Source organism: Cornus florida, unplaced genomic scaffold (assembly GCF_030987335.1).
Source record: "Cornus florida cultivar Cherokee Brave unplaced genomic scaffold, ASM3098733v1 CherokeeBrave_3.0.0_Hap2_Chr08, whole genome shotgun sequence".
In the NCBI taxonomy this organism is placed as follows: domain Eukaryota; kingdom Viridiplantae; phylum Streptophyta; class Magnoliopsida; order Cornales; family Cornaceae; genus Cornus; species Cornus florida.
In genome coordinates, this window is record NW_026775578.1 from 31,479,991 (window position 1) to 31,624,169 (window position 144,179).

General features: G+C 34.4%; 8 protein-coding genes, 1 long non-coding RNA gene and 1 pseudogene across 16 annotated transcripts; 6 read left to right on the forward strand and 4 right to left on the reverse strand.

The window, feature by feature from the left end:
• The first annotated feature begins 2,617 nt into the window (after positions 1 to 2,617).
• On the forward strand, positions 2,618 to 10,022 carry LOC132271124 (uncharacterized). 4 transcript variants are annotated; one of them, XM_059772405.1, is made up of 8 exons: positions 2,618 to 4,525; positions 5,751 to 5,869; positions 7,207 to 7,249; positions 7,331 to 7,833; positions 7,937 to 8,243; positions 8,971 to 9,136; positions 9,227 to 9,326; positions 9,634 to 10,022. In XM_059772405.1, the coding sequence occupies exons 1-8, from the start codon at positions 3,362 to 3,364 to the stop codon at positions 9,749 to 9,751; spliced, it is 2,520 nt and encodes an 839-aa protein (XP_059628388.1). In that variant the 5' UTR covers positions 2,618 to 3,361; the 3' UTR covers positions 9,752 to 10,022. The 4 variants fall into 4 exon arrangements, with proteins under 4 accessions (XP_059628388.1, XP_059628386.1, XP_059628387.1 ...); XM_059772403.1 differs by having other exon boundaries at positions 2,618 to 2,906; positions 3,122 to 4,525; positions 7,207 to 7,833; XM_059772404.1 differs by having other exon boundaries at positions 2,618 to 2,906; positions 3,240 to 4,525; positions 7,207 to 7,833.
• A 6,176-nt stretch (positions 10,023 to 16,198) lies between these two features.
• LOC132268568 (probable 2-oxoglutarate-dependent dioxygenase SLC1) lies at positions 16,199 to 18,627 on the reverse strand. Its single transcript, XM_059769398.1, has 4 exons — positions 18,286 to 18,627; positions 17,810 to 18,057; positions 17,282 to 17,615; positions 16,199 to 17,097 (listed from the first exon to the last, which is right to left on the reverse strand). Exons 1-4 carry the CDS (start codon positions 18,565 to 18,567, stop codon positions 16,849 to 16,851), a joined length of 1,113 nt encoding a protein of 370 aa, XP_059625381.1. The 5' UTR covers positions 18,568 to 18,627; the 3' UTR covers positions 16,199 to 16,848.
• Positions 18,628 to 33,736: 15,109 nt separating this feature from the next.
• LOC132271125 (cyclin-dependent protein kinase inhibitor SMR1) lies at positions 33,737 to 34,446 on the reverse strand. The gene has a single exon (XM_059772407.1). The coding sequence runs from the start codon at positions 34,329 to 34,331 to the stop codon at positions 33,948 to 33,950; it is 384 nt and encodes a 127-aa protein (XP_059628390.1). The 5' UTR covers positions 34,332 to 34,446; the 3' UTR covers positions 33,737 to 33,947.
• A 5,407-nt stretch (positions 34,447 to 39,853) lies between these two features.
• Positions 39,854 to 46,143, reverse strand: LOC132271127 (uncharacterized). Its single transcript, XM_059772408.1, has 5 exons — positions 45,650 to 46,143; positions 44,525 to 44,695; positions 42,506 to 43,397; positions 40,311 to 40,483; positions 39,854 to 40,183 (listed from the first exon to the last, which is right to left on the reverse strand). Exons 2-5 carry the CDS (start codon positions 44,656 to 44,658, stop codon positions 40,075 to 40,077), a joined length of 1,308 nt encoding a protein of 435 aa, XP_059628391.1. The 5' UTR covers positions 44,659 to 44,695; positions 45,650 to 46,143; the 3' UTR covers positions 39,854 to 40,074.
• Positions 46,144 to 46,278: 135 nt separating this feature from the next.
• On the reverse strand, positions 46,279 to 58,082 carry LOC132271128 (phosphoglucan phosphatase DSP4, amyloplastic). 4 transcript variants are annotated; one of them, XM_059772413.1, is made up of 14 exons: positions 57,844 to 58,082; positions 57,682 to 57,751; positions 57,457 to 57,501; positions 56,069 to 56,171; positions 55,579 to 55,655; positions 55,416 to 55,492; positions 55,016 to 55,096; positions 54,386 to 54,518; positions 53,296 to 53,355; positions 52,526 to 52,582; positions 50,182 to 50,277; positions 48,881 to 48,940; positions 47,100 to 47,207; positions 46,279 to 46,540 (listed from the first exon to the last, which is right to left on the reverse strand). In XM_059772413.1, the coding sequence occupies exons 1-14, from the start codon at positions 57,867 to 57,869 to the stop codon at positions 46,409 to 46,411; spliced, it is 1,125 nt and encodes a 374-aa protein (XP_059628396.1). In that variant the 5' UTR covers positions 57,870 to 58,082; the 3' UTR covers positions 46,279 to 46,408. The 4 variants fall into 4 exon arrangements, with proteins under 4 accessions (XP_059628396.1, XP_059628392.1, XP_059628395.1 ...); XM_059772409.1 differs by lacking the exon at positions 50,182 to 50,277 and having other exon boundaries at positions 57,844 to 58,003; XM_059772412.1 differs by lacking the exons at positions 56,069 to 56,171; positions 57,844 to 58,082 and having other exon boundaries at positions 57,682 to 57,732.
• A 12,959-nt stretch (positions 58,083 to 71,041) lies between these two features.
• On the forward strand, positions 71,042 to 79,786 carry LOC132271129 (glucosamine inositolphosphorylceramide transferase 1). Its single transcript, XM_059772414.1, has 4 exons — positions 71,042 to 71,658; positions 71,835 to 71,957; positions 77,115 to 77,282; positions 77,797 to 79,786. The coding sequence occupies exons 1-4, from the start codon at positions 71,362 to 71,364 to the stop codon at positions 79,474 to 79,476; spliced, it is 2,268 nt and encodes a 755-aa protein (XP_059628397.1). The 5' UTR covers positions 71,042 to 71,361; the 3' UTR covers positions 79,477 to 79,786.
• A 5,863-nt stretch (positions 79,787 to 85,649) lies between these two features.
• Positions 85,650 to 96,734, forward strand: LOC132271130 (3-phosphoinositide-dependent protein kinase 2-like). Of its 2 annotated transcripts, XM_059772415.1 has the most exons (11): positions 85,651 to 86,445; positions 88,391 to 88,571; positions 88,699 to 88,751; positions 89,171 to 89,272; positions 89,340 to 89,448; positions 89,541 to 89,619; positions 89,813 to 89,978; positions 91,478 to 91,612; positions 91,732 to 91,895; positions 95,650 to 95,872; positions 96,205 to 96,632. In XM_059772415.1, exons 1-11 carry the CDS (start codon positions 86,242 to 86,244, stop codon positions 96,286 to 96,288), a joined length of 1,500 nt encoding a protein of 499 aa, XP_059628398.1. In that variant the 5' UTR covers positions 85,651 to 86,241; the 3' UTR covers positions 96,289 to 96,632. The 2 variants fall into 2 exon arrangements, with proteins under 2 accessions (XP_059628399.1, XP_059628398.1); XM_059772416.1 differs by lacking the exon at positions 95,650 to 95,872 and having other exon boundaries at positions 85,650 to 86,445; positions 96,205 to 96,734.
• Positions 96,735 to 98,355: 1,621 nt separating this feature from the next.
• Positions 98,356 to 101,577, forward strand: LOC132271131 (uncharacterized). The gene is made up of 3 exons (XR_009469655.1): positions 98,356 to 98,828; positions 99,039 to 100,114; positions 100,333 to 101,577. It is a non-coding gene; the product is annotated as an uncharacterized LOC132271131 (long non-coding RNA).
• Positions 101,578 to 104,840: 3,263 nt separating this feature from the next.
• Positions 104,841 to 108,412, forward strand: LOC132269991 (3-phosphoinositide-dependent protein kinase 2-like; annotated as a pseudogene).
• Positions 108,413 to 112,218: 3,806 nt separating this feature from the next.
• LOC132269992 (bark storage protein A-like) lies at positions 112,219 to 115,347 on the forward strand. The gene is made up of 7 exons (XM_059771218.1): positions 112,219 to 112,345; positions 113,454 to 113,687; positions 113,804 to 113,871; positions 113,997 to 114,152; positions 114,249 to 114,458; positions 114,621 to 114,800; positions 115,174 to 115,347. Exons 1-7 carry the CDS (start codon positions 112,219 to 112,221, stop codon positions 115,345 to 115,347), a joined length of 1,149 nt encoding a protein of 382 aa, XP_059627201.1.
• The last annotated feature ends 28,832 nt before the right edge of the window (positions 115,348 to 144,179 follow it).

Here is a 144,179-nt window from a genome sequence, read left to right on the forward strand (position 1 = left end):
ATCTATATGGTCCTTCCACCCTATAATAAAGTGTCCCCAAATGTCTTAATTCGGTGCTTCTCTCGTCTATATCCCTCTTTTATACCATAATTACTCCCACCTTAATCTTCTACTTTTGTCTCCAAATTTTGTGTTTTTTTTTTTTCTCCCACAATATACAATTTTTTTTTTTTAATTTTTAAAATACCATAATTACCCCACCTTAATCTTCTACTTTGTCTCCAAATTTACAATTTTTATTTTATTTTTTTAAAAAAAAGAAGAAGAAAAAGGAAAAAGTTGGCAAATTTTTTGGTTGTGGTCAATGAAATTTGGCCTAAAAATAAACTTCGAATCATGGTTGGGATGTTTATAATTCGTGAAAATATTTAGATTCTCTTCAATAAGTTTGAAGTTTGAACTGAACTAGTTTGAAGTATAAGTTTGAGAATGAGAACAAAAAATATTGATACAAAGTAATGTCCAAAAATTAAGCTTAGGTTCAGTGTTTCAATCTCGAATAAATGGGAAATATGTGACTGTGAACTAAAATCTTTTTGGTACTGTTTTCATTTTATTTCTCATTTTTTGAAATTGTAGAAATAAAAAATGATGGGAAGTTCAAAAATAATAATTTTGGAGCTACTTTTTTCTCAAGTAAGAACAACCATCCTCTGTTGTTCCAACAATCCTGCAAGGAGAAATTTTTTACACGGTCTTGGTCAATTACAACTTGACCACATTTTTTCCTAATGCCAACAACCCGATTGGTTAAAAGAGTTCTAATGCACATTGAAAACTCGAATACTCAAACTCCCCTTGTGAGATGAGGGAGAAATAATATTAGGTTAAAGCCATGGTCATTGTGGATTTTTTAACTCACAATTGACTTGAAATTTTTTTTTTTTTTTACAGTGAATAAAATCATTTTAGATAATTTATTGAAGCGAAAATAACAAATTATTATTATTATTATATCGTGATAATGGTTAGTAGGAAGGAGGAGAAAAATCGAACTCTAAACACATATGGTGGGGGGCCACTAAAGACATAACCCTTTTACCACTTGGGCAACACAGCCACACCTTAAAATAACAAATTATTTATAGGTAAGGCAACCTAATAATCCAAGGATCTACATATTAAAAAGGAAGCTTCCTTTTTCACTTTTGCTAAGAGGAAGCTTCCCCTATCCACAGTTCCACAATAGTTCCCATTTCTTGTCTATAGCAAGAATGTCTCAACAAAGAATAAATAAATAAAAAAGAAATAGCACTAACTTTATTTTTAATTTTTATTTTCTTTCTGAGATAACAATATAACTCTAAATTTGAGGATTACCCAGAAGAATTTTTTATTTTTATTTTTATTTATTTATTTATTTCATTTAATTTTAATTTTTTTCACAATAAACTCACAAACTCATTTGTCTCTATGGAGACTTGAATTCTCATGCCTCAATTTGAGAGTTTAAGAATGTGCTATTGAGTTATAATCTTTGATTTGTTTTTAAAAAAGATAATTAATATGAATACAACAGAGTTATATAAATCTGTATCATGCAAATGGAAACATTATCCATTTTTTCAGGTATTTAACAAAATTCTTTTGATTAAAACATTTTTTCTATTCGAGTGAAAAATAAGAGTGACATTTTTGTATTTTTATAATATCACTATAAGAAGAATTGTTTGCGATAGCCAAATGCAAAATCATCATCATGAATATCTAAATTTAATATTTTCTGTAAAATTTTTAGAAAGAAATGCACATTCTCGTAAAAAATATTACAATGTCTATGATAGGATCAAAATAAATATATTAAGATAGGATCAAAATAAATCTATATTTCTAATTTATAGAGAAGCATTACTCATTTAGATAAATAAAAAAACAATTATAATTTTTAGCTTTATCGAACAACACCTAAATTTAAAGAAAATGTTAAAATATTCTTTTTTTTTTTTCTTTTTTTTTTTTTAATAAGAAAATGTTAATATGTTGCCACTTACAACCTCAATAAATACCATAAATTAGAAAGTAAAACTTAAACATGAACTTGTAGTTTACATATAAATCCAAACTACATTTTTAAAACATGGAGCAAAATATAGATTTGACCAAAAGTCCAAAGGAACCTAGCTGATAAAGGTTTCTTTCCTTTCTTAATTCTATTTATTTCTTTCTTCGATTTAACATTTTTATTTTTTCATCTTATTGGTGTATGTGTATATATATATATTTCTACCCTTATAAATAATTTTTATGTGCCATCACCCAATAACCTAATTGATAAAGTATGGAGTTCCGTTAAGAGGGTGATTGTATTTGAACCCCCCTCTCCAATAATTAGATTTAATTTTGTGAAAATCATTTTATAAAACTAAATTAAAAAGTCTGTTTTTATTGAAAACTGATTTTTGAGTCTCTAATTTTCATTCACGAAACAAGTCTTGATTTGAATAAAATATGAGTAACAAAATTCGAATCAAAAGTAAAAAAATAAAAAAATAAAAAAATTTCAAAGAAAAGGAAAAAGAAAAAGACAAAAGAAAATGACAAATAGTAAAGGGAAAGATGATGACGTGTCAACACATAAAGCAGATGGATCGGCATTTCTCTCCTTCATTCTGTCTCTCTTTTTTCTGCCCAAAAAATCCGCGGTCTCACTCTTTCGTTTCTTAAAACATCAAAACAAAAATTAATTTATATATATATGTATATATATATATCTGGATATATATAATTTATATAACTTTCTCTCTCTGTTAATTATAAATTCACACCATCCTCTCCCTCTCTCCCTCTCTCTCCTCTTTGAAGAAATTTCTTCTATCTGTTTATTGTCTCTCTTACTCTGTGTATTTATCTGCGAAACTTAGGGTTTTGTTTCTCACACTACCAACAAACAACACACAGCTTCAGAGGTACGTTTTGGTTCAACAATTTCTTCCATATTGTTTTGTCTCAACGATCTTACTTCACTCCCCTACAATTTCTTTTTTTCATTTTTGGTTTTGATCCCGATTTGGTTCAATTTCATTCTTCCTTCTTAATTATTATTATTATTATTTTTAATTATTTACGTCGCTTTTGGATTGAACAATTTGATTTTGACCTGCAATACCTGTAATTTCGTCAGGGGATGTGTATCGAACGATCATCAATCTCAAAAATTTTAGGTCAGTTTTTATGCGTGTGTTTTCTTGTGTTTCGATCTCAAATTAGGGTTTGCTTTTGTTTTTCTATTTGTTGAATAGGTTATTAGTTAGGAAGATCTTTGTTTTAGGTCTAGAAATGGCGGTTTCTGTGGATTGAAAAAGGTCATTTCTGGGTAACTGAGTGTGGTGCTGGGTGGGTACCGGGTAGGAGGTGGGTTAGGATGACAGATATTCAGCAACAATTACAGCAGAAGCCTGAGAGCACTGCGGATGCCCGGTCTGAATTTGAGCGGGGGTTGGAGGAATTAATGCGTGGGCATTTGGATGATTGTATGTCGTATGCATCCTGTAGCTCCTCGCGTAATACCGAGGATGAGGATGATGAGGGTGATCAGCTTGTGAGGAGGAGGAGGAGGTCGGATCTTGATGGTGATGACCTGGCTGAATCTTCTGCCGCCCGGAGGCGTCACTCTCGCATTTTGAGTAGGTGGGCTGCCCGGCAGGCCCAGGAAATGATTACAACTATTGAGAGGAGGAATCGTGAGACTGAGTTGATGGCACTTGCAGGTTTGCATACCGTTTCCATGCTTGATTCGTCCTTTTTGAGGGAGTCGCAGTCTCCAACTTCAAGGCGGCAGGGTAATGTTGAAAGACCGAGTACCCGAGCATCGTCTATTCTGCAAATGTGGCGAGAGTTGGAGGATGAGCAATTGTTGAGTCGAGCCCGTGAAAGGGTAAGGGAAAGATTGAGGCAGCAGAGGAGTGTTGAGTCTAATACAAATCTGTCGAGCACAAACATGTCTGAAAGCCGGGGGAGTGAGAATCAGGTTAGTTTGGAGGATGCAAGTGAGAGTGAGAATGACTTTGGAGCATGGTCCCATGATCAGACGGGCCAGCAGAATGAACATGGAGACCGTGACAGTTCTAGCCGTGAACAGTCTCCTGATCTTGGTGAAGTTGAGAGAGAGAGGGTTAGGCAAATTGTTCGGGGATGGATGGAGACTGGCATTAGTGATCATTCATCTAACATTGCTCAGAGGAGCAATAGTCCAAGAGCAGAATGGCTGGGCGAAAATGAGCGTGAGAGGGTTAGGATTGTGAGGGAGTGGATGCAAATGACAAGTCAACAAAGAGGTGCCCGTGCTGGGCGGAGGGAAGAACAAGTTGCTGGAGCTGGTATTCAAGTTGACCAAGTTCGTGTAGGGTCGGTTGCTGACCATGATGAAGGCCAGCCAGAGCATATTCGCAGGGACATGCTGAGGTTGCGGGGAAGACAAGCTCTACTGGACTTGCTCGTGAGGGTCGAGAGAGAAAGACAGAGGGAACTTCAGGGTTTGTTGGAGCATCGGGCTGTTTCTGATTTTGCTCATCGCAACCGCATTCAGGTCAGTTGTTTGTCATTGATGTTGTTTAGTGATCTGAAATGTTGTTTGTACTTTTTAACTTGTTCAACCATGCTTAAATACTTGATGCATGCTTAATGATTCCAGCTGCATGGAATGATATGGATGTTAGTTTTAGAACTTGAACAGATTGCTGTGAAATGGGAGTGGAATAACAAAAATGCATTGGATGCGCTTGACAGAATCTAAAGACATAATGTAGAATGTTATGTGTAAATTGAACATTCTTTCCTCTGTTTTATCTCCATTTTTTGGAACACGCAAGATATGGTTTCTGATAAGTTAATATTGAGATCCAATTTTGGTTATGCAACTTCAGTATAAAGTTCAAGGTTACAAGATGGGCCTGATCCAGTAGTTCTGGAACAAATAAGCACGTATGTACCATGTATGATAGAGAAGAATTATGTCTTTCTATACTGCCACTGCTAGAAAATCCTCACAGGATATTATTTATTTCATTTTAATGGGAAAAAGAGTATTGAGTTTTTTATTTTTTATTATTATTATTTTTTTGGGTCTTATAAAATTTGTACGGTGCTTAAATGGTGAAAAAAGGACTTTTGTAGTCCATCTCGAGTAGTTGGGTATTAAATATCTGCTGGGATAAGTTCGATTTAGTAGCTTGCGCCCCCCCCCCCTCCCCCCCTAAAACAAATGATGGAAAAAAGAAAAGAAAAGAGAAAGAAAAACATGTAAAAGGTGAACCCATTGAATCTTGTCGCCATGCATTTATGCATTTTAGATTACACCTGCTTAAGTGTTACCCAAAGAGGTAGGTTATTGCCTACTAAACCTTTATACTGCCTAAGAAATTGCTTTAATATGATGTAGTTAGTCATTATATGTGCAAGGTCTTATAGATCCTTAGTTTATTGAAAGAAAAGATTATAGTAGTACGTTTGATGATGATTAGGACTCTTATTACATGTCATATTTATATCTTCAGTCCTTTATACAAGTAAAATTTCTCTGGAATAAGCTATCTGTTTATTGTAGCTCACAGTCTATTTTCATGTGTGATTATTTATAGCATATAAAGACTGAAATAACCTACATCTCAGGGTTCAAATTTATTCTGGAATGTGGAACTGAATTATTTATTTATTTAGTTTTGAGTCCCCTCGACGAGTTTCCCTCTGAATATGTATGATATTTAGCTTGCAGATGTAACAATGTCTTGAAAATTAATACGTATTTTTTCCAGTCATTACTCAGAGGCAGATTTCTGCGAAATGAAAGACCTGTTGAGGAGGAGAGACCACCTTCAATGGCTGCAGGTGAATTGGTTCAGTTAAGGCAAAGACACACTGTTTCTGGATTAAGGTAAGTATCTATATCAGGAATTTTTTCTTAATTTTTGTTCTCATTAGTGGATAATTTGGTCTTAGGGAGTAAAATATGATGGTGAGATCTTTTGTGCTTTTAGTATGATATGGGGATAATTATTCAAATCTCTTTTGTCTTAATACAACAGTGATAAATTCGTTATTAGTTTCTCTGTGTTTCTGGTCTACGATACCGCACTGAATTTTTTAAAAGGGTCAAGAAACTACAGATGGTTAATTTCAAATTAGATATGAATAGGAAGGATTTTTGACACTAGTATTTATTACAGTAATATTTGGTAATCTGATATTTTTCCTGATTTTAAGACATTAAATCTATGGCTGAACAAGACTGGGAAAGGTAAATAGGAGATTGTGACATCAGATTGTCTTTTATGGGAGTCCAGTGGGGATCTTATATCTTTCCATATATCTGCTAGTCTATTTTGGGATATCAGTAGGGTCTAATATCCTCCTACATATCTGATTGTCTGTTTTGTGAAGACCAATGAGATCTTATCCTTATTCTATGAAGAATTTTCAGCTAAGGTATTTTGGGGTCATCTGATAATGTTTTTATGCTCTCAATATTGCTAGACTATGGTAGGAATAAATATTAGTGAGAATAGTAAAATAAACAATTTATTACACATACCCTGAATTTATGATCCAACACTGTACTACTATTCTAGTTTATCACATTCACATTGCTAAATAAGATATCATATCACACACACACACACACACACACACACACATATATATATATATGTCTAATAGTTTTATAAGTGGCCAGAACATATATGAGAAAGTAAAGAACAAAACAACTTCCCGACTTTCCATTAAAGGTTTCTCCCTTGCATAATTACTTACTTTAGTGGACTCTTGTTATATTGTGGGATGAGCGCCGATTTAAATTCTGTAGACATCCCCTTCTTAAGGAAGGAAAAGAAAAAGAAAACAGAAAAATAGAGAACAAATTTTATTGTTTGAAATGTTTAGTTTTCCATATCGACAAAAAACAAATGTCACCTCCAATGAAAACTCTCATGTAACGTTATAATCAGCAGTTTTCTCTTTCAATTCCATGGACCAGATAAATGGTTTTAGCATTTAATGAGCAGCAGTTTTTTGAGTATCTCTGTTTATTTTGCGTCACCTCTGTGGTTTATTAAATTTGTAGTACTTTCCTTCTAAGCAAGTATATATTTAATCTAAGCTCTTTTAATAATGTATCTTTGTAATTGTTTATCAGTATATGTGCATTTTTAGGTTATGCATGTATGAGTTCGTTAGTGCGTGTTAAATGACACCATTACCCCTTATTTTTGTCAGGGAAGGGTTCCGCTCGAGGTTAGAAAATATTGTTCGCGGTCAAGTAAGCAACCATTCTGATACCCCATCTAACAATAATACCACTGGTTCTAGAAATGATCAGACTCATACAAATGCTACACAGGAGGTCCAACATGAAAATCATGAGCAGTCACAATCTAGGAGTCAGGAAATTGAGATCCATCACTTGTCGGATCATACTGGAAATTTGGAAAGCAATACAGCTGTTGAAAGCATTAATCGGCAAGAAACTTCTAATCAGGGAGAGGATTGGCAGGAACTAGTTACTGAAGATGTGAGAGGAAACTGGCAGCAGTCAACCTACGACGAGTTTAATGAATGGACAGCTGGCTCTGCAGAAGATATGGATGGAAATTGGCAGGAAAATCCAGTTAATGATTGGCCCCAGGAAGCGCCAGGAAATGAAGGTGGAGAAGAAGGTCATCCTCAAGAAACCCATGAGGTTTGGCATGAGGATGGCTCTCGGGAAGCCGTGGAGAATTGGTCAGAAGCACCTTCTGACTCCCGTAGGTCCCGGCGTTTCATTCCAGTTAGAAGAGTCAATAGATTTCACCCACCTGATGATGATAATGTGTACAGTATGGAGCTCAGGGAACTTTTAAGCCGGTATTAGATTTAGATTGTTTTTGAAGGCCTTCAGTTCTATGTTTGAGAAATTTAGGATTTTTGTTTACATACTTTCTTTAATGTGGTCTTTTGTCTGCTGTAGGAGAAGTGTTTCCAACCTTCTTCGTAGTGGTTTCCGTGAGAGTCTGGACCAATTAATTCAGTCATATGTGGAAAGGCAAGGCCGTTCTCCCATTGACTGGGACCTGCATAGAAACTTGCCCACTCCTGCTTCACCAGAGCAGGATCCGGAGCAACAGAGGGACGAGCAGAACGAGGATCAGCATGATGCTATTGGCAGACCTTCACTGGTGCTTCCATCTCCCCCAGTGCCCCCGCCACAGCCACTTTGGCACCAGGATTTGCATCATTCTAGTTGGCCTCGTCACAGCATGCATCGTTCAGAAATTGTGAGCCATCTTTTATTTACAATACTAGGCACTTTCAAATTGTAAATTGAAATTTGGTTGCTCTCGCCAGGTGTTCTTTCACAATTTTAGGCTAAGTACGATGTTACCTTTTATGATAATTTGAAGGAAGAAGGATTAACTGGAGTCCTATGCAAAAATGATTACGTCCATTGTTTTATATATATCATTTATAGGCACAATTCATCTTGCATATGGTACAGGATTAGTTTCAAGCTAGTTCTAGGTCATCAATCAATTGAGGTCATTCACATTGATAGAATTGGAATGGAAAATGACATTTTTAGTTACATTGGAGCAATTCTACTTTAATGGGTTGCCTCATCTGACGAAAATTCAAGATGTGCAAATCTGTTGCTTTGAGAAGTGGGATCTAGAAAATATGAAACATGCAACTGATAGAGGTGTTTGAGGCATTTAACTACTGATTTTATATTATTATCACCTTTGTTCTTTCATTCTGGACTAATCTATAATGCCAGTCCCGCTTTTATTTTGTAAGAATCTTGCTTTAGATTCTTCCTTCTTATTTAGTGCTGGGTTTAACGGCACTTGGACTGACATTTCTAGATTTTAGGAGATCAAAATCATCTTATTCTTGGGTGTTTTTTTTTGAAAATTCTTACCTTAAAAATTTTCTGACTATGTTGATGCCTCTACCTATTTCTATTTCCATTTTTAACTGAATTTGGTAGCTGATTTGGAGCAGGAATGGGAGATGATCAATGATCTCAGAGCAGACATGGCAAGGCTTCAGCAAGGTATGAGTCACATGCAGAGGATGTTGGAGGCATGCATGGACATGCAACTGGAGTTGCAACGCTCAGTCAGACAGGAGGTCTCTGCGGCTCTGAATCGGTCATCTGGTGGAGAAGGTTTCTGTACATTTTCAATAGAATAATCATTTTTGTTTTCTCACTACTTTTAAAAATTGTCTTAAGGAAATGTGAACATTATTATTTCAGGGGTGGCAGAGACATCAGAGGATGGATCTAAATGGGGTCATGTAAGGAAGGGAACTTGTTGCGTTTGTTGTGACAGTCAAATTGATTCTCTTTTGTATAGGTACGCCTGCTTTTACTAATTTTCACACACACACACACACACACACACACACACGTATATTTGTTTATTTTTGCGCGTGTTAATGCAAAAAGAAATTTACACACTGAGAGAAAGAAATGGTTATCACCTTTCCTTCCTTTTCTCTTCTAAATTTTTTTAAACAAGGGTGAAAAAGTGATCATCTTCTCAAGGATAACTACTATTTTTTTTTTTTTCCTTCCCATTTTTTCTCCGTGACTCCCGCCTCGATTGTTTTATGTATATATTTTTGTGTTGATTCCTTTCTTTTTCTGAAAAACTTGTGCAGATGCGGGCATATGTGCACTTGTTCAAAATGTGCAAATGAGTTGGTTCGTGGCGGAGGAAAGTGTCCGTTGTGCCGGGCACCGATCGTTGAGGTTATCCGAGCATACTCCATACTGTAAAAAGAAAAGCTCAAAGAAAGAAGTATAAATAACGGAAAAGAATGGGCGATGAGATCCACGGCGAGCCATTTTCAGTCTCAAATCTCTCTGAAGCTCCTCAGGCTCTCCTATGTAGAGTGTTTAGTTCCCCTTTTCTTTTTTTATTTACTTTTTTTTTCTTCGATTATATGTGGAATGCTTGTATAATTGGAATAACAAAATGCCACTTTTTTATTCTTCATTCTTGCGTAAATAAAATGTCCCCTGAAAATTCTTTTGTTTTTTCTGCTCAGTCCTTGCTCATGATAACTCCTCAACTTATTCTAAAGTTGGTACTTAAATTCTGTATTAAAGTAACAAAGTTGATATTGTCTTGGATACTTTTCCATGTGAGTTATTGATCAAAATATTCCAATTGGATTTTAAAGAGAAAAAAAAAAAATAAAAAAAAAAAAGATTGTTTTTTCGGTAATTAAATCTTGAAGGTTAACCGGTGTTGTCGATATGCAAGGTTTTAATTTGACTTGCAATAATTAATTTATGACCTAATACATGACTTTTGACAAGTGTAACTGATGTCAAATCATTTTTTGTTTTGTTTTGTTTTGCACTCATCTTAGTTATCTATGGATTAGGAATCAGAAATGTAGCGTTACGCAACATAAGACTACGTACATCACTTATAAATCAACAATGTAATATTATGCAATGAAGGATTGCTTAAGCGATATAAAATTATTGTATTTGCTGCACATGACATAATCCTATGGCACAAGAGAGGATTCGGGTTCACACTAGAAACTTGGTTATTTTTCTCCCTTCTCCAACTCAATCTATCTCTCGGTAATAGTTCAGGAAATGGGAGAGTCCTCGAGTAGATGCTGGTTACCAATTAATATGAGTTTCAATCCCCTCTGCAAGAGGGGATTCTATGCACCTGTCTTGTATTGCTAGTGCAACCGTTACATTTAAAAATTTAATATATGAAATAACAATGTAACGTAATTATTGTATAAGAAATGTATGAGCATAAGACAAACATAGAAGATCTGGTTCCAACTAATATAAACGTGTTTAGTAAGACATTCCAACTACTAATTGATGTTGATCTTATACACCCACCTACAAGTCTTTCAACATTTAAGCTTATACACCTACTAGTCTTTCAAACATTTAAGGTTTTGTACCCCTACAACCATATGAATGATATTATTTATTGTATTGTATTTCAGCACCACACGCATGTTAGGAATTATGTTTCAAATTTTCATTATTATTATTACTTTCTATTTTAGAGTGTATTTTTTATGGTAATTTCTTATAAAGACATGAATTGGGTTCTAAGAAATTATAATACTTGTCTACAAAGGAATTGGGTATGTGATTCTATAAATAGACACTTAGGCTATTGTCGAGAGTTATGAGTTGAGAGAGATGTAGTCTCATGAGGGAGTACGTTGATAGTAGGAGTGAGTTACGGGTTTGGTAGAGTGAACACTGATGGCGAGAGGGAGTCTTGTGGAGTACACGGAGAATTCGGTCAAAAATTTGTGTGCATGGTCCGGTGTTGAAATTCTCTACTATTGTAATATCTCTACATATATAGTGATTCTCTTCTCATTCGTGGATGTAACCCTGATTTTGGGTGAATCACGTATATATCTTGTGTTATGGTTTGAATTGTTGTTTTATTTCTTTCTTTTGCTTCCGTTGTTCCCCAACAACATAAACACAAACACACACACACACACATATTATTGAGTTTAAGATGTGTTGGATCACCTAAGAAAGAGGCTTATTTGAAAAGAAAAGAGAACTTAAAAGTTTTTATGAAAAAAAATGACATATTATTGAGTTTAAGATGCGCTAGATCACCTAAGAAAGAGGCTTATTTGAAAAGAAAAGAGAACTTAAAAGTTTTTCTGAAAAAAAAATGATTCTGTTTTGAGAAACATTTTGGCTACATTTTTTTTTTTTAAATTATTATTATTATTATTATTTATCACCTTGGATTCTCATGTTCCATATTATATATATAGAAATGTTCACTTGCTCCTTAGAAATGTGCACACCTCTTAAAATATATACATGCGCGCGCACACATACAGAGGAATGGATTTTGGCAGACTGGGTTGATATATATATATATATATATATATATATATATATATATATATATTTTATCCTTGCAAATTAGGGGGATAAAAACTTAAACATAGATATACCTGCTCGAAAAATTGAACAATCTATCGACTAGGCCACTAAGAGGCTGAACTTGAAACCATAGCTCTCGAGCTAAAACGATGGGTAGGGTTGTCTTGTCTGACTAAACCAGTCACAACCTCATTTGGGCTTCTTCTTAGCCTGGACCTTCCAAAGCCCAAGAAAATGAAATGTGATCAATTGCCAAGTGAGAAGGGCTTTTTTTCATTTTTTATGGTTCCATAAGCTTTGAACAATAAAATATACTACTGTTATATATAGATGATGATAGTCAATAAAGTCTTTAGGTGGTCAATAGCAATTAACATATGATATCAAATATAATAATATAACGTAATTTTTACTTAGGATTTTTCTTACATACTATATCAATCACTATCAATTATAAAAGTTTAAGACGCTAGAAAGGGTGTAAGAAAATTTCATAAATTTACCTAGTGATAATTAAAGTCTTCTTAATAATTCTCATATAGAGCATAAAAATTCCAAATTATTTCAATAATAGAGAAATAGAAAAGCAAGAGCACCTAAAAATTTTGACTTCTATCATAATTAAGTAATCTCTCATATATTATATTCCTTCCACACAACTCATTTTCGTTTCAATTGATTTTTTTTTTTCAATGCATGCATTATATGCATATTTGCATTGCCTTCAATGCCTTTGAATGAGTGCAATTTGTTCATAGAATGACATTTTCAGATCTAGAGAAGACCTTGTGGTCAAATATAGGACCACAAAAGTTGTAAGCAAGACCAGCCAGTTTGATAACAACAAAAAAAGGGTCAGATTTGGTGCTTCAAGATTTCAAAGTCTGATATGTTCATTTCACATGAATAATTCCTTCATAATTTAACATTGAATAAGGTTTTGAACTAAACATTGTATGAAATGAAGTTAAGGTTAGCATCAATCAATCACTACGATTCTTCAATGCATTTGACTAATTCTGAATCTTGTTTAATCAAAGTTTTTCCATCTGTTGACAGAACTTCTCTCACAAAACTTTTAGTGTTTCTACATGTGTGTGTGTGTATATATATATATATATTTTAAACCTGATTAGTCAACTATTAAAATCTTCATATTCTTTAAGAGGAGGTGAGGAGATCGGGTCCGGTCGAAAAGCGTGTGCGACCGGGTATGTGAGGAAACTGATAATTTTGACGTCACATTTATACATGTTCAACTAGTTCATGTATGACCAAAGATCATGTAACGTATTAGTACTTTAGCCTTCCAAAATAGAAGGTCTTGGGTATGGGTGGCCACGGATCGGATCAGATATCAATCTTAATCCGATCGGCTCCCAATGGATTGAAAAAAAATTAATCCGCCATCGATCTGTGAAACAATGGATCGAATCAGTAGAACGATGGATCGGATCTGTGGATTAGGATTTTTTTCTAAATTGTCAAATTTATTTATTTATTAACCATTGCCCAATTGATAAAATTTCAATTTATCAACATTAGTTCATATATTTAAATAATCATGAACTAATACATTCTTTGAGTTCATTAAATGGTGATTAACTAATTAAATTAATTAATACATTCTTTGAATATATATATATATATATATATATATATATATATATATATATATTTCGCGGATCAGATTGGATCCCAATTCATGAATTATGAATTCAATTATTTTGAATTCGCCACCGATTCGTGAGTGTAGCAATTTGATCCAATCCGATCGGATTCATAAATTATTTGCCCACCCCTAATCGCGAGTGTATTATTATTTTTTTTCAATAACAAAAAAATAATAAAAAAATAAAAAATAAATAAAAAATAGTTGATGTATGAGTTCAACTAGTTTTTACGAGCTCTATTTTAAGTTTGGACAATTTATTAGATCCTTATTTTTAGGATAAATTACTCTCAAGCCCTTTTAACTTTTCACATTCAGATTAAAATTTGGTGTAAACTAGGGTCAGTCTCCCCTGAAGCTTGGAGAAGTTACAAGTTACAACTGGTTTGTTCATTAGTATGTTTTTAGTTACATCTGAACAAATAATTTATGCAATGCTAAAATTATCCTTCAATGAATCATTGATGTTATATGTTTACCCTCAACATTTAATTTATAAGAACTTAAATTATATTTATAACACACATTTTTTAGTTTATAAGAATTTAAATTACATTTATAAGACACATTATTTACATTGATAAGGGTATCAGAAAATTTCAACCGAATCCATTTCAAAATAAAAAATTATAACTCAACCTAGAAAATAGAGGAAGGAAATCACCCATTTAGAATTGCAGAATATAATAATCTCACTGATTTTGTAAAGCATTTTCACTAATTTATCTTATTTTTAATGACATCATACTAAATTATAAGTTTGTAACATCTTTTTTCTATAAAATTACCACTCACACCTCTCTTCTAGGCTCCACACTTTGTGATTGTTGATTAAAAATGAAACTTTTATAAACATGCTAAATGTGAATGGTTAAGATACATTACCATTAAAAATATCTAGGTGCAACTTTAAATACATTCTTTGTGACGTGAATGGAAACTCGAATTAGTTTAACTCAAAACTATTTTTTTTTTTTTTTTTTTTTTTTTAAGATTTAATTTTTATACATTAAAATGGTTTAGTGACATAATAGGTACTGTGATTGAGGTATTTTTATTCAAAGATTCAATCTTTACTCATTAAAATACTCTTTGGGACGTCGAAAGGAATTCGAATTAACTCAAAACTCTCATTTTCTTTAAAAAATTCAACCTTTATACATTAAAAAGGTCTAGTGACATAATAAGTACCTTCATTGAGATAATTTCATTCAAAGATTCAATCTTTACTCGTTAAAACATTCTTCGTAACGTCAAAAGGAACTCGAATAAGTTTAACTCAAAACTCTCATTTTCTTTTAAGGATTTAATTTTTATACATTAAAATGGTCTAGTGACATAATAGGTACCTTGATTGAGGTATTTTCATTCAAAGATTCAATCTTTACTCATTAAAACACCATTCGAGAAGTTAAAGAAAACTCGAATAATTTTAACTGAAAACTCTCATTTTCTTTCAAAAATTCAATCTTCATACATTAAAAAGGTCTAGTGTTTTTTTATTTTATTTTAGAAAACACTAGTATTCTAAATATTACTATTAAACTTTTTAAAATCCTCTAATACTTCACAACCACCAATGAATGCTCTATAATCCACTCTTCGCATGTGCCAAGCAGAGTTTTCCTCGTCGTTTGTTAACAAAGGCATAGCATGATAAATGAAATGGATCTCTGGTCAGCCTTGCCAAACATAAGCAAGTCATCTGCCATAAATGTACCAATTTCACCTTTTTCATACCTCCATGACAATTTCACTTTGGTAAAGGAAATCAAATTTTTAGTGGAATAGATGCAACACGTTATGTCGTTGAAAGGCGAAAAAGTAAGTACCACTAAACTGTAATCCTTTGGTCAACATGTTTTTTTTTTTTTTTTTTTTTGTTATTTTGATTGTGATTTTGAAAGCCTTTCTAATCTCCATTAATGATTGTTGGTTTTAGAAATTATGATCATGACTTTAGCATTATATGCATATAATTTTTATTATTCTTATTTTTTTGTTTTTCCACAGGATAGGTTTTGCTTTTTGTCGTCGTCATCGTCGAATGAACTTGTTTTCCCCGCCCCTTGTAATTTTGTAAATTCTTTTTGTTTTCTTATGCATGCACATGAATTACACACAAATAGTAATATGCATAAACTAAACATTTTTTACTGCAAAAAAAATAAAAAAATAAAAAATAATAAAATAATAAAATATAGCCAAATCATGCATGGAAAAAATACATGGCCAATTTTAATTTTTTATTTTTTTTAAAAAATGAAATTGCTTGGTGATTCAATATTCAGATCTTGTGGGGACACAAATAGCTGACTTTGGGGTCGAAATGAGCAGAATTATTGGACCAATTAGCCATGATATTTCTCTGAATACTATTCAGAATTGATTTATTCAGGTCAAGTCTTCTAAGCATATATGAGAGTTTTCTAGAGAAGTCCACCATGTTGGCAATTCAAGCTACTCATCTGCGAATGATAATTATTTTACTAATTTCACTTTTTCACTTTTCCACTTTTCCACTGATAATATTAACTTTGACAAAGCAAAACCAATTCTTTATATAGTGGAGTTACAACACGTTTTTAGTTAGTTTGATTAAAATATGCATATAATAACCTTTTTTGACTGCAAAAGAAAAAAGAAAAATCTAAATCATGCATGGAAAAAATTAATATATGACCATTTTTTTTTTATTACTCCGTATGAAATTGCTTGGTCATTCACTCGAATCTTGTAGGGACACAAATAGCTGACTTTCGTGTGAATAATTATAAGACAGATATATTCCAATTAGAGATTTTTTTTTTTTTTTTTTTCACATTATAGGACATATACTAGCTGCGTTTTCTCTGAAAGTGACTCAAGGGTAAATGCACCACATTGGTCCATATGCTCACTTTTGTCTAGGGTTGTTTTGTTTTTGTTTTTGTTTTTGTTTTTTTTTTTTTTTTTGTATAGTTTTACCCTTATGAGAATGCCTTATACATTGAGAATCAAGAGATTTAGCATTCACTACCCTTCACAAAGAAAAACAAAGTAACAAGAATGTAGCTTGAAAAGCAAAAAAAAAAGATGCTCTTATTATATACTATTCTTCTCAAAGTATAAGTTCAGTTTTAAGAAATACATGACCTCCCATTTGATCATTTTTATTTTATAAGCTGCTAATATAGGTTAAATTTGAAGAAAAATATGACCTCCCATTTGATCATATTTACTTCTATAAGCTTCTACAATAGTCAAAACAAATAGATTTTTACATGATTCTAATATAATCTATGTTTCTCCTTCAAGTGATCAATTTCCTAGACTCCAAGAAATTCTTGCTCTTGGGTTCACAAGATGAAACATATTCAAGAAAAGTGGCGAAGTCTGTGTCCATGTAACGCCTCGGATTGTCTTCGTTAATGAGCTTTGGCGATGGACGAATCATGCTGTCAAAGGGCAGACTGTGCAATGAAGCAACTGAGATTCGCGACTTTGAAGAATTCACTAGAACCCTATGTAGCACACTCTTGTATCTGCCATTGCTAAATATCTGTCAAATTAACAAGCAACCCCAAAGATTAATTAAACACATTGAACCATATCTGTCATAATTAATAAATATTGTATGAAATGAAGTGTTCTTGTATTTATGGTAGTTAGGTTTTGTGTGTGGGTGTGTCATTTGAAGAGAAATTTCATAAATTAGTTGCAATTGATAAATTTAATTAACTAACCTCAAGATGGTCACCAACATTGACAACAAATGAGTTTGGAATCGGCTCGACTGTTACCCATCTCCCTTGATGCTGTATCTGAAGGCCCTTGACTTCATCTTGAAGAAGAAGTGTGAGCAAGCCATAGTCTGAGTGAGGTGGCATGCCAAGTGTTAGGTCTGGTTCTGGACATGAAGGGTAGCAATTCACCACCATGAGTTGGCTACCATCTTCAAATTCTCTCAAATTCTCGCTCTCTCCAATGGTCTCCACCAATCCCAGGCTCTCCAGGATCGCCTCCATTAGCATTAGGTACAAGAATTTAGTTTGCTTCGAGTAGTTTGTCGCGGCCTCCCTGTTAATATCAATCAAAGTAAGAAAAATTAGGATCGAACTCGAATACTCCCAATGGAGGAGGGAGCGAGAGAGTCTCGTGTACTGGACTAATATTTTTACTTACACTAATTTATATTGATATATATATAATATATATCCATATGCATGCATGTGGTCAACTATTTATTTATTTATTTATTTTTAATAGTTCACCTTAAGTCCACAGGAGAAGAAGGCCAATAGGGAAGAACATCTGATAAGGGCTGGCAGCTGAGCTTCAAGAAGTCTCTCCAACAAAACACACCATCTTTGTTTTGATTGAAGCTTGTTCCATACCGGACCGGTGACCGCATATCCGATGACATGTACTTTTCTCTCTCATCAAAGGGGAGCTCAAAAAATTTCTTACCTACATCTATCATGCTGCTTATAACATCTGTTGCCATGCCATGGTTTATCAACTGCACATATCAATCCAACAAAAAAAGGTTAATTAAATATTCATTTAGCTAGGTTTTGACATTTTCATTCATTACATTAATTATACATAAAAATATACATATATACGCTTATATAATAAAATAACAGGAAGTAGCCCTCAAAACTAGTTCAAGTATGCATAATATTGCATGCCTATATTAATATAATGCTCTTAAATTAAGAAGCATAAAATTAAGGTCAACCCCCACCTGAAAAAAACCATAGTCTTGGCAAGCTTTTGCAATGGAGTCAAGAACTTGGGACCTGTTGGAACCTTGCAACTGAGCGAAATCGATGACAGGTAGCTTGAGATTAGGGTTTGCAGCATTGTGATCATCCTTTCTTGAATAGGGTTGTTCCGAAACCGGCAATATGTATTTTGTTGGAACTTTTTTAATCCCCCTCTCACATAGATGTTTCACTCCTTTCTGGTATAGTTGCTCATCTTCTTTGGTGTTTTCATTCACTGCCAAACTCATTGAAGGAGACATGGATACAAACTAGTAGTATTACTATATATATATATGTATATTGAGATATATATATATATATATATAGAGAGAGAGAGAGAGAGAGAGAGAGAGATTAGAGAGAGAATAGGGGTGATGAAACATATGAGAGGAGGTGGTGTATATATAGGAGAAAAACAATGGGAGTAGCAGTGACAAGTTTTTGTAAAACAGGGGTAGATTCATAATGGACTGCTTCCACCAATTCATTCCTACAGCATTCAAAACCATTGACTTGGTATAGTCTCAGTCAGACAATTACAAAGCGCTGCTGTGAAGAAGATTGTACCTATGGCCCCATTTTTCTAGACTTTTTCAAATGTTATGGACCTTCAATTCTCTCTCTCTCTCTCTCTCACTCATGTAATTATAATTTTACTAAGACTTGTACCCTTCTAGGAGATGGCAAAATTTAACAAAACTAGGGAGTGTCCATTGACTAGGTTTAAAAGGACAGATTTTATGGATGACTTGTAAGACTAGGTTAGGGTTACTATGGCTTCCTTATAATAAAATTTGAAAAATGATAAAGAGTCCAGACTGTGGTAATAACGTCGTTCTTCACTCACATAAATTTAGTTGGATTAATTTGAGAATTGAACTTCTATCACAACTCCCATATTTTACTCATGAATTTTTAATCGTGGCATAAGCATGATTACTTAATTATCATAGTACCCCTGTCTGATGCCTCATAATTTTGGAACATGGGTTGATCAAGTTCGCGCATAAAATCAAAAAAATATCAAAACAATTAAAATATTTAACAAGCACATATTATAAAATGAAATAAAAAATAAAATAATAGCTGTAGCAAATTAATAAATAACGAACTTATAAGGGTGATGCATGAATATGGTGTAGATGACTGTGTATAGGGCCATCTATATATAGTTGACCTTTAATTGTAGGCGTCACTTGGCTCCTGTGCTGATGATGCTAGTGATTTGAGCCAATTACTTGCACGTTGTTGAACTGTTTTATATAAACAAAACCTCAAAGCCCCAAATTGATATATTTTTATATATTTTATCATATTACTGGCCTCAACATATATATATATATATATATATATATATATATTATATTATATTATATAGACTTATGTATATGTTATATTATATTATATAGACTTATGTATATGTGGATAAGTTTTACTTGTAGATATAAACTTTTTAAAACACTGGAAGACATTGCTTCCAGTGACCTAGGTTATTGAGGGAGATATCCTTAGATTTTGTACTATGAACTTGTAAGGGTTTGCCATTAAGTCACTCAACAAAATAAGAATTTGTTTTTTCCACACAAGTATAGGAGCAGAGCCACAAGTATACTATGTAATTAAAGTTAGGAAATTTTATACATTAATTATAAAAATTCTTAAATTTGAGCTTTTAAAAATATAGTTAAAAAGAGTAGAAGTTGAAAAATTACTAAGTTTCAAAGAGATTTATTTTCAACTTATTTTGAGAAAATGAGGGGCCAATTAAATTTTTTAATGAATTTTAGGGGAAAAACAAACAAAGTAATTAATATTTAGGGATATAAATAAAAATTTTAAGAAAATTTGGGGGGCCATGGCCATTGCTGTCCCACCCCTAGCTCCACACCCGCACAAATACCATGTCTTAATTGTCATCAACAATTATATTTTGTTACATAATTAAAATTGTATCCTATTAGTTAATGTGATTATTTATTTAGCCGGTGATCATGTTATCAATATTGGGCAGATATTATATATATATATATATATATATATATATATTTTTTTTGAACGTTTTGGAAACGTTGAATTGTGGAAGTCTCTCAATCTAACGACTATGAAGAGTTACTTTTTTTTTATTTACCGAAAAAAAAAAAAAAGAGTTACTTTTCAACCAAAATGTGGGTAAACGGTATTGAATCGTTGTGCCCGTTAAGCACGGGCTCGCCACCTGTGGCCCGCCTTTTCTCTCTCCTCTTTTAAGTCGAAGTCCCCCCAGAAACTGATTGTTACAGTTTTATATATATATATATATGTGGATAAAGTGCACTAAACCACGCTTAAACTTTCTTCTCATTCTTAATAAACTATGAAAAAGACACTTAGTTCCTTAAACTATCTAAATTGTTATAAATGTTAAGTTACGATTAGAAATTTAATAGAATATCTGGCACGTGAATGGCAAAATTTTTTAAAAGACAGAATTAGCCTTATGGCATTCAATAGATAAAATATGATATATATATATATATATATACACACACACACACATTTGTGTGTATGTACACGCCATTTTCTCACTGGTCATCTTCTTTCCCTCAACCCAGCCCTCCATCTTCAAACCCTCTTCCAGTTGCTGGGACACATTCACAAAGAACTATTTTATCTGTTATAGTCATGAACGAAATAAAAAAAATAGATGAAAATCTCAATTTTGTTCGACACATTATTCACGGTGGGTTAAAAAAAATTTCCACTTCCAATTTTGTCAATTGGGTGATACATGAAACATGTACTTCAATTTGGAAACTACCTTTTTCTTACTGGAACTTTTTCTTTCACAAACACGACGACACTCGTAGCTCTCTCTCTACATAAAACATATATATATATACACACAATGTGAGGACGAAGAGTAAAGCACGATGAGAGAAAAAAATGAACAGAAATCCCACAAACCCAGATCTTTAAAGATTCAATTTCATCGTAATTTGAACAAATTCAGCAAATCGGATGGTCAAATTACAATGGGTTCTTCGCAGTAAATTGTCCCGATTGTAACGGAGGATTCGTTCGAATCTTTACTGCTAGAGCGCGCCGGCGATGGATATTCACGGTCTCCGCCGGCGTCCCCGATGATGATTGCTTTGGCAATGGACGTGGTTGTGCAAATATCACGGGGCTACCATGTTTCTCACGAGCGTGGATGTCGTCGTCAGATTGTAGGTAATAGTTTAGGATTTCGATGACCGGAAATGAACTGTCTTTCCTCATGTCACCGGAGATGGTGGTTTTGTCCACTGTTTATGGTGTCCACCGTCGGATAACTTAAAAAAAAAAACAGAGGGGAGAGAGAGAGAGAGAGGAGAGAGAAGAGATGACCTAAAAAAAGAAAAAAAAAAAATCAAATAGTTAAACAATATTGATAACATTGATGTGCTGTCACTTTTTTATTGGACAATGAAATTGTTTTGTCACGTGGCAACTGAAGTTAGCTGAACTAATATGAGGGTGAAAAAGTAATTTACTTTTTCTGTTAACGGCTTATTAACGTTTTATACTCTGGTGCAACAAAATAATAGTTAAGGGGGTTTTACTTATTTCAGGAGTTTTTTTTGCAATCCCGTCATTAGTTTAGGAGGTTTAGTGCACTTTACCACATATATATAATAATAGTTAAACTAATATGAGGGTGAAAAAGTAATATATTTTTTCTGTTAACGGCTTATTGACGTTTTATACTCTGGTGCAACAAAATAATAGTTAAGGGGGGTTTTACTTATTTCAGGAGTTTTTTTTTGCAATCCCGTCATTAGTTTAGGAGGTTTAGAGCACTTTACCATATATATATATATATATATATATATATATATATATCTCTGGTTGAAAATATAAATATAGCGAGGAACCAAGCTAGGGTTTTTTAGTTAGGAATTTAGGATTGGAGAGTGGTGGGGGATGCCAAGCTGTTCCACAGTGTCTGGCTTGTGAGAACCATTTGTCCTTTCTTCTTCATTCATTGCATGGTCTCTGAATCCACAAAATCAGCTACCACAGAACATTGTATTGGATATTTTTTAAGTCACCTCTCACTTGTCATCTCTGTCTTGTCCGTGATTCGTTGTGTTTATACGTGAATTCAATCTCTATTATGCATTATACAAACAATGTGGGGGCACATATCTCTCACACACATGTGTGTGCATATATACATATATAATGCGTTTAATTGTAACAAGTCATGAAGAATTTGGTAAGCAAAATGGTGGGTGGTAGTTGTAATATATAGCATTGGCTTGGTGATAGTATTTAAAATATAGTACCTATCATACGAAATTAGTTTGGAGGTCTTTGACATTTTTATGGTTTTGAAATTTTATGGTTTTGACATTTTTTTTTGTTTTTTGGACGTTTAATTAGTTTGGCACAACTTTATTGAATATTCGTAAACATGTACAAAAATTGTTGACCGAGAAGTTGGAATTGTTCCCTTGGTCAATTTGTGAATTTTTTTCATTTCTTCAACAATTCGAAACATTTTTAGTACAACAAACGTTTTTTTGCACGATCATTCTCATATATAATCACATCATAAGTGTGAGTACAAGATCTGTCTCATACCATACAACACAGTGCTGTTACAACATTGGATCCGGCCTTCTCTTTGAGTTGAAAGCGATACTACCAAGGTCAAAGTCTGATGGCCGGTCAATAGCGTTCACTTTATTTTGGGCACTGTATGCTGAAACTTCATCTTAATTTCCAGTTCATGCAAAATAGTTGCATGGTTCATGATTGGACTGTTACCTACTACATAATTAGCGTAATGCTGTGCAAAAGACTTTCATTTTTATAATTTGGTAGTTATCTCGTTGACAGAATTTTAATAATGCTATATAATATATGTATTTATATTACTAGTAATATAGTATCTCCGTCCCATAATAATTGTCAATTTGAAAAACTTTGACTCACTACTATCTTTTATTTTTGAATCATTTGATGTTATTTTTAGTCATATTCCTTTAATATACTTATATACTACATATATCCCATACTAAAGGTTTTTTCGATAATTTTGATTTATAAAAATTGTGAGGCAAAATTTTTGGAGTTGACAATTAATATGGGACGGAAGAAATATGTATATATATATATATATGCAACAGAACACATGACAAAATGCAGAGTCAATGGTTTCTAGTCCTGTGGCTGGGGTTGGAGCTGCCGAAGCAATATGGCATTCTTTGATTTGTAATTGAGGTGACACTGGTTGATCCCCACCAAGGTCTAAGGCAGCTATAAATGTCATAAATATACTTACATGTATGTATAGACATACACACAAAACAGAGAGTTTAATAATCTTTTCATTGTTCATTACAATAAAAACAACCAGGTATCGACCAAATGTTATAATAATTGATTTAGTTGATAGATGACAGGTGAAGTTCAATTAATTGTTGCCTCTTCATTTATTTACAATGAAGTCCCACGTAGGAGCAGCTGCAGCGGGTCCTTCAAAGCCTATTTTTCGCCAGCTGAAGGATTTTTGGACGTGCATCGATATAGTCAAAATTGGTAGGACCTAATTTTACTTGTGAGCCGGCTTGCAATCGCTGAAATATTATTTTTTTGCGTCAAAACGGTGCCGTTTTCGCTGCACCTGTTTTGTCTTATTCCATTGCCCCTAGAAAAAACTTTAAAATAGGTTATTTTGAGCTTTTTTTTTTTTAAAATTAAAAAAATAAAATTCTTTAAATAAAAAATATAGTGTTTAGGCACCGTTTGTCAAAAATAAATTTTGTTTGGGCCAAAAATAAATTAAAAAACTTTTTTTTTTTTTTTGTTATTTCCCCTTAATTTTAATTTTAATTTTTTTTAAAATTTTAAATGTGTACCACAAATAATGCATTTGGCCATTAAGACACTGTTTGGTTGACACAAATAGTGCCTTAACGGCTATAATTTTTTTAAAAATATATATAATTTTTTTTTTTTTAACTTTTTGTAAAAAAAATAGTTAAAATTACAAATTCATCTACTTATTCTCATAGGATTTTGTAATACTTATTTTCTTATTCCAATTCATTATTTTTAATCTTAAAAACCATTACATTTAAATCGTTAAAAATATAACCATTTAGGAAAAGTTAAAATATATATATATATATATATATATATATATATATATCAATTTTAATTTATTATTATTATTATTATTTTTTTAGAGTAAAAATTCAGAGAGTCTGATGAAGTGCATGTTTCTGGAGAGCGAAGACGGCTGACGTAATTCTTGAAATTACTGACGTGGCTCTCAGACTAGTTGATGTGGCATTTTTAGAGACCAAAATTTGGAGAGGTTGATGCAGATAGCCTAACATGAGTTGAGAAACTCAGACAACTCAATAATATATCCACCCAACCTCCATAAATATATATATATATATATTTCCTTTGTTTTGTTTCATTTGCCTGTTTGTGACATCATTAGTACAGTGCTTGTACGGTTTTTGATCAATATATAAACAGGGAGGTGATATTGGCCTTTCACAAACTTTACTTTCTCTAGAATTTCAACGCCTTAATTTAGTAAACAATATGACTAACCAGTGGCATAGTCAAAAATTTTCTTCAGTGGAGCAATATTTAATAGCAATTATATATATATATATATATATATATATATATAACAATCATATTCAATGAATCAAGAATAAGATATGAAAAAGAAAAGAATAGAGTTACCTAATTGTCCTAATATATCACATATGTAAAAAAAATAAAAAATAAAAACCATGATAACCAAATCTAACCTTATAAGTTATAACTAGATAATTCAATCCATCAAAAAAATTGATAGAGTTGAATCTGTGATTTCATTAATTTGGGCTGCAAATAAAAAAAAAAAAAATTTTAAGTTTTATTTGTGGAATAATAATTAATAACACAATTACATAAACTAAAATTTGAAAGAACAACAAGTCCTAAAATAATTTTGATAGTAATAACTAATAATTTTTCTAACTAAAATTATAATATCAAATAATAATTGTAAAATTTAGATTATAAAAAAAATATATCAGATTACTTGTCTGCCGCTGCATTGAGTCTTTGTTTGGTAACTCCGCTTGGATTGTGGAAAATGTTTGTAAACTGATGATGTAATAGAAACAATTTATTTCTTTGTGATAAAGTCCAAAGTATAATAGAATATCTTGATGATTTTTTTTTTTTTTTTTTAAAAGTGAAAAAGAATATAATATTTTGGGAAAGTGAAAAAAATATCATATTTTCTGAAAAAGTAATAATTGATAGATATCCGTGAATTAGTTGTTGGTTATATATATATATATATATAGTATATATACAATTTTTAGAGGCTTTTGGTTATATATATATATATATGGTATATATACCTCTATTGTCAAATTTTAGAGGGGACAATTATACTAATATAAAAATCTTTCTATATAAAATTTTAAAAAATTAAAAATTCAGTAGTGGCAATTGTCCCCACTTGTCCTTATGTGGCTACGCCACTGTGACTAACCTTTCCTATTTTGTGCTCCAATCTTTCATTTTATCTTACAACTCTATTTGAAGAATTCAGTGAACTCTTCAATATGAAGATACACACGCGCACGCGCGTATATAAAAATATAAAAGTCAAAACAAATAATGAAACTCTTTCTTTCAATTTGAAAACCATGACCTTGCAAATCTATAAACCCACAAATTATATGAACTGAATGGTTGATTATCATCGCCATCAGAGTAGTAAATTTTAAGGACGGTAATTTATGCACTGTTATTATTATTATTATTATTTTTATTTATGTTATTGTTGGGTGTGAATTTCAAATCTTGATTCAACCCCGAGTTATTAATTAATTATTATTATTATTATTATTTAGTTAAAAGATAAGCTTTTAATTAAAATTTTCCAACCGCTTGTAATGGGTCTTTTTATGTTTTTATGTATTTATATATGTACATATATGTATATTTTTATAAAAAAGAGTTATAAGTTTTAGTTCAATTACTCAATTCAGTACTTAATTCTAAATGTATTCAATACTTAATTAATTAAATGCGTTTGACAACGCACTTTGAATCACTTAAAATGGGATAAAATTTTAAGTATATCACTAAATGTTGAACGCCTAAAAATTAAAATATATTTCCAAAATATATATTTTTAATTACTACTTAAAAATTTCAATACATAAAATTCAGCTCTTAAAATTTTTACTATTTTATTTTTAATTTTATTAAACAACAGATAAAGGAAGGACCGATAACTAAGTCATTTCGTTTATTAAAATAATGAGTTGGATTACTACAGAAAGTCTATTTAGAGCCAATATTAAAATATATGTTACAACGAGGATGCCCTTACAGTGAATTTGCATTCTCATTTATTAAATTCATTGAACCGCGATATCTCAACTTTTCAAGGTTATTTGCTATCATAAAAAATAAATAAAGAAGAGAAGCATAATGATGATATGTTGGGACTTGGAGCTCTTTAACAATAATAATAATTATAATAATAGTAATAATAATAATTTGGGTTAGATGCTCGGACATCTGTTTAGGTTTATTTTTATTATTCATAAGTGAAAAAAAAATGTTTAAACTTTCCCTCAAATTTGATTAACTTTGTCTTGATATTCCCTTCCATTAGTTGATACTTAAAAAAGTCAAAAGTCAAAAGTCAACTAAATCGAAAATTCGAAAAACAACGACTACTATTTCCAATCTAGTTTGGTTCCTGATTTCTTCTTTAAGTCAATCCAATAAAATTATTATGAAATTAATTAATATTATGAATATATATATTTTTAAATCAATCAAATGAAATTGATTTTGAGTCATGATACACAATTTAGTTGATTAAACCAACAATATAAATCGACTATAATATGATTACTTGATATATTTTATATAATGCTTATAATATGATGTCAAAATTTTTCCTTATTTATTTCTTCTTTTTTCATTTTCTTCTGTTTTCCTTTATTTTATGAATTGAATTGATTGAAAACACTAAAACATTAGTCAGCATATAATTAGCTTTACCAATCATATGCCTCAATTAAACATCCAACAATATGTTAGTATAATTTCATAATATATTTAATATATGCCTCAATTAAACATAAAAGTCAATAAAAAATGAAATAAAAAAAGTTTAGGTCGATGTCATTTATGGCCTAGTTAGTCTCAAACTGATTTATGCCTCGTACATCTCATCTTCACTAGTCAATGGTAGTTTTGATATTATATTTTTTTAATTAATTGACTTTTGACTTTTTAAATGATCAATTAACAAAAAGGGGTATCAGGACAAAGTTAACCAAACATAGGAGAGGTGGAGGTGTCAGAGCATTTAACCCTTTTTTTTTTTTTTTTTTTTTTTTTTTTTTTTTTTCAAAAAAAAAATGTGTGGATGTGTTATTTGACAAAAAAAAAAAAGAAGAAAAACACACACACATGTATATATATATATATATATATATATATATATATATATAACCAAAAATATACGCACAATTCGTAATGAAAACTCTTGCACGGAGGAAAAAAAAAAAAATCAAAGGAAAAGAAAGAAAGAAATTAAATTTTACTTTTATAAAATGGTTTACTTTTTAATAAACCATTGCTTACATCACTATTACTAAAAAATTATCATGTGCAAGAATTGTATTGTATATATATATATTTTTCCTTTAAAAAAAACATGTCATGCAATATAAAGAGTGCAAACATTTAAGTAATAATTATCCTTAAGTCCAATAAAAAAATATTGCTTATAAGTCACCTTATTTACCCAGAATTTCAATGTTAATCAAGGTTTTTCTTTATATTTCATTCAATATGTAACCAACCAATTACATATAAATGCCTACACACTAACAACATTTAGTAATATTTAACATAAATAAAAACTCCCACTAACACACAATTAACACACCGTATTAAAGGAATTATAACCTTCAAAGAAACAACATCACATTTAATTAATGTGAAATTTTAATCAAAAGGGAAAACTCTCTTTTTGTATTTTACAACCAAAAAAAAAAAAAAAAAAAAAAAATAGTGTTTAGACTTTTATAATAGTATATAGATAGATATAGATAAAATTGCAATAGGTGGAATTATTCATAGAATTGTTCAAATTCAGACCTGGTCTAAGACTCTAAGGAACCCAGTCCTTAGTATTGTGTAACATCCATAATCAGGTAATTGAGCCTGGATAAGCCCAGTCCATAGACCTTCCTATTATTTTTGGGTCTAGCCCAAAGACATAAGCCCAAATCCAACTGGTGTATTGGGTTAAAGTTTTCATCAAACTAGCCCAAATGGGTTCTTTAAAGTGGCCCATCCATAATTTTAACTCCAGAACTTAGTATGCATACAAACTAATTAGTACTCCTATTTACTACATTCACATATATATATATATATATATATATATATATATATATATTTTCAAAAATAATTTGGTGACTGCATTGCCCACTTCATATTCTAATTTTTTTTTTTTTAATTTATTTGGTTTGATTTGATTTTGATAAATGATCAATTTTTTTATTTTATTTTATTTATTTCTAAATGACATTTGGTTTTAAAATTTCCTCGAGGCCACCCCGGAAATTTTTTCAATAATTACCGGATACAAATGGAACGGGAGATTACATATGCCCGTGATGAATTATCGGGCAAAGGACCGACACCACTATGGTCGCAAAAAAGGAAAAAAAAAAAGGTACATACTCTGATACTAAAAACTGAGAAATTATTAGATGGTTTTGGTCTATTTGACAATTGATGGACTAATTCAATGAAAACCCTCCGATCATAAAACTTTGGAATTTATTAATACACTTTTATGGGGCTATTTTCTCAATCCGAGAGTCTGTATTTAATTAGTCCACAAAGTGTTAATGGACTAGGGCCATCTAATAATTTATCCTAAAAACTCTTAACCAGTTGGCAATTGCAAATCCCAGAAAAATTCTTTCTGGGAAAAGAAAAGAAAAGATTTACGTGTGGAATTGGAAATCCCAGAGAATTAAATTCAGTTTCTTAGACTTGAATCCAAGCATCACAACAATTTAAGTAGAAAGTCCACTCCTCGAATTTTGAGAATTGGGGTTCCCACTTGTAACATTCTACAATCTGTTTCAAGTACCAAAAATTGTTTGGTTTTGGGTGAGTGAGACCTTCCCTTCCCTTTCCTTTCACTTTTCTCTGATTTTCTCTTTTCCTTCCAAATTTTCTTTCCCCCAGTTTTATGTCTGTATTCTTCATTTCTTCCCTTTCCTTTCGGCAATAAAGAGAAAACAAACAATACCGTAAGATTGAAGTTGGAACTGAATGTTAAAATAGCAAACTCTGTCAGGGGATTGTAAAATTAAAGCAACTTTTGGACTGTAGACCCAATTTTTGAGGTCAGATCTTAATCTCACTTATATATATATATATATAATTGGCAATATTTTTCTTGGAGTTGAATTATTATTTGGTCAATATTTGCCTACTCACCGGTGAATAAGAAACTTATACTCATCACGTACGTGGCGCAATGCTAAACTGACAAGTGCCCTTACATTTAAAATAATAAAAAATAAATAATTTGATAACTATTCTAGGTAAACCCAAATGAATCCGAATCAAATTATAATTCTCTCTCCTCTCATATAGACTATTTTAGATGTACAAAACTAAATAAAAAGTAAACTTTTGATGGTTATATATAATCTATTTTAGATGTACAAAACTAAATAAAAAGTAATTCTACAATATAAGGACACTTGTCAATTTAGCATTGTGTCACATACATAGTGAGTATAAGTTTCTTACTCACCGGTGAGTAGGTAAGTATTGTCCTTATTATTTTATGTATGTATATGTGTATATAAAATTAAACTAGATATATGAATGTTATGAAACAAATTAATCATGTCTAACTTGAATCCAATCTAAATAATGTTTTATTGGAAAGTCAAGCCATCATTTTTACCAAACAAATCTAATGTATGATTTTATTTTTTTGGATAAATATCTAATGTAGAAAAAAAAAAGAAGGTAAATGATACAGATTCCCTAAGGTTTGGGCAAATTACATATGAATAAATTGTTCAGCATTTATTATTTTAACTTCTCTTTAAACTGTTCCTAATGACATGAAAGTAATTGAGTGTGAAAAGTTAGTAATATTCTTATTTATTATACTGATATATATCAGAGAAGGGTTAAATTGTTATTTTATAAAATTTGAAAATTTGGTCTAACAGGTTTAACAGAAAGAATATCTGTAAAAGTAATAACCGTTGAACTTTGTCCAAATATCAAAGAAAGTCTGTGCAATTTATCCATATATATATATATATATATATGATATATAGTTCCTTATCAGGTCTATATATATAATATATGGGTGTATATATTATACTCTAGTACATAAAAAATATGATCTTTATTCCGTCAAGCTTAAGATACCAAGCGTAGCTTGTGGTTAAAGCCTGTTAAAAAAGGGTTATTCTCTAGTGATTACCTTGGTAATGTGAAACTCAAGGTACTGAAACTTATATATTCTCTTGGTAATCAACCTTATTTAATTATAGCTTTCCTTTATAATTATAATGATGGCACGTAAGAGTGAAGCTTACTCCATAAACTAGCAGCATCACCATCATTTGGTTGATCCAAAAAGCTTGTTCATCACATGGACCAAATATTTTCTATATAAACTTTAGTACTCATTACTTCTCTAACCATTATTTCCCAACCTTGTCATCTATTAGGCCCACTAAATTATTCATCTATAATCTCTCTATATGATAAATAAATAAATAAATATATATATATATACCTATTACATTTCTCAAAAATGGTAAGTACTAATAGAAAGAAAAGGGAATTGACATGTAATTTTCTTTTTCTTTTTTTAATAAAAAAAATTCTCCCCTAATTTGCCTATAGTATCCATGATAGCAGATATAAAAATATTACACATGAAAGGGGAGGGAATTCTCACATTGGCTCCATCTAACATACTTTGTTGCTCATCTTCCCTAACGACGGGATGACTCAGAAACAATCAAGACCCGAATTGCACTGGCCACAGACCCCACCCCCCTTTAATGGTGGAAAATTCAATAACGGTCGGGATTCGAATTGCACCCGCCTAGATGGACACTTGACATGACACCAGTTTAAGAATATAGTCCGACTCTGATAACATTATAAGGTGTCAATCGCTTGCCTTTTAACCTAAAAATTTAAGATGTTGGATAGCATGTATATATTCTTATCCTTATATGTCCAAATCTTTTTTCATTTGGATTTGATGTAGAATAAGCCTTCAGTTGAAACATGTATGCAATAGTGAATTGTGGAGTTCTCTAAGAGATGTAACACCGCCATAACTTTAAAAAAAATCTAATTGGATTTATTTTTGGGATAACTTAATATATGACAAGTTTTCTAGTTTATATTACAAATATTACATAATACCAAAATGTATTGGGTGAAATAACCACTAAATAAAAGTAGTTACCAATACGGCAAATCAACGATTTGGGTCTAAAATGCCCTCAACACTCTTTTCTTCTTCTTCCCTCTACTTTCTCTTCCTCTGCCACTCCAACCACCCACCACCATCACCACCACCCATTACCCACGGCCACCACCATCACCGTCGCCACTGATGACGATATCCACCCACCCCTTTCCAACAAGAAATTCCAACGAACCACCATTCCAACAGTGATGAGACGTCTCTCAAAACTGAATCTTCTTTTCAAAACTCACTAATTATATCACTATTTTCCTATTCGACATATATAGACATTTCGGTGTAGCAATGGTTGTTCGTTGAAATGTCTCACCGCCTGGTGGGTGGGTGGGTAATGGTGGTTCATGATTTTTGAAAAATAATAATAATAATAATAATTATATGTGAGGAGTAATTTGGATCCAAATGCACAAATGTTTGTCAAATACAAAATTATTAATATATAAATTATCGTATTTGTAATTATATTGAATTAAATTATTTTGTACATTCATTATTTTAGAATAAGAATGACTTTTTTAATATAGGCTAAAAAAGTGATCATATATTAAATTATCCCTTAATTTTTCCAACCGTCTTAACAAGATGTTGGTTGATCACCTTTCCCACTTTTTCTTCTCCGGCAATTGTATAAAAATATTATTAGCTCTAACAATTAATAAAGATGTGCATATAAACTTATGCTTCAAAAATTAGTTGTAGCAGCTAGTAATTGGCTTATGTGGTGTTTTTCTTGCCACATGGCCATGATTTAGTGCAAAGCTATTATATATATATATATATATATATATATATATATATATTATAAATACAGTTTTTTCGATCCTTTCAACGCCATTGATCGGAGAAAAAATGGTTTTAACAATATTAATTAATTAATTAATTATTATTTGACACAGCACATTGCCTAGCTGATCATCTTGTTCATATTAATGAGTTACATGACAGAGCACATTGCTTCTCTCTCTCTCTCTCACTGTCACATGCTCACAGCTAAAAAATAATTAAATATATGAAAATATAGTTTATCAATCCCAAAGCCGTGTGAATTACTCCAACATTATGTCAAACAAAGTACAGATCAACCATCCTACCAACAAGACAAAAGAAAATTAATATAACTACTTATACATAATAATCAACCCCATAAAAAAAAAACAAAAAAAGTCATAATTAACCTCCTTCCTTCATACAAAAGACGACACCAACTATCTCTATCATCTCTCTCTCTCTCTCTCTCTCTCACACACACACACACACACACACACACTAGATTCATACCCATTTAATTCATCCTCATCATGTTATTCCTCTAATTTCTTTTTCTCAATCAAACCATAAAACCTATACCTACTCACTAATATATATATATATATATATATAACCATAAAACCTACCGGAGAAAATTAAATCACTTATAAACTGTAAACAACATACGAAACCGCCAAAATGGTTTTTAATCAAATAAATAAGGAGCACTTATTACATGAAGAATTCATATATGGAACAATTAATATTGCCTCATTTTATTAATTTAATTTTAATTAGTGCGGTTCTCTCTCTCTACCAAAATCTAATGGAACTTAAAAGAAAATTAATCATGCATATCAATCCCAAAGCTGTGTCCAAAACTCAACAAAAAATTCTTTATATATAGAGAGAGAGATATATAATTTTTCTCAACAAAAAACTCATAATTAACCTCTTTCCTTCATCAGGAAGCAAGCACCAACCATGTCTATCATTATTTCTCTCTCTCTCTAAAACCCATCACAGACAAGGAGGACAAGATTGCATATAATTTATAAAGCTGAAAAACAATATGAATTGTGATTCAACTAACAAAACAATATGAATTGTGCCAAAAAGCCTTTTAATCAAGTAAAAATAAATTGGACAATTGATACCAATAAACTATAATTCAGATCCAAGTTAAGCATCTGAAATTTCAACACCCATAAAATTCATAATCACCTGAGACTGAGACTAATGCCACATATACACGTGTAATTCATATATATAGATATAGATATAGATATAGATATAATCTTTGAATTCCCATCTTCATCATGTACACGGACACCTTCTCTTCACGACAGCACTAGAACTGACCTCAACCACCCCAAAACTGGACCTGAAAAAAGACTCAATTTCTTCTCGTCCCACGATCTCGAAAAACTCCAACTCACACAATTTTCTCTTGCACGAGGTCACGGTCTTGGGCTTCCTGGGTGCCGGTGGGCAACTCAGGATGGCCGGAATCTTGTGCTCCGGCGACGTGGGCGTTAGGCACTCCTCTTCCGCGTCGCTCTCTGTGTTTGATTGTGTTTGAATAATGATGCAGCTGCTGCTGCTGTGGTTGGTGTCATCGGAGGACTGTGAATTGTCAACTTTGATGGCCGGTAAATATATTTCCGGCAAGCCTTGTCGGAACTCTAGATCGGTGGACATGGGTATTGAGTTGTTGAAGAAAGAAAGGGTGTGGACAAGAAATGAAGGAGAGAGACGTGTTTGTGGCTACGTGTCTATGACTCTATATGCTTATCTCTCTCGATCTCGCTCACTCTATATATATATATATATATATATGTATGTAAATGCATGAAATGTAGGTATGAAGAAAAAAGAGCTGGAAGAGGCGTGCGATGGAAGGTAATTGAGTGAGAAAGGTCATTGCTGTCCTTTTATTCCTTGAGTAATCCTATCATGAGGTGGACCTCATCATAGTTGTCATACACTCATTTCTATATATATATATCTTCATAAATTATAATTATTAACAAGTATTGAAGTTCACATCTAACCATCTTTGAAAAAGAATTCTACCAGAATTATATAGTTAAAATTTTGTATCAAAATTCATTTAATTATTATATAAATGACATAAATAAATTAAACTTTCTTATTTAATTTGGACAAATTAAATTATCATTTTTGATCGTCTTGTATAATTTTATTTATGATAATTTGAGGTGATTTTCTATTTTATTTTATATCAATTAAAAAAAAATGGTTAACCAGCTGAAATGATATGTTATAAATCATTTGATAATTTGTAAGAGTAAAAGAAAGAAAAATAATTAATGGAGATATTCTAATTCATTTATTTGTATATATTGTTTTCCTTGTATGGTCCAAATGTCTAGTTTTGCACTTATAAATATATGAAGGAAAAAATAGATTATAATGGTGCATTTAGCAGATCTTTACCTTTTGCTGACTCCAATTAGATTAAATTTAAAAATTTAAATTCATATTAGGCTTTTAAGTCACCTATTAGAGAATTTGGTAAGTACTTCAATTTTTTAAGCAACTTACTTTGGATATGTTGGAGTTATTCAACTTTTACTATAACTTCAATATTTGCATTTTTTGTTGTTGTTGTTTCTTTAATGGTCATAAATACAAGTTTATATATATATATATATATATATATATATATATATATATATATATATATAATTTGCCATAAAATATCTGGGATACCCCCAATGCCATGTTATGAATTAATTTATCTAATACTCCGTATAATTTTTGAGAGTAATATTTGTTTTTTTTTTTTTCCTTGTTTTTCACAAGAGTAATATTTGTTGAATGTTGATTGAATTTGTAGGGTTGTTGGGTTCAAGACAATGATTATCAAACACGTGTAAGATTGCTGGATATGATTACAAAAATACCCCTGAGAGTTCTATGAATTGAGTTGTTGGTGCTGAATTGCTGACAATCTTTAGGGAAACGACTACAGAGGATAATAACTCTAACCTTTATATCTGTTATTTTGACCTTTACTTTCTTCTATTGACAAATGGAACATATATCTTAGCTAGTATTCATGTAGAGTGGTCACGACATAAGCCTACGCGCCATCAATGCGCGTGTTGTCACGATGGGGACGTATTTTACATTTCAGGAGATAATTTTCTCTTTGTTTTTTTTTTTTTTCATTTTCTTTTCCGAAAGGGTTGTTTGGGTAGACCGAAATTAATATTAAAATATAAAAGTGAAAGAAAGTGAACTGAATAAAAGGAAAATGTATTTATTTAACATTAATTATTTTTAAGAAAATTATATAAAATTATCATTTTATAGTTTGAATATAAAAAAGGGTATTATTGTAAGTTAATGAAATCAAAATTTTCTTGTATTTTTTGTAGGAAAATTTTATTGAGAAAGTTGGGTGGTTGTGAAAAATAATTTTCTCCCAAAATTTTCTTTTTCCTGCTCACCAAACTTCTAAGTGTTCAAAAAAATTTCATTTTCACAAAATTTACTAATACCTGCTGTTCTTTAGTCTAAAAGTAATGATCGAGTAGTGCTCGATTGTGTATTTATGTGAGGCCCAAATGAGTTTCACTTAAACGCATGGAGAGAGACTCGATTGTTGTCATAGAATATTCTACAAATAAACCCTATTTTTCTTGACTAAAATCTGGCACTTAATCTCATAATTAAATTCACTTTTGACATTTTTCTTGCAATGGACAATATTTTGTAGATAAATAGAAAAAATAGGTTTTATATGGGGACACTTTAGAGGTTTTATTTTCCCATGTTGGAGGAGGGAGTGTGTTTCATTTTTCTTCAAACGCGCGTAGGATGGCAAGATGAATAAAAACAACGTATGAATACGTATCATATCTCCTCTCTCTATAATATATATATATATATAACGTGCATAGGATACCAAGATGGAGCCTTGACGACGCCTATCTATCTAACAGTAACAGATGAGATCTTTTTGATCACATGAGGACTATAAAAATGGAAGTGTTGGGTTTGTTTTACCAAATACCTACCATTTCATTGTCAATAATGAATCTTTGCACGTGAATTGTCTCCTATCCATTTGCATCGTTTTCCACCGTCAAATCCTTGGTGTTTAATTATCAACCCTCACACACACACACACACACACACACACACACACACACACAAACTCCTCCTAATCACTTTATGTGCAACAAGTGATACCTTAACCTTTATGGCATAAAATCCCATATGCAAGTAACCAAATTACTTACATTCTTATTTTAATAAAACTTATACATATTGGTTTTTCGTCAATCTAAATATATACTATAACATACGCCAGTATTTTAATCTTCTCTAAATTCGTTTGTCGATTGATGGAAGATGATATCGAGTACGAAAAATTAATAATATTGTCCTGATTTTCATGCAAGGGAAGGAGAAATTTTTTTTCTTTTTCAATATTTGATCAACAAATCGGTCAAAAAAAAAAAAAAGGATAAAGGTATTATTGAGTATATTTGCTAAATCTTAGGATACTAATAAATCTTAGGATACTAATAAAATCAGATATACATAATACATTAATAATATGTAATATGTATTTAGTGGCGTGTAATAATTTGACAATGATTGCACGGGAATTCTAAGAAGTCTTTGGTAAATGAATGGATGATTAAACATGGAAAAAGGTTAGTGGGCTTAGCAGACAAGAAGGTTCTAAGTTTTATATGGTTAACCAACACTTTATTCCTCATGTCTTGGCTGCTTAAGAACCTCCTCCTTTTTTCTTCCTGTCATTTTATTATTCTCTCTCTTTTTCTTGCCAGCCAAACAATAATAATCAATCCCAAAGGAAGATATGAAGAGTTCCTAACAAGCCTTCCATGCATATATTATATATGGTTATATATTCACACACGATGTGTGTGTCTATGTAGATTCTACCCTTTACAAGAACATCATCTCAGTAAAGAGAGAAGCAAAAGAGAGAGATATGTTCTTGGTCTTTGACTGGTTTAGCTTGGCTACTCTCTGTCTCCAATATATTAATGTTCTTTCGAGTAATTAACAAGGCAGAGTCTAGCCATATGCAACAAAATTGAAGGACAAAATTGCCCTAATACTTGATTTTCTTTATTTATTAATGAGTTAGGGATTTTAATGTCATTTCATTTTAAGAACTACCCGTTATGTTTGATTATCTTATTGATGAGCTACGGATGTGTTTGTCAATAACAAGAGTATGAATATCATCTCCCTTTTTATTATTCTTAATTTCATAGGTAGTTCTCGAGCAGTATTTTGCTGCAATTTTTTAAGTTTCCATTCGGGTTATATATATATATATATATATATTTTACTTTTTAACCCCTTGTTGCTATTAGTTGAGCTCTTCTTTCACATTAAATAGGGTTGTTGAGTACTTGTGCAAATTAAGAGAAGGTTTTGAATATGCATGTTGTATTTCATATAGCATTTGAGCATATGTTGTATTATGAGGTTGTTGATTGGAATTCTCTAAATACCCTTTTTTTCTTAATAAGAATTTTAGACTCGTGTGAGGATATTATTAAGCTCAAATGGATGAAAAGTAAACCCTTATTCTATATAATATTTGGGATGAGTTTTTTTTTTTTTTCCTCTCTCTCTCTCTACCAGTTCTTTGGACTTGTAGCTACCAGGTAAACTCTCGGCTACTCACCTTGACTCTACAGTGCAAGCAGCATTTTAAGTCAAGGGTAATAAGGGAGGTGAATGGGGTCGAACTTGGGACATTATCCCCTGGGGCTTGGAAAGTCAAGGGTAATAGTTTTTTAATTCTGAGACCTAACCCTATTGAAAGTTGTTTGAAAAGATGCAAACATTTATTCAATATTAATAGAAGAATCACCTAAAATTGATAAATTAAAGTCCTTGCATTATGTATCTAAGAGCGACCAATACACCTACAAACAAATTAATACCATTTATTGAATCACAGCCATTATAACACATCCCATGTGAAATTTAAATTTTGATGGATCTTTGATCTACCCTCTTAAAAATACCATAATGCTGAATTGATTTTATTTTATTTAATTTTTCACCTTCCTCTTAACTGTTACTATCTCTGTTGTAAGTCACAATTTTTCAAAAAAAAAAAATTCTTTTGAGACAGAGGAAGTATAAAGGGTGAGATTAGAATTATAAAAGTATAAAAAGAAAGAGAGGATGTACAAGATGAAGGGTTTCTTGTACAGGGAACAATCAGAGATAACTGGGGTGAGATGAGGTGGGAGAAGATATTGCGTGAGCCGTGAATATCTTAGGATGTTCACCTGATTAAAATATAAAAAATTATTATATGGTCCGAGTAAATCACTATTTGACACCTGAGCAAATGTTTTAAAAATATGTAACACATTTTTAACACATTTGCTTAGGTGTCAAATGGTGGTTGGCTAAGAGCCATGTAATAATTTCTCTCAACATACACCAATATAGTTAATTGAGATAAGTTCTCATATTTGAGTGAGATGAATTTTATTGAAGAGTGTATTTTGATTGGACGGGCATACACTTGGTATGTTAATGTTGACACATGAAAGCTAATGTTGAGATTTTATGGGGTCATTTTTTAATTTGAAAGTCTGAATTTAACTGGTTCACCAAGTATTAGTGATCCAGGACCATCTAATAATTTCTCATTGTGTGTGTGCATACGAGAGAGAGAGAGAGAGAGAGAGAGAGAGAGAGAGAGAGAGAGAGAGAGAGATTAAAGATATGAGGGTTATTGTCCACTGAAAAAGCATATAAGCCAACAAGATATACAAAAAACCATATTGTAAGATTATCCAGATGAAGTTATACCTAAATCAAGAAACCTGTATGCAGATGTTTCTTGGTTCAAATCTAAGTCACATAAAACAGGAGCGCGAAAACGGCAAAATTAAGTCACAAGCAAAGCGTGCGCATATCATGAGAGCGACACCTGTTGAGAAAGACCGTGTGACTTAAGTTCAAACTGTTCATGCTTCTAATCCCTAAGACCTGCCCATCAGATGTGCAAGAGAACAAGCTGAGTCCTCACTAACCCCATTCAGATCAAATGGAGATGATCCATGGACTTAACCATTAAAAAGCCCAGAGTTATGGGCCGAAGATCAGTCTGACCAAATTATATGCCCCAAAAGATTCAATTATTGAGCTATTGGACAGAGGTTGTGATGAGACACCTATTAAACAAAGTCCATCCCACAAGTGTGACATAAATTCCACACACAAATATTTTTCTCTATAAAGAATGAGTACATAGCTCGAAGAAGAACATGGGAGGAGATATTAAGAATCAAATTGATGCAACCACATTTTCTGATATGACAAAAAACACTACTTCAACAGGTTCAGCTCTCATCTTCACTATCAAAAACATAAATTTAAGGAAATATAACAATAGACTTTATTCGGACCAAAACTTCACAAATGCAGCAACAAACGACTTAAAAAATGCCAAAAGAGGATTTGTTTCTGGCCTGGCAGATTTCTCGGATGTCCCTTCCCATGATTCACTGCTCAAAGGTGCAAAAGCTTAATTATTGATTGCTAAAAAAACTGTATAAAGGATGAATTGAGTGAATTATTGAAATCAACCTGTGTGGCAAGTCTCTAGGTTCATATGTTCATAGAGATACTTACAGATTAATTCTGTCTAAAGTTGGGTTGCTTCCTTCCTTGGAGCTCTCACTATGTTGAATATCAGGGTTGTTTTTAATCACAATTGATTCTTTGGAAATTGACTGCCCACAAGAACTGCTGGTACCGGTGCTATTGAGATCCTTGGCATGGCTGACGATTGGAGCATTCATAGACTGCAAAAAACAGTAGCAATACAAAATTAAACCCCATATATGAAAAAGCAACAACAAAACAGGACCATCGTGTATCGCCTTCGTTACAGTTCATTGTCTGATTAACTAGATCCATTCAAAACAAAGGTGTCAAATAATGCGCAAGAATAAACTAGTGGATTTTGACCAGCCAACGAAGATGGGAAAATATATATATATTTGATGCAAAAGGAAAGTCATTGAGATCACCCAGGTAAAGGAGGGTTGCAAGATTATATAATTTGAACTGGCTAACCACATTATGACCTATGTGCTAAGCACATTCAAAACTTGAATACCTTATATAAGCATATGCAACAAATGTTTTAAATGATAAAAATGCCAGTCAAGAGTGTTAGGTTCTACTTGTGCATGAGACGCCAACACTTCAACTAAAGATTCCAAAAATAGAAAAAGGAACAATTAGATGTGGAATCCAAATGATACATTTAAAGATTTAGGCTAGAAAACAATAAGAGATTCTCTGATGTGTACAGTAGTCCGTTTGGGCTATTAAAAAAAAATGGTTATTGAGATTTTTGCATAACTGGTCGTAAAAGAAGAGAGTAAATACATATTTGTATAAATGACTGTTGTGTACTTTGTTTTTCTGTTCAAACTTTTCTTTTTCCACTCTCCAATTCGGCTTGGTTGTTTAATTTCATAGTCTGGCTTATCCTTTTAAATTTCTTCTTTATGTGTATGCATCACATGTATATTGTGCCCCCTAGGTTCTTCTTCATTTTTTTTTTTTTTTTTGGATTCTTTATGTACAAAAACAATGGAAATAAGATACCAATTTAATATGTAAATGGAGTGGAAAAATCAGAAATTTCATTTAGGAAGATGCCCTATTTTGGTTAGGGCATTACAACATTTACATGCATATAGCACAAGCCAACCTTCCAGGCAAAAGAAATGTGCAACAAAGAAGCATCAAACTAAGGCACCTAATAGAATTTTAGCCTCAAAACTAGATTAATGCCTGAAGCATGGTTTCAGGTATTGACCAAGGCTCATAAACTGATGGGCAATTTGAAAATAAAGTCCACCACTGGATCTCCCAAACTCTGACAGTTTCTCAGAAAAGTAGAGCTTCATTCATTTAAACTGAATTTTATCACACACTGTTGATACAATGTCAATGTCTAAAACTAACACTATTTTTTTTCATTGGCAAGAAACGCACTCACATGGTCACACCACTCACACACCCACTTTGGCCTTTGGGGACTCAAACCCTCACCGTCCATTGGATGGCAGAGGAGATACCACTAGGCCACAAGGCCCTTGGTCACCAACACTATTTCAATTCACCATTTCTTGTAATTTATGTATTTCATAAAATCAAATAAAAATAAATAAATTTCTGAAGAGCCTAAATTTCTTAAGCAAAACAATTCATTTTAATCATAATTTTTTATGGCAATTATATCATGGTTGTTCAATGGTGACCTTTGAAAAATATTGTGTCGAATTGTTTGCCATACAAATCAAATCATCATTTATCTTAATCATTTTTCATGAAAATTATTGACATATATTATGCTAGCACGGGTGTTCAAAGGTGATCTTTTGAATCTTATTACGGTTGTCAAATTGTTTGGCATACTGTATTGCTTAAATGCTACCACTACCTTATTATTAGTTAATTTCTTTAAATAATTTTTTGAATCTTTCGTATATAAATTTGTTAAGCATATATCAAGTCTATCTCTGATACCTAGTCAAGCTAGAGATTACAAATACCAAGACCAGTCTTAAAGTCATGATCCACAGTGCACATCGAGTGAGATTTTGTGTTGCATGCAGCTAAAATAACAAACACCCCCCCCCCCCCCCCCCCCCCCCCCCCCCCCCCCACATGGCTAAAAAAAAAAAAAACCGAAACAAAAAGAAGAAAAGAACCCATTTTTCCCAACCAAAAATAAATAAAATAACTAAATAAGAGCAGCACAACCTTGGATACATATGCACATAAGCACCAAGTAAACAAAATCTCACCTTACTTCCAGCAGCCGAGGCACCATCATTTTCGTCAAGCACAATAATTTCTTCAATTAAAGAGCCATTTGAACTTTCCAGTGACAGGCCCCCAAGTTCTTCAACTGCTTTCTCATCCGCTAAACCAGAAACTTCTTCCACTGCTTTCTCATCCACTAAACCAGAATTGCTTCCCAATAATGGACCTGCAGGATTCACCTCAGCTTTCTCATCCACCAAAACAGAAGAGTCTGCCAGGAAGTTCATTCTTTCCAGTTCATCGTTCTCTGCTTCTAGTTTCACCTTTTCAGTTTCCTTTTCTTCCAAAGTTTCATTTAACTCCTTCAATTCACTTGATTGTCCATACAAGTCACAAGTTATCTTAGAAACAGGCTCTAATGGAAATGTCTCTACTACTACATCTGTCGCTATACGCGTTATTTTAGCTTTAGAAGCTTCTAGTTCTTCTACTACATTTCCCTCTATGTCCAAGCTTTTTCTATCTTGCGACTCTATGAATACTGTTTCATCATTGTTTTCGTCTTTTTCAATTGCCTGACTGCTCCCATTAATAACTTTTCCATCATCAAATCTCTGATGTCCAGGTCCACGTGACTGCGCACTAGAATTTACAACCAAATTTTCACTTGCACTCTGATGATGAAATGGTAGAATATGCATTTCATTTGACGATGACAACCGAGCTTGAAATTCAGTGGAAATTGTTCCCAATGGATATTGTTCCAAGAAATTATCAGTGTTCTGCTCTTCTGGAATTAACTTGGCAGGACCCAACACTCTGTTTTCTTGGATTACATCTCTGACAATTTCCCTCACTGTGTAGAACGACCCACCAACTTCCTTATGAGTGAGATTAAGTGATGGGAAATTCCCATTGTTTGATTCCTGATATCTGCAAGCAGTTTGATTAAGTGGTAAATCAAAGCTGGGTATAGTTGCTTCAATTAATACTGGTCAAATAAAATAAAAACTTGAAAGTTTAACAACCTTTACAAAAATCAGGAGATTAAAATGGGAAAAAAAGATTTCACCCATCGATTTTGAGATAAGTTTGAATATGACATAACAAAGAAGATTCTGAGCATAGATATTGCAATTTCAATTAACTACTACTAAAACCATTACCTAGTGTTGGTCGAGATTACTGAGAGGGTGGACTACATACAAATCTAACCTCTGGCATCATTTCCACAAAGTGACTGCCCTTATGCCATAAATAGCACTCTAAAGATTGCAGACCGAGCTTTTACCAACACACAAAACAATGGCCCAAAATTTAATATGCCAATGTCTCCACACTAAATCCTCCCATAATCATACAAATCATTACATAACAAATTCAATATGATACCAGTTGAATTAAAGGATCAATCCCAACGATGTATATATGTTATCACAGTACTTCCCTCTGACAGAAAATAGGTCATTTATGCAAAAAGATCATGAAAAACCAAGGGGAAGGAGAAAAAAATAATATAATCCTAATCACAGACGGACACTATTGAGAATGCTAAATCAAAAACAAAAACCATCAACGAAATTTATGAAAGAACCAACACTGAATAAATAATTTCACTTATGTTTGGTTTTCAATTTAAAACGAAAGAGATGGCTAAAGCTTATATTTACATATTCATCAGAAATTCAGCATATATATGTAGTACACAAAGTATATGAATCTAAATTTCCAATAAGAACCTGCTTTACTTTTTAAAAAGCTCATCCAGCAGATTGTAATAATTGTTCTAGAAGCTGATTTTGTAGATTGAGGCATCCGGAAAGAGTTCAAAAGGACAAATTACCTTGTCAGATTCTGCTCAACTACATTACCAGATAACACATAAGATAGATAAAAATAAATAAATAGAATGATTGCACACACAAACTGAGGACAAAATAATGAAAAGAGAATCGGGTAGGATGTTAGTAATGCCACTAATCTTCATTGTTTGTCTTCAAACATCAAGCCTAGGTGTGAACTTAACAAGTTAAAAGACAAGAGGAACTTTATGCACTTACTTCTTTATAAAAGACTCGACCATTGCTTTCCTCTCCTCTTTCGAACGCCGAATCCTTGACTTCCTTCCTCCAGAATCATTAGGCTTAGCTAGGGCAAACGTTTGCCCAACCCAACCGCCCTTAATCGCATGCATGGTGTGACCAAAGTTTACCAGCCCATAGAATACAAACCTTCATGTAACACAGTAACAAATTAGAGGCTTCCACATGGATTCTCATTAATAATAATTAAAAAAATATATTTTTCCACAGCTAAGACGGTCCCGTCTAAAGAGAGAGATAAAGCAAGATTTTTTTCTCATTTCAGATAATCTAAGGCCCGTAGAAATTGAGAAATCTACAGTTTCCCCATTGACCACACAGGTGGTGAGATACAAAACTAAGGACTCAAGCTCATACGAGTCTACTACCAGCTGGGTTCCAACATTGAAAAAATAATATTTTGGTTATTGCAATCATAATTTATTGATATCCTTTACTTTTAGATAAAGTCTGCATCATGTTCAAAATTTATTCAATAATATGTGCAATAAATTTGTACCAGTAACTCAGTACGACGGGTTGCCATTATATGTTCAACCAATCTGCCACTGGTACGACAACTAAGGATCGATAGTTGATAAAATTCAAGGTATGAACTTGCATTTAGCAAATTGCCCCAAATGAATTAAGGCACTTCTTCCAGCCCAATAAACCCTCACTCAGTAAAAACGAAAATAACAAGCATTTTTTTTGTGCTTCCCACCTACTCTGGTGGCAACAACTTCCCCACGAAGAAATCAGAATAGCCCAAAACACCTTTAGTTGCCAAGAGGACATAGGAAGGAAAATGAAGTTAGAATTTTGGCTTCTACACTCTACAGTATCTAAAGCCCTCAATTTTTGTGTGCGTGTTTTAGTCCACATTTTCTCGGCAAACAAACAGAGCAAATTCAGAATAACGTAATTTAGATATGGAAGTACTCAACCAAAACTATTCGAAAAAACTGCAAGAAAAGACTATGGCAAAGGCTAGTAAAATGAAGAGTACATTGAACTGAAAAATTTTACGAAATGGTTAGCAAACATGAAAAATAAAATTTAGCAAGTAGGTCATAGCGTTGAAAGCGAGACGGAGATTGTTACCTGGATTCTAGAGAGAGACAGACGGAGTAGAGAGAGAAAGTAGAGTTTCGAGAGCGGAAACCCTACACACAGAGTGACAGTCGCCGCGAGCTGAGGTGTGTTCCAATCCACCAATGGGGTTCTAATAAGGCGGGAGGTGAAAATAGTAATTATATCAAAAACTAGTGGTAAAAGACAAAGGCATTAGTTTATCATGGGTACTCATGGACTGGGCCAGCCTAGAGAACGTACCCATTTTGTGGCCCAACTAAGCCCATTTAAGTAGGACCTAATTAAACCATTCTTCCACTGCCAAGATTTTAGCTAACGTCAAGTTAAATTTTATTTTATTTTTCTTTTGGAAACTGAAGGGAAATTTTATTGTTGGAGCGATTTGATTCCATGAGATTGCTCATAAATGTCATATTCAACTGTGAGCAAGAGATTTGGTCTTTATTCCAAATTCACCACAAAAAATAAAAAATAAAAAACAAGAGAAAATTTTCAAACATCTCTGACTGAACCATTTGCAAGGTATATTATATGTATTTTATTGAATTGATTTATATGTATGCATGAAATCTTAAGAGATTAATAAATTTACGTGAGTAAATATAGCTATGAGTACAACATATATAATCTAACAAATATATATAAAGCTTGTATACCCGTGCTTTTATTATTTATTAAAACTATAAAATTCATTTGAAGGATACAAGTGGGTACTGGGTATCATTACACCGTTAGTAATTTTACATACAACGTAGTATCACTTGTAATTCATTCATCATCCGAACAACCTTCGAGGAACTGTCTTATTTTGAGCCGTTCGTCCTTTGTCAGAGCAGGATCATCACCCGTCAACCTCTCCCGCAGAACTGCATTAATGCTATTTGGATCATCCTCCAAAACCTGTGCATGTAATAGAGTGAACAAGAGAAGTAACAGAGAGACATCACCGGCAACAATTTGATGAACATAAGAAAAAGCACATTATTTTGGTTAAAAATGGTTGATACAACATAGTGCTAATAAAACTCTCGGGCTTCAAAACCCTTTCTTCGTGGGGAAAAACCAAGGGTTGCAGACCAGTGGTATCTCCCGGTCGAGGATTCAAGTCCCCATAAGAGTAAAGTGAGGTGATAGAAAGAGCTTGAAGGTTTTGGGAGTTGCCTTCAATCAACTGACGAAATCTCATTGTACACTCAGATGAGAAGTTCAAAATATCAATTCTCTCTTGCTAGATTGATTATCAAAATAGTCCTTTATATTTATGTCAAAAAGAATTTTCTTCTCTAGGGAATAACTGAATTCCCATTTTCTCATTCGGGCTACACTTCAAGAAAGCCCTTCAATGAAAGAGCAAAGCAGTGAGCAATTTTGTAAGACGGAATACTGAAGAAGACAATGACTAAAAGTTTGACTTGTTAGCTGGCAGTAATAGCTCTTATATGAGATAATTGAAACTTACTGCAACATAGTTGTTGACATGGCCATCTTTATTGGGAGAAGTTACAAGTTCATGTCTATTGCACATCCATTCACCATTCACGATGTACTTGTACTCGTAGTGTCCTACCTGTTAGAAACAAGAGCAACTAATTTAATCTCTTTTTTTGCGTTGATATACTTGTCAGTAATTTTTTACTGTTAGCAACCGGACTATGAAGTGCAGCATTCTGCAATATCTTTTTGTGGGATGAACAAGATTGCACCATCTCCAAAATATAAATTCAATATGTTATGGTCATAGCTGTCAAAGTTGTATAATTAACGATGTGAATTGTATGATTTGATACGATTTACATAAGATTTGATACGATTTACATAGTAAGTGATTCAGATAGTATCAACAATAGGCATAATAGAAGCAAATAAAATGACAACACCAAATAGCATCAAAATCTCAATTCAAATGCAATTTAATTGATTTATTTAGCCACCAGATCGATAAGAAACAGAGCCCTTTTTTCGTATTTCTTTGTGGTATCAGAGATTTCTAGAACTCATTCTCAAAAGATATCTACCAGTAAGGCTTCAAAAGATCCATTTTTTCCTATGCAGTCCTACACCCCATTGTTTTCCCCCTAAAGAATTGTTGATGAGAGAGAGAGTGAATGATCCCACTAGTAAGTATTTTGTGACATTGATGAGGATGATAGTGGTGATATTAGAATCCAGTTAAATTGTATTTATACTGAATTCTGATTATGGTGGTGGCACAATGATGTTCCCGAGTGCTCAGAATATATTCTTATATATTACCATCTCCTTCATTTTCACTGGCTATATCCATCACTTTTACAGCATAATTTTTGTTCCTACATGCATACATGTTATTTCCTATACATTTTTCCAAACTGTCAACATACCTTATGACTGATGATTTTATATGAATCCTGATTTGACACGTATGTAGTTATCAATTGATGATACGAATCCTGAATTGACAACTATGGCTCCAGTTACCACCCTTATCTTTGGGAAAAAAAGATTCTCCCTTTATTAGCAAATAATTCTGTTTGTGACAATAATTTATACAGCAAAACTCATACAGCACCAAGGTTCCACTACTTCAAAAAACAAAGCAGGTGATATGTATTTCTGCCCGAGGTTGAAAAAGCCACACACCATAGCAGTCTATCCAGTAGAAAGTACATATTATGCCAGGTTATTTAAAAAAAAAAAAACACTAAGATTGTGAAAAATATAGATCTCTGCCAAGCATCCTACAAAATATAGGTCTAGATGCTTTACCCAGCTTAACTTTCACTCATTTGACCATTTCCAATTTTCCATATAACTTAAGATGAAAAATGAAGATTATTGCATATGAAAGTTGTGCCCTAGTTTTTACCCAAAAAAAAAAAAAAACTATGCCCAAGTTTTTTTTTTTTGTTAACAAATAATTAACCCACCCGCTAGCCACTTTGGACTCTAGAATGGTTTGCAAACTCCGAATGCAAGCAATCGCCGGCAAACCATGTGCATCATTTTTAAGTCCAGGCCTCACCTTTGGAGAGTCCCGAACCGGAGACCTAAGGGGGAGTACCCCCCAAAGGCCCTGCCAGTTGAGCTAAAGTTGTGCACTAGTTTCAAAAAATGGAGAGCAATGAAATAGTTAAGAGTAGGAAGTTCAAAGAAAAAAGAAAATTCATAGATGCAAAAAGAGAGGACTTGACTATTTCTGCCTTCTTAGGACCAAAAATGAAAGCAGTCACAGGTAATTTTAGAGAAATGAATTACACTTACAGGCAATTCCCTCTTAAGAATCCACAAACCTTGTTCCTTATCAAACTGTAAAGGCATTCTCTGAGAAATGTCACAAAAAGGAAAGAAAAAGAATTATACATCTGTCAGAAAATAAGCACTATATAATATACCAATTGTTGGCAATGTGAGAACAGAAAATTTTAATGAGTATAGGGAACCCTTCACATTTGATTTCATTTTAATTCCAGTGAACATGTATAAGTCCAGGTCAAACTAAAAAATTCAATCGTTGACATTGTCAGGAGAGTAAGGAGTCAAAATGCCAAGAAAAAAAAAATGTCAATAAGTCAATTAAAGATTCAATACAGCTGATGAAAGAGAAATACACTGCTCTTACATTAACTGAACAAATTAATATCATGCCGATATCAGCAGTTCAACTCTAACAGAGTGTCGATTAGATGGTTTTACCGCATTTAGATTCAACATTTCAGTTATAGTCTTATTTTATTTTTCCTTTTCATTTGTAGGGTCCAATGCTTTAGGGTGGAGCCAAATATGAATTGCCAATGCTAATAGCGGGTAGACTTGGCTGTCATTAAGACCAAGTGTTACTTACCCTATTCCACCGCAGATGCAGCAACTACGTAATTATCAGCCATGCCATTGGAATCTTCATGAAAGTAAGATATACCGATGAGATATCTTTTGATTGCTAGCATGGTAGAAATTCTCTTAGAATTATATTATTCATAGGAGAAAAGATGTGCATGGAAATATTGGATATCAAGAACAAACGTTGAAAGTGGATGAATCCAGACCTGCAGAGCCTTGTGACTAAAGCAAGATATTGACAGGCACTTGCACCTAGAGAATTCTAATCATAGTTATGCCTAGTCATTGAAACAACTTAAGGAGTCATAGATGGTTATCATGCTAGTGCACCTTAGGAAGTCATTTGAAACACAAGTTGAATACATATGTGCAGCTAGTTTCTAAAAAAATATAAAAAATAAGAATAAAAAAACTATTTTGAATCTTGAGCACATTTACCAGTTGCAAGGCATCAGCCTGATTAAACTGAATGTGTGTTGGAGTAGCATTTACAAATCACTTCAGTTGATTACATTTCTTGATCATTGGAAGATTATTTCTAAATCTCTCAGTTACAAATTAGTTTAAATGCATTATCATGTATGAATCAACCAAAACTGCATTGTGTTCAATAAACAGTTAACAAGAGTCATAACAGAATCCATCTTCAAGTAATATAAGCAACAGAGAACAGCTATTGTGTGCTAAACTAAAGCATGAAAATTATTTTTAAATTCAATCATTACCGGACCCCATCCAATATCAAGGCCAGAGATTTCCACTGTTGAACAATTGCCATCTTTCCATGTGAAAGTGACAAGCTTCTTTTTCAGGCCTGTAAGCTTTATATAAGAAAAGATTTAGTTCAAGTGTGATGATTCAGCTCTAAGTCTCTTCTTGAATTTTCAATTTAAAAAAATAAACGTAAAAAGAAAAGTATCTTTACATCATAAATATTGTCTTAAGAAATAGTACTACAAACTACATCATGAAGGATAACCACACAGGTATGAAGTATCTAAACATAGCATGAAAGAAGAAAACTGGAAAGCAACAAAAAATGGGCAAGCAGCTCATACATAGTTTAAAATATACACCATACCAGGGCAGACAACATATAGGGCTGATACCAATGGGCACTAGCCCAGACGGTATAAGCTCTCCTCCCCAAGTGGAGACATAATATATAATGGGTGTGTGTGTTTGCTTGAACTTTCGGGAAAAAAACATATAGGGTGATCCTAAATGCAAAAACCTTTATCCCAAGCCTGAACACAGCGTCCCACTGTTCTGTAGCTCATCTTGTTTCCTCATAATAATAACAGGCCAAATTCGGGCAGGTTGAATAAAGAAGATGCTAGAACTAATAAATCAAAATGAAGAGAGAGAGAGATAACCCACAAGGCCACGATCAATAACCATAAGGAACACCTGAATATAATCTTTGAATCAAAATTAATAATACAAATCTAAAATTGTCTATTAATTGAAAAAATAAATAAAAAAAATAAACAAAGTCACTTAAAATGTTGTCTGTGGTATATAACCTTTGTGGCCCTCTTGGGGAAAATAGAATGAACTTGGCAAGGGCTAAATAGAGGAGGAAAGGAAGAGATTTAACCCCCCATCTATAAATAAGTAAATCATCTATTAGTTTGTGGCATATGAATTGAGAGAGGGAGAGCAAAAGTAATCATTTTTCTTGTACAAGAAAGAAAATAAGTAAATTCCATAAGAATGAGAACGGAGAACTTAGGGACCAAAACCTCGTTCATTTTTTACTGAGGGTATCACATTATTGACTGTCAGACTACGGGCAAATGAGAAGAACTGAAAGAGCCAAATTTGAGTCAAGTATTGATGACTTTACCTACTTAACCTTTTTGCCATAAGGTAAATTATCAAGTTTTCCCTAGAAAGATGGATCAGCCTTCATAAAAGCTGAACAAGCATTGCCCAAACTCAGGCCGAAATCAACTTTGGGCCAAAAGACAGGTCCGAGCTCAACCAAACCTGACCTTGTTCAAAGCACAGCTTGAAATTCACATGCCAAGCAGGTGGGCTTCAGGCTGGCTCAACCCAATTAATAGCCCTAAAAACATATATCTATTAAGACACCGTGCCATCTATTCAAGAGAAGTAGTCAATTTAGGTTACTATATAAAAACCCGAACCTTTGAATCTCTACCATTCTCTTTTACTTAATTCTTCTTCTTTTTTTTCTTTTTTTTCTTTTTTATCCAAGTTGAACAATCTATAAAATTCCTACAAATGTTACCATAACAAATATCATGGTGGACGAAATAGAACCAAATTTATGTAGAATTTTAAAATGGTGAACAAGGCACCACCAAAAAATCAAATAAAATTTGTGGCCACTTAAAAAGCTACTTCATATTTGCCGGTTAACACTACATCCTTAATCCATACGAAATGTGGCCACTTGAACACCGCAAAAGGTAGTCATTGCCTAAGAAACACAGAAAAAAATAAGAATTATAAAATGGATTAGCTTGGGATACTTCAAGTAAAATCAGTTCCTAATCAAAGAAGTCACAACCAACTCCAGCGTAGACAGTTAAAATAAATTCTTTTCTTGCATGAGATGCTCACTTTTGAAAGAGTTATCCCTTCTTCAAGAAACACAGATTAAATATCTGCTATATAGGTTGTCTTATGAATCTGAAATAACACTCTTAGGGGACAAATGCCAGATTTTTTATGCATCATTCTTGTAAAAATATGTAAAAATATTTCAACAATGAAACTTGTAATCTCCGATTTTATACATAGTGAAGACATTCGCTGGATCTCCACCATGGATGTAGGCGTTGCTGAACCACGTATAAATCTTTGTGTTCATTGTGTGGTATGTTTACTTTTTTGTCGTGTTTCGTGATTGTTGGGTTCGCTGCGTTTGTCGTAACACATCATAAGGGAGCAATATAAAACACTCATCTTGAAAAGACTCAAAATCCATTTATGTGAGCCGCTCAACCGGAAAATTGAATAAATCAATGCAGAACACAAAATTCTGAGGCTTCTCAAGTAAGTAATATTACTAACATGATAAGGAAAAAAATGACTCACAATATCAGCAGTTGCACTTTTTATAGCATCCAGTTTTGGGAAGCATGAGCGCTTACTCTGCAGAGAAAAGAAAAGGCATGTAGTGACTTCAAAGATTTAAAGACTTAGCTCCTCTCTCATAATTTCCAGTAGAAATGGACTTCTTCAGAAACGATAACTCTTAATAATGACATCAAATTTCTAGCACATATATGATATATAACCAAAAAAAATCCTAAACAAAAAGTAATCATAATTCTTACGCTCAATCAAAGAAGAAAGAAATCATTGGCCACTCCAAAAATATTGGAAGATTAAACTCCTCTTTCTCATAATTTCCAGTAAAAAGGGACTTGTTTAGGACGGCCTCAAAAGATTGACCACAAATCTAAATAGATAAATTGAGAAGAATGTTTTGCAAAAGTAATTATAATGCCAGCACTTCATCAAAAAAATTAACTGATTTGTCTCCCATGGGATCCCAATTACCATATTAAAGATTTTGTCTCATCATTACAAGATATGTCAACTATCCAGGCAACAAAAAATTATTAATTTACTAGGAACTTTTATCAATTTACACCAATATCGTCACAGAATCACCAATAACAGAGTTTTTGCCACCGTTTCAGATATTATATTTAAAAATTTATCTACATATATATTTACGAATTTATCTACAAACAACCAATTTATCATATATATTTACGAATCAGTATTGTTCAAAAAGAATAAGAAATACTTTTATGTGTTATATTATGCTGTAATAAATAAACGAGATATAGAATTACCAGTAGCAAATCACAGGCTTCGTTGAGTTTATAGCCTTGAACCCAGAACATGTATGTAAGCTGGAATTCAAACAAATCCTCAGAACTGTACTGATAAGAGGTTTATCAAGCAAACAATAAATATATACTTGCAAGGCAAGTTGTGCAATACCATATTTCAAGATTTCAGTAACAAGATATAATAATTATTTGTTAAAATCAAAACAATTTAGAATTTTCATCAATTGGCAAAGACATTTTATTGTTCTACTATGCACTTGCATATTCATTCTATTTGTCTAATGGATTTGCAAGGACGATTTCTCCTCCACTGTGGAAAAACTTCCTTCTTGTGCATAAGCATGAGAAATTCTACAGAATGTTCTTAAAATAAATCTAATATTGTCATTTCATTAGAGGCTGACCTATTTTCTTTTCCTGTCTGTCACTAAAAACTTAAGGTTGGAGAACTAGTACATAACTGAATAATTGATTCTGCCAGAGTTAAACTTTCTTCTGTTAGTTTGCCAGTTTATTATATAACTTGAGAGGCCAAACTACTTCCTTTGCTGTTCATCCCCAATGTGTAGAACTGGAAACTTCAATGTAACTGATAAAAATGGACTTGAACAAATTCTTCTGCCATCACAGCAGTCTCTGTTTTCCCCTTTCTATTCTCTCTTTATTTTTTACTTCTTACTTAATTCAAGAATCACAATTTTCTCATGTAATAAAATCTCATAAAATAAACTAGCTTGCATTTGGATTGAGGTTGTAGCTATAAGAATATTTCATGTGCCTATGTTTTATCAAATCCAATCATTTGAATAAAATTTCCTGCAATGACCTTGAGTTGAATCGCTGAAGTTTGAAATCACTTGAAAACCAGGAAAAGTCACACAACTAGAGAGTACAAGGGAGAAAATAAACCATGTAATAATGACTAAATAATCACAGATACTAGAAAAATAAATTAGCATGTAAAACCAGAATAAAAGGCAAAAAGTGGAAAGGATCCCCGAGATACCACTAAAGTATGTTATAGCTGAAAAACAACATTTATATTTGTTATAGGTTTTGAGCCAGAATACAGAGACAGAAAGATGCATACTGCAGCTGCAGGAGCTCTTCCCATTCCAGCCGTACAATGCACATAAGTTATTCCCCCATTTCGATTAACAGCCTTGTGCAGTTTGCTCACCACAGCTGGAAGCCGCATCCGCAAATCGAATGAGTCAAAGTCTCTGCAACAGTTAAAATTAGTTTTCTGTATAAAGTGACATAATCACACTATGGGTGCATGAATATGAATGTATGCAGGCATAAAGCAGGCATATCATAATTTAGCGAATTGATGTTTGTGCCATCTTTAGAATACAATAGTTCAAATGAACTGGATAGATAACATTCAACTGAAACTGTTTGACTACTTAACATAAACATAGCCTCGTATTTTGATAAAGCAACTCTACATAAGAAAGCTTAAAAATCCCTCACCTATCGCTCTATTATAGAGCCAAACACAGGTAAAATGTTAAATTCTGTAATTCTCATATTGACATAAATGTCTAATAATGTCTCTCATGCCAACCGGGTTCAGGAGGAAATAAATTCAGGTGTAGAAAGCAATCAAATTAAACAACCACACTACCATAAGATTACCAAAGTAAATATACTTCCACCAACAACTCAAAAATGAAAGTTGGTCATCTTTAACAATCACTATTTTGTCATCATTAACCTTATTTCAGCACGCAAGTGTTGAATGTCATCATATATGGTGGCATATTTGCGTATGGCAGTGATGTCAACCCCAAAATATCTGAATATAGTTAAGGACTTAAAAATAACATCTCTCAATGCTGAAACAATTTTGTTAGATGCTGCATCTTACACTCAAAAAGTTTCATCATCGTCATCATCCTTGCCTTCGTTGGGGTCAGCGACATAAATTTTTTTTTTTTTTTCAATCTATGTCTCCATTTATATTTAATTTTTAATTGTAAGCCCGACCCTACACTCTATACATATATAATATAACAAATCTTCTCTCCTTTGATCAGAAGTAAGAAAAGAACAATCAAGTATTTATGAATCATGAAATACAGTGAAGAAGAATATAGATAAATTGTCTAGGATACTCAAGATCTGGGTCTTGTTGCAAGCAAAAAATAGTTTTCACTCCAATACCACGAAGTTTGTCAACGTCATCCGGGGTCTGCCATTTGGAGTAAAAGCAGAAATTAGAAAATCATTCTGGAAGGAAAGACAATGTTCATAAATTTAAAAGTAAAATATGAGTACCTGTAGACACGAACCTACAATCAAGTCTGGACGAATGAAGTTGAAGTTCATTCCTAGTTCATGCCTATAGGTCAAGACTGTATCAAAATATATTTACAAATAAAAGGTTAGATCAATTACAGAAACCAAGCAAAGCAATATATTTGAGGATGTTGGAAAGTATACTAAATCAAACAATCGCAATTTCGTGACAGCTTATAGGCCTGCTATAAAGTTGTTTACAGACCGCAATCAGAAAACACCATCCTATAAAAAGAGAATGTCCTCACAACCAAAAAGAATAAAAAGAGCTGGGTAGAATCCAATTTATTATAAGGTTGGGTTTGTGTGCTAGGCATAAATTTTTAGTAATGTTCCCATATCATTTAGCAAAAGTTTTGATTACCCAGACTAATATCTTTTCCTCCAATAGGTAGAGGACATCTCTTTTCCTCCCAAATGCCTCCTAAGATTCCTCACATGCTTAAACTTTCATTACGAATGAACTTACCAGCGCCCATAGCTTCAGTCATGTTAGTACTATATGTCTCGGATTTTTCCTCCTTAATTTCAGCATCATTCATTTCTGTACTGGATGTAGAACCAGAAATGGCCTAACGGAAAAGGTTAAAATGATCAAATAAATAAAAAAATTCAAATCAATAATTATCAGCATAATCACTAACAGGTTACACTAACTGTTTAAATATCAGATGATTACCAAATCAATTACCATATTTGGCCTAGTCATAAGTCATAATTACCAATATATGTATCTACAACATTAGATTTGTCTACATGTAGGATAAAATGTGCCCCTCATGAAAGCTTACTTTCTGCTTAGTTTAACCACAACTGAAATGTGCTCAAAGATGGCATTAATTGATATGAGACCTCCCTCAAATGGATGGATTTGGGATTGATTATGGAACCAAGCAAATAGAACCTGGGGCACAACAAAAAGTATTCAAAAAAGGCGCCAGAGGCCTCAAACTCATCCGGAATTTGACGGGGGAAAAAAAGTTCTATTACACGGTCCCACTGGGAAGGGGTAGGTTCTGGGGTGAGGCAGTAAAATTAGGGCGCAACAGCCTGGAAACTCCACTAGTGACGCTTAGAAGGTCTAGGCCAATCAAACATTTTATGTGGTTCCCTGCTGCATTACTCGTTCATAAGTTAACATGTTAGTGCATTATATGAAGTTGTAATAATAACAAAATAAATGGTTCTTGAATAGATCAGAACAGTGGAAACCGCTCATCAGTTGGAGCAGATGAAGCATCAAGACAAAAAGCTAACATCTTCATTTCAACCTGGCTGAAATGGACATCAAGGTGAATAAACTCAATATCTGGTACAGCCAGTAGTACTACTTCGCTGTTGTGATTTCAGCATCTGTACAGCCCACAACAATTCTAAAAGAACCATGCTATATAGGCAGAAATAACAACCCAAACTTGCTAGACCATCCATTTGTGGTCATATGATGCATTCAAGGGATCCACACGGGTCCCACATGAATGCATCAAATGGGCAGAAATGGCTCGGTGAGCCCACCTCCACTAATTATTTCTGCCTATCAATCATTTTCCTAAAGCATATAATAATTAAATGGGCATATCAAAAGTGGAGCCACAAAATAAATGATGGTAAAGGAACCGGGCATGTCATGGGAAAAGGAAATAAACAGAACAAGACAAAAAAGAAAAAACGAAATATCCCAAAGTCACCGAAGATATTTATAGAACACATCTATTGGAAAATAAAAAATAAAAAAAGACTTTTTGAATGTAATTATTGAATTACAATTTACATAATAGAACATGTATGGTAAATCCAAACTAATAATTAACAAAAACCACACAGAAAGATTTCTCAATTGGAAGAATCATAAGTTACCTTCAACACAAAACTTCTACGCTGATCAGTGGTATTCATCATACCCTGCGTTAAATCAAGGCATTTGCGTTTAACTGTTTACACAAACAATATATGTGCGTGTGTGTCTGTGTATGTATATGTGTGTGTATATAGATATATATATAATTATATATCAACGTTTACAAAAGAATGATTTTGAAATTTCAGAAACTCATTTTTGTTAAGAGTAAGAGTGAGAGTTACCACTATATGAACATGACACGAAGGCCTCGAAGCGTAGCTTTTGAAGCTCTGAACAGGCAAAACAGAGGATCTGAAACCAGAAACCAAAACATTTACATATATATATACACCCAAACACACAACATTTTTGAGAAATCAATAAAACAAAAGAATCAAACAGACCTGGGAAGATATTGAAGGCAATTCATCTGAAGTGACTGGGAAGAACAGGGAAGAACGAATCTGGAGTCTCTGGTAGAGACAGAAAGTGTAGAGAGAGAGAGAATGCCGAGCTTTGAGGAGCAGTATGGACCTTCGAATTGAATTGATTTTTCTGGCCTTATATATTCACACGATGGTGATACTATATAAAGGGGATCGCCTTTTGGGATATTCTCTGAAGTGCCATCCACCCTTTCCCCTAGTATTAAAGCACGTGATTTGCACGTGATCGTGATTCAATCTTCACCAATATTTTCTTGAATCCTCGTGTGGATGTACCATCTTTTATGTAAACAATAGATTCATCTTTTGAAAATAATTTACAGCTTTTTTACTTTAAAAAAAAAATGGATGTTTGATAATTTAAAATTTTTACTACAAATTTAAGAAAAATATTGATTCTATTCGATCCCAACTTTACTTCATTATAAGACAGAATGAGTCGGATTTGATAAATTGATTGGACTAATTCTGGAATGACGATGACTTGCCTGATAACATCTAAGTTCAAAACTAAATGCTCGATAAATCAGAGAGATTTTAACCCTTGAAAAAATTGTAAGTACTTGTAGGGTTTTGGATGAAGGTATTTTGATTTGTTGATATTTAAGTACTTTGAAAACAAGGGTAAAATTAGGAGAGGAACTAGCCAGTTTTAGTTTGGCGGGCCTAAAGTAGGCCCTAAACTAAACCATCCAAATTGGGCTACTATTGAACCTAGCTTGTTGGTCTTTCAATTCTGTTTTAGGGGCCAGGCCAGGTTGTAAATCCTAGGACCTTGGGCTCAGACATAGCCCATCACTATAGTGGATTGGTTTGACCCAGCCCATAGACAGGCGTACGCCAGACTAGGCCTGTTTTCAGGCCTCGGGCTTGTTTTGATTACGGGTCACAAGTATAACACAATATGGGTGATACAGCAAATGCTAAAAAAAAAATAGGACACAAATATGACATAAATAAGTCAAAAAATAGTAAGATGATATATTATTATATATATAAAATAATAATTGTTACTTATTTTATTTATGCAAATCGTGAATGAAATCATTAATTTAGAATTTATAGCTACATGTTCGCTAATTTTGTTTTTTTTTATTTTTTTTTTATTTTATATTATTTTTATAATTAACCCATAATATATCTTAAATTACATTGAATTCTATTATTTAAAAATAAATAATTACAAAACTACCCTACCATGTCCTAAAATTATCCTAAACTTGGTGTTACTGTATTCATATCGTGTCCTAGCCGTTTCTAAAAAAGAAAAAATATATATTTAAATTTTAGTACATTTAACCGTATCCAACATTTATAATAACTAAGATCGCTACGACACTCCCAAGTAAAGACTATTCATACAACCCCACCTATACTTGAATAATTTTCATTTGGATCAGAGATACAGTTGGCATTCCAAATCCCTGAAATATAACTTTTATATATTTTAATACTCTATTATTATAAGTGATGATGATCCAATCTTTTTGTTATCACAATTACACGTATATATCTACTTAACCTACCAACTACGTATGACACATCAAGAAGATCCAATTATATGGGGGTATAGTTGAGGATAACATTGCATCATGGAAGCTTATCCACATTGCTTTTTAAAATCAAATTGTGTGTATGTGTGTGTTTTTAAGCATACAATGCATGTTAAATTACCACGATTTTAGCACTCAGGCTGAACGAAAATTTTCTTTTTGGCTGGCAATGTTTAAGCATGGATTTTATTTTTGGCTTTATGACCTACAATAAGTTACCAAATTTTTACCCTAAACCACTAATACTTGCTAGTTTTGCTTGTGAAATCATTCATTCATTATTATTATTTTTACTACTAAATTTGATTCGTTTTATAAGAAAACTATCCAATCTTTCAGAGTTTTTGTTGGAGTCTAAACAGATTCGAAAAGATCTAAAATTCGGAGTTCTGTTTTGTTTTTTAAATTTAAAAAGTAACGTGGAATTGGACTAGTTTTAAATTCTTTTTACTAGTTATGGGACATTTATAATTTCAATATATATTAATAACAACATAACAAAAAAACTCGATTCTCTAAATATTATGGATTCAAAACTTTTCTATTCCATCATTTAAACTTTGCCTCAACTCGTTTTGTCTCTCTCTCTATCTCCGTGTTTTTTTCCTCCCCCTTACAACCAAGGAAAAAACACACACACACACAAACCTTCCAGAACGTTGCAAACTCAAGTCAAAAATCTTAGGTTTATTTCAAGAAAAATTTATATTTGGCGGCCAAAGCAAACTCAAATTTGGGAAATTGTATTCAAAGTCGGGTCAAAATTATTAGGTTTATCTCAAGAAACTTCAAGAAGAGCTGAATATTTATATTTTATCTGTTTTGAACCAGCATGAATCAAGTCAAAAAAATTGACATTTTTATATTTGGTGGCCAAAGCAAACTCAAATTTGGCATTTGGGACTGGTAAAAAAGAGGAGACTGTCTGAGAATTTTCGGATTGGATCCAAATCCAATGCACACTTCTTAAATAAGCCTCATTTCAGTTCCAAATTGCAAAAATGTTCCAACAATTCAACCTGATTAATATATATATATATATATATATATATATATATATAAGGAGGGGGCGTAGGTTAAATCGGACTTCCAAAAATAATGAAAAACAACCTACAACTTAGATTGTTGAAAAATATTTCTTCTTTGTGAAGGTTTGAAGCCAGATTTCTAAAAATAACAATGAATAACCTACAACTTAAACTACTGAATAATATTCTTTATTTGCATGTGAAGGCTCGTAGCAGAACCTCTAAAACTAACCAAAAAAAAGAAAAAAAGAAAAACAACTTACAACTTAGACTGTTAGGCAATATATATATATTTTCAAAGATTTTTATCGTGAATAAATAACATTATCCTAAATTTCATTGTGTGTCAAGGCAGCCCCGTACCTCACCAACAGTCAGAGAGTTGATTTTGTCAGCAATTATTATGGATTAGTTCCCTATTTGAATAAAAGTCTGACCCAAACAATTACGTCAGCTTTGTCTATGGGATTTGGGATTCGGACGTTTAATTATAGTTGATATATATAATTCTCATCATGGGAACAAAATTGAAATGTTTTCATTTCGGTCTGGGATAAAGAGTTTTGAATGTTGGAAAGAACATTTTTAAACATTAATGTTCATATATTTTTCGTATTCTATGAAAGTGAGTCTTGATGTAATGATAAGATTATTCTATTGTAATTTAGAGGTCACGGAATTAAAATAAGAAAATAATCTATTCGCAACCGAAAATGTGCACATCTAATCTTCCTTAGACCCTACAATAATAAAAGGCTCGTGCGTTGAATTTGCCTCTTTGCCTTGTACTTTGTATTTTATTGGGAATGTTACTTGTTTCAAATGTCTGTGTATTGTATTGTGAATTTAAATTGAACAAAACCATCTAGTACACTATCTTGAAAAGCTCCAATATACTCATTGAATTTTTCATGGATTAAATTGAATGTGGCATTTGAAATTATCACACATTAGAGAGAATTTTTTTTTTTTTTTTTGGCAAATGAGGGGAGAAGGGATTCCAACACAAAGTAAAGAGTCGGACATTCTACCAACTAAGATACCGGATAATAATTTGAAGAGATATTCACACCCAAAGAATTGGACCTTAGTCACCCAAAAGAAAAAGAAAATAAAGATTGCTAAACTTTATACTCGGTACATATTAAAGGCATAGTTCGCAGTTACAGTATCACTTGCAGTTGCGGTGTAAAGAATTTGAACAAATATCGGTATAAATCGACCCAACCGACTGATTCATGAAATTATATAATAATATCAGATTTTCGAAAAAGAATTACGAATCGAATAATATGACGAACTATGATTAAAAATCTTGAATTATTCTTCACGCACGTGTGTCCCTTACAAGTTCCTTTCAACATCTTGGTCCCACATGCATATGCTTGTAGAATGTTGAATTTCCATCCTACGATACAATTGCATTCCCATTAATTTGATGCACTTTACTCCTATGGTATCAGGTGGTCCCGAACAACAATTTCAACCATCTTTCAAGGGGTACATTTCCCTTCCAAGATTGAAGCTCTCAGCTCAAGAAAACCTTTTTCTTTGTCTTAACAAATAAGATTTATGAATCATGCTTTTACATGTACTTCCTACATGTTGTTTTCAATATCATGGTCCCACATGCAAATTTGTAATAGCATGTTTGAAAACTACATTCCGAATACATTAATCTTTTAATACATTCAACACACTAAATTCGGCCGAAATAAGTAAATTTGATTATGTTAAAAAAATTTACAGCACCGTGTTATACACAGTTAAGGGTTCGGGCTTTGTTGACCTCACGATTACTGAAATAAATAGATTTAATTATGTTGAAAAATCTTACACCACCATATTATATACAACAGAAAATTCATGTTTCATTGATTAAAACCATATATACGAATCCTTGTACAAAGAAAATAAAAATTTTCATTCCGAGAAGGTCAAACTCTTTAATTGCACATTTTACAAAATGATGACGACGAGGGTGATCATAACAAAATTAAAATGTGAAAAAGGGAAGAGAGTCAAACTCTTTGATGTACTTTTTTCACCTCTGATTTTATTTGTTGAAGGCATTTTGAAACTTAAGTCAATAGAAGAGAAAGGAAGAGCCGTACTCCAAACCCCTAGTTGGAATTGCATACCTTTGTGCTTGTGGTTACCCTTGGTTATACATAGACTCATCTATACAATATATAATAAGTCTTTAAAATCATAGGAGAGTGGAGTGGTTTACACTTAATTTACTTAGTTGCCTTATATTGTCTAACTTTACGAACTAGTGTTTGTGTAGGGTCTCTCTTTTCTTAATTTGCCCTTAAAAAAAAAATAATAATAAAAAAAAAAAAAAAAAAAAAAACTTATCTTAAACTAAACAAATGGTTGTCACAAGTACTAAGTCCATAGTGAGCATTAATTATTCAGAGACTAAACATGTTAAAATGGACCAAAGTCCAATTAATATCATTTAGTCAGAGAAAACTCAAATTCATGCCACCTTGTCTTATTAGGCCAAGGACATCATCAATATTATCTTTGAACACATGAGAATGTGCCTTGACCACAGAGCTAGCTAGTGCATGATTCGAGAAAGGTGCAGAGAGTCATCAGGTGCACACCTTGAAAACAAATTTTGGAATAGAGTGATGATAACTTGGTCCACCACTCTTAGCCAACTAATAACCCTAGCTCAATCTCAATGAAACAACTTTATTGGGAACAATAATCATCTACTACCACCCAATGTCCGCACTTCTTAGAGATGTCTTAGAGATGAGTGATTGGAGTGTCTAACAAAAATTATTAATTAGTCATTGGTGCACAAAAATAAATATGCCTTTTTAAAATGTTTAAATCAATAATAAACACATCCGATACTGATTCGAAACTTTTACTTTTATTTTTTTGTTCTAAGAATTGGATATCACTATCCAAATCCTCATTGATGTTTCATTTTTTGGTTGCTTTCACACCATTTTAATCATTGTGGAATGACATAACCAGAACAAAAAAGTAATCCACCACATAAAGTTTCAAAGTTCCCATAATAATAATAATAATAATAATGGTTTGTGCTTTCATTTCATGGGCTTCATAGTGATCATCTTTAATCAAATAGTACACAACTTCTATATAGCTGTAATAAATAAATATATATATATATATAATCGATCAACATATACAATGTATAATATTCTAGAAAAAAGAAGGAATTCATGAATATTCTAAGAATAGGACAGTGAAGTTCTTTGAACAATCAACTCAGATTACTGGTGCTTTTTAATTTTCATCCCAGAGATTAAAAGAAAGTCTTGAACGTAGTAGCTAATGTAAACAAATGACCCTTTGAATTAAAAATTGGATAACCACAAATGACAATGAAAAAAATCTTGAGTTGATCTTGACTTTATTAATATTTTAGAAATTGATGGGTATTAAATTTAATATATTTTATTTGTCCAAACCTATAATTCGTTGTTGTGGGGGACCTTAAGTCTATTAGGGCCTTTCATTGAAAAAAGGTGAGGGAAATGGAATGATCCAGATTTATTGCAACTTTTCAAAAATTTCAATGTCTAAATCTAAGGTTCATATTGTAAGACTTACCTGATCTTATCAATTATTAGAATTTTTTTCTTCAATCGTATTAATGTCACTATGTTGGATGTTGGTGTGAACACAAATAAGCCTAAACACTTCTTATTGGAACCCAAGTTTCTCTTGAAATTTCAACACAAATGACAATGAAAAAACACTTGAGTTGATCTTGACTTTATTAATATTTTAGAAATTGATGGGTATTAAATTTAATATATTTTATTTGTCCAAACCTACAATTCGATGTTGTGGAGGACCTTAAGTCTATTAGGGCTTTTCATTGAAAAAAGGTGAGGGAAATGGAATGATCCAGATTTATTGCAACTTTTCAAAAATTCTAATGTCTGAATCTAAGGTTCATATTGTAAGACTTATCTGATCTTATCAATTGTTATAATTTTTTTCTTCAATCGTATTAATGTCACTATGTTGGATGTTGGTGTGAACACAAATAAACCTAAACACTTCTTATTTCTAACTTGGAATCCAAGTTTCTCTTGAAATTTCAACACAAATGACAATGAAAAAACACTTGAGTTGATCTTGACTTTATTAATATTTTAGAAATTGATGGGTATTAAATTTAATATATTTTATTTGTCCAAACCTACAATTCGATGTTGTGGAGGACCTTAAGTCTATTAGGGCTTTTCATTGAAAAAAGGTGAGGGAAATGGAATGATCCAGATTTATTGCAACTTTTCAAAAATTTTAATGTCTGAATCTAGGGTTCATATTGTAAGACTTATCTGATCTTATCAATTGTTATAATTTTTTTCTTCAATCGTATTAATGTCACTATGTTGGATGTTGGTGTGAACACAAATAAACCTAAACACTTCTTATTTCTAACTTGGAATCCAAGTTTCTCTTGAAATTTCAACACAAATGACAATGAAAAAACACTTGAGTTGATCTTGACTTTATTAATATTTTAGAAATTGATGGGTATTAAATTTAATATATTTTATTTGTCCAAACCTACAATTCGATGTTGTGGAGGACCTTAAGTCTATTAGGGCTTTTCATTGAAAAAAGGTGAGGGAAATGGAATGATCCAGATTTATTGCAACTTTTCAAAAATTTTAATGTCTGAATCTAGGGTTCATATTGTAAGACTTATCTGATCTTATCAATTGTTATAATTTTTTTCTTCAATCGTATTAATGTCACTATGTTGGATGTTGGTGTGAACACAAATAAACCTAAACACTTCTTATTTCTAACTTGGAATCCAAGTTTCTCTTGAAATTTCAACATGGTACATGAACAACAACTCAGGAAGTATTCAAAATTTCAAAGCCTATGTAAAGTTGGAATTCGCTACCTAATGTCCAGTGAACCCATTAATTTTCAACCTACCAGTTTCAGCAAAATCTTGTGCCACAATAATAAAGAAATTATAGAAACCTTTTTATTTCATTTTTGAATGATTTTGTGAATTGTCAACAAAGACCTTGTCATACATATGTGTGTGTGTTTTTTTTTTTTTTTTTTTTTTTTTTTTTTTTTTTTTTTTTGTGTGAATTGTCAACTATAAGAACTTGTCATACATATGTTTTTTTTAAATATATTTATATTTGCACAAATGAACATTACATGTTTGCTATTTTAAAAAAAAAAGAGAAAATAATAACTAACTATAGACTGAGAATATTACATTCTCCATACTTCAAAATACCGAACCATTGATAGAGAATACTACATTCTCATATTACAGGATACCGAATACGTTCTTGTTCGGATTATTTTTACATGCACCTTCCTAGAAGGATCAACATGTTGTCCTCACAGTATCCTCACATGCAATGTTTGCTAGTGAAATGTTGAAGTTCAGGGTACTAAATATTTTCTCTTGTATTTTTCAGTAATAACGTTTTGGGGCTTTATTGAAAAATAATTTACAGCTTTTTGTTTGTCACACACCCATTAGAAGTTAAAATTACCTTTACAATGCAACTTCCTAGAAGAAACTCCTGTCAACATCTTGTCCTCACATGCAATGCTAGCTAGTGAAATTTTGGAAGTTTCATACTTTTGATGTCCTCAAGTTCCCAATGAACTGTAAATTACTCCTACAAATTTAGCCTGTCCAAAGCATCTTCCTAGTTTGGTACAATAATTTCACTTTCATCTGTCATGGCCCTAATACCAATTTTATGAGGTTGGGCACAGGCGCAAAACTCTTAAAAATACCAAATGAATAAGATGCTCTTTCTCAAAAGGAAAATTGAGTGTTGAGTCTCGGTGGAGGGATGGAGCGTGCATTTTCATGACCCTAGTACCAATTTTATGAGGTTGGGTACAAGAGCAAAGCTTAATACCAAATATATTACAAGCCCTCTTTCTCAAAAGAAATGTTTGGGTGTTCAAATCTCTTTGAAAGTATAGAGTATGTGTTTGCTTGACCTTTCAACGTTATATATATTTATGGATCTTTAAAAATATATAGAAATATAATTGTGACTCTTTAATACGTAAAAATTGCCTTAATTTTGGTCCAACTATGCATTAAATGCATACCCTATTTATATTAAAAAAATAAATAAATAAATAAATTGAGTGTGTAGAAGAGAAGTACTAAAAGGGACAAGCATTCGTAGCAATTTTCCAACTTTGATTTAATTTGTTTGTCATTAAAACAAAGTACCAACTAATTACATGGTAGTTTGTTTTCTAATTTTATAAAGAAAAATACTTTGCCTATTAAGCCTAGGTTATTGATACATGATATTCTGTAGGTATAGTAGGTACTTTTCCAAGTTACTCCTTTTGAAATGAAAGATAAATGAGTAGCTGTAGTTTAGCTGCTTTAAATGGTAAGATTAAATATTAATTGGCACATGATATGCTTTATTCTTATTAATTGCTTGCAACAAACCATGTTAAAAGTCAAATGTGTGTTTGTAAACAACCAGCCCATATGGGAATGAGGAGAAATGAAAGGATAATTTGTATTAGAGAAGTGATGTTTGGTTCAAAAGCAGAACAAGAATATTTTTCTTAATCTTAACATCCTTTGTTTAGTTAATAAAAGAATATTTATTTATATATTTATTATTATAAATTGGCATTGGTTCGATACTTAAAGAATTTTAAATTTGTTGTCAAATTCGTTCTTAGAAGGATGATTCTAAATCTGTCAGAATAAGGGACAGGGAACGAGACGAGACGAGACATAATGGATGGGTGAAATTAATATCTCTAATTCGACACATGTTAAAAAATGACATTGGAATTAAGAGAAAAGAAGTGACTGCATAAGCAATTTTTATTATCTAAATAAAAATGACAAACTCAATAAGGAGGGTTATAATTATCAATCCTAAGCCACCACATAAAGAGGTAACAAGATAGAAACAGAAGTGAGAGGAGTAAAAAGGCGCCCAAATCGATAAGGGCAAAAGATTCCACTTAACTAGGTGCTGCATGGGTTACATGTAAACGGTAAACACACAATTGAAATTGGAGATGAGTAGGTCCCACCATTTGTTGATATTGTTCCAGTTGCCACCGCCATCGGATGATCATTGCCTAAATCCAATAAAAATTTAATGTTGTCCTGCTTGGCTGCCCCCAAATCCTTGTGCCCATAAAGAAAACAAGAAGAGACTACTACTACTATAGGTTTAGAAGTTTCCATAAAAAGTTGTACTTTCAAATTTTCATTGCTTAGCTCATAGTCATAGTTCTCACCTTATCATCATCTTCTTCCAATTGCTCAAGGTTCTAGAAAAAAAAAGTCATAAGGATTTACTTGGAATTTTCAAAACATGACATCAATAAAATATGTGATTTTTTTCTTAATCTTTATTATGAATTTGAAACAAATTTCAATTCCTTGCTAATGTAAACAAATGCATCATTATATTCAAAGTTGATATATACCTCAATGATACAACTAAGCATTGCTATAAATGTTGAAGAAGAAAGCCACACCTATACATACATACATACATACATACATACATATATATGTATGTATGTATGTATGTATGTATGTATATTAAATATTTGATTATCTCACAACCTCACAAATACTTAATGTAGTGGATTAGGTGGAGGAAATGGTCTTTTTTCTTGCTTGGAACCTAAGTAAACCTATTATATATTTATGTCCAAACCAAAAAAACAACAATAAAAAAAGGGAGATTCAATGTTCATGCCCAAACACTCCAAATTTTAATTGGACTAGCTTTAGAAAAAGAAAAAAGAAAAATCAACATGTTCATTCACTAGCTAGCTAGGCACAAACTATTTAAAAAAGAAAAAAAAAAAAAAGGAAAGAAAGTCAAAGTTCAGAACAAGTTGGATTTGTCTAGTTAAAACCTCATTCAAACTATAATGCCATCCTCAAACAAGTTCTCCCCCTCCCCCATAATATTCAATTAGGACTATTATTAATTTTCAAACCTGAACTAGTTACTACCTATTCCCAACAAAATCATGTTCAATAACAATAAAAAAAATATGCCGCTACCATTTAATTTTGTGATTAGGAATGTCTCGATAGTGTAGATCAGTGTTGACGAAATTTTACATTAATGTTATTTTTGGGAATACTGAATCAGTGTTTCGGATTTTAAATTAGAATAAAATTAGTTCAAAATATATACTAAATTATCTTCAATCTCAAATCTAATGCGCTATTCAGTGTTAAAACATATCGTTAGATTTATTTATTATTTATTTATTTTCCATTTTTGACAAAGAATTTTCACAACGTTGTTGAAAAACCTAAAACCCTTCGATTTTTGTTTTGCAAAAAAAAAAAAAAAAAAAAAAACAATTGGATGTTTGGGTTGTTCGATCAAGTAAGGGAAAGTATTTTTTTTATTTTATTGTCTGAATATTCAAGATCTAAGAGTATTCCAATGCCCCCTTTCGCATGCATAAATTGAACCAACAATTAAGATAAGCACGAAAATTAAAGCTTCTATAAATACGAATACATCTAATACATCGAAATTTGTTGCCCATGGATAAAGAAAAACCATTTCAACATCATAAACAACAAAAACTAATACAAACATATAATAACATATTATAAATTGTAACTAAGCATCGCCCATTGGTTCTATACTCTATTCATAACTAGAAAAAAAAAAAACCACCTAAATCATAGACTTTAATATAAGATCGATTTTATTCCCCCAATAAAATTTGTGTATTTCGAGATACAACTTTGTGAGTGAATTGTCAATCTCAACTCAACAAATGCACTTAACCAATACTAGAAGATTAGGATCACATCACCATCCATATTAATCAATAGCCCTCATTTATTGTCTGCATTACTCATACCCAATCAAGCCCTCATTTTACTCTCTTTTTTTATAAAAATGTAACACTACTCTGCAATTGTGTGAGCTGGAAACCTTGCAAATCTTAATGTTTTTATGTCCTGATTTTAAGACAATAATAAATGTTTGTTGACAAATATCTATTTAATTTAAAATAAATGATAAATATCAAGAGGTTTGCTGAGATTAATTTTAAAATGAATAGAAAACAAAACGTAATTTAAAAAATAATATGATTTGACAGTTTTTTAAAATTATTTTCAAAATGATGAGTTCAAACCTTGTATAATTTCATGTCTTGTCGGAGTTTCACCTCTCAACTTTTCTTTTCATACTATTGAGAATTAGTGATATTTTTAAAATTTTAAAATTATTAAAAAATATTTTTAAAAAATTAAACTAAATACATATTAGATCATGAATATTTTTTAGGTTTACATTCTTCGGTTATTCACATAAAGAAAATAATTTTCAAAGTGAGTAATTCCAATAGTCTGGACCATTTAGCCCTTCGGTTAGCGGTTAGAAGCGGCTTTATCGGAAATACACTAGCATCATGTGGGGTCCCCTGCCTATAGGCTGGAACCGATTTCGGTGTATTTAGAGTTTCCGTTACGGTCAATGAACTTCTTATTTTTGAATCTGCAACCTAGATTGAAGTAATTGTCGTTTGTACACGCTGTCCATGTATGTGTGAAATACAACAGCCAACTGTCAATGTCATGTTTATTTATTTGTGACAGTTGTTCAATATATGAAGCGAGTGTAATTCACTCACTACCTCTGCAAGTGAGCTGAACCCAAAACAGTTTTTTGGAATTTTAATGTTATTAACTGATAAAAAAAAAAAAGAAAAAAGAAAAAAAGTAAGTAATCAATAAAAACATTCGTATCATAACTGTCCATTGATCATATTTCCCATCATGGTTTTTTTTATTTTATTTTATTTTATTTATATATTTTTTATTTTAAACCATTTTTCTATTTCTATTTACAGTTGAAATACAGTAACATTAAAACTCCAAAAAGTATACTGGTCTAAGCTTTTTTCAATTCAAAATGTATAAGATAAATGGCAGAGTTAGGTTGAATCATCCTAATAACAAAAATATTTTTTGGAGTTTTTAGTATAATCATATTTAATCATCGTAATAACATAAATATTATTATAATTTAAATTATAATAAGAAATAAAAAAGAAAAAAAAATTGTAACTAATAAAAGAATATTTATTTATATATTAATTATTATTCAGTGCGAATTCATAACTTTGCCTCATTAAACCTTCTTCTCAAACTCAACTATGATAAAGTCTGTTTGAAATTGTTGTTGGAATAAAAAAAGCGTTTTTACCACTAGAGTCGTTAAAAAAGTGCGTATTATTAATTTTACAATAATATTTTTTAATAAAATATTACCATATTCGATAATAACAACTTAAAAAAAAATACATAGAACATTAAACTTCTACTAGAAACGTAAATTTTCAAAATAAAAATACTTATAAAATATAGAAGCAATCCAAAACGGATTAGAACAGTGGGACAGAACGAGCTTAAATTGAGTCAATTGGACATCCTTAATTAAAAGTTGAATAGGTTACTAAAGCCTCATGTTTGGCCCTCCGAATATGACCTCCCTGTTTATTATATATTCCCGAATTTATTTACACAACATTCCGATGCAATATATATATATATATACACAAACACAAAAACAAAACACATACGAGGTTACGTTCTCCCTGAGTCACGACCTGTGTCACCTTTTGAGTTCCAGTATAGAGAGAGAAGCTAGAGAGAGAGAAACCGAAACACAGAACAAACGCGGTCTCACACCTCCCTCATTTCAAATATCAAATTCTACACACACATATACATATATATATCTCTGTATAGAATGCTGGGTTCAGTTCAACTTTCTCTCCCCTTGCATGCAAATCCACGGTGAGATCTCACCGGCGGCGACTCCCCTACCCTCCGGCGACCGTTTTACGAAATGGGTTCAGGCCCAATTTTGCCGAGCACAAGCGGCGGCGGCTGCGGCGGGTGGCACACGAGCCTCAAGTGCTGGTGGCGATACGACCATTATTGCGTCCTCTCTTCGACCTTGGCCTTCTTTCTCACGTCGTTAGTGTTGTTGGGTTCGATTGGGACCCTCTATGCTTGGCTAATGTTCACCCCAGATGTCCACAATACTCTCTCTTCGTTCGGCTGTCAACCGGACAATGAGGGTTCATGGTCGATCGGTGTTTTCTACGGTGACTCGCCCTTTTCCCTCAAACCCATTGAAAAAGTAAGGCTTTTGAACATGTGTACACATATCAATTTTTGTGTGTGTGTTTTTTTTTTTTTTCTTTTCTTTTCTTATTTTCTTGAATTTTTATTTTTTTTGTTTCTGGTTTTGGGATTTTGGGTATTTTTGTGTATATTTGTTGGTTCTGTTTTTTGATTTTTGGTGGTTTTTGACAGGTGAATATATGGAGAGATAAGAGTTCTGCTTGGCCTGTGGCCAACCCTGTTTTCACATGTGAGTCAGTCTCTGATGCTGGTTTCCCTAGTAATTTTGTTGCTGACCCTTTTCTTTATGTTCAGGTAACCACCATAGCACTGGAATTTTTCGAAATTTCTCTGTTTTTCTTTCTCAATTTATCTGTTTATTTGTTCAATCATATATTCATATATGTATTTTCAACTCTATAAAAGAAAAATTCCATTGAAATTATACACACACTTATCCGTGTTTACACGGGGACATGTGCATTGACCGAGTCTATTGTCTTTAGTAGAGCGAAAAGTTAACATATAATTCATGTAGCCGATCCCTGTAGTTGAAATTGTCGCTGTCAGTATTAAAACTTTTGTTTTGGAACTGATTGATTTGGAATATTGTTGGTCGCTAAAGCAATTGACCCTTTTCAGCTTCTTAGAAATGGTCTATGTTGCTTTTTTAACTTAGTTAATAGGATTGGGAAAATTAATAATTATAAACCTTGTTGTATAGAAGTAAAGCATAGAGGGGGAGAAAGACAATCCATAGATTTAGAGCGCGTGGTTTTAGGCAAGGAGGAGGTCACTCTCTGTCGAATGTTTTAGTGATTTGTAGGCTCCACTATTTAACACTTGTTTAGGTTGTCTTGCTCATTCTAATTGAATTATTGGCTTGACTATTCATAGCCTTGCTTTTCCTTTGTGACATTTTACACCCTTGTGCAATTAAAAATCCAATCTTTCAAATGTTGTGTACAATTCCTCTAAAGTACTCTAAAGAGCACTTAAAAGAGAGTGGTAGTAATATAATGTGAAATTCGGCTGGTCTTCTAAATAATAATCATTAGATGGGAGAAAAGTTGCTGGTTTTTTATGAGGTAGATGCAACCTTATTGTGTGAAACCTCTGAATGCTTATGATGGAATGACGATAATGCTACGAAATATCTTCCTCCATAACCAAAATGAACCGAGTGTAAGTCAAGTTTGGTAAAACATTCAATTGGGGTACTCCAACATCCACACATGCTAGTCCTTCCTACACAGTTTAGTTCTTGTACAGTGGTGGAGCTGGAACGTAGTTCAGATGGGGCATCCATTAACAACAATAATATGATAGGAAATTTTGAACCAAAATAATAAATAGCAAAGGTGGGTCTTTTCTGAATTTTGATTCTTAAAAATTTTGCGGAACCTCTTTGGAGGAGAAAAGACATCGGTCTTTTCTGAATTTTGAAAATCTTGTTGGGCAATTGAGTTAGAAAATGAAGGGTCCTTTTGAATTTCGGAATTTTTTTCTTAAGGTCTTTTGTGTATATTTTAGGAGTTCAATGGGGGCTCTTTTATAATTGTAGAAATTTGTGCGTAAAAAGTACAAATAAAGGAAAATTCGTGTTCCGTGGCTTCACCACTGTTCTTGGACATTTGCAGGTAATTGAAACTGCTGGACCCAACAGTCCAACAGTGAATAGGTTCTGTCATATTTTGTTTTTGAGTATTGAGAGTTCAATGTATCGGGAAGTAATTTTTCCTCTATACAAACAAGCAATAGATGAAGTATAATCCAATTCGAAAACGCAAGGAAACAATTACTAACAAGTAACAACGAACTTAAACACTCAAGATACCAAGTTTAACAATGACAACTTTTCCAAAGATAGGAAAAACCATCAGGCACAACAGATAAGAGTATGAGAGGTCTTTCAAGTTATAACTTGATGTTACACAACAAGGGAAATGAACAAAATACAAGTGTTACATCACAATGGAGAAAAACCCACTCTTACAACCCACCAAAATTTGTAAAAACTTTCAAAACTAAATTTGAGGACATCCTTTGAAACCTCAACCCAAAAAATATAAGACCCCGTTTGGAGAGCAGTACAAAAGGAGAGGTAGCCACTTGTGTCCTTTCTTCAATCCAAGAACCCTTTATAAGAACTACACTCTTCTTGTAGGCAAACTCTTGTTCCAAACACATCTCTTGGTTTTTTACTCAACCTTAAGAGACTGAGTTTTACTATATATTTTGCCTTAAAGGCCCAAGCCCAAGTGGACTTTCTTCTGATGGATCTGCATTTTTACATGGAAAATCAAGTCATATGATGCAACATAATGGTGGGGACCCTTTTTGCACTAACATATATTTATATGCAAGCCATAAATATCAGTTTGACTTTCTTTTATTCTTTTGTCTTTGTAGTTGGGTACAATATGTTTCCTTGATAGGAAAAGAGTTTTGCATAAGGTCGTTTATCGTATAAATTGTGCCTTCTAATATTGAATCGCTTTAGTTTTTCAGGTGTTATTCTTGTGTTTGTGCTGTTTTCCACTTCTAATTTCATGGGGTTAGATATATTTTATTTGGATGTGATCTTGGAGATCGAAAGGTGGTTAACTAGAATTAGCTTGCTAATTGCTATTTATCTAGAGTGTGAGTTGGGATTTCGTCTTGGGTTGTTCTAGAATGCTTGGTGATTTGTCCTTAAAAGTCACTTGAACTTTGGCATTGCATGGTAGAAGGTCATAAAATAACATTTCCTTCTTGGAAGGAGGGGCATTATAAGTTGTCAGACTTCTTATTGGCGGTATGCTGCAACATCAACTTTTACAGACTAAAGTTGCTTAAAATTAAACGACAAAAGCATTGGAGAAAAGGGTTTATGTTCAATGATTGGGAGGGATGTTAATTGGTAAGCAACAGGGCTGCCAGATGCCTTGCATTTTCTTTCTAAATTATTTTAGGGACTTTTGGACCATCATTTATTTTTAAAAAATTAAAGAAATAATTGAATAATAATCAGCTAAGAGGGGACAGTCAAAATGAGTTGCACTATTAGATGTTTTTGTCATACCAAGTAAACATATGCTTTGAATGAGGTCTGTATTTTTATTAATAATTTTGTTTTATAAAATGGACACACACACACACACACACATCTGAAATTGTGGTGATAGTGTGGATGAAGACTTCTCATCCAGACAATACCTTGACCCTTTAAACACCACTATTGTTTCTTTGCTTCTCCAATATATAAGATTTAAAGAAACCCATGTATTTAAGTTAAATTTTACTTAGACAAGTTAGGAACTCATGATTTCTTTGCTTCGCCCAAAACAAAACAAAATTCTGTTTCTCCTCCAAAGAATGATAATAAGCAAGCTAGGATTCCTCAAAACCTTCATAAGAACAACAAGAATAAGGTTGTTCATACTCAAAGAAACTTTCAGCCTCCTACTTTACACTGTTATTGTGATAAAACTTCACATTCTAGGTTCTATTGCTGTCAACGTATGAGGACGCTGAAAATAGATACTACTGGAGCAACATCAAATTTCATGACACTCGAACCAATAGTAATCAAAGCAGGGTGAACAACAACAACAACAACAACAACAACAACAACAGCAATCAAAACAATCAGTCTCCTCCTCGTCACGTGGATATTGCTTCCCTACAAGCAACCTAACACATATAGGGTTAAATCATCAAGTCATCACCTCATCTCCAATTTTATTGCATTTGAAGCACTTATCTTCTTTACCCATAAGTCATATACCTCTCTTATGGATGTTCTTACCTCGGATACTTGGATATTTGCAAGCATATCAACCCAGCGGTTTAAAAGTAGCTCGAGCATGACTATGTTTCGAACTTGTTTCTGGTGGGGGCCGTAAGGAGCCAAACTAAAAATGCCATAATTGTAGCCCATGTGCTCCACTCCTAGAGACTTTGGACTGTTGGTAAAAGCCTTGTCATTGGTGGTAATTCTTTGGCTACCTCCCAATCACTCATCATCAAAGCTTGATGTACCCCAAGCTTTATGTGAAGATTGGACCATACTTGTCTGCCATAGAACCCAAGGTTATATGATATGACTGAGAGCCTCTTAAGATGTGGAGGTGACTGATAGTAGTCCACACATTTGGCAGCTTCCGGAGGAGCTCTGTTCTGTCCAGTGCTTCTCTTAGTAAAATTATTGATATGGATAACAATGGTAGTTGCTGTGAGTGAGAGAAGGAGCTCCATGGATTCTAGTTTTGAGTGTTAATTAGGTGGGTATGGGATTGGGGCAATCAATGAATATTGAGTTCATAGGAGTGATAAGTTGCACACTAATACATTTATCTCCAGTTTCGTATAAGACAGCTAGCCTAACAGTTGTGCAGTAGATTTTTCCTTTCATATAGAAACCACTAGTTTGCCTTCATTTTTTCCAAATTGTTACACTCAAAAATTACAACATCATCTATAAAACAGATTCTTATGAACTCTAACAAAGGTCCATGTATCTTTCCAAAAGCAAATGGTGTGATTTCCCAATATAAAAAACATGGAGATGGAGAAAAATGTCAAATATTCCTAACTTGGAACTCAGTGTGGAAAAATTTATTTCATTTACAAGTGATAGTAACAATAAGAAAACATATGGAAAATTAAAGCACTACACCTATTAGAAAAATCATTTTCTTACCTTTATTTTTTTAAAACAAGGGTTCTAAGCCTAATGAGAGTAAAGTAATCGTTTTTCTTTGGCGGTTGTTTTCTTCTGCTTTGATTACATTTGGATTTGGAGAGGGAGATTGCGCACACTTATAAGGGCTTAAATGAAAAAAGTGTGCGTGTGTGTGTGTGTGTGAGAGAGAGAGAGAGAGGGGTATAAAATTGCTTGAAATGTAAATTAGGCTAGGGAGATGACTTATCTTAAAATTTGTGAACAAAGTAGGTCTTTAATTTTATTTTTTCTTCTTTCATTTCTCTTCTTTTATTGGCTGGCTTTGGAGGCTTAGAACTGCAGAGAGTATAGGTAGATAATAGTTGAGCTTTTAGAGATAGAGTGAAGGTAATTTATGAGAGATGATTGATGGAGGCATAGAGAGGGAGTATATCTAACTGTAAGGGAAAAATTTTGGGGGTAGATTGGTCATTTGAGGGGCATAGTAGGCAAATTGGAGGTTATTTTAGGTTTTGAGGATGATATTGTCTTTTCATATACTTACATTTATAGCCTCCAAAAATGAGACAGATGCTTGTTGTTACCAAGTTTTCAACATTTAATTAGGTGTTGCCAGTTGGTTTTTAATTTATCCTGCCTATGCTATACTCAATTTCGAATAATATTTATTGAATATTCTGCCGAGTAGAGGTTCTTAAATTACTCTGTTACTCTTTTTGACTTGGTATTATAAATTAAACCGCTTGTATGTGTTCTTTTGTAAACAATGATATGCATTACTCAATAATACTAGCTTTACAATACAGGGTGATGTCCTTTACCTATTTTACGAAACAAAGAATTCCATCACCATGCAAGGAGATATTGGAGTTGCAAGAAGTACTGATAAGGGAGCAACATGGCAACAGTTGGGTATTGCATTGGATGAAGACTGGCATCTCTCTTACCCATATGTCTTCGACTACAATGGCCAAGTAAGATCATAATTTGCTAAAGAAGAATGCATGTATTTGTATGCGTGTGTGTGTGTGTGTGTGTGTGTAAAACAGGAAGTCTTGTAGTCCATGACCTCTCTATGCACCTTGGTGATTTTATTATCTACACATGGTATGCAAGCTGATCTCTGGATTGCCCGGAGAGTGGGTCCTATCGATAACAAATGACAGACTTAAAAAATCACTGTGATTAGATGGCTATGAGCACTGATTACACCCCCAAATTAAAATGTTGGAAGTACTTAGAAGCTCTTGAAGTAATTTAAAAGTCAGTTGTCCCTGGATCATTCATTTTTATTGATCATTGTGCCATAAAATCTTCCTGTTTGGGTCAATTCCATGTTGGACCCTGTAATGCAATCCATTTGACACTCACCAAGTTTAGTGCTTAGTGACTACACTGAATGAAGCCCAGACACTAGAGATTTCGTTAATTTCATTTCTTGTTTATATAACTCACATTTTTTCCCTTTAATTTATTGATGTCCTACAGATATACATGATGCCCGAGGGCAGTGCAAAGGGGGATCTACGTCTTTATCGTGCAGAAAAATTTCCTTTGCAATGGAAACTGGACAAGATCATCATGAAAAAGCCCCTTGTTGATTCGTTCATTGTTAATCATGATGGAAGATACTGGCTGTTTGGTTCGGATCATAGTGGTATTGGCACAAAAAAGAATGGACAGCTTGAGATATGGTACAGTAACTCACCACTTGGTCCGTGGAAATCACATAAGAAGAATCCAATCTATAACACAGACAAGAGCATGGGGGCTCGGAATGGAGGCAGACCATTTAAACACAATGGAAACTTATACCGCACGGGTCAAGACTCTGGCGAGACATATGGGCGGCGAGTACGTGTCTTCAAAGTGGAGGTTCTTACCACTAATGAATTCAAAGAAGTTGAAGTTCCCTTGGGATTAGAAGAGCCTAACAAGGGTCCGAATGCTTGGAATGGCGCCCGCTACCATCACCTTGATGTGCAACAGCTAAGCTCTGGAGAATGGATTGCAGTTATGGACGGAGACAGGGTTCCGTCTGGAGACATAGTTCGCCGGTTTATTCTTGGCTGTGCTTCAATTTTAGCTGTTGCTGCACTTGTCACACTAGTAGGAATGCTTCTTGGACCTGTGAGGTGCATCGTACCCCTGAGCTGGTGCCCTCACAACATGGGAAAGAGAAGTGATGCTTTCTTGGCTTGGGAGAGGTCAAACTCATCTTCCAGAGTCAGACAGTTCTGCAGTCGCTTGAACAGAGTGAGTTTGCTTCTCCGTGGCAGGATAAAACCAAACACCTGTGCCGGGAAGTCGGCTCTCACACTCATATTTATTGTTGGGGTGGCACTGATGTGCACTGGGGTTAGATATATTTTTGGAGGCAACGGTGGACAAGAACCTTACCGATTGAATGGTCACTACTCCCAGTTCACAATGTTAACAATGACCTATGATGCTCGGCTGTGGAATTTGAAAATGTATGTGAAGCATTACTCGAGGTGTTCTTCAGTGCGTGAGATTGTTGTGGTATGGAACAAAGGAGAACCTCCTAAATTAAGTGACTTGGACTCCACAGTGCCAATAAGGATCAGAGTAGAGGAAAAGAACTCCCTTAACAATCGCTTCAAGATGGATGATTTGATAGAGACCCGAGCTGTTCTTGAGCTGGATGATGATATTATGATGACTTGTGATGATATTGAACGAGGATTTAGGGTCTGGAGGGAGCACCCTGATCGTATTGTGGGATTCTACCCCCGACTCATTGATGGTAGCCCGTTGAAATATAGAGGGGAGAAACATGCCCGCTGCCATAAAGGGTATAATATGATTCTCACCGGAGCAGCTTTTATCGACAGCAAGATGGCATTCGAGAGGTATTGGAGTGAAAAGGCTAAGGTGGGGAGGGAAGTGGTGGACAGGGACTTTAACTGTGAGGATGTGCTGTTGAACTATTTGTATGCAAATGCAAGCTCTTCTGAGACAGTTGAATATGTGAAACCAGCATGGGCAATCGACACATCAAAGTTTTCTGGTGTAGCGATTAGTCGGAACACAGATGTACATTACCAGATCAGAAGTAATTGCCTCATGAAATTTTCTGAGATATATGGAAGTTTGGCAGACCGGAAATCAGAATTCAACGGTCGGAGAGATGGTTGGGATGTATAGTGGAAAGCAAAGAAGTCTTAGAGCGGGTCACTCTTAAATGTTCTTGATTCTCTTCTCTTAGTAAAATTTTTTGGCAATACTCTGTAAATTTTTACTTTTCTTTTCTCCTGCTGCCAAATTTGCTTTGGGGGACTTTTTGGTGTCAATAGCTTTGGTCAGTGAACTGTGTATTGGTTTGGCTGAAATTGAAAATTGTGCTTTTCACCCTTTGTAGTTTGAAATATTGGAACAGAAACAAGATTAGAGAAACCACATTATGGAGGGATTTTTTTTTTTTTTTTTTCGAATAAAATGCATCCACTTGTTAGTCAGTTAATAATACTTAAGTGCCCTCATGGAATGAAAAATAAAATAAAAAATTCCCATCAAAATGCAACAAACTTCCCTGAAACTATGAGGGTTTTGCAAAAAGCTCTGAACTATCAGGATCATGAAAACACAATTCTTGAATTTGATGCCTTATTAATCTACTTCCAGGTGGGATAAGAATATCTAACATTTTCTTCATCCGATCTTACAAATGTGATCGGACCACCTAATTTATTCGGAACTAGACAACTATCGGGCAAAATCTTTCCCAGACTCACTTAAAATTCGATGAAAGACAAGAACCTCAAACACTAACACCATACAACTGTGTCAATCAGTTGAGATCTAGAGCAAGTTGAAGTAGAAGCCTCGGTGAGAATGGAACTTAGAAATATATATATATATATATATATATATATATAGTCAAAGGGCATCTATGGAATAGTATATATATATATATATCATGTGCAGGTCTTGTGGGAAGGTATCTATATTTTTTACATTCAGGACTTGGTTGTCAAAACACGAGAAAGAATGAGACTTTTATTGCGAAAATTATAGTTCAAGGGAAATTAGTACTTTTCATGGTATAGTTGATACTCAATTGCAAAGAAAGCTAAGCAAAATTACTTGATTTAATTACTGAATAAATCAATCATTTAACATCACATGTAATGACAATAGACCAATTTGTAATTGTTTTATAGTTTAGAGGTTTTGTTTGCATTGTTAATTTGTTAGGGGGAATTTGCAAAACTTTAATAGTTCATTTATTTATTGGTAAATATACATGCCTTTTCTATGATTTGCCATAATTACAGTAACTTTCTTTAAAACTTTACAAATTACACAAATCTCTCTTAAAAATAAAACTAATTTACACAAACCTCCTTTCCATAACATCAACGCGAGTCAATGACGAATTTTGGTGATGTCAAGAAATAAATAAATTAAATTTTTCATATTACCCTTAGGTGCAGTGCAATATATTTTAAATCTTAAAAAAAAAAAGAAAAAATTACCTAAATACCCTCATCCCTTAAAAAAGCAACATTCTGGATTCAACATTCTAAGGGGAGGTCTGTGGGTTAGTTTCATTTTGTAATGTAATTTTTTATATAAATATAAATATATATATATATATATATATATATATATATTAAAAATATATAATCCAAAAGAAAAGTGCAACCTAAAAAATTAATATGGAAAACTAATATAAGAAAGAAAATCAAATTTTCTTTAGTAATTGTTTCAAATTTTCAAAAATTTAATTTTTGATTTTTTTTTTTTTTTAATACGTTGATTCTAATTTCACAAATATATATATAATTATTAGCTTGATGAAAGATTTAAAAATTTTAACAAATAATTCTAACTAAACAAATCTCACAAGTTTTAATAAAACACAATTACTATGACTAAAATAGAAAAGTATTTTAATAATTTATATAATGAGTAGTTATAGATTTTTTTATTTTAGGCATTATTTGCACTACACTATTCTACACTTACACTACATTTTTCTTTAAAGTAAATGACAAAAAAAACTCCTAAACTAATTAATGCATCATCTCTTATTTCGTTATACCCTAACTAACATTTGCTTTATAAACTTTCCTTTTTTACCTTCCTTACTTACATTTTTTTTTTTTTTTTTTCTTTTTTCTCTCTCTTAAGGAGACTAAAACCAATAGTAATCCATTATAAGCCTTTCTCTCGCCACTCTCTACCCAATTTGCAGACAACATAAGCTCTCTTTTCCTTCCTTATTATTTTTAATTAAATTTTTGAAAGAGATTATATAATTTCCTTAGATATCGTGTAAAGCAAAATTTTCTTTTTTCTCTCAAATACACATCCACATTACGATTAGGGTTTTGTTTTTAAATATTTCCTCACTAGAATCCCAAGAAAAAGTGTGCAAGGTGAAATCCAAGAACAAGGTGTCACACTCATTAGTGTTAAGTTCAATCCAAGCCTATAGTCCCTTGTGTTCAATCCCTACTTCAATTGTAGTTGTGTATCCATTTTTTTTTTTTAAAAAAAATTTCCACAACATATTACTTATGCTTTAAATAAGGTGGACTATGTGGAAAGAAGAGAATATGAAGTAGAAATTGAAAAAAAAAAAATATGTATCTCCGTTGTGCGTGTGTGGAAGACACTAATAAGAGAGAAAAATGAAAAAAGAAGAGATGTTGACACACCACTCCAATTCAATGACAATGAGTGTAATATCTGTCTTTTTTCACATAACATATGCATTTTATTAACTGCAACTTATTTTTTCTCTGTCATTTAGGTTGCTATTACAAGTCTTCTTTTTCTTTCTCTTTTTTTCCTTTCTGAAATTGATACTACATAATTTTACAATGCCTAAATTGAATGAAGAAGATATAAATGTTAATGGGCAGAGAGGGGGGAAAATATCTTTCTATAACTAAAAGGGTAATTATGGTATTCTACAAAAAAAATATTTATTTATAAAACTAGGGATAGAAGTGTCTTTTCCTTTACTAATGTAGTGTAAGTGTAGAGAAGTGGAGTGCGAATATCCCCTAGATAGAAGTGTCTTTTCCTTTACTAATGTAGTGTAAGTGTAGAGAAGTGGAGTGCGAATATCCCCTAGATAGAAGTGTCTTTTCCTTTACTAATGTAGTGTAAGTGTAGAGAAGTGGAGTGCGAATATCCCCTACCTTTATTAGCATATATAATATTATTATTGTTATTGACATCATTGTCATACTCTCACAATACTTTAGTTTTTATTTCTTCCCATGCTCCCAAGACTTATTGATAGAGATTTATATATAATTTTAAATAATTTTCTTGTAAACACCATCTTTATGCTTCTTTATTTGGTTAGACGGAAATAGTAAGAAAAGAAAGAAATTAATTTTTTTTTTTTTTATGGAAATACTAAATAGTAAGAAACGAAAGGAAATATAAAAAATTTAAATATTTTAGGAGTTTGGTTAGGTAAAGGAAAATTTCGAGAAAAATCACTTTCCATAACCACCTAATTTTCTTATAATTTTTTCTTGAAAATTTTGATTTATTGAGAATTTTTTGTGAACTTACAATATTGCCCTTTCTTTTATGGTAAATTACATACTATTTAACCATAAAATAATAATTTTACATAATTTTCTTGAAAATTTTTCAAGTGCTAACCAAATTGACTTGGATACTTAATTTTTCTTCACTTCACTTTCTTTCCGGGAGGAAAATTTTATTTATTTTATTAGACATGAGCGATATTGGTATAATTTTCATCTTTTTCTCTCCTAAATTCATTTAATGAATATTATTCATGTCTATATGCAAATGAAGTAACATATTTATTTATTTATTTTGGTATAGGGATTGCAATAATAATGAACTTAAATTTTTATTTCACAAGATTTAAGTTTTCAAAAGTATGGCAAAAAGATTCCAAGTTGATATTGTATGAGTTAAAAGGGGTAATAAGTTAAATTTATTTTTATTCTCTATTTTTGGGCCAATAAATAAATGTTTTGAAAATATTTTGGGAGGCCAAATTAGAATTTATTATGAATTGTGGAATTATAAATTAAGTTTATTTACAATATAAATATTTTAAGGGACTACTAATTTTTTTTTTTTTTTAAAATTTGGGGGGATGGCCACCCGTGGCCCCTACCAGCTCCACCCTGTCTACGTGACAAAACATTTTAAAATTCTCTACTTTTGTGTAGACTGTTACATAATATTCTAAATTTTTCTAGTATTATATTTTATTATTTTTTAAACATTCTAAAACTCAACTTTGAAGATATTTGACCGTTGAGTTGAGTTGGTGTTAATGTCTTTTGGCCTATAAATTGTTAGAAGTTTGATTTGTTCCATACCAGTCAACAAGTTTACTAATTTTTACTACCATGTTTACTAATTTTTCTTTCAAACTTAAATCTTTAATAAACTAGTTACATAATCCATATTTTGGTTAACGTTTTTTTGGAATAATGTTGGTGGTCAATCCAAAAATGATGCATATAGATTTGTGTGCTTATTTCCCCTTCTCTAATTTGTATGCTTATTTTCCATATTCTAGTTTATAGGCTATAGGAGTCTACATAAATAAATAGAAGAAACTTTTTTTTCTTTAATATTTTGTGTTAATCAATTCATCAAATTTAACTAAGTTTTTATCTTGTAACATAGTTTTTTCTAAATCACGTAAAAAAATATGCAATCACATAAATGCATAAAAACTATAATAGTTTATTTAATTGGTCCTCACGGTCATCAAATCAATTATACAGAACTCTTTCACTTTCATCATTATACAGAACTCTTTCACTTTCATCAATTAATTACTCATATATGCATTTTATCCTTCTCAATCTAAGATTTTGGCAGTGATCTGCTTATACAACAATCATAGGTGGAAGGCTTGGAGAATGAGAGATTTATATACATATATATATTTTACGAACAAACAAATCAAATCAAGTTATTCAGATGGAGAAATAATACATTTAGGGAGAAGAGCATCTAACAATCACGAGGCCAAATGCTCTACTCAAAATTACTACATTTGGCTACGAGAGCTTTTTTACTCAACAAGTGGGCAGCGACATTTCCTTAACGAGGAACCCACGCAAGAGATGATCCCAAACAAACCTTGAAAAGAGACATTATATCATTAAAAACAACCGTTAAAGATCCAATAAATACCTTCATATTCATAACAGATTGACAGTCCCCCTCAACAACAACAACATCTTGATAGCCCCCGCTATTGATAAGCAACAGTAGCTCACGAAAAATCAGACCTTCAGCAAGCGATGGAACGCTGACATTTTCAAGAAAAATTGAAGCAATTTTGATGGGATGACCAAGATGGTTTCTAAGAATCAAACCACCTCCACAAAACTTTTTGAGAGGATTAAATGCAGCATCAAAGTTAAGCTTGAGAAATCCCAGACTATTTCTTTGACAAAGGAAAAGGAGGATGACAGGAGGAAGAAAGCAAAACCGGTCTGTTGTTTAGAAATTTCAGGAAACTCCTGAAAATCAATAAAGGCTTTTTTGGCAGCTACTATGTTGTACCTTATAACATGTTTTTGGTGTTTTGAATGAATTTTTGAAAAATAAAGAAGTGTAAAATTTTCATGATTTACTCTTATCTTATAGAGTTATAGCTGGTGTCTTATGGGACGCAAAATTTAACCCCCACTTTTAAAAGCATTTCTCAATGTATAGAATGTGGGTGAGGATGACTACTTATTTTAGAGAATTTTTTTTTTTAATTTTTTTTTTATACATATTTATTAAATAATAATGCTACTCAAACCATTATAAACAAATATTGAAACTATCTCATGAAATTTTAATTGGGTGTTTGTGAGAATTTTTTTTTTTTTTTTTTTTTTTTTTTTTTCAATTACCTGTCTAAAATCTTAAGTCGGTACTTTTATTATTTTTTATTCTATCTATCTACTTGAATTTTTTTATTTTTTTTAAATTATAATTCTACGTTATTCCCAATACCTTTTTTTAGGTTGTGAGATACGTTTTGCTTTGATAATTTCGGTAAAATCGCCACCTTTGTAATATCCAATTTTATTATAATAATAAAACAAATGAAGAACAATAACATTCACTTCCACCCTCCGGAGTACTAAAATCTATAGTCACTCGCTTCATAAACTAAACACTTGTCCATTCTTTTTTTCCGGGTCTCATAGTAGGAAACCAGAGAAGCAGGGCAAAACAAACACGTGTCCACCCTATAAAGCGAAATTGTATCTTTTACATACTCTCGCGATTATTATATGAAAAGCCCAAAAAAAAAAACCTCTCCATCTACCTTCTCTCTCTACATTTTTTTTTTTTTTTTTTTTTTTACAGTCAGAGATGCAACGGCAGAGCATTGAGGCCATTTCTGAAGGAAAATTTGAAATTCTTCCAATCATAGGCAGAATCAGTATCAGCACCATCAGCCCTAACACCGTTCTCTTCCCCTCCTTTTTAGAGAGAGAGATTTTTTTTAGAGAGAGAGAATGATCTTCATCATTGAATTCCATGTGCTTCCTTCTCTTCAATGATCACACCTCCATTGGTTTCTAGGGTTTTGAAATAAAGCTGATAAGTTTGCAGAGGGTATATATATAGAGAGAGAGAGGAATGTAATATATGTGAAAGGAATCATTTGCTTTACTGTTTCTTTCAAATGATGTTTGGTCTAAAGTGAGAATATATAAAGAGAATCTGATATGATGTTTGATGGGTTTCTTCTTCTTCTGTTCAACGGTCTTCCTTCCTCTTCATTGGAGGCCGTGATAACTCAACTCTTCTCCCAATATTTTTAGAGTGAGAAGGTGCTATTTTTAAGATAGATAGAGAGTGATATATATATATATATATATATATATATAAACCTATATATATACATTTATAAAATTTTAGGGAATTCTAGAGGGAGAAATGTTGGCAGTGGTTGGGGGTGAAGGAGGAGGAGCAGTTAACATGGAGAAGGATTTTGATTCAAAGCTTAGGATTCAGAATGATTCATCCAATCTTGGGAAAGTACAGAGATCTAGGAGCTTTGCATTCAGGGCACCACAGGAGAATTTTACCATCCATGACTTTGAATTGGGCAAAGTATATGGGGTTGGTTCTTATTCCAAGGTTAGGTTTCTCTCTCTCTCTCTCTCTCTCTGGTCTTCTTATTATTTATATTCTGTATATAGTGATTCTCTTTTGATTTTGATTTTATTAATCTTATTTTTGCTCATTATAGATTAATGGTTTGTTCTGGTTTGATGATTTATTAAGATTGGATGTGATGATGTTCTATTCTATTTGTGTCTTCCAATTTGGTTATTTGGTAATTTTGGGAGCTATTAATTAGTGGTGTGTGTCATTTTAATGATTATTAACAATTTAACATCATATGTTGAAGCTAGTTTTGAATTTTTCTGTTTCATACTAATTATTTTTGGGCATAGATTTATATTAGGGCAGCTTAGAATGTTATTATATAGCTGATTTGTGTAATGCTGGACCTCGGACCTCTAAAAGTAACAAATCTTAGTATCTATTAGGGAAAAAGACAAAAAGAAAAAAATGGTGACAAACCTAAATGGGTATTAAGTCCAAGACTCTTCTGTTCTGTTTAGAGTTCTGTTCTGTTTATTGGTGCCATATGTTTTTGGTTAATTTGGAACTAGATTAGCATGTGAAGTAATTTGGGATTCTGCAAAAGCAATTATATTGCTTCCACATAGTGTATCACAAAAAAGGCACTGAAATAAAGATACAAATTTATGATCTTAACCACTAGACTATTTGAGAAGAATTTGTGGAGGTTCTTGAGGAGGTGTAACCTTCTGAAATTCAGGGAACACTATGAACTTTAATTGACCACTAGACAATTTGAGGCGAACAGATGGAGGTTCTTGAGAAGATTTACCTTTTAGTTTTTGGGAAGCTTTGAATCTGTGCAGTGGAGGTTTGAGGTTAAATTATAATAAATGATAAGCGACTTGGAACCATGTCAGGAAGAATACTGTTGTTTGCTAGATTTTTCCCACTCTTAGATGGAGAATACATAAATTATTCTGGTGCAAGTGCAACACTGCTTCAATGTCAGACAAGTGATTTTTGAGAAAAAACATTTCACGTTTAAATGTTTCATGAATTACTTAGCTAGTATGCACCAAAGCTTGGTACACTGAAGTTCTAAAACCTAAGCGATTCATGAAGCATTTTTCTGTTTCTTGTATTCATTTCATAATATGGTGTCCTTTTGGGAAAACTATTGAGTAAAATCCATATCACATCAATAGTTTAGCTTGTAAGGATATTATAAGTTCCTTGTATGCATAAGTAATTGAAAGGAAACAAAAAAAAAAAAAAATTGGAAGTAAAAATAAATCTTGTGCATATAACTGTATTATGTATCACTAATCATAACTCCTAAAAATAAAATGTTCTGGTATTTAGAAATGCTTTAACCTTTTTCAACATTATAATCTTTACAATCCCTATGCTACCGTACCATATTTTCATATCTCAAGATGATGCATGTTCCAGGTAACATTGGTTTGGAATTTTATGGGAAACTATGTTATCTGCCGTCACTGGGTTTGCTTGATTAATATGATCTGTCGCAGCAAATGTGCTTGTTCAAATTGACTCGGTTTCACTGAGAACACATTTGATTCAGCAACTTACATATTCTGGCATTCTTCCCTTTTTGTATGAAAAGCTCACACGTATACACAATCTTTCTACGATGTGAAGGAGAAAGTTGTTATTTCACTGTCATCTATGTCTCTTGAACCAAAAGTTTCCTAATGCATGTTATGTATTCTTTGACTCCTTTCTACTTTTTTCTCTGGTGGAGGGCGAGTTGGTGTGGGTGGTTCGTGATTGCTACTACATTTTGAATGGCCTTGTCATAATGTTCTTGTTTGAACTCCTTCTCTAGATTGTTGTTAGGTTTCTGAACTAATTGCATTTTTTATATATATAGAGCTCATTATTTGCTTCTTCAGGTCTGTATTTGCAGATGCATCTGTTACCTCTTTTTAGTAACATTCAAGTAATATCCACTCAATTATGTTACCAGGTTGTGAGAGCAAAGAAGATAGACACAGGAATTGTATATGCCTTGAAGGTTATGGACAAAAAGTTCATCACCAAAGAAAATAAAACTGCTTACGTGAAGTTGGAGCGCATTGTACTTGATCAGTTGGATCATCCTGGCATTGTGCGGCTATTTTTTACATTTCAAGATAATTTTTCCCTGTGTAGGTATTTTTGGTCAATTGTCCATATTCACATAAGACCCTGTGCTCTTTTCCTTTGTTATGTATGACTATTTTTTCCCAATTGTGTACATCATTTGACATTGTTCCCTTTGATTTTATTGTGAAGACATGGCACTTGAGTCCTGTGATGGTGGAGAACTTTTTGATCAAATAAACAGGGTAAGTAAATTTCTCCTGTATCCATGTAAAACATTCAGAACTTGTAACAATTCCATGAAGCAACTTTTTAATTGAAGTATAAGTAATCCAGTATTCCTTTTGTCGATATTACGGTGAATACTATGTATATTTAATAAAAAAATTCACAAAATTGTAAAAATATTCCAAATAAATCTAAGTTCACAGCGTATTCTTCTTTTTTCTACCAGCAATTTCTAGTCAACAGATAGCCATCTTTGAACTTTTCAAACTAGGTATGAAAGTATTATCTAGTTAGAATCCCCAGTTCTTATTGTTCCCAGTGTCAGGTAATTCCTGAACTTCAAAATTCTAGTTGTGCTTCTAGAGTGTCTTGCCTCTTGTCTGCATTGTTTGTCTTTGTACAGTTTCCAACATCCAGTAAATTCTTTTGGGTGCAGAAAGGTCGTTTGTCAGAGGAGGAAGCCCGCTTCTATGCTGCTGAAGTTGTAGATGCTCTTGAATATATACATAGTCTGGGATTGATACATCGAGATATTAAGGTACTTCACCACATGATTGCACTGATTTATTGGCATGTGGAGATGCTAATAGTTATTTGAATGGCAGCCAGAGAACCTGCTTCTTACTGCAGAAGGACATATAAAAATTGCCGACTTCGGTAGCGTAAAGCCTTTGTTGGATAGCCGTATCACCATCCTTCCAAATGCAGCATCAGGTAAACTTTTCACACTTGACACTACAATAAGGAATGCATTGCCATTATTATTGAGTGATGACTTTGATTGTTCTTATATATATCCTGTTCAGATGATAAGGCTTGCACCTTTGTGGGGACAGCTGCTTATGTCCCTCCAGAAGTTTTAAATTCTTCTCCTGCAACTTTTGGGTAAGGGAGTCTTATCTTGGAATAGTTTGATATTACATTAAATAGATCCAGTGTCAATTAGAATGTAACCTAAACTTGCTATAATTATTTGTATATTCTTAGAACTTTGAATATTTGTTGGTTGGCTTGGTTCTTAATCATTTATCGTAGCTAGAAGGATAACTTATTTACTCCTTTGAATATATTCAAACAGAAATGACCTCTGGGCACTTGGGTGCACCTTGTACCAGATGCTTTCAGGAACTTCCCCCTTTAAAGATGCAAGTGAATGGCTTATTTTCCAAAGGATTATTGCTAGAGACATCAGATTTCCAAATTTTTTTTCTGAAGAAGCTAGAGATCTTATTGACCGATTATTGGTAAAAAACTTATCTACGGATAAACTTCATTTCACTTTGAGCATGCTTTCTTAACCTTCATATTTCCCTTAATTATTTTTTATTTAAAATATATTTCTCACTATCATTAGATTGGTTACAGATTTTGACATAGGAAAGGCACTGTTATACTTGATTGTTGATAAAATAAAAATAAAAAATGGGCCTCACCATAGAGCATACTAACAATGGATGATAATTCATTTTTGGTTTGTCAACGTGGAAAATGGGGATCAAAAATATGTGTTGTATATATTGCATCTTACAATATATATCATATATTTTTGTGTTGGTTATGCTTTAGTTATGGATGGACTAACTAGACACACTTAAGATGGGGATCATTGTCGCTGACATGTTTGAAAAGAGGTTTTAATGAGCAGAGTTTTAAGAACGTGTTGTTGTCTGTTCTGTAAGGGATGAGGTACTGCATAACCTATCATTCTGCACTTGCATTGGATACTAAAATGTGGGCGATTAGTCCAAGTAATTTATGACAAAATATTTGGTATATTATTTTAATAGCTCAGTTCTTTTAATGATGTGCCTTGATATGAGATCTCTGTAGGTGAAGGTAGAGTCACTTATGGGGGAAAAAAAAAAAAAATTTAAGTAGAGTCACTGCCACCTATCATCTACCAAGGTCAAGGATGTGAGGTCTATGTTCTGGACAGAAGGGTTGCTGTAGTGTGCTCCTATGACAACAACTCAGAAATTAACATTAAAGTTCATCTTTGCCGCACATAAATTTCTACAACCACCTGGAATAGGTGTAGTGGTATGAAAATCTGTATGTCCTTTATAAGCTTCACTTTTCTCAAAAAAGAAAAAAAAAAAAAAAAAATTGAAAAGCACGGGACCATATGTGTGTGTATAGTATTTGTGAGTGTGCGGGCGTGTGTGCGCGTGCTCTTGTGTGTATATGTTGTAGGGAAAAGCCTATCTTAGTCTATGTTGCCATACATTGCCAATTGATTGCCTAACATTCTTATCAGCATGATTGGTTACTTTTACCAATCATTATCATAGTTGTCTTTGCCCAATCCAAGTGTTTTTGGTTAGCAAATGTTTCTAGATTTCAATTTCAAGTTGATACATAGTTGTAAAAATATTAATATCATGTAAATTATCATTAGAGTCATTCTTTAATAAGGACACTAAATGCCTCCAAGGAAATGGTCTGTCAATTCTGGAGCTGCAAATGCGTCTTCGCATCAAAGCTCAAGTTACAAATGTTTGTGTGGTTCCATTGCTTATTATGATTCCTTAAGGTTTGGAAAATCTGAAAACATCTCACATGCTCAGCTATATCCTAAGGCATACTCAAGGTGGTAGGCCTTTGAAATATTTTACATCTGTCAATTTTTTACTGAATTTGATGAACTTACATATAAATATTTTCTCAGCTCTAAATTCTAGAATTGAGTTTCATTATTGAAGTATTTAACTCTGCCTTCAATATCACTGCTACAATGATGCAGGATACTAATCCCAGCAAAAGACCAGGTGCTGGGCCTGATGGTTATGCTTCGCTCAAGGAGCATCCTTTCTTTAAGGGTGTTGACTGGACAAATTTAAGGGCACTACCCACTCCTAGGCTTGCTTTGGAGCCAAAGGTATCTGTTTCTTAGTTCTTTAAATTGTTTTCTGCAAAGGAATTTTTCTTCTTGTGGCAGCATTGTGCTTTCAGCAAGATGGCTCATACAAATATTATGACTTGTTTCAATTCTTTTAGGGTCAGTCGAAAGAGGGTGGTAATGCTCAGGATTCTTCATGTAACCATTCACATATTGGGGATGGTTCAGCAAGACAAAATGATGGAAATGGTGGCACTGGATCATGTTTTGAAGCTGGCCATATAACTAGGCTTGCTTCCATTGATTCCTTTGATTCAAAATGGTAATTATCAAGCACTTCATACTTCTGTGCTTGTACTTGACCCACTCCTATTTTTAGAAGCCCTCACTGAGATTCTTCAAATTACAATAGTCTGAGTTGTGATATGTTGATTTTTGACATGATCTGGCGTACATAAACATCATATGAACAATGAAAGTAAAAGAAAATTGAAGGATGAGGATCCTTACTGAAGGCTCTATTGCGTCCGAACATACTATGTCCAGAATAGATCTAGAGGTGGTGAACATATCTACAATTTTAACTAATAATAACTGACTTATCAATTCTAGCAATTATAGTTCAAAAGCAGCAATATAAATTATTTAAACCATAGACTGTAAGATAAAATAACTACGCAATCACACTCATAACACACTATTTTAATGTGAAAAACTCTTGATGGGAGAAAATCACTAAACATAGTCAGGACAAATCAAATCCATTATCAGAAGAAAAGTAATACTACCCTAGGTTACCATATTCTAATCCCAAGAATCCCCTAGTTACTTCTAACCAGACTCACTGCTTATGAGCTCTGATGTTGTCAATCAACGAATCCACTCCTCACAAGATCCGCTTTGCAATCTGTTATTGATCTCCTCAGCAATTCGTCCAACCATAAGTTCTTGTGTGATTTGGTGTTGATTACAATCGAGGCTCCACAAGTTGATGATCAGCACATTGAATGGTAACCCACCATCTACTTATCAAAAAAAAAAAAAAAAAAAAATAGTAACTCACCATCTAAGGCAAGATGTTCGATGATGAAAAGAAAAATATGCACTCTATGTGCCCTTCCCTCCTCCATATGCCCATATGATCTCTATTAAAGTCTCTAAAATAACAACCATCAAACCTTTTTCCAATTACATGAAGTCAACTATACCTATATTTCCATCCTGCTCTATTTAATGTGGTGGCTTCAGTCAGTTCACATGCTATCATATCTTTCTTTACTAACTCTACTCATGTTAACTTTGATCTTCTTCTTCCCCTAGTATTACCCTCAATGTGGACTATGTCATTTTTCCTAACCAACGCACTTAGAGGTCTTCCTTGCACATGTCCAACCATCTTAACCGATTTCTCTCATTTCATCTCCAATTGGTGCTACTCCAACCATCTCCCGAATGTGATCATTTCTAATTCTATCTTTTCTAGTCTTACAACACATCCATCTCAACTTTCACATTTCTGCCACTCACTTTATGCAAATGTTGTTTCCTAGCTGCCCAACATTCGATACCATAAAGTATGGCTGGTCTAATAGATGTTCGATAGAACTCCCCTTCCAATTGTAAGAGGACACGCTTATCACACAATATACTAGATGCACTCCTCCATTTAACCCATCCTGCCTTGATTTTATGGTTAACGTTATCTCTAATTTCTCCCTCATTATGAATAGTGAGCCTACATAACAAAAATGTTCACTTTTTTGTACCTCTTGATTTTGAATCCTCACAATATACTAATTTGTCTTTTTAAATTTACTAAAGTTACACTCCATATATTCAGTTTTATTTCGACTTTAAACCCTTTTAGTTTTGAAGCTTCTCTCCAAAGTGTAAGTAAGACCAAATAGTGCAAGAACATACCCTAAACTGACTGTATAAAATAAGAATATAAAAAGCCAATTAAAATTCTGATTTTGCAAGATTCCAAAACAGTTCTTGATATCTTGTCCAATAGATCGACGCTAGTGACCCTCGAGCGGCATTCTTTCCAAGTTTGATTGATTGACTTATCAATCAAAACTTACTGGAGTGATTCCAATAGATCAAAGCTTCACTAGAGCTTACCGTCTTCCAAGTAATTTTCTTGTTAAAACTTTTGATATGAAAGCAATACTATACTTTCAAAACATCTTTATAATGAATCAAAACATGTATAGATTGTGCCCTAAGATGCAGGCACGGACCTACTTCATTGGCAATTGCCCCCACTAAAAACAATAAAAATGGTAATATATACATATTTTTTTTTTTTTTTTTTGGTTGTATTAAATACCTATAAAATTTTAAAACTGCCCCACACTCGAATTATAAAAAAAAAACCTCACTATTGCCCCCACAACATTCTTTATTTTGTTGTTGTTAAAGGCTCCCCCCCACCCACCCAACCAAAAAAAAACATAATTTTCTAGGTCCGCTCCTGCTAACATGAGTAAAGATGTGAATGCATGACATAAAAACCCTAATTGATGAATTAGTAGTTTAAGAGTTGATCTTCAATTATTTTGTCTTCAATGTCCATGGGTCCGAAATAAGTTATAAATTTAACTAAACCAACTTTTGAAAATAAAAATAATAGGAAAATATGATTTTCGTGGTTTGGCAAGTTGCGTACGTCCACAACTTATGAAAAGATCGAATCCACTATTAGCGAACCAAGGCTATAGAAAGGCCCATTTCATCTCTCAACTTTCACCAACAAACCACGTCTCGTGAAAGCACAAAGAAACTGCTCTGAGTAATTTAAACCTACTAATTTGGGTCAGGTAGGAAAAACCCATAATTATTGAAACTGGGTATAATGCGTCCCTGATCAGATAGAATATAAGGCTCATGACATGATTATTTTAGTTGTTAACTCTATAAGGTGGTCATTGTTGGTTCGAGGATGCAGACGTTGTGTAACGGACGTGGGGCATGACGTAATGGAATCGATTCTTGCAGTCATGAACCTTTATACTTTGCACGCTATCAGATGTGTTGACTCGGCCAAATCCCCAAGGATTCAGAAGAGACTCGACCAATTCCCTAGGGACTCACTGTCTCATGTGATTCTGATTTCTACTGATATATCAGTGAGTATCGAACTCAGATTTAGCGGAGTCCGTTATGACTTGGCCGATGCAGAGACTCCGTCGATATGGAGAATTATGGACTTAGAACATGCTTTAGAGTGATGGCTCAAACTTGATTTGGTTCCGACTTTTTTGTACTCTCTGTCTCCAACCAGTCCGAGGTGGCAAGTTCCTGGGTTCAAACTCAATGGGATGGGTGAAATAAATTTCCCACTCTATTTAAATTGGATCTCATGCAACATTGCAGCCTACCTTTTGTGAATCGTTACCTTATATTCAGTGCACTTTCCATTTTAGTTTTAAATTCATGCACTTCCGTAAAATATTTGTTTCTGCGTTTTCTCCTGATAGAAAAAGAGTACATGTGATGTTGTGGCCCGAATTTTGTTTCAGTCCAAAAAACTTTTGACCTGTTTTTCTCTTGCAGATCTTGGACCCTATTTAGGACTCTCTTATAGCCAAGTATATAAAGGTGCTTAGGGTTTGGAGTGGGATACAAGAGAACATTGAAAATTGCAGGAAAGAGAGAGAGAGCGCGCGCTAGGGTTTGGGGGTTGAAACTTGTAATCTCCTTATTTTCTCAGAGTGAAATCTTTTGCCGGGTCTTCACCGTGGACATAGGCTTACGCCAAACCACGTTAATCTTTGTATTTTTGTGTGTGACTTGTTTACTTTTATGCTTCATGGCATTTTGACAGTACAGAACATATGACATTAGAAATCGTTATTCTGACTAGAGTCTCATGTGATTTTGATTTCCACTGATCCAACACGGAGAACCATGGTTAGAACATGCTCTAGAGTGATGGGGCTCAAATTGATTTGAAGTCATTTACTAATTTTTCCGCTCCACCTAAATTGGATCTAATGCATCATTGCAGCCTACCTTTTGTGAACCATTACCTTTAATCAAATGGCATATCTAATTTGTTTTGGCACATACAGGCAACAATTTTTGGACCCTGGGGAATCCATTCTTATGATCTCAATGGTCAAGAAAATTCAGAAACTAACAAGCAAAAAGGTTCAGCTTATTCTCACCAACAAGCCGAAGTTGATTTACGTGAACCCCTCAAAATTGGTGGTTAAAGGAAATATAATCTGGTCCGACAACCCTAATGACCTAAGCATCCAAGTTATGAGCCCTTCACATTTCAAGATTTGCACGGTAAGTTCTGTTGTGTCTTCTCCTGAGAAACATACATACTCTCGGTGAGTTTTATTCCCCAGTTGTTGCAGTCACCAATCGTCGCAGTTAACAGTAGTTGATGACTGTTTAGAAAATGTCTGAAATGTAGGGATGATTCGATCATAGAAATGTAGATCGTCATGATATCCCATAATGTAACTTCTTTTTAGGCCTGCTCTGGATAAATGTCCTGAATAGTCCTGTGCAATTACTGGAAAAATTAATAGGAAATGTTACTGGACCTTCACTGCATTTATTTTTCTCTCTAGTTGAAATTTATATATTTATTCCATTTTTTGTTAATGGTACAGCCAAAGAAAGTTTTGGCCTTCGAGGATGCAAAGCAAAGAGCGTTGCAATGGAAAAAGGCGATTGAGGATCTGCAGAACCTGTGAATTATGTTCTTCGTTTTGACATCAAATTCTTTGGTTGTAGCGATATTGTAGAGGAACATGGGGATCCCGAAACAGATGGATGCTCCCCGGATTTTTTTCTTTTATAACAAGAAAGCGATTCAAGTTGCAGAACGAGCAGTTTCAGAGTTGCTAGACTTCATCCTCCGAATTCCTTTCCCTCGTGGCAAAGAACAAATTTATGATTAGGGGTTCTGTAATAAAAATAGTACAAAGAGAATTCCGAGTTGTAGGCTTCGTGGAGAGTTGGTATCATGACTGGTTTTCTGTGACATGGAAAATATACAAGCAATGTGAAAATGAAACATTCCATTTTTATTATTTTCCTCCATATGTGTCTTTTGAGTTGTGGTGATGTGTACTCTTTAGCCCTGCCTTAATGTAAAAAGTTGAGGTTGATTCAAAATGGAAAATGCAGTATAAGCACACTTTTTGACTTTGTGAACTTTTTTAACAAGAAACTATTCTAACTATTTGATGAATTTATATTGATTTTATTTTCCTTTGAAATGCAGCTACCTTTCTTTTTAATATGTGGGAAAACCAATCAGAGAAAATAATTGTAAGATGGATACTTTGACTGTGCTTGATATTTTAATGGTTAGGTGATGGTAAACTGTAATGTTGAATGTACAAATGAGTGCATGTTATGGATTCAAAAGTGTGTGTGTGTGTGTGTGAGAGAGAGAGAGAGAGAGAGAGAGAGGATGAATTTGTGAGTAAGCATTGATGAAAACACAAGTCCTTTCTCTGGGATATACAATTATCCTAATTGACTCAGAAGGATTCAATTTATAATATTATTCAAATATCATGTCTATTCTTTCTACCTTTAATTCTGGGAATTTGCACCTAATGGATGTATTTGTACCATTCAAGAGACTTGGAGACAGCCTTCAGACCTAACTAACAGTAATCTTTGATTAGGGTTTTTTTAATCCACTGACTCTCACTTTATGATGTGTAAACAATCCTATATGACTATTAAAGTCCTTACACCATGTGAAAATCAACATTCTATATTATGTATTCTGAACATAAAAGTGACCAACATGATTTATATTCATTTGATTATGTAGTTATGGTATGCACCAACCTATATATTAACTAAACTCACTCCATCTAACCTCATAATTATACATCTAACCTCATAATTATACATATACATATATGTTATTGAATATGATTTTAATCAAAATTCAATTCGATCCGAATTCGAGCTAAATAGGATATGGATTAAAATATTCAATCCGATAACCCGTTGGCGACCCGAGTTTGATAATCCGTTAACTTAACGAATCGAATATGAATTTGATCGATCCCGTTGACAGACATATGAATGAATTACCGAATTGAATGTTTCAATCCACCAAGTTTTGCTTCCATTAGATTATGCAATTGGTTTGATGATACAATTTGAACCAAACAAATTACAAAATATAAATATTTTTTGGTTTCATTTTGAGTTTCTATTTGTGTCTCCCTCTCTCTTTCTCACTTGGTCTCTTCCAATATATATATATATATATATATATATATATATATATATAAATCTCTATAAATAAATAAATAGTAATATAATATATATTGGTAAAACTATAAAATTATACTCCGTAAATTATAGGCATGGAATTATGAAAAAAATAAAAGAAGTTTTATAATAAAAGATTGTAATTTTCTTTGTGGTAAGTTTTCTAATACCCACTCCATTTGTTCCATATTAGTAGTTCATTTTTTTTTTCTTTTTTTCTTTTAGAGTGTTCCAAATTAAATGTCCATTTTGAAAAGTTAAACAAAATAAATGTCATCTTTCTATAATTACTCTTCTAATTTTTCAAAAATCTTACAACTTATTAATATACATATTTAATGTTTAAAGAATAATTTAGTAATGTGAGAATGGGGCAATGTATTAATTGCATGTCTACTTCAAAAAACAAAATTATAAAATCAAAGATGTAAAACTAAGGGGTGAGAGTAATTTGCTTGCTCAAGTCACTGTGGAGAATTCTTGACCTATAAAATTTCAACGCCCTCATTTTTTTCTTAATTTGTAATCGTTTTGGACTTATTCACCGACCTTACAGCAGACCTACTCGCAAACCCTGGAGTTGACAGGGCATCGGCCTATATTATCAAGCGTCAGAAGCAGCGGGCCAAGCTAGAAGGCGAAGGCTTCTCCGCAACTACTAATTCGTTTTCTTCATCCTGAGTCTTGGTGAAGCACGAGAACCAGAGAACAAATCTTGATCGTTATAAAAGACACCACGAAGACTCGAGTTCTGATCCAATTTTGCTTATTAGCGAAAAATCGGTTTAGGCCAAAAGACATGGTTTGCTCCACTTTTCTCAAATTGAGATCACTGCTATGAGCGAGAAAGACTCCACTAAGAAGCGTTGTTAGCCTTCTCTTATACCGCTTTCTCTCTCTCTCTCTATATATATATCTTATGGAGTTGATCGATTCAATAAGTAGATGCTGTGATCGGATTGAATATCTATGGAGTGCCACTGAGTTAAAGGTACATGATTTGATTCCGTCAAAATTGCTGTTCATTATGTTGTTATTTTTTGGTCTAGGGTTCTATTTTTTGCTCTGTGTATGTACATAGATTCTGTTTGTGTGTATATATGTTGTAATTGGGAGCGAAGGAAAGAGTCCCGTGGCTTCAGAACTATCCCCGTTGGTCCGTTCTCACTAGTATTTTCTTTGATTTGATTTTCTCGATCAGGTACTGGGTACGGTGTGGATCTAAGCTTGGTTTGTGCAAGCGGAGTTTGAATAGCAAAGAGGTCCCTCCACCGATCAAGGATCAACAATCTTGTTTCGGCTCTCTGTATAAAGAAATTTGTACACATCAAAAGAAAAGATCATAAGAGATCGTTTGTTTCCAAAGAAACTAAGAAAATTCCTAAAGCTTAAACATGGAAGCCTCTGCCATTACCAAGATCCTATGCGGTTATAAGTTTCACCCCACTGACCCAGAGTTGATTCACTATCTTTCGTGCAAGACTAATGAAGCACCGTTGCCATGCCAGGGTGTTGTCAATGATGTATTTGACCTTTACGGCAAAGAGCCGTCTGAGCTTTTTCAGGGATTCAAAGAGAAGATTCTTTATTTCTTCAATGAAAAGGGCTCCAGGATTAGTCGTGTGAAATTTTACTTATGGAGTTGTTTGGCAAATTCGTTCACCCAATAGTTGCATTCTTCTTGTTGCAAGTCCTTCTGTGATCAAGTTGCAGTTTTCTGGTTGCAAGGCTATTGGTTCCGGTTCGATTCCTTTGGTATAAAGTTGCAGTCTTCTAGTTGAGGCCATTGGATCTGGTTCGATTCCTTCTTTGATCAAGTTGCAGTTTTCTGTTTAAATTAGTATGACTTGTGGTTCAATAGTTGCTTTTATGATCGCGTTGCAGGCCTCTGCTGCCACTTCCCTTTTTTGTCGTTTAATTTGGGAAATTACATAATCTTTTACTTTTGCTCTTTTCACTTTTTAGATTAGTGATGCCAATATTGTACTCGGTCATGCTCCATCCACTCTTTTTAGGATCAGACTCGACATAATAAGTAAAATTTCTCTTCATTCCAATCATTGTTTCTTCTCCTTCTCCTTCATTACCAGTAACACCATCTTTGATATCTTTAGCCTTGTCTTGGCCCTTCCAATTACCAATCCTCTTCACACCACTAATCCTGGAGCCCTTTTCTTATACGTCTTTATATATATATATATATGAGCGAGAAAGACTCTACTAAGAAGCAGATGTTGTGATCGGATTGACTATCTATGGAGTGCCACTGAGTTAAAGGTACATGATTTGATTCCGTCGAAATTGTTGTTCATTATCTTGTTATTTTTTGGTCTAGGGTTCTATTTTTTGCTCTGTGTATATACATAGACTCTGTATGTGTGTATATATGTTGTAACCAGAGAATTGGGAGCGAAGGAAAGAGTCCCATGGCTTCAGAACCATCCTCGTTGGTCCGTTCTCACTAGTATTTTCTTGGATTTGATTTTCTTGATCAGGTACTGGATATTGTGTGGATCTAGGCTTGGTTTGTGCAAGCGGAGTCTGAATAGCATAGAGTTCCCTCCACCAGTCAAGGATCAACAACAATCTTGTTTCAGCTTTCTCTATAAAAAAATTTGCACACATCAAAAGGAAAGATCATAGGAGATCGTTTGTTTCCAACGAAAACTCAAGAAAATTCGTAAACATGGAAGCCTCTGCCATTACCCAGATTCTATGCAGCTATAAGTTTCACCCCACTGACCAGGAGTTGATTCACTATCTTTCGTGCAAGGCCAATGAAGCACCATTGCCATGCCAGGGTGTTGTCAATGACGTATTCGACCTTTACGGCAAAGAATCGTCCGAGCTTTTCCAGGGATCCAAAGAGAAGATTCTTTATTTCTTCACTAAGTTGAAGAAGAAGCATGAAAAGGGCTTCAGGATTAGTCGTGTGATGAGGATTAGTAATTGGAAGGGCGAAGACAAGGCTAAAAATATCAGAGATGGTGTTACTGGAAATAAAGAAGAAGGAGAAGAAACAGTGATTGAAATGAAGAGAAATTTTACTTATTATGTCAAGTCTGATCCTAAGAAGAGTGGATGGAGCATGACCGAAAGGCGGCACTAATCTGAAAAGAGCAAAAGTAAAAGATTATGTCATTTTCTGAATTAAACGACAAAAAGAAGGTGCAATGGAAGTGGCAGCAGAGGCCTGCAACACGATCATAGCAGCATCAATTGAACCCCAAGTCATAGTAATACAACCAGGAAACTGCAACTTGATCAAAGAAGGAATCGAACCAGAACCAATGGCCTTGCAATCAGAAGACCGCGACTTTATCACAGAAGGAATCGAACCGGAACCAATAGCCTTGCAACCAGAAAACTGCAACTTGATCACAGAAGGAATCGAAATGGAACCAATAATGGCCTTGCAACCAGAAGAATGCAACTATTGGGTGAACGAATTTACCAAACAACTCCTCCAGAATCAAGAAGAAATAGGAGAGGGTGAAACAGTGTTGCTGCCAAATATTTTTTATGGTGGTAGTTGGTGCTTTTCAGAGAATGATGTAACCATTTTTTGAATTGGTGAGAATTTGGGTCAACTTTTCAGTTTTAGCAACTGTCTGTTGGGTTTTGCTAATAGAAGGTAGGGTTTTGATGGTGTTTGATGTGAATTTCTAGAACTGATTATGATTGCGTAACTTTGGTTCATGGAATTTTGCTAGTAAATGGTGCTTATTTTTGGGCTTCAATCTTTGATTTGAGAAGTTATAGTGTATTATTAGATATTTTGCATGGCTTCTTTGTTTTTGCACATTCATATATATCCTCTGCCATCTTATTGATGTGTTGCATTAGCTACAAAACTCTACGTGACTTGCTAATTTATAGGCCTTTAAGGTTCACATTGCTGGACATACTCCCAAACATTAGATGGCATGCATCATGCATACATTAGTGAATGGCCTAGCTTGTGGGGTTTGCTTTTCCCCGTGCTTGTGTGTTGCAGGTTCCCATCGGGTGGGGAAAAAAGGGGCTGTATTCTCCTTCCTTTTTCGCAAAGCTAATAATAAGTTACTTTTGAGAGCTCTCCACCCCACAACAGTAATTATAGCCTTATCAATCGTTGACAAAACTACAGAAGTGGTATGTCTGATTATTTCTTAATATGGATTTCTTAAGTCATTTCTCATCCTTTTGATATCATACACTATTCAAATATTCAACTTCTGGTCTACTCATCAAAAATTTAGAATTTGGGTAATCCAGAGGCACGCAATGCATTGCTATTTTCTCTTATTTTCCAAGATCATAATGTATAAAACCCAACCACCGATTAAACATTGAAGTTTCGTAAAAATTGGGGAATTTCATTAAATTATATGTCTATTTCAATACTGCATTCTTTTTTACAAAAGTGATAGTGTGTGGTGTCAGCCACGAACGTAAATTATAATTGATAACAGATATACAAGCATATATAATCTGAATAATTCATCCATCATAAAATTTCCAACACGCTTAATTGCTTTAGTTATAAAAAATGAAACCATGAACAATGTTGATGGCCTTAAATATTTTCATTTATGTGGAGTTCGTAACATAATTCTTGTTTTTGAAAGACTTCTGAAAAATAAAAAATGTGTAGGGAATCAGTGATGCTTTAACGAAAAAAGGAAGAAATTGCTAAAATGAGAGAAGATTCTCAAAGTTTTCACTCTTTGGGTAGAACATGTGTTCAGCTAATCTACAAGACATTACTCTGCTATAAGTTGGGCCTAATATATGATATGTAGACACCAAAATTGTGGTCTGAGTGGAAGCCTTTATTTGTTCCTTTGTGCCATGTCTCAAGGCAAGTATAGAGGCATAGGCCTCCCATGGTTGTGTAAATCATTGTTTATGTTATTAGGGGTAGAATAATCTTTCAGAATACATTTGATTTGTATGGTCTAAAAAATATTAGACTAGAAAGCCCATTTTCTGATTCTGAAGTCTTCCCTTCGGACAATTTACAAATCCATTGTCATATACCAAGGCTGTGGGCTGCAATGCTTATTTCCTTCTTGTGATCCCTCATCCCCCAGACACCCCAACAGGGTGATCAAATAATTTTGGAAAATATAAGTGGTTCAAGTATTTCACAAATTAAGCATTTCTCAAGACTACCATACCTGCTTTGTTAACCATCTGACTATCGTAGACTCGGCTTTGTGTAATAAATATTAAATTTTAAAACAGAGATTTGAAGTATACTATTGCCTATAGTCATATATATTCCAAATGCTAAAATGACACCCTTCGCTTATATAGCCTTCCATCCATTTTAAATGCAAAAACAATGAATAATGAACTTAGTTGGATTCATCTAGAGGTACCACCCACTACATGTCTTGCCAATCCAAGGTGCTAGGAGAGACGACTAGAGAGAGACATATCCTTTTAGCATTATTTTGCCGAAATTCATTGCTTTCAGACTTAAACCTGTGTCGTCACGCTTGTCAATTCAAGCTTTCATCATTGCACTAAGCAATGAACCTTAACTTAATTGAATCCATCTAACAAATTTTATGGTTCTGTACATGGCAACTTACAGGAGAAATTAAATTATTCATCTTAAATACCAAATCTGAAATTTTCATCACAATTAGACTTTGTACTGTCATGTCACATTTACTTCTGGAATGATCCTTAAGGCTTGCATATATAGTTTGACAAATTTTCTTATATGCTACTTCTTTTGAGTACAATTCATAGATTTTGTTTCACTTTTTTTTTGTTCTTGTAGTGGCATTTTGCATGTCATTTAGTGCTCCCACTTCCTGGATTGTTAATGTATATTACTCTCTCGGAGAAATCTATAGGTGAGTTGGGGTGGGGGCATGCTACGCACTGCACATGTTTTTGCTTGTGTGTGCAGTTATATATTCTTTTAACTGTTTCTCTGCTGTCAAACCTTTTTAATCTGATTTGGTGGCCCATAATTGAGGAACTTTTCTATGTCCTGCTGCAGAATACGATTTTAGTGTATTGATGTCAACACCGTTCCACACAAGCTTGTTGTTCGTGCAGGAATCACTGGAAGTCTCTTGTAATGCTACATGACTCTTTTACTCTTATCACATCATTTCGCATTACTCACAAACTTGAATTCATTTATCCTAGTTTGTACTGTTGTGATAGTTAAGCAATAGTTTTTGTGTTAACAATGGAAGCATATAAATAATAACATATCCAAGCAATAATGATCAGTTCTGTACTAAAGCTGGGTTTTGGAGTTGGATTTGTGGCCATTTATGATCTCAAACAAAGTCTATATAATTCTCTTTCAATTGAAGCACCGTATACGTGGTTAAAATATACTTGTTCGCAAGTCAAATTTACCAGGATGAGATTTACATTGATGTGGCGTGTTTCTTCTAGATTGTGACTTGGACATTGTTGTGTTAAGTTACTGCGTGATTACTATTTAAAATATTTACTTGACATTTGCTCATTTTTGGCTCTGCTTAGATTCAAGAATCCTCTTTGTTCCTTGATTAATGACTCTTGTTTTCTGGCACGATTTACAGTTTTAGTCACATATTATGTAGTAAGTGATGTAGGAATATTCATTGCTTTTAGACAGCATTTTATTTTTACATGTCAGCTGCCAGTAATAAAATCTACTCTAAATTAGGTCTGCCATAATGTCTAAATCTGATCCAAGACCGAATATAAATAAAGTTCTAAACCTGATCCTAGGAATCAAAATGAATTGTGAGTCATGCGACACTATCTAACTTAATATGAACTCTCTTTAAACTCAAGAGAGTATTTACTTACTCTCTGCAATGAACTGTAAAATTTTGGAAGTAAAAATAAATCTTGTGCATATAACTGTATTATGTATCACTAATCATAACTCCTAAAAAGAAAATGTCCTGGTATTTAGAAATGCTTTAACCTATTTCAACAGTATAACCTTTACAATCCCAATGCTACTGTACCATATTTTCATATATCAAGATGATGCATGTTCCAGGTAACGTTGGCTTGAAATTTTATGGGGAACAATGTTATCTGCCGTCACTGGGCTTGCTTAATTAATATTATCTGTTGCAACAAATGTGCTTGTTCGAATTGACTCGGTTTCACTGTGAACACATTTGATTCAGCAACTTACATATTCTGGCATTCTTCCTTTTTTGTATGAAAAGCTCACACTACATATACACAATCTTTCCACGATGTGAAGGAGAGAGTTGTTATTTCACTGTCATCTATGTATCTTGAACCAAAAGTTTCCTGATGCATGTTAAGTATTCTTTGACTCCTCTTTACTTTTTTTCTTTGGGGGAGGGGGAGTTGGTGTTGGTGGTTCGTGATTGCTATTACATTTTGAATGGCCTTGTCATAATGTTCTTGTTTGAACTCCTTGTCTAGATTGTTGTTATGTTTCTGAACTAATTGCATTATTCATATATATAGAGCTCATTATTTGCTCCTTCAGGTCTGTATTTTCAGATGCATCTGTTACCTCTTTTTAGTGACATTCAAGTAATATCCACTCAATGACGTTACCAGGTCGTGAGAGCAAAGAAGATAGACACAGGAACTGTATATGCCTTGAAGGTTATGGACAAAAAGCTCATCACCAAAGAAAATAAAACCGCTTACGTGAAGTTGGAGCGCATTGTACTTGATCAGTTGGATCATCCTGGCATTGTGCGGCTATTTTTTACATTTCAAGATAATTTTTCTGTGTAGGTATTTTTGGTCAATCGTCCATATTCACATAAGACCTTTTGCTCTTTTCCTTTGTTATGTATGACTATTTCTCAGTTGTGTACATCATTTGATATTGGTTCCTTTGATTTTATTGTGAAGACATGGCACTTGAGTCCTGTGATGGTGGAGAACTGTTTGATCAAATAAACAAGGTAAGTCTGGAGTACGTGTTTTCTCCTGTATCCATGGAAAACATTCAGAACTTGTAACAATTCCATGAAGCAACTTTTTAATTGAAGCATAAGTATTCCAAATAAATCCAAGTCCACAGCACATTCTTCGTTTTTTCTACCAGCGACTTCTAGTGAACTGATAGCCATCTTTGAACTTTTCAAATTAAGTATGAAAGTATTGTCTAGTTAGATTCCCCAGTTTTTATTGTTCCTAGTGTCAGGTAATTCCTGGACTTCAAAATTCTAGTCGTGCTTCTAGAGTGTCTTGCCTCTTGTCTGCATTGTTTGTCTTTGTACAGTGTCCAACATCCAGTAAATTCTTTTGGGTACAGAAAGGTCGTTTGTCAGAGGAGGAAGCCCGCTTCTGTGCTGCTGAAGTTGTAGATGCTCTGGAATATATACATAGTCTGGGATTGATACATTGAGATATTAAGGTACTTCACCACATGATTGCACAGATTTATTGCCATGTGGCGATGCTAATAGTTATTTGAATGGCAGCCAGAGAACCTTCTTCTTACTGCAGAAGGACATATAAAAATTGCAAACTTCAGTTGCGCAAAGCTTTGTTGGATAGCCGTATCACCATCCTTCAAAATGCAGCATCAGGTAAACTTATCATTGAGTGATGACTTTGATTGTTCTTATATATGTCCTGTTCAGATGATAAGGCTTGCACCTTTGTGGGGACAGCTGCTTATGTTCCTCCAGAAGTTTTAAATTCTTATCCTGCAACTTTTGGGTAAGGGATTCTTACATTAGATAGATCTAGTGTCAATTAGAATGTAACCTAAACTTGCTATAATTATTTTTATATTCTTAGAATTTTGAATATTTGTTGGTTGGCTTGGTTCCTATCATTTCACTTGTTTGCTCTTTTTTTCTTTAATCATGTATCGTAGCTAGAAGGATAACTTATTTACTCATTTGAATATATTCAAACAGAAATGACCTCTGGGCACTTGGCTGCACCTTGTACCAGATGTTTTAAACAGGAACTTCGCCCTTTAAAGATGCAAGTGAATGGCTCATTTTCCAAAGGATAATTGCTAGAGACATCAGATTTCCAAAAAAAATTTCTGAAGAAGCTAGAGATCTTATTGACCGATTATTGGTAAAAAACTTATCTATGGATTAAATTCATTTCAGTTTGAGCATGCTTTCTTAAGATTCATAATTCCCTTAATTATTTTTATTTTAAAATATATTTCTCACTATCATTAGATTGGTTACAGATTTTGACATAGGAAAGGCACTGTATACTTGATAAAATAAAAAATAAAAAATGGGCCTCACCGTAGAGCACACTAACAATGGATGATAGTTCATCAACGTGGAAAATTCTTAAATCTAAGATGCAAAAATATGTGTTAATGAGTAGAGTTTTAAGAACATGTTGTCTGTTCTGTTAGGGACGAGGTACTGCATAATCTATCATTCTGCACTTGCATTGACTACTAAAATGTGGGCGATTAGTCCAAGTAATTTATGACAAATATTTGGTATATTATTTTAGTATCTCAGTTCTTTTAATGATGTGCCTTGATATGAGATCTCTGTAGGTGAATTTAGATTTAAGTAGAGTCGCTTTTGAAAAAAAAAAAAAAAAAAAAAGATTTAAGTAGAGTCACTGCCACCTATCATCTGCCAAGGTCAAGGATGTGAGGTCTATGTATGACAACAACTCAGAAATTAACATTAAAGTTCATCTTTGCCGCACATAAATTTCTACGACCACCTGGAATAGGTGTAGTGGTAAGAAAATCTGTATGTTCTTTATAAGCTTCACTTTTCTCCAAAAAGTTTAAAAAAAAAAAATTGAAAAGCAGGGGACCATGTGTGTGTGCGGACGTGTGTCTGTGACTTGTGTGTGTGCGCGCGCGTGCTATTGCGTGCATGTGTTGTAGGGAAAAGCCTATCTGAGTCTATGTTGCCATCCTTTGCCAATTGAGTCCCTAACTCTCCTATCCGCCTGATTGGTTACTTTTACCAATCATTATCATAGTGGTCTTTGCCCAATCCAAGTGTTTTAGGCTAGCAAATGTTTCTAGATTTCAATTTCAAGTTGATACAGAGTTGTAAAAATATTAATATCATGTAAATTAGCCTTATGAGTCATTCTCTAATAAGGACACTAAATGCCTCCAAAGAAATGGTCTGTCAACTCTAGAGCAGCACATGCGTCTTCGCATCAAAGCACAATTCACAAATGTTTGTGCGGGCGGGTCCATTTCTTAGTTCTTTAAATTATTTTCTGCAAAGGAATTTCTTCTTGTGGCAGCATTGTGCTTTCAGCACAAACATTTGTGAAGACAAATATTATAACATTTTTCAATTCTTTTAGGCTCAGTCAAAAGAGGGTGGTAATGCTCAGGATTCTTCATGTAACCACTCACATATTGGGGATGGTTCAGCAAGACAAAATGATGGAAATGGTGGCACTGGATCATGTTTTGAAGCTGGACATATAACTAGGTTTGCTTTCATTGACTCCTTTGATTCAAAATGGTAATTATCAAGCACTTCATATTTCTGTGCTTGTACTTGACCCACTTCTATTTTTAGAAGCCCTCACTGAGATTCTTCAAATTACAATAGTCTGAGTTGTGATATGTTAATTTTTTTACATGATCTGGCGTACATAAACATCATATCTACAATGAAAGTAGTAAAGAAAATTGAAGGATGAGGATCCTTACTGAAGGCTCTAATACGTCCGAACATACTATGTCCAAAATAAATCTAGAGGGGGTGAACTATTCTACAATTTTAACTAATAATAACTGGCTTTTGAATTCTAGCAATTATTGTTCAAATGCAGCAATTAAATTATTTAAACCATAGAGTGTTGGAAAAAAATCCAAGCAATCACGCACATAAACACACAGATTTTTATGTTTTTCCTCGACAGGAATCACTAAACATAGTCAAGACAAATCGAATCCACTATCAGAAGAAAGGTAATACGTCCGAACATACTATGAAAGTAGTAAAGAAAATTGAAGGATGAGGATCCTTACTGAAGGCTCTAATACGTCCGAACATACTATGTCCAAAATAGATCTAGAGGGGGTGAACTATTCTACAATTTTAACTAATAATAACTGGCTTTTGAATTCTAGCAATTATTGTTCAAATGCAGCAATTAAATTATTTAAACCATAGAGTGTTGGAAAAAAATCCAAGCAATCACGCACATAAACACACAGATTTTTATGTTTTTCCTCGACAGGAATCACTAAACATAGTCAAGACAAATCGAATCCACTATCAGAAGAAAGGTAATACGTCCGAACATACTATGAAAGTAGTAAAGAAAATTGAAGGATGAGGATCCTTACTGAAGGCTCTAATACGTCCGAACATACTATGTCCAAAATAGATCTAGAGGGGGTGAACTATTCTACAATTTTAACTAATAATAACTGGCTTTTGAATTCTAGCAATTATTGTTCAAATGCAACAATTAAATTATTTAAACCATAGAGTGTTGGAAAAAAATCCAAGCAATCACGCACATAAACACACAGATTTTTATGTTTTTCCTTGACAGGAATCACTAAACATAGTCAAGACAAATCGAATCCACTATCAGAAGAAAGGTAATACGACCCTATGTTACCATATTCTAATCCCAATAAAGGCTCCAGAAGTTGATGATCAACACATTGAATAGTAACTCACCATCTAATGCAAGATGTTAGATAATGAAAAGTAAAATATGCACTCTATGTCCCTATATGCTCTCTATTAAAGTCTCTTTAAAACAACCATCAGACCTTTTCCCAATTACTTGGGGTCAGCTACATGAATCCTATGTTTCCGTCTAAATTTTTTTTGACCGTTTCTCTCTTGCAGGTCCTGGACAATATTTAGGACACTTTTGTATCCCAGTATACAAGGGTGTTTAGGGTTTGGAGTTGGATACGAGAGAACACTGCAAACTGAAAGAGAGTGAGAGAGAGAGTTAGGGTTTGGGAGCTAAAACTTATAATCTCCTAATTTTCACATAGTGAAATCTTTCGCTGGATTGTCCCATGGATGTAGGCTTATGCCGAACCACGTAAATTTTTGTGTTCTTTGTGTGTGGCGTGTTTGCTTTTCTGCTTGATTCTTGATTTGTTCTTGGTTCAAGGCATTTGATGTAACAGAACATACGGCATTAGAAACCGTTATTGTGAGTCTCATGATTTTGATTTCCACTGATCCAATACGGAGAACTATGGTCAGAATATGCTCTAGAGTGATGGATCAAACTTGATTTGAAGTAATTTTCCAGTTCCACTTAAATTGGATCTCTTGCAGCATTGCAGCCTACCTTTTGTGAACTATTCTGTGCACTTCCCATTTCAATATTAAATTCATGCAAGTGCATAGCATATTTGTTTCTGCCTTTGCTCCTTCTAAAAAACGAGAAGCATATGGCACTAGAAATTGTCACGGTGACTAGAATCATTTCAATTTGCAGATGCACGTGTATGGTTTGGTCATGGATGCCTAGTCATTTACATTTGCATTGATTGCAGGCACACGTATGGTTGTCACACTTGCTGTTTTCCTAGGTTAATCAAATGGCATATGTATTTTGTTTTGGCACATACAGGCACCAAATTTTGGACCCCGGGGAATCCATTCTTATGATCTCAATGGTCAAGAAGATTCAGAAACTAACAAGCAAAAAAGGTTCAGCTTATTCTAACCAAAAGATTTACGTGAACCCCACAAAAATTGGTGGTTAAAGGGAATATAATCTGGTCCGACTACCCTAATGTCCTAAGCATCCAAGTTATGGGCCCTTCACATTTCAAGATTTGCACGGTAAGTTCTGTTCTCTGTCTTCTCCCGAGGAAGATATCTACTCTTGGTCAGTTTAGTCCCCAGTTGTTGCAGTCATCAATCATAGCGGTTAACAGTAGTTGATGACTGTTTATAAAATGTCAGAAATGTAGGGATGATTCGATCATAGAAATGTAGATCGCCATGATATCCCATAATGTGACTTCTTTTTAGGCTTGCTCTGGATAAATGTCCTGAATAGTCCTGTGCAATTACTGGAAAAAAATAAAAGGAAATGTCGCTGGGCATTCACTGCATTTATTTTTCTCTCTGGTTGAAATTTATATATTTATTCCATTTTTTGTTAATGGTACAGCCAAAGAGAGTTTTGGCCTTCGAGGATGCAAAGCAAAGAGCATTGCAATGGAAAAAGGCGATTGCAGATCTGCAGAACCTGTGAATTATGTTCTTCGTTTTGACATCAAATTCTTTGGTTGTAACGATATTGTAGAGTGTTGGAAGACATAACAATAAATAAACACAGCAAAATAACTCTTCTCCCTATATGCAAGCAAATATAGTGAATCTCTATTTTTATATGTGCTGAAAATAATAGAAAAAAAAATCAATCACACCAAGCCACAAGAACACAAGCAATTTTTACGTGGAAAACTTCCCCAGTGTGAGGAAGAAAAATCACGAGACCTAGTCCAGTTAAAATCTCCACTATCAACCAAATAATGGGTACACAAAGTCTTCTCTAATCGCAATTAGAGCCTACAATACATCTCATCAAGATATCAACAATCTTGGCAAAAACAAAGAGAATTGGAGAGAAAAATACCAAAATCCGGTTACTGTTCACGGGCATGAATCACTGTTCCCGAGCTCAAAATCTGATCTCCACCGTTCAGATTTTAGCTCATTGAGTCATGAACCTCTCCTCCAAATTTCAGCTCGATCGGATGACAGACGAAATGGGAATAGATGTTTGATGAAATCTGGGCAGAATAGAAAAAGGGAAAATTACATATAAATGGAGTTAAAGTTCCATATTTACTTAGAGGCTGAGTCAAAGTTTCATATTTCTCTAAAATGGATTGCTGAGGTGGCACATGGTTTTTTGCTGTTTAGAAATTGTGGTGCCTAAAATACCCTTCCGCGAAGGTACTACTTTTTCTTCGAAGGTACTACTTTTTTGAACTGAAGGTACTACTTTTTGGTGTCCAGGTACCATGTTTTTTAAACACCCGCGAAGGTACTACTTTTTCTTCGAAGGTACTACTTTTTTGAACTGAAGGTACTACTTTTTTGAACTGAAGGTACTACTTTTTTGTTAGGGAAGGGCATTTTAGGCACCACAATTTTCTAAACAGTAAAAAACCATGTGCCACCTCAGCAATCCATTTTAGAGAAATATGGAACTTTGACTCAGTCTCTAAGTAAATATGAAACTTTAACTCCATTTATATGTAATTTTCCCATAGAAAAAACCTCCGTTTTTCTTTTTTCTCTTGTGAAAAAAACGCTTATCTGGGCTTTGGACTTTAATAAAACCCTTTTTATTCTGACTTCCTTAGGGTTATTTACCCTAAAGAGCTGGGCTTTGGGCTTTAATAAAACCCACTTGGGCTTTCCTCCATATAGAAGAAAATAAACCCAACATAGAGGAACATGGGGATCCCGAAACAGATGGATGCTCCCCGGATTTTTTTCTTTTATAACAAGAAAGTGATTGAAGTTGCAGAACGAGCAGTTTCAGAGTTGCAAGCCTTCATCCTCCGAATTCCTTTCCCTCGTGGCAAAGAACTAATTTATGATTAGGGTTCTGTAATAAGAATAGTAGAATGAGAATTCCGAGTTGTAGGCTTCGTGGAGAGTTGGTATCATGACTGGTTTTCTGTGACATGGAAAATATACAAGCAACGTGAAAATTAAACATTCCATTTTTATTCTTTTCCTCCATTTGTGTCTTTTGAGTTGTGGTGATGTGTACTCTTTAGCCCTGCCTTTATGTAAAAAGTTGAGGTTGATTCAAAATGGAAAATGCAGTATAAGCACACTTTTTGACTTTGTGAACTTTTTTAACAAGAAACTATTCTAACTATTTGATGAATTTATATTGATTTTATTTTCCTTTGAAATGCAGCTACCTTTCTTTTTAATATGTGGGAAAACCAATCAGAGAAAATAATTGTAAGATGGATACTTCGACTGTGCTTGATATTTTAATGGTTAGGTGATGGTAAACTGTATTGTTGAATGTACAAATGAGTGCATGTTATGGATTCAAAAGTGTGTGCGTGTGTGTGTGTGTGTGGGAGAGAGAGAGAGAGAGAGGATGAATTTGTGAGTAAGCATTGATGAAAACACAAGTCCTTTCTCTGGGATATACAATTATCGTAATTGACTCAGAAGCATTCAATTGATAATATTATTCAAATATCATGTCTATTCTTTCTACCTTTAATTCAGGGATTGTGCACCTAATGGATGTATTTGTACCATTCAAGAGAGTCTTCACACCTAACTAACAGTAATCTTTGATTAGGTTTTTTTTTAATCCATTGACTATCACTTTATGATGTAAACAATCCCATATAAAGTCCTTAACACCATGTGAAAATCAGCATTCTCTATTATATATTCTGAGCACAAAAGCCAACATGCTGTATTGAATAATGAAAGGTCATGTGAAAATCAATATGATAATGAACCCTACCACTTTACATGTACTTATTATGCTCATTATGACAATGAACCATAACACTTTACATGTATTTATGCTCAATATGATAATGAACCCCAACACTTTACATGTATTTATGCTGTAAACAATCCCATTGTTACATGTGCAAATCAAAATTCTTTATTCTATATTCTGAACACAACATTTGAACATGATTAAGTATTGGATGATGAAAATCATGTGAAAATCAATATACTATGTTTGATCTCCTTGCTTGTGTTTCCTGCTTTAGCTATTCCACTGAGAAGATGGAAGTCTTTGGATTCGATAAAAGAGCTGAATCTCAAAGGGCCATACCTTGGTCTATTCACAGTCTATGCCCCTGAAGAGGAAGCCTTCTTCGCGACTGGCGCGTTTAAGCCTGATCCAAGACATCCATTTGTGGATCTCTCAGGTTGAGAAGAGACTCTCACATTGGACTTATATTTTGAATTCATGCTTATATAGTTATATTGTACTTAAGTTGTTGGTTATTTTTAGTTTGTTCAAAAAGACAGTTGGATTTTTCAGGAAGGCGATTCCGGGTGGGAAAGGTTGATGGGAAGAAAGTCATTTATGTGAGATGTGGAGTTGGAATGGTACACTAATCTTCTTCTTCTTCATTTTTATTTTATTTTATTATTATTTTTTTTAATCCTTGCAAATAACACACGCGCCCATTTGCCCCTACAAGGACTTAAATTTGAGTCGTGGTTTCATTCAGGTGAATGCTGCTGCAGCAACACAACAGATGTTGGATCTGTTTGACATAATTGGAGTGATACATTTCAGAATCTCAGGCAATGCCAACAATTCCATGTCCGTTGGAGATGTCACCATTCCGAAACAATTTGCTCACACTGGCCTTTGGGATTGGCTGGTATGAAGTTAATTACCCCTTGTTTGAACTTCGGACTTCTTTTAGTCACTTTCCGAAAATGAAAACTAATGATCTGTCGAATTTAATTGTGGACAGATACCTAATGGAACAATGGGAACTACTGATGTTGCTCACTTGGACATTGGAAGCTACAACATGCCCAAAGGAGATGGAAGTAATTTTTTGGGACATATTGGCTATAGCACTGAGCAATTTTACTCCGAGTCCGGTACGCCTAACACAGCTCAAAGGTTGCTTTGGATACAGATAAGCGAGAACTGGCTTCGTTTAGCTTCCAGCTTGGAGGTTAGACATCCATATAACGGAATGCTGCATATTCAATTTTTTCGCCTTTTGTTTAACAAAGATGGAATAAGTGGGGTATTACAGATAGGCTTGCCATTGTTTTCATGGCTGAAAATTTCCAAGCTGACTTTGGTTAATGCGTTCGGCTTTTGGTAATTACAGGGAATGGAACTAGAACAATGCGTGAACTCAAGCCTGTGCCTTCCACAGAAGCCAAAGTTAGTAGTTGGACTTAAGGGCTCGAGTGCCAACATCTTTGTGGACAATGCAGCTTACAGGGACTTCCTTTTCCAAACGTTTCAGGTTTCGTCGCTTGATATGGAGAGTTCAGCTGTAGTAATGGTGAGTTTCTCTGCCTACTTGGCTGGCTAATCAGTGTCCTGCATTCCCTCTTTTACCTTTTAGTGTGTGTTGTTGGCAATAGGACAGTTCGAGTTTGTCACAACTGTTTCAGTCAGCCAAGGTTCAGGCTAGGTGGTAGATTAACACGCTAAGAGCATACACACACACACAGTTCAGGGTACAGTTCTAGGGTTAGCTATCTCAGGTTTATGATTAACCCCTAAGAGGACATTTCACTCCCTGTGACTATATGTTTGCATACATTTTGAAATCATGTAGTGTTGCATTTCCATCAGGCCTTATAAATACTGTTAGTGTGTTCTGCACTATTAATGCTGTACAAGAAAATCTAACTTAAATTCATGGCTTACAGACATGCTTGTCAAATGGCTTCCCGGTAATCGTTATTCGAGGATTATCAGACTTAGCACGGGGACAACCAGGGGAGAATTCAATTTATATCTTCGGATCTCTAGCAGCTCTCAATACTGCTAAAGCCGTTGTTCAGTTTGTCAAAACATTACCAGGACATGCTTCTCAATACTGATATAACAGTGTGGCTTCTCTATCGATCGGGTAGTTACAGAGCTGTTGGCTCTATAATTCGTATTCTTTTTTGTTATCTTCTTCATGAGAAGCTTTAATCTTCGATAAGTCCAATCTTCTGCTTTAGGTTGAAGAAAAACCTATAATGTCATCAATTTCTTTTTTCTTTCTTGGATGAGTAAATTGCATCAGTTGTGGTGCCCAGCTTTTATTTTCTGCTACAAATGATGAATTTTTACCTTCTGGTGTTGCATAAAACTAATTGGACGAATTTAAATTCCTGTGACATTCATGATATGCATTCAAAAATGTGTTTGTGTGTGTGTGAGAGAGAGAGAGAGAGTGTGTGAGTAACCATTGATGAAAGCACAAGTTCTATGAAAACACAAGTTCTTTCTCTGGGATATACATACAATTATCTTAATTGACTGAGAAGCATTCAATTGATAATATTATTCAACTATTTATCATGTCTATTCTACCTTCTTAGTCTGGAATGTGCACTTAATACTTAAAGAAAATATATATATATAATGGATGTATTTGCACCAGTCTTCACTCCTTGCTAACAGTAATTTATTTTTATTATTTATTTTTATTATTATTATTTTTATTTTTTTAATCCATTGACTATAACACTTTACATGTATTTATGATGTAAACAATCCCATATATGGTCCTTACACAATGTGAAATCTTTATAATATATTCTGTACACAGAAGACTAACAATCAATATGATAATGACTTACCAACAAAACACAATGAATATGCTGATGAAACTTTGACAATGATTTAGCATGGAGAGTATACACTAGTAGCCGGCAATGCTGACCAAAATTTTGTTCCAAGTATAGGAGTTTTCTCGAGCTCTCATCAACCAGCCGTGGCTGCAATACAGGTCACACCATGTTTATTGACACTTTTTTGATCTCCTTGCTCGTGTTTCCTGCTTCGGCTATTCCACTGAGAAGATGGAAGTCTTTGGCATATAGTCATCCTGATCTTCTTAGATGCATTTTGTGTGGTGATTTGAGCACGACTTTGAACGGGTTGTATTTTTGGGCACAGTGACTATGTTGTGTGTGAGTTTCATGCTTTGGTGTATGGGTTCTGGTGACTGTGGAGGTCAGATGTGCGAGTGAGGGTTTCGGTATGACCATAGGAGGTTGGTGCAAGTGACTTGGGTCATGGTTTGGTGTGGAGGTTTTTATCGAACCGGTCGTGGTAGGTGTGGCAGAGATTGTCTAAGTCACAAATGTAGTCTATGAGTTGTAGATGTGTATCTTTTGGTACGTTTTAAGGAAGCGTGTTGGTTCTGACTGTCGTAGGGACTTGTTGAACTCTGTAGGTCTATGGTGATTTAGGGCCGGTTGTGGGATATAGATCATTACATGATTTTGTAGGAGTTTATTCTAGAGGTTGGTTTGTCGAGGAGTGATTCTTATTTAGGATTGTTACGGGAGCGTGTTATGGGTAATCGAGGTGAGGTATAGTGGTCAGTTTTAGCTGTATAGTGCAGGGTTGCACGATAAGGCAGGTAGTGTGGGGCCATTGGAGTGCTTGGTTGTTTATGGATGAAGTAATAGCTGGTGAGTATTGTGTTATTAAATGAATTGTGTTCTAGAATTCAGAAGCTGTGGATTCGGGTTATATTTCAGATTGCGTCTGGCGTATCAAGAGATAGTGCTTGTTGTTTGAGGATTCGAAGAGATAAACTAATAATTGGAGTGATTGGGACGAGGTTGATTTTGTAGGTTAGTTGGTTGCCCCATTTGATTTTTGTCAGGGCTAAGAGTGTTCTAAGGAACAGTGAAGAAGGGAGGTAGTGACGTTGTGATACCCCTGGATTTTCGGATGCGAGTTGGCCAGGCCCACGCCCGACTACCCAAGGATATCAAACAAATTAGCAATAAATGAACACAGAATACAATTAAGATAACAAGAATAAATAAAATTTGCTGTAAAGAAACTAAAATGATAATCCAAAACTGAAAACCTCAGAATAAAATTTTATAAATAAAGTATTAATCTGATACATTCAACTTTTCCAATTCTAATACAACTCGGGAATCCATCTGGTGGACCCCTTGTAAAACCAACACTGAGAAACGAATCACCGGAAATGAATCCAATGCTACACCATGCAGGAACCACCTATGTCGTCGGTAGAGTGAGTAGTCGTCTCTGCTCGGCACGAACAAGCTCTAAGACCTGATACTGTCTGTTACCTGAAAAATAATAGTGGGTCAGGCCCACGAACAAGTTCTATCCTAACTACAATCCAAACAGAGACCCGATACGCAGATACATCCTAGATGTCTCAACCATATCTATATAGTCCGTAAATAGATATATACATATAACCACATTACATGACTCTCACTAGACTACGCTGAAGGTCTTAACCTGAATAGAAGGCAACATGCAAAAACGCACCTGAGTGGGCATGACTACCTAAGCTTAACAGGGTATACCTCAACCAACATAGCTAGTTATGCATCCTACTGCATATATGCTCCCTAACCGTTGACTATGAAACTCAAGCTCAGATCGCGGTACCATAATTATATATATAAAGTCCGATCTTATCCAACCATAAGAAATCTAGCTAGTCATTCAGCTTGTTCAGCCGTACAGACTAACATAAATTAAGTGTATATACATTTCATCCAAATACAATGTTGAGCCGGTCAACTATTCGTCGCCAAAACACAACATATAATTAGGATTTAAATGTTTTAATTAAATCTTTATCCTTCCTATTAACAGAAAATATAAACAACCATCCAATATGTCGTTCAACTGTTTTAGTTGACAAGACATGAAACCATGTAGGATTTAACTGTTTTAGTTAATCCATTCCGTATGTATGAATGGGTTGGAATTAGCGTTTTGATTTAATCCGTCCCTCCGTATGTCACCGTTCCATACCGGTACATACCATGCATATGATCCGTAAATGATGCATTAACTCAATCAGTACACCAAATACAATCCACATAAATCCATGTAGCTGATAAAACAAAATTGGAACAATTTATCAAATAAATATCCATGAAATTGACGAGACAAAACTTAATCGTTCGTCAACTTAAAATCCAGAATCCATTCATATAATTGACAGAAAATATGCAATTAATTCTTAATTAAGTTTAGGTTAACTCCCATGTAAATTACAAAACTTATGTTTTAGTTTAGCAATTTAAGTCCAAAACCACATCCAGTTGAAAACCATCATCCAATTAATTGCAGAATATTGTATCTAATAATTCAGCAATTTAAAACAAACCTTTTACTCATGTAATTGCAGGAAAATTAATATTTCAGCAATATAAAAATCTAGAGCATGCACAGGTCCAATCTGTTAAATAAAGGACTCTACTGTGCATCTAAAACAAAAATTAGAAACATGTTATAATTCATTAAATTGCCATATTAGAACAAACAAGTAATTTCCTATCCTTAATCTATGTAATTGCAGAACGGGTTTATTAATTCAGCAATTATATTCCCGAGTGTGCACAGATCAAATTTATTAAGTAAATGACCCTAACGTACATTTAAAACAAGATTAAAATCATGTTATAATTACTTAAGTCACCCATTTAAAAATTGAACAACTATTTCCCTTCCAACCGTTAACAGTATGTGAATTGTCTAAATTTCACACTGATCATTCCCTTCCTATAATAGGCTAACTTATGCAATTAAAGAGCTTAAGATCTCTTGAAATTACTTTTAAAATTGTTAGTTCACTCCCTGAAACAATTTAGAACTCCAAACATAGCCCAAACAGTTCCCGAACAGCTCCAGATTGCAACCAAACGTAACCTAACCAAAGAACCTTCTCTTGAAAATCATAGAACAGGCTCTTTACACCATGGAGCCTGCTCTATAAAAACTTAGAGCCTGCTCTTGAAACTTAGAGCCTGCTCTTGAAAGCTTAGAGCCTGCTATTAAAGGCTTAGAGCCTCCTCTGTCCAGTTTTGCTCCATTTCGCCTTTCAGATTCGTCTCCGGCTATTCCCAACCTTCGGTTCATCTTTAATACTGAGTTTAAGAATCCTATTTACACCCAAAATCATCCCCATGACTGGTTTTATAATCCGTTCAATCACGGAATTAAAACTACGCAATTTAACTTTCCTCCAACCGTTAACAGTACTGAAAAGTTGTCTACTTTCCTACTGTTTAACACTTAGCGTAAATGTATAAACTATACAATAAGAGGTTTAAATACATTTGAAGTTTAAATTAAGAACCCCAAGTGCCCTCACAACACAATTCGAAAGAATTAAAATCATCCAAACGGTGCCCAGAAAATCAGAAAACATTAAAATACATCAAAATAGGAGAAAGCCTGCTCTTGAAACTTGAGAGCAGGCTCTTATATGCATGGAGCCGGCTCCATACCATCTTGGAGCCGGTTCTTGAAGAGTGGGAGCCGGCTCTTGGCTTCCCAGAGCCGGCTCTCTCCCTCTCTGTGAGCCTCCAGTCGATTCCAGCCTTGTTTCTGACCTTCTACTTCGACTCCGACCACTTCCAATCCCTCTGTTCTTCCTTAAAAATGATCTTAGCAGTCTAATATATATCCAATAGCATCCCAATAATTTGTTTTGGCAGTTGAAATTTATTACCGTGACTTAAAACCCCTACCGATTCATTACGCGTTAACACAAAACTTGAACTTCAATTTGCAAGCATACTTACAGATTATATTAACACATATACAGATAATCAAAACTGATCTTAACCATCATATATATATTCAATAACATCCTAAACCCTTGTTTATAGCAGTATGAGTTAAATTAACCATTAAAATAGTGCAAATCTGTAAGCTTAAAACATACGACGAACACAAGTCAATCAAGAATTGTTTCAGACAAATATATACACATACAGATAATCAATTTGACATATAATACGCATGCCAGATCCGATTAATATTCAATTAAAATCCTAGAGACACCTAGGTATGCACAGAACACAGGCCAACGGGAGAGAGGAAGAACAGAACTTGCCTTTGCGGTTTTGGAATCAAAACTTTGTCGCCGTCTTCCAAGGTTTTTTCGGCGATGATGACTGCCGTCAAGCCTCCTATTGCTCAACCTTCCCTTCTCCTATGACCAATCCTTAATCCACAGTTGAAACCCTCACCAAAGATGCTCTGTTATTGTCTCACAATTTACGCTCTGTTCCTTTCTGTCTCTCTGGTGCGTGAAAAGGGTTTGCATATTTTTAAAACCCTAAGTCAACAAAATGATATATTTATAGGTTTAGAAAAACTAAAACCCTAATTCTAATTTTAATCCGAGAAAGAAAAGAACAACCATAAAAGTTATAATGTAAGTCGGCTAAAAACGTGAGAATATATGTAACCCTAAAATTATAACCTATATTAAATTATGATTAATACCTCAAGTTTAATTATTAATAAATACCAATAATTAAAACTAACTCTATATACATATATACCCATATATATACATGTATATATTTTCATGGGTAAAATGGTACCCATTTATACTATCCAAATAGTTCGTTAATCATATCCAAGCCCAAGTTCGATTAAAAATAAAATAAAATAAAAACAATACATTTAATTTAACATTCAAATGCCACTTAATCACGTAACATAATCAAAACAAAGAATTCAATTTACCAATTAAACATTTAGACAATTAACCAAAAACCACTTAAGCACACACATTTATAATTAAACAGTTAATTCATTTAAACAACAAAACAGGAAGCCACATAACAAAAGTCACGAAAACACCTAAGAATAATAAAATAAATAATAAAATTCCAATTATGTCCTTTTTAAATTTAGGGGTATTACAGACGTTGAACCTAGAGTATGAGATTTTCTCATTTAGGCATGTAGATCACCTTAGAAAGATTGGATTAAGTTGTCGGTTAAACGTTAATGATTGATGGCATCATTGATGGAATTGAGGTGACAGTTGGGTGTTGAGCACCCTGGGCTTTATGCTCATTTTTGTTTTGAGGATTTATCGACAAGGTATTGTCATATTGAGGTTCATTTCTAGTAGTATGCAGTGATCATTATGGGGAGTATCGAGAGTAACGTTTGTTCTTTTATTACGATGATATTGTTTCAAGGATATTCGAGGAAAAATCCTTTAGTGATGGCTTAATGGTCTGGTGGGATGATAGGTGTGAACTGTTGCTTAGGATGGGTGGCAATGAATGTGTAATGGCAGGATGTTACGTACTGATGAGCAAAATGGTTTCAGATATGATCCAAGGATGTATTAGGGATCGTGAGTTGTTGTTGGGTGTTGTCAAATAGGTGATGGGGTTGTGTGTTAGTTGAAGCGATTGGGGACAGCCTAGTCTCTTGAGCCAGTGAGAATGGTGTTGCCAGATAGGCACTTTTTCCCTAGACGAGTCGTGGGTTGATGTAACTGGCATCACGAGTCTTGTTCCTTGTGTATTATGCTTTAACATATTGCCGTGAATTCAGAAATTGGTTGCAAAACAGGTCCCGTGTAGGTTGGTTCTCATTGAGCACAGTCTGGGACCATTCTAGAGAGTTTAGGGGTGTGGAGCCTTGTTTCGGCCGCTAACCCACACCATCAGCCAATCAAAACCCCAGGTTCGGCCGACCGAACCCTCTCCATTAGCCGACCGACAGGCCAATTCTATAAAGTCCTGAGAGCATGCTATTTTCACAACCGTTTCAGCTGGCCGACCATATAGGTCAGCCGACCGATCCAGTCTTGTCAGCCGGCCGACCAAGGCTTTTCAGCCCGCTGATTCTTCCCCTTTGACTTGTACATTTGACCACCTTTGTAAAGTAGTGTCCCTAAAGTATCTTAGACCTAAGACTAACTTATGTGTCATGTATTGATGTAGGAAATGACGATGTCATCCTTAGTTGACCTCGGGTTCGGGTAAGGACCCGGTTAACGGTTCGGACCCATGGGTTCGGGTCGTTACAAATTTGGTATCAGAGCAATTGTTCGAATACCATTGGGATGACCGGTAGAGGCCTACCTGGGATTGCATAGGGAAGTTGAATTACATGATTATATGCTACATGTTAAAGTGTTTAAATGTTTGAGAAGCATGCGTACTTGTTTACCTATTTATTTGCTTACGTGATCACATGTTTATATGTTACGCTTTTGAGGGCATGCCTAATTGCTAAATGCTTACGTGTTTAAATGCTAAAATTTGTGTCATATGGCCATGTACGAGGAATAATTAGATGATCTAACCATGTAAATAAAATGTGAAAGAAAAGAAAAGCATGTTGATTGTGTATAAGGAGTATGGTGATGAGAAGTGGTAGGCACGGTGTGTGTAGTTCTAATTTAAATGCTAATGTAACAAGTAATAAGCATGGTATATGCCAACGTGTTTCGTGTAGTATTATGGGTTTCATTCATTTTGTAAACATATATGGCTTTATTCTTGTGTGGTTATACAGTTAAGCATTGGGATGGTTGCTAGTACGGTGGAGTACTTGTCACGGCATTGAGGGTTGTGTAAGTTTTGACTTGGGTAAGTGAGGAGCTTGGTTTCTCCAGGGTTGTTTGGGTGCCGGTTCTTGTTGAACTAATGGCGTGGGCTCCTAGCTCGTGGATTGAGCTATTTGGCATATAGTCATCCTGATCTTCTTAGTTGCATTTTGTGTGGTGTTGTGTGTAAGTTTCATGCTTTGGTGTGTGGGTTTTGGTGATCGTGGAGGTCAGATGTGCGAGTGAGGGTTTCGGTATGACCATAGGCGGTTGGTGTAAGTGACTTGGGTCATGGTTTGGTGCAGAGGTTCTTATCAAACCGGTTGTGGTAGGTGTGGCAGAGATTGTCTAAGTCACAAATGTAGTCTATGAGTTGTAGATGTGTATCTTTTAGTACGTTATAAGGAAGCGTGTTGGTTCTGACTGTCGTAGGGACTTGTTGAACTCTGTAGGTCTATGGTGATTTAGGGCCGGTTGCGAGATGTAAATCATTACATGGTTTTGTAGGAGTTTGTTCTAGAGGCTGGTTTGTCGATGAGTGATTCTCATTTAGGATTGTTACGGGAGCGTGTTATGGGTAATTGATTTTCAGTGAGTCAATTGCATGGCTCAGTTGATGAGCTGGGTTTTAGGGTTGACACGGCTGTCTAGAAGGTCTCGAGGTGAGGTATAGTGGCCAGTTTTAGCTGTATAGTGCAGGGTTACACGGTAAGACAGGTAGTATGGGGCCATTGGAGTGCTTGGTTATTTATGGATAAAATAATAGCTTGTAAGTATTGTGTTATTAAATGAATTGTGTTTTAGAATTCGGAAGCTGTGGATTCAGGTTGTATTTCAGATTGCGTTTGGCGTATTAGGAGATAGTGTTTGTTGTTTGAGGATTCGAAGAGATAGACTAATGATTGGAGTGATTGGGACGAGGTTGATTTTGTAGGTTAGTTGGTTACCCCATTTGATTTTTGTCGGGGCCAAAAGTGTTCTAAGGAGCAGTGAAGAAGGGAGGTAGTGACGTTGAACCTGGAGTATGAGGTTTTCTTATTTAGGCACGTAGATTGCCTTAGAAGGAGTGGATTAAGTTGTTAGTTAAATGTTAATGGTTGATGGCATCATTAATGGTATTGAGGTAACAGCTGGGTGTTGAGCATCCTGGGCTTTATGCTCATTTTTGTTTTGAGGATTTATTGGCATGGTATTGTCGTATTGAGGTTCATTTCTAGTAGTATGCAGTGATCATTATGGAGAGTATCGAGAGTAATGTTTGTTCTTTTATTACGATGATATTGTTTTAAGGATATTCGCAGGAAAAATCCTTTAGTGATGGCTTGATGGTCTAGTGGGATGATAGGTGTGAACTGTTGCTTAGGATGAGTGGTAATGAAGGTGTAATGGCGGGATGTTACGTACTGATGAGCAAAATGGTTTCAGGTACGATCCAAGGATGCATTAGGGATCGTGAGTTATTGTTGGGTGTTGTCAGAGAGGTGATGGGGTTGTGTGTCAGTTGAAGTGATTGGCGACAGCTTAGTCTCTTGAGCCAGTGAGAGTAGTGTTGCCAGATAGGTATTTTTTCCCTAGACAAGTCGTAGGTTGATGTGACTGGCGTCACGAGTCTTGTTCCTTGTGTATGTGTGACGTGAGCGTTGGTACTCTTATCTAATTGGTTTTAGCTAACATGGGTATTGCGGGGTAGCGTATGCGAGGTTTCGATGTTGACTGTGTATGACTGTCCGTTTATGGCAAAGTCGCCTAGAATTGTGGTCGTAGTCATAAGTCTGTCGGGTGTATTCGAGTACGAGTTGTTGGTCTCTTATGAGAGTGGGGTTCGTTACCCTTTCCATTTGTTCTAGTCTTGGTAAGGATGTCGTTTGTCGTGAGTCTTGTTCTCTATTTAGGAGTTGTGCACGTCTGCGGGTGGACAGACCTATGAGTGGTTTGTTATGCTGTTGGGGTTCATCGGTAAAAGTTCTGATTGAATGGGTCGACTCACTCCCACGAAGAGAGGTGGAGTCTTTAGGTTTTGTAGTGCTTGTTCTGAGAGTGGTTTTGATCGGTGGAATGTGAGACACGGGTTGCCGAATAGGGATTGTGTTTCCAAGTACTAACGGTAATGGCTGGGGGATGTGTCACAAACGGCAGTTGAGGATGATTAGGTGATGTGATGTGAGTCATGTGTTCGGTTTGATTTGAGCAGTGTCTTGAGGACAAGTGTTGGTATTGTTTGAGTGCTAAGTAGCTAGAAAGTGAATGTGTAATTTCATTGAGGAATAAATGGAGGAATTGACTTTAGTTTTGAGGTTTCAGACATGAGATGGTCTTATTGTGTGTTTTGATGAGGTCAGAATTGGATCAAATGATGTTATGGAGTTGTTTACCTGGTATGGGTATTATTAGAAGATTAGAAAGCTTTGATGTTAGTTGATGATTGAGACATTTGGTGCTGTGTTGTTTTTGTTTGTTATGGTTATGTGATTGAGATATGATTGGGATTCTGAGAATAGGTATATGACTGATAGTTGTTGAGGTTACGTAGAGTGATGGATTGATAGTGAATGGATTTCATTGTCGTTTTACGAACTGTGTGAGATTGTATTTGAGGTGTGGACCTGAGTACAAGAACGGCATCTGTACTGAGATCGGATCGAGGATGAGTATGGCTTGCCAACCATTTCTCCTGAATTAATCCCTCTATAGCACGATGTCGGGTCAAAGGTCAATGATTGCTTTGAATTGTCACGAATAGTGAGAGCACGGTATGGCGGGTTGTGTCTGCGTGACAGTGTGGATTCGGGTGGTTTATCCTGAGTAACGAGGTGTGTTAGGTAGGACCAAGTGTCCAATCCGTTTGATTATTAAAGATCTGGTTTTGGGGATTTGTACCCTGGGTGCAGGATAATGCGCTTTACTAATTTGATGACTAATGTTTATACAGTTATTGGAGAATTCATTGTTTAATCATCTTGAAGTTGTAGGTGTAATGATTGTCGTATAGTGTGATTAGTAGTTATTGGTGCAGTTATGTGATCGTGTGGCTACGTGTTGGATACCGAGTGCTTGGTCTGACGGGGATATATAGAATTGGGATTTTGTGCGTCCTTTGAAAAATGAGTTGAGGTTGAATGTTGTCTTATTCAGTGGTCTGATGATAGTTCTTTTCTCGAGCTGTAATGGTATGATTTAATTATATATATATATGTGTGTGTGTGGGGGGGGGGGGGGGTGTGTAAGTTAAAAACAAAAGAAAAAAAGAGAAAAGAAAATTCAAAAAAAAAAAAAATGGGTGGGACCCACGAATGTTTTAAGTGGTCATAAGACCACCTTTTTTTTTAACTCTCTGTAATCTCATTCCCTCTCTCCCGTCTCTATCTCTGTGTCTTCCTCTCGGCATTCTCTTTGCTTTATTTATTTATTTATTTTTTATTTTACAAATTCAAGGCTTGATTTCTTCCTCATTTCTTAGTATTTTTAAGTGCCGTTTGCGACAAAACGAAGAGTACGTCGAGCTCTACACGTCTATACCAGCAATTTTAATTTTGAGCAACCTAGGGAGTCCGAAAATTGAGACCCATTTTGAGGGTTTGAGGTGAAAATTGGGGGTTTTGCTTAAAAGTGAGGTAGGGGTTTCTAATCCATGAGATTATTGCTCCCTTGTGAATTATTCTTTGTTAATTATAGTTAAACATGCTTAATTTGAGATGAATGCCTCTAAAATGATTAATTTGGTTTTGTATATGGAATTCATGATTATGTGTATATATGGATTTGTGTTAAAAGCATACTTAAATGTCAATTTTCCATGTTTATCGTGAAGTTCATGAATTCTATATATATATATATGCTGATTTGTGTTACAATCAGCATACCTAAATGTTGATTTTTATATGCCTATCATGCTAGATCTCGATTGTATGAAAACATGTTGTAGTTTTACTTGAATTTTTTTGTGAATCATGTTATATTAATTAAGTTTAAGTTAGTTATGGAATGATGAACTTGGACATGGCATGATGCATCCATGCACTAGCATTGGGCATGAAATGGGATTAATGTGATTTGAAATGAAAAAGGGGAATTTTGGGAAGAAGTTTTGATTAAAATAGTTTTGAGAAAACCCGGTTGCCATGGGGTTACCAAAGGGCCGGTGTGTTAATATAGCCTAGAGGGAATTAGGGAGATTGCCCTAGCGTGATTGAGCTAGTTGGGCCCAAAATGACACCGCGGGGGTACCAAGGGTCAGGGACACTAGCCAATCCTTCTCTCGTGTCGCTACGAGGTCACCAAAAGGTGGGTTATATTAACAGTTAGAAAGTGATGGATTTGAACGTTGAAAATGGGGAACGACATCGGCATGCATTGCATTTCATAGCATCATATTGTGTATGCTGAGACTGGATTTAATGTTGTACTTTCCCGACATAGTATGACCCCGATTCCTATTGTCCTATTCCTTGTTTGGATTCACGGGGACATAAGAGGTGTGTCTTAGGCACTACTTACTGATCAATTTTGCTCACCCTTTTTATTGAACATTTTTTTCAGGAAACGGGAAAGAAGTGGCGGATGACGTTCTACCACAGATTTAGTATGGATTAGGAGCTTATTTTGTTCTTTTTGTACTGGGGTCTCACTATTTTTGTAAGACTAAGCGTAATGTATTTTGTACAACGACTTATGGATTTTAATATTATAATTATACCTATGGGCTGTAACTTTTATATAAGCTGTCTAAATGTTGTAAAGTATGGACATTTGATATTAATCTTGTATTTTGGGATTGTACTTATGATACCTGGATGATATAGTATGTAGTTGTATCTCCATGGAATGTATTAGATGTTTATTGTGTTGGGACAGGTTAAAAATGCATTTAAACAGGTTGTTGTAGGGCGATTTTTAGTGGAGGTCATGCCGAATTTTTTTTTTATAAATGGTATCAGTTTAGGGTCGTTACAAATTTAGTATCAGAGCCTTGGTTCGAAAACCATTAGGACAACGGGTAAAGGCCTACCTAGGGTTGTCTGGGAAATCATTTGCATTGTTAATTCCTTAATTGCAAAAGTGTTGCTACGTGAAAAGGCATGTTTAACTGTTTACTTGTTTACGTGCTTGTGTGCTTATATGCTTATATTAATGTGTTCATTGCATAGTATTGCATGCTAAGTGTTAGTATATCATCCTTTTTATGTTGAGTTGTTCACGGTTGGACCTTAGTGTTATCGTTATTGAACTGTTTTCTTTGTTTTATAGAACGATGTCACGGCGTGAGCAACCAAGGGAAGTTGGCCCTAGGCCAACAAGGGGTGATGTTGGCGAGAGCTTGAGCTCCAATTCGGCGGAGCCAGTTGATGAGGACACACTTCTTAGGGATTTGATTGCTCCTAGAAGTGTTCCTACAAGGAGGGATAATGTGGAAGCACCCGTTGAAGATGGTGAAAGTCCGGCGGAACTAGTATTGAATCGCTTGTTGCAGAGGGCCTTGAGGGCCACCATTGCTACTCAGCTGCAGCCGATACCGCAACCGATACCACAACCGGTAGTGCAAGTGGAGGAGACGCCAGCATAGAAGCGTCTCAAGATTATTAAAGGGTTTTCTCAGTTGATGCCGGTAATGTTTGAAGGTGGTGCAGATCTTATGGTAGCGGATGACTACATGGAGCAAGTTGAAACTCAATTGACTTCTATGGATGTGACGGAGGATCATTTGAAAATCATCCTAGCCACTTACAAGTTCATAAAAGATGCCAAGTTTTGGTGGAAGTCGGTCACAAATCAGTATAAGATTGAAGAAATGAGTTAGGATAGGTTTAAGGAGCTGTTCTATGAGAAGTATTTTCCTGCTCCCAAGAGGTGGGAGTTAACTGATCAGTTTATTGACCTTATCTAAGGCAATATGTCAGTGACAGAGTAGGAGAATAAGTTCACTTCTCTTTCCCGCTTTGCTCCAGAGATGGTGAGTAATGAAGTTGATAAGGTTCGAAAGTTTATCTCCGGACTTGACTACAAGATGAGGCCGTTGTTAATAGCATAGGGCATCAAGATTTATTCTGAGGCAGTGGAAAGAGCATTGATGCTAGAGGCGGAGGCCAAAGATAAAGATGTAAGAAGGGAACAGTGGAAACAAAAGAGGAATGCAGGGCCATCTACAGAGGGACTTTCAGGGCAAAAGGAACATGGGTGGTTCATCTCAGTTTCAGGGGCAGCAGTCTGCACGATCTGCTCCTACCACTCCGTTGCCAGCTGGTTCCGATAGGAGTGGAGTCATTTGTTTTTAGTGTCAGCAGCCTGGACATTATAAGTCCAATTATCCCATGAGATTGACTTTAGTTTCTTCAGCTTCGAGGGCTTGTTATGGGTGTGGCCAGCAGGGCCACTTGATTCAAGACTGTCCGAGTTAGGGAGCAGGTACCACTAGTGGCAGAGGGTTACGCAGAGGCTGTCATAGTTGGCTACTGTTCAATCAGGTTTCAGACCACAGCCACCACCACAGCCTGCTATGTCTTCTCACGGTTCATGACTAACTAGGAGGGATACTCTTACTGTGTCGACACAGCAGTTTGGTGTTCAGATTAGTAGTTCACAGGCACAGGCACCACAGGGACGTGTCTTTACACTTGCACCGACTGATGCATCTCCTGGATCTTCAGTTCTCCGAGGTATATTTCTAGTGTTTGGTTCTTGGGCCCGTGTTTTGTTCGACTCTAGTGCATCTCATTCTTTTATTTTATCATCATTTGCACTTGCATCGGGGTTATAGATCAATTTAATGGATCGGGCATTATAAGTTGATACGCCAGTTAGGGTTTCAGTGTCTTTGAGCCGAGTTGTGAGGGATTGTTCCATTATGATAGCCGGGTGAACTTTTGTGTTTGACCTTATCCTTCTGGAGATGACTAGCTTTGATGTCATTCTCGGGATGGATTGGTTAGCTTCATTTCATACTACGATCGATTGTTACCGAGGAAGGGTTACAGTTTGCACTCCTGAGGGAGACTGTTTCTTTTTTGTGGGAGATCGGAGTGATTCCCACATTTCATCATTTTATGGAGTTCGTGGACTACGTCGTGGTGATTGCTTCTTAGCTAGCCTTATAGCCGAAGAGGATGATGTTGTGGAAGAAGATTATCCTGCAGTTGTTCATGATTTTCTTGATGTGTTTCCAGAGGATTTAACAGAGTTGCTTCCACACCGAGAAGTGGAGTTCACTATTGATTTGATGCCAGGTACCGCGTTGATTTTTATGGCACCGTATCGTATGGCACCAGTTGAATTGGAAGAATTAAAGAGGCAGCTTGGTGATTTGAGAATGAAAGGTTTCATCCAACCGAGTGTGTCACCGTGGGGCAAACCGATTTTGTTTGCTAAGAAGAAAGATGGTTCTTTGAGGTTGTACATTGATTAACAAAAGTTGAATCGTGCCACCATCAAGAATAAGTATCATTTGCCAAGGATAGATGATTTGTTTGATCAGTTGAGAGGAGCTAGTTGTTTTTCAAAAATTGACTTGAGGTCAGGTTACTATTAGTTATGGGTTAGGGATAAGGATATCACGAAGACAGCATTCCATACACAGTATAGACACTATGAGTTCCTTGTTATGCCTTTTGGCCTGACTAATGCGCCAGTGGCATTCATAGACTTGATGAACTGCGTCTTTCACTGTTACTTGGACCAGTTTGTGGTAGTTTTCGTGGATGACATTCTCGTGTATTCACGATCTCAGGAGGAGCATGAGGTCCATTTGAGTATTGTTTTACAGATTTTGCAGGAGCATCGATTGTATGCTAAATATGAGAAATGTGAATTTCGGCTACAGGAGGTGAAATTTTTAGGGCATGTTGTTTCAGAAGGTGGAGTGTCAGTAGATCCATCAAAGATTGAAGTAGTTTTGAATTGGGAGCAACCCAAGAATGTTTTTGAGATTCGAAGTTTCCTTGGCCTAGCTGGTTACTATCGGAGATTTGTGAAGGATTTCTCCCGTTTGGTAGCGCCTATGACCCGTTTGACCCGAAAAGGGATTAAGTTTGTATGGAATGAAGCCTGTGAGTCATCTTTTCAGGAGTTGAAGACAAGATTGACTACAACTCCAGTGTTGGTGATACCTGAGCGTGGCTTAGGTTATGTGATTTATTGTGACGCTTCATGTGATGGTTTAGGATGTGTGTTGATGCAGGATGGTAAAGTAGTGGCTTATGGGTCTCGACAGTTGAAGACTCACAAGCTTAACTACCCTACTCATGATTTGGAGTTAGCGGTAATTGTATTTCCTTGAAGTGTTGGAGACATTACTTGTATGGTGAGAGATTCGAGGTGTACTCGGATCATAAAAGTCTCAAGTACCTTTTCTCCCAAAAGGACTTGAACAACAGACAGAGAAAATGGGTTGAATTCCTGGAGGACTACAACTTTGAGTTGCAGTATCATCCGGGCAAGGCAAATATGGTAGCAGATGCCTTAAGCCGGAAATCTCGTAGAACTTTGGCTAGTTTGGTCATCTGAAAATGGAAGATGCTTAAGGATTTAGTAGAAATGGGATTGTATTATTTTGATGACGATGTTGATAGTAAGCCAGCATTCTTGGTTAGTCTTGTGGCTTAATCTACTCTTATTGTACGAGTGATTGAGTCACAGAGACAGGACCCAGATTTAGATGTCATTCACGCTTTGATCTCCAATGGTGAGACAGTGAAAGATTGGGCCTTGCATGCAGATGGGGGTCTATGGTTCAGGGGTTTGTTGGTGGTTCCCACAGGTTGTCATGAGGACGTCTTATAGGAGTTTCACACTTCCCGCTTTACAGTCCATCCAGGTGGTACCAAAATGTATCACAATTTGAGACGTTAGTATTGGTGCAACGGGATGAAGAAAGATGTTGCACAGTTTATGGCTAAGTGCCTTACCTTTCAACAGGTGAAGGCTTGAGCATCACAGACTGGCTGGTTTGTTGCAACCATTACCTGTAGCACAATGAAAATGGGAACATATTGTTATGGATTTTGTGACAGGTCTTCCAAGGTCACGGAGGGGTAATGAAGCCGTATGGGTCGTCGTTGACAGATTAACCAAGACGGCTCACTTTTTGCCTTTTAAAGCAACTGTGACGTTTTCAATTTTTTTGGAATTTCGTTAATGCAAGGGTATTTCTGTCTTTTCACATTTTTCGTGCGGAATTGTGGTTGGGTCCAGGTGCAATTGTGCATTGAGTAGGATTTAATTGATGGTGTATTATATGTGAAAAATTAAAGCAAAAACAAAATGAAAAATAAATTGAAGTAGCGGGACCCACCACTAGTGTGTATTTGATTTTGGTCTCTTACACTCTCTTTCCCCGCTGCTCTCTCTCTCCCTCATTCTCAAGCTTTCTTTTTTTTTCTTTCTTTACTTCAACCTTTGAATCAAGATTACTTCTTCATTACTTACCGGATTTAAGTGCCGTTTGAGGCAAAAGGAAGAGCACGACGAGCTCTACACGTTCATACCGGTAATTCCAACTTTGGTGCTTCCCTTGGATTTTGAAATTCTTGATCTTTTAAGGGTTTTGCTCAAATTGAGGTAGGGGCTTCCTAATTCACATTATTCATGCACCTTCATGAGTTAATCTACATGAATTGTGTTATAGCATGCTTAATTGTGTTAATTGTAGCCTAAATTGTCTTGATTGTATATATGTGAATATATGAAGACTTGTCTTGATTGTACTATATGGAAAGCATGCTTATATTGTGAGTTATGCCTATTGTATTGTTCACATGCTATGAATGGTGTAAGAAAGCATGCCCTATCGTATTTTGTGATGATCCATTATTGTTTAAATATTAAAAGTATGAGAACATGTTTACTTGTGTTGTGTCAAATTCCTCATTTTCATAGTATTGAGATCATGAGACATGCATGTACATCATTGGGTTGCATGAAGGGAAGAAATTGTTCTTGAAATGAAAATGGGGAGTTTTGGGAAAGAATGTTTTGATGAAAGTGTTTTGGAAAAACCCAGTAGCCGCGGAGGTACCAAAGGGCCGGAGGTTAATATAGCCTAGAGGGGACTAGGGAGTCGCCCTAGAGTGGTTGAGCTAGTTGGGCCCCATAATGACGCTGCGGGAGTACCAAGGGTCAGGGACACTAGCCAATCCTCCTCTCGCGTTGCTGCGGGGTCACCAAAGGGCGTGCTGTATTAACAATTTGAAAGCGATGATTAAATTGTGAAAATGGGGAGTGACATCGTGTGATACCCCCGGATCTTTGGATGCGGGTTGGCCAGGCCCACGCCCGATTACCCGAGGATATCAAACCAATTAGCAGTTAACGAACACAGAATACAATTAAGAAAACAGGAATAAATAAATTGCGGAAAAGAAAATACAATGATAATCCAAAAACTGAAACCTCAGAATAAAATTTTATTGATAAATAAAACTATTCTGTTACAACTGATACTTCACGAATACAAATCGTTCTCCAAATTATACAACTCGGGAATCCATCTAGTGAACCCCTAAAATATCCCACTGAACTCAAATGACTGAAAAAAAACCAAAGCCTAAAACATGAAACAAAATCCTACAGTATTGGTAGAGTGAATGCTTGTATCTGCTCAGCACGATTCAGCTCTAAGACTGGTGTAATACCCCTAATTTTAAAAAGGATATTCCTGGTATTTAATGGTATTTAATTTATTATTTAAGTGCATTTTATTTGATTATGTGTCATTATTTTTTTTATTAGGTGCTTAATTGTTTTCTTTTGTGGTGATTTAATTTATTTCTTTTGTGGTGATTTAATTTATTTAAATGATATTTATTTTTAGTTATTTGATTGGAATTACTTGTTAGTGTTTTAATTATTTAAGTGGCATTAATGGTTTAAGTGTAATTGATTTAGTTATTTGATTGGAATTACTTGTTAGTGTTTTAATTATTTAATGGTTTAAGTGTACTTGGTTTAATTATTCTATGTGTGTCTTATTTGGTTTAATTGGGTTTACTAATTATTATTTTGTTCAATTAGATTATTTGTTAAGTATTTAATGGTGAATAGGGTAATTAGGTAAATACATCTAACTAGGGTTTTAATTACAGTATAAATTAGGGTTTTATATTATAGCCGTCGTAGGTTTCTACGTTAATTGGATGGGCTGGTTAGGATTGTGAGTTGGACTTAAATGAACCTAGGGTTTAGGAAAACTCTATAAGTATAAGGTAGACGTCTGTGTAGGGTTTTTTGTAAACAAAGCACACGTTTTGTGGAAGTGGAGAAGGAAAAACGCAGTTTTTCCATTCTGCCCAAATTTCATCAAACATCTGATCCTGCTTCGTCTATGGTCTGATCGAGCTGAATTTTGGAGGAGAGGTTCACGACTTAGTGACGCACAAACTGAACGGTGAAGATCAGAGTTTGACCTCGGGAACAGTGATTCGTACTCGTGAACAGTAACCGGGTCGCACATATTTTTTTCCATTCTACCCAGATTTCATCAAACATCCGATCCCGCTTCGTCCATGGTCCGATCGAGCTGAAATTTGGAGAAAAGGTTCACGACTCAGTGACACACAATCTGAACGGTGAAGATCAGAGTTTGACCTCGGGAACAGTGATTCGTACTCGTGAACAGTAACCGGGTCGCACAGGTTTTTTTTCCATTCTGTCCAGATTTCATCAAACATCCGATCCTGCTTCGTCCGTGGTCCGATCGAGCTGAAATTTGGAGAATAGGTTCATGACTCAGTGTCGCACAATTGGAACGGTGGAGATCAGATTTTGTGTTCGGGAATAGTGTTTTGTACCCATGAACAGTAACCGGGTTTTGGAACTCGCCGGGATTTTTTTAAGAAGACGACGTTGAAACTTTGAACAAAAGTTTCTGAGGCAAGATTCTATCCTTACTCTTTCCCTTAGGCTTTATACTCTTTGCACTCTTAAATGATTTCAGGATTAATGAAGATTAAACCAAACTAAAATGATATCTGTTTTGTTATGAAACTGTTAGTTACAGTAGTGTTGTATGCTTGTTCAACCTAGACTAAGCATGTTTGTGGATGCATTGTGGTTCTGTGGTTCACGTTTTTCCTTACCACTGCTAGTATAAATTATTGGAAGGATAGGTCTAGATGATAGCTATCTTAACTTCTGTAATAGCAACTGTTGGAACTTAAATACTAGGAGGATTTGAATTTAACACTAGATCGGTTTTGTGAAACACTATAATTTGAGCATGTCTACATACATACTGTGAATATTGTTTTGATGCTTACATTATCACAGTTAGTATCAACTGTGGAGGTTAGGATTTTGTGATATATACCCTACATATCTGTATGTCATTTGTAAGGTGTTAAATGGAAGTTTTAATTAATTCTGTCTTTATATCAGACTAAAGGGAACAACTTAAATTGGGCATGTATATGTTGTTGTTGTGACCCTGTTTATCAATGCTTATTTTATCACTGCTAACATTGAATGTTGGATGTTGGAATTTAGTTGATATATACTTGATTTATTGGTATTATTGACTACTGGAGGATTGGAAAGTAGGCACCAGTATGGGACGGTGGCATACTAAGGATGGGTTTGGTTTTTAAAACAATATCATTACCCACCTACTTGGAATAAGGATGGGATTAACTAAAAGTTAAGTCCCGTGGATTTGTATTGTCATGGCAACTACTTGTTGAGCGGCAATACCAGGGATTTTGGATGGATTTTATATATGTACTGTTATGGTGCCTCGGTATGAGCTTGAGCCTCAGGACCGATGGCTAGGGAGCGTATATGCATCGGGATGTGTAGCTGGCTACGATGGTTGGAGGTGTACCCTGTTTAGGTATAGGTACATATGCCCACTTCGTGTGCGTTTTAGCATGTTACCTCTATTCAGGTTGAGACCGGCCTGTAGTCCAGTAAGAGTCCTTTAGTGTGACTATATATATATATTTATGGACTATTAGCTATTGTTGAATTGTTTAGGATGTACATGCGTATCGGGCCTCTGTTTGGATTGTAGTAGTATAGAACTTGCGCGTGGGCCTGACCCACTTCTATTTTTCAGGTACACGATAGTTCCAGGCTTAGACGTGTTCGTGCTGAGCAGAGGTCTCTATTCACTCTTCCGACGATGTAGGGCTCTCTCTATAGTTTTATTTCTGGACGTTTATTACAGTTGTTCTATCTTACGTTTGGATGTTTAATAGGGGTCCACTAGAAATGGATTCCCAAGTTGTAAACTGATGGAGTTTTGGGGTTTGGGTTTGATGGATTTTAATAATTATAATATTTTGCGGATTCTATTTTTAGTTCCTTCCAGCTTTAATTTCATTTCTTAATTTATTTTGTATTCCGTGTTCATTATAAAATATTAATTGTTTGATATTCCCTCGGGTTTGGGCCTGGGCCTGATCAACCCGTGTCTCGGATCTGAGGGGTATCTCAACTGGAACTAACGAACACTTGTAAAAATAAGAGTGGGTCAGGCCCACATGCAAATTCTTCTCTAACTGCAATCCAAACAGTGACCTGATACGCAGATACACACTAGATATTTCAACAATAGCTATCTAGTCCATACATATATATATATCCACACTAAGGGACATTCACTGAACTACAGTAGGGGCCTCAACCAGAATAGAAGGTAACATGCGAAAACGCACCCAAAGGTGGGCATGAGTACCTAGACCTAATAGGGTACACCTTAACCTACTATAGCCGGCTACGCATCCACTGCATATACGCACCCTAACCGACGAGTCTGAGACTCAAGCTCATCTCATGGTACTATAACCATATATTTAAAATTCGTTCATATCCATCTATAAGAAATCTAATAAGTCGTTCAGCTTATTCAGCCGTACAGACTTATATAAGAGATCGAGTAAGTCGTTCAGCTTATTCAACTGCACAGACTTAAATATAAGGATAATTATGTTTTATAACTCGTACCCTTATTCCAAAATAGGTAGGACTGAGTATTTTGAATCAGTCTGTCCCTAGTATGACACCGTCCCATACCGGTGCATACAATCCACAAAATCCATATAATTGATAAAACAGATAAAACTGTTCACCAATTAAAATCCATAAGGTAGGAATTAGCGTTCTGAGCTAAACCATACCTAGTATGCCACTGTCCCATACCGGTGCATACAATCCTCCATATCCACATAAATTACAACATATAAATACTAAGCACATAATTTATAGTCCAAAACCAAATATCCATATCCTTGCAGAAAAGTGTTTTAAGTTTCAGCAATTTAAAATCCAAAACCATGTAAATTACAACATATAAATACATGTTAGTAATTTACAATCCGAAATCATTCCAAACAATTGCAGAAGAATGTTTATTATTTCAGCAATTTAAATCCAAAAGTTAAACCATGTATTATTTAACGGTTCATCAACAAGCATCCAAAGCATGAACAAATTAGTTTTAATAAATCAACTATTCTATCATGCATTCAAATAAGATTTAAAATCATAATATTATCCAAGAATTTGCTAAAAATTAATTCTAGCAATTCAGTTCCTTTTATCCGTCAATAGCAAGCTAGGTTGCATACTTGTATATTGTTTTGTTATTTAAGCACCCAGCCACAAACTATGCTACAAGTCCAATTTATTAATTAAAAGACTCCCTCATGCATCTAAAATTTAATTTAGAACATATATAACACCTTAAATTGTCAAATTTAAAATTAAACAATTTATTTCCTTCCAGCCGTTAACCGTACGCAAAATTGTTAATTAGCGCACTGTTAATTCCATTATTACAATGAGGGTAGTTTATGCAGTTTAAGATCTTAATTACATGTTAAATTAATCATTTAAACCCCCATTAAAGTTCTAGAATTTTTCAAGAACCCCAAGTGCCCAAACAGTAGCAAAAAGTTCGTAAAAACATTAACTGAATATGCAAAATGAAGGGAGCCTGCTCTAATCCTAAAAGAGAAGGCTCTTTTAGAGGTAGAGCAGCCTCTTTTAAAGGTAGAGCCTGCTCTACTTCCTCTACAGCAGGCTCTACTCATGGGGGAGGCGGCTCCTCCCCCATGGAGCCGTCTCTCTTCCCCTATGAGCCTCAGTTCAGTTACTTCTCCGTTTCCGACCGCTCTGCTTTCTCTCCGGCCTTTTTCCACCATTCAATTGATTTCAAAAACTGATCCTAAAGGTCTTATTAATACCAAAGATCATCCCAATGATTTGAAAACAACAATTAAAATCCACTACAGAAATTAAATTCGCTACCGAATTAATGTGTGTTATGAACAAAACTAAAACTATTTTTCAACAACAATTCTACTGAACTTAGGAGCCTTATCAAATTTAATTAATTCAAGGTCTTAATAACACCCAAAATCAACCTTCTAATCCTTCTGTGAAACCCCAGAATCAACAGAAACATTCCCATGCTCCAAAGTAAAAAACAGTTCGTAGAAAAGTTTACAGAACATTCACTATTAAAGAGAGCCTGCTCTAAGTTTTAAAGAGCAAGCTCTTTTGAGCCTGGAGCCGGCTTTATAGGTCTTAGTGCCGGCTCTTTAAGTGTGGGAGCCGGCTCCCACATCCATGGAGCCGGCTCTCACCTCATTTGAGAGCCTCCGTCCCCGTTCTGCTCCGTTTCAGCCTATCTGCTCCACCTCCGGTCATTCCAGTTCCTTTGTTTCTCTTAAATACTGAACTTACTAGTCTTATAAATACCTAGTATCATTCCAATGGCCTATCTACAGTAGTTGGAAACAATTACAGAGGCTAAAATTGCAACTAACTTAACATACTTTAAGAACAGAATGCTGAAACGAAAGCATGCATAAATTTTGTTTTACAGAATTGATATCAACACCTACAGATCATTGATATAACATGTACTAAACATATAATTTCCAATTAAAGTTCAATTAAACCCTAGAGACTATCTAGGTGCACAGAACACAAGCCAAAGGGAAGGAGAAAGAGAAGAACTTGCCTGCAGTTTTGGTCTCAAAACTTTATCGCCGTGTTCCTAATTTCCTGTAAACACTGACCACCTTCAAGCCTCCCATGGTTTTGTTTTAATCCACCATAACTCTCCCTTGGTCCTCTCTGATTTCCTCATTGACAATCCTTACAATGCTTTGTTCCTCTACCCTCTGTTTTTACAGAACAACTCTACGTGTATGCTATGTGATATATCGTAAACCCTAAGCTTAAAGCATAATGGTATATTTATAGGCTTAATACCAAAACCCTAAACCTTGTCATAATAGAGACAAAGCCCTAAACTTAATCCTAATCGGCCCATAATAAAGCCTACGATTAAATTCTATGTCGGCTACACCAGATGACGTCCCAAAACTTGTAAGTAAAAATAACTTAATATATTTAAAAACTCACGTAGTTTAATTCACATAAGAATTCCAATAAGTCAATAAATGCAAATAAACAATTTCAATTAAATCACTATAATGCAATTAATTCAATTAATGTAAATAATTCAAATAATAAACACAAATAAATAATTTGACACATAAACACTTAGCCACAAAATAAAAATGCACATAAAATAACATTTAAATTCCAATTTTTATCCCTTTTAAATAAGGGGTATTACACATCGGCATGCATTACATCTTCATTGCATCTTATTAATTGTGTAAAGATTGGTAACCATGTTGTATTTTCCCCTACATTGTATGACCCTGACTCCTATTGGCCTATTCTTTGTTTTAGATTCACGAGGTCTCAAGAGGTGCGTCTTAGGCGCCACCTACTGACCAAATTGCTCACCCCACCATACTTATATTTTTTTCAGGTCATGGCAAGGAAATAGCAGATGAAAATCCTTCGCAAGCTTGAAAGTTGTTAGAAGATGATTTTTTGCTATTTTGTATTTGGCCATATTATGTATAATCATAGTTTTAGGGAATATAAATAAGTTCGTAATTTTGTCCATTGTGTAATGTAATTAAGTTTTATTTACTAAATCCTTTAGTGGATTTTAAGTAACGTGTTATAATTTATGTCGACGTGGTTGTTGAAATTGTAATTTATTGTTGAAATGTATGTAATCATGCACGTGAGTGTAATGGCGTGGGTGGTTGAATCACCAAATGTTGGTATATTTGGGTCATCACTAGACAGTAGTAAGTGGAATTGTGAATTTTCCAGAGCCGGTCGACGTGTGGCTTCCCATACGTCGACCGGTATCCTGGCAGTGTGGGTCATTGTTGTTCACGTTCCAAACCAGTCGACGTATGGCTTCCCATACGTCGACCAGTATTATATCCCAAACCAGTCGACGTAAAGTTCCATTCGTCAACCGGTATCTTCACAGTGAGTATTTGTTGCACACGTTCCAAACCAGTCGACGTATGGCTTCCCATACGTCGACCGGTATCTCGGCCGTGGGTATTACCACTGTTCATGACCCAAACCAGTCGACGTTTGATACATATACATCGACCGGTTTACGTCACATATGTAATTACTATTTAAGTTCTTAAATTACACTTTGGCACCCAAGTGAGGTTACACACAATTATTTTATGACGTACTAAAATGCAATAATTGTATTTTGACCACCGAAAAGACTATATTGTCCCGAATCTTATTTTATTTATTGCACGATGCAAGTAAATGACTATTATACCCTTGAGTCTCAAATTATTGATTTGTAGTAATATTCCATTTTGCCCTTTTGGACCTTGATATTTAAATTTAACGTGAAATGACCGTATTACCCTCGGAGGTTTTTGGGTCGGGTAAGGACCCGTTTAATGATCCGGATCTATGAGGAGCTGGGTCGTTACAGCAACAGATGATGCAGAGAAGCTTGGTGTACTTTATGTAAAGGAGATTGTAAGGTTACATGGAGTTCCAGTAACCATTGTCTCAGATAAGGATGCCAAGTTCACTTCGAAGTTCTGGGAAGGACTTCAAGCAGTGTTTGGTTTAGCGTTGCATCTTCGTACAGTATTCTATCCACAGACAGACGGCCAGTCGGAGCGTACTATCCAGATCTTGGAGGATATGTTTCGGGCGTGTGTTTGACTTAGGTGGTAGTTGGGAAAATCATCTACCGCTTATTGAGTTTGCTTACAACAATAGTTATCAGGCGAGTATCCAGATGGCTTCATTTGAGGCATTATATGATAGACCTTATAGGTCTCCTGTTTGTTGGATTGAGGTGGGTGAGACCGCCGCCTTAGGACCCGACATAGTACTCGAGACTATTGAGAAGATTAAGTTGATCAGACAGAGGCTACTTACAGCTCAAAGTCGATAGAAGAGCTATGCAGATAAACGAAGATAGCCGTTATCTTTTGAGGTGGGAGACCATGTTTTTCTACGGGTTTCTCTACGGAAAAGATTGATGAGATTTGAGAAAAATGGCAAGTTGTCGCCCCAATTTATTGGACCATTGAAGATTTTGGACCGGGTAGGAGAGGTTGCCTACAGATTTGCTTTGCCACCACAGATGGATAGGGTCCACAATGTTTTCCATGTATTGATGTTACGGAAGTATGAGCCGGATCCATCTCACATTTTGAGTTGGGTTGATGTGGACATTGATGAGGATGTTTCTTATGAAGAGGGACCAGTTCAAATCCTTAACACACAGCAGAAGGTGTTGAGGAAGAAGACGATACTAATGGTGAAAGTTCTTTGGAGACACCACAGAGTCGAGGAGGCTACTTGGGAGCTCGAACAAGAGGTTCGCTCCAAGTACCCAGGGTTATTTTCTTCCTCAAGTATGTCTTGATTTCGGGGACGAAATCTTTTTAAGTTAGGGAGATTGTAATGGTATGATTTAATTATATATATATATGTGTGTGTGTGTGTGTGTGTGGTGTAAGTTAAAAACAAAAGAAAAAAAGAGAAAAGAAAATTAAAAAAAAAAAGGTAGGACCCACGAATGTTTTAAGTGGTCATAAGACTACCTTTTTTTTTGGCTCTCTGTAATCTCATTCACTCTCTCCCGTCTTTGTCTCTATGTCTTCCTCTCGGCATTCTCTTTGCTTTTTTTATTTTATTTTATTTTACAAATTCAAGGCTTGATTTCTCCCTCATTTCTTAGTGTTTTTAAGTGTTGTTTGCGACAAAACAGAGAGCACGGCGAGCTCTACACGTGTGTACCAGCAATTTCAATTTTGAGCAACCTAGGGAGTCCGAAAATTGAGACCCATTTTGAGGGTTTGAGGTGAAAATTAAGGGTTTTGCTTAAAAGTGAGGTAGGGGTTCCTAATCCATGAGATTCTTGCTCCCTTGTGAATTATTCTTTGTTAATTATAGTTAAACATGCTTAATTTGAGATGAATGCCTCTAAAATAATTTGGTTTTGTATATGGAATTCATGATTATGTGTATATGTGGATTTGTGTTAAAAGCTTACTTAAATGTCGATTTTCCATGTTTATTGTGAAGTTCATGAATTCTATATATATATATGCTGATTTGTGTTACAATTAGCATACCTAAATGTTGATTTTTATATGCCTATCATGCTAAATCTCGATTGTATGAAAGCATGTTGTAGTTTTACTTGAAATTTTTTGTGAATCATACTATATTAATTAAGTTTGAGTTAGTTATGGAATGATGAACTTGGACATGGCATGATGCATCCATGCATTAGCATTGGGCATGAAATGGGATTAATGTGATTTGAAATGAAAAAGGGGAATTTTGGGAAGAAGTTTTGATTAAAATGGTTTTGAATAAACCCGGTTGCCGCAGGGTTACCAAAGGGCCGGTGTGTTAATATAGCCTAGAGGGAACTAAGGAGATTACCCTAGCGTGGTTAAGCTAGTTAGGCCCAAAATGACGCCGCAAGGGTACCAAGGGTCAGGGACACTAGCCAATCATTCTCTCGTGTCGCTGCGGGGTCACTAAAGGGTGGGTTATATTAACAGTTTGAAAGTGATGGATTTGAGCGTTGAAAATGGGGAGTGACATCAACATGCATTGCATTTTAGAGCATCATATTGTGTATGCTGAGATTGGATTTAATGTTGTACTTTTCTGACATAGTATGACCCCGATTCCTATTGTCTTATTCCTTGTTTGGATTCACGCGGACACAAAATGTGCGTCTTAGGCACCACCTACTAAGCAATTTTGCTCACCCCTTTTATTTAACATTTTTTTTCAGGAAACGGGAAGGAAGTGGCGGATGACGTTCTACCACAGACTTAGTATGGATTAGGAGCTTATTTTGTTATTTTTGTACTGGGGTCTCACTATTTTTGTAAGACTAAGCATAATGTATTTTGTACAATGACTTATGGACTTTTAATATTATAATTATACCTATGGGCTGTAACTTTTATATAAGCTGTCTAAATGTTGTAAAGTATGGACATTTGATATTAATCTTGTATTTTGAGACTGTACTTATGATACCTGGATGATAGAGTATGTCGTTGTACCACCATGGAATGTATTAGATGTTTATTGTGTTGGGACATGTTAAAAATGCATTTAAACAGGTTGTTATAGGACGATTTTTAGCGGAGGTCATGCCGAATTTTTTTTTATAAATGGTATCAGTTTAGGTTCGTTACACGAGCCTTGGAGCCTTTTGTAACTGTGTAGAGTAGGCTGATGTCCGTTTTGAGCAAGGTGCAAGGTCTAGTTGGTCTTGTATTATAATGAAGGGAGAGATGGGTATCTGCATTGGGTTTTAGTGGCAGTGGTGTATAATTGTTTGGTGACGTCCGGTAGCAAAGGCAATAATGTCGGTGGGTTCATAGTCTCGGGGTTTTATAAGGTCTTCTTGGAGAGTGTGTAGCTGTGGGCCTTCTTCATAAGGAGGGTAAATTGTGATGTTTCCTATTTTCACCATTTTCCGTTTTTCTTGAATTCTATCGTTGTAGGGTCATTTTCGTCTTTTCTTGTTTTACGTACAAGACACCGTGAAGTGTGCCAGTTGTGTCCGAGAGTTGTTTGGGACATTTCATTGAGTTTAGGACTCTTTGAAATACAAGGTTGATCATTTTTGCATTTTTCTATTTTTCTGGGTTAGACGGTCCTGTGTGGGACCCACTACCAGAATTGTTGCATACAGGGATTTTGGTTGGGTTCATTGGCACCCCATGCATTTTATTTAATGTAATTTATATAGTTTGTATAGATATATTTTTGTGTGGAGCAAAAAGGTGATGAAAATAAAAAGAAAAAGGAATTTATTTTGGTAGTGGGACCCACCACCACCTTTTAAGGCCAAGAGGCTATTTAGGCCTCACATTTTCTTCTCTCTTATCTTTCTCCCCCGTAACTCACTCCCTCCCCCTCTTATTCTTTTTTTTTTTTTCTTTTTTTTCTTTTTCTTTTTACAAGATTCAAACTTAGATTTTTCCCTCATCGATTGGAGTTTTT

What these genes read in the sequence shown, in the direction of transcription:
- LOC132271129 (XM_059772414.1), top strand. Translation starts at nt 71,362, where the DNA reads ATGGGTTCAGGCCCAATTTTGCCGAGCACAAGCGGCGGCGGCTGCGGC. An exon ending in CCCTCAAACCCATTGAAAAA is followed by an intron (nt 71,659 to 71,834) that starts GTAAGGCTTTTG and finishes GGTTTTTGACAG; the next exon opens with GTGAATATATGGAGAGATAA. An exon ending in TCTTCGACTACAATGGCCAA is followed by an intron (nt 77,283 to 77,796) that starts GTAAGATCATAA and finishes GATGTCCTACAG; the next exon opens with ATATACATGATGCCCGAGGG.
- LOC132271125 (XM_059772407.1), bottom strand. Translation starts at nt 34,331, where the DNA reads ATGTCCACCGATCTAGAGTTCCGACAAGGCTTGCCGGAAATATATTTA.
- LOC132268568 (XM_059769398.1), bottom strand. Translation starts at nt 18,567, where the DNA reads ATGTCTCCTTCAATGAGTTTGGCAGTGAATGAAAACACCAAAGAAGAT. An exon ending in AAGACTATGGTTTTTTTCAG is followed by an intron (nt 18,058 to 18,285) that starts GTGGGGGTTGAC and finishes TGATATGTGCAG; the next exon opens with TTGATAAACCATGGCATGGC. An exon ending in TCTTCTCCTGTGGACTTAAG is followed by an intron (nt 17,616 to 17,809) that starts GTGAACTATTAA and finishes TGATATTAACAG; the next exon opens with GGAGGCCGCGACAAACTACT.
- LOC132271124 (XM_059772402.1), top strand. Translation starts at nt 3,362, where the DNA reads ATGACAGATATTCAGCAACAATTACAGCAGAAGCCTGAGAGCACTGCG. An exon ending in CTCATCGCAACCGCATTCAG is followed by an intron (nt 4,526 to 5,750) that starts GTCAGTTGTTTG and finishes TATTTTTTCCAG; the next exon opens with TCATTACTCAGAGGCAGATT. An exon ending in ATTGATTCTCTTTTGTATAG is followed by an intron (nt 9,327 to 9,633) that starts GTACGCCTGCTT and finishes AAACTTGTGCAG; the next exon opens with ATGCGGGCATATGTGCACTT.
- LOC132271130 (XM_059772415.1), top strand. Translation starts at nt 86,242, where the DNA reads ATGTTGGCAGTGGTTGGGGGTGAAGGAGGAGGAGCAGTTAACATGGAG. An exon ending in TGATACATCGAGATATTAAG is followed by an intron (nt 89,273 to 89,339) that starts GTACTTCACCAC and finishes TTTGAATGGCAG; the next exon opens with CCAGAGAACCTGCTTCTTAC. An exon ending in ATCTTATTGACCGATTATTG is followed by an intron (nt 89,979 to 91,477) that starts GTAAAAAACTTA and finishes ACAATGATGCAG; the next exon opens with GATACTAATCCCAGCAAAAG.
- LOC132271128 (XM_059772413.1), bottom strand. Translation starts at nt 57,869, where the DNA reads ATGAATTGCCTTCAATATCTTCCCAG. An exon ending in GAAGAGCTCCTGCAGCTGCA is followed by an intron (nt 53,356 to 54,385) that starts GTATGCATCTTT and finishes TTTGAATTCCAG; the next exon opens with CTTACATACATGTTCTGGGT. An exon ending in AAAGTGCAACTGCTGATATT is followed by an intron (nt 50,278 to 52,525) that starts GTGAGTCATTTT and finishes TCTTATATAAAG; the next exon opens with CTTACAGGCCTGAAAAAGAA.
- LOC132271127 (XM_059772408.1), bottom strand. Translation starts at nt 44,658, where the DNA reads ATGCATGCGATTAAGGGCGGTTGGGTTGGGCAAACGTTTGCCCTAGCT. An exon ending in GTCGAGTCTTTTATAAAGAA is followed by an intron (nt 43,398 to 44,524) that starts GTAAGTGCATAA and finishes AACTGCTTGCAG; the next exon opens with ATATCAGGAATCAAACAATG. An exon ending in CCTCGGCTGCTGGAAGTAAG is followed by an intron (nt 40,484 to 42,505) that starts GTGAGATTTTGT and finishes TGTTTTTTGCAG; the next exon opens with TCTATGAATGCTCCAATCGT.
- LOC132269992 (XM_059771218.1), top strand. Translation starts at nt 112,219, where the DNA reads ATGGGGATCCCGAAACAGATGGATGCTCCCCGGATTTTTTTCTTTTAT. An exon ending in TGAGATGTGGAGTTGGAATG is followed by an intron (nt 113,872 to 113,996) that starts GTACACTAATCT and finishes GGTTTCATTCAG; the next exon opens with GTGAATGCTGCTGCAGCAAC. An exon ending in CTGGCCTTTGGGATTGGCTG is followed by an intron (nt 114,153 to 114,248) that starts GTATGAAGTTAA and finishes AATTGTGGACAG; the next exon opens with ATACCTAATGGAACAATGGG.